The sequence below is a fragment of the Thermobia domestica genome, chromosome 9 (assembly GCF_964235325.1).
Source record: "Thermobia domestica chromosome 9, izTheDome1.hap1.1, whole genome shotgun sequence".
In the NCBI taxonomy this organism is placed as follows: domain Eukaryota; kingdom Metazoa; phylum Arthropoda; class Insecta; order Zygentoma; family Lepismatidae; genus Thermobia; species Thermobia domestica.
Genome location: NC_137462.1, coordinates 172,882,872 through 173,027,050, shown reverse-complemented (window position 1 = coordinate 173,027,050; position 144,179 = coordinate 172,882,872). Strand labels below are relative to the sequence as shown.

The 144,179-nt window shown below is 35.5% G+C and overlaps 1 protein-coding gene across 1 annotated transcript; it reads right to left on the bottom strand.

The window, feature by feature from the left end:
- Nucleotides 1-60,747: 60,747 nt before the first annotated feature.
- Nucleotides 60,748-128,605, bottom strand: LOC145695217 (uncharacterized). Its single transcript, XM_081772205.1, has 5 exons — nt 128,114-128,605; nt 96,230-96,483; nt 71,114-71,185; nt 67,340-67,476; nt 60,748-63,461 (listed from the first exon to the last, which is right to left on the bottom strand). Exons 1-5 carry the CDS (start codon nt 128,190-128,192, stop codon nt 63,224-63,226), a joined length of 780 nt encoding a protein of 259 aa, XP_081628331.1. The 5' UTR covers nt 128,193-128,605; the 3' UTR covers nt 60,748-63,223.
- Nucleotides 128,606-144,179: the final 15,574 nt, after the last annotated feature.

Sequence of the window (144,179 nt, the reverse complement as noted above, 5' to 3'; positions counted from 1 at the left end):
TTCAAGTGTATTTATGAATGTCGCGATGTGGGAATTTTGTACTATTCACGATTAGGTTTTTGGATGTTGCAAAGTTCACGAGTCTAACACTGTTGTTATTACTTTCCATATGCAGACTTTCGTTCCCTATAATCGCTTTGAAAATATCCTCTCGTCCTACCTTCGCACTGAAATCCCCTAATAGAATTTTCATATGGTATCGCGGAAGTTGGTCAAATATCCGTTCCACTTCTTCGTAAAAACTGTCTTTTACATCGTCATCCTTATCTTCAGTTGGAGCATGTACATTTAAAACAATAATATCACACCACCGTCCCTTAAGAGCAATAAAAAAAAAGTCTGTCAGTAACAAATTCAACCCGTTTAATTGCTGGTAATATACGTTTACGAACGAAAAACCCTGTTCCTAACTGGTGATTTTTATTTCCTTCCCCGTAAAAGAACGTAAAATTTCCGGAATTCACAGATCCATTTCCTTCCCATCTAACTTCCTGAACTCCTACTACGTTCATCCTGTATTTCTCTAACTCACTCGTTACGGATTTTAACGCGCCTGCCCTATAAAGACTCCTAATATTCCATGTTCCAAATCTCATGTCCATTTTCTTTTGCTGAGGTCGTGCCAAGTTATCAGTCCTTGTCCGAGGCCTTTGTGAATATTTCTGAACAAGTGTTTTTTTTTTCAGGATGAGGTTGTTAGCCCTACCCAAACCCCCAAGCTGGAGGACCACTCCTAGTCGGCTGTCCGCGACTGCTTATTCAGTATATTCGCAGCTAACTTCTATATCTAGAGGCCTTCTCCTCGATCCGCAACCTGAGGACGCGCCATGCCGTGGTGACAGTCGATTCCATCCGAACTGAAGAAGTATCGTCCAATAGAGGATGTCATTCTGGAAGGTAACTTTTCTCACGACATTTGTGACATTTTAAAAGAATACCATGTCAATCCGGACTGACTACAACTACAGATGCAACAGTTACTCACCACTATTCCCACTTCAAAAAATCTGAGAGACCTGTTTGAGAACTTCAAGAAACTCTGTAAAGAAACAAGAGACTTGTTTCCTGAAGTGTTGAAAGTCCTTCGTCTCCTGCTTGTCATCCCGGCGACATCTGCAACTGCCGAGAGAAGTTCTTCAATGTTGCGTCGTCTCAAACTTATCTGAGGTCCACAATGGACCAGGCAAGACTGAACCATTTTGCAGTTCTTATGCATATCCAGACAGGCTTGACTCACTGGACGTGAAGGAACCGTGTAGAGAATTCACAAATAGCTCCTACCGTGCGACAGTCTTCGGAAAAGTGTGAATTCTGCTCTTTGAAGTGTGCAGTTGTCGAAATGAGCTACCGTAAGACGGGGTTACTTTGCACAAGATTTAAGCCATTTTAAAGAAAATCGCATGTGGCTTACGAACATAATGATTTAGAACACTGTATTTTAAACATATAATAGCTAGATATATAAGAAAAACATTCGTGTAAGCTCATTAGTAAACATTCAGTATAACCATAGTTATCGAAACATAAACTTTGGTGCATAGTAACTCCATAGCTGGGGTTACTTTGCACAACATACAAAAGAGCCTGTTCAACATACGAACATAAAGTTTCTGTGCAATGTTTTCCCTTCAGTATTAATACATTTTACTTTCTACACAAAACAGTATGCAGTCTAATAATATAGATATTAGAATGATGGTACCAGTATCAGTACTTAGTTTGAATTATCGATATTTGTAAAGAAAAATATGTATTTTCTGGTACCAGCACAGGAACCGCATTCTAATAGTTTAACACATGTCCCACAAAAATGGCAACTCAGGAATAGAAAAAAAATCCCCGTGAATTGATTAGCCTTGGTTATTCCTTGTGTCCAAGAATATCATCCCAACCGTATTTAGTGGAAGATTTACGGGATTTGGGACTTTCAGGCTGAAACTTACCCAAATTGCATGATTTTTTTAAAAATGAATCTAATGTTAGTCATTCCTATGCGTATAAGCTACAAGTCCCCCCCCAAAAAAACGAGTCCAGTGATTTCTTTTAAAAAACGAAGTCTTTGTGAGTGGAGCTTCTCTCAAACTACTTTTTTGGATCCGCCACTGTTCATAATTTATTTTCCAACAAGAAATTCGTTCCGGCATCTTCTTAAATAGGAAATTTACCTAAATTTAGAATGCAGGAGGTTCCAGTAGTAATAATTTCCTATCTAAACGGTATTTTGGACCAGTGCAAAGTAACCCCGAGTAGAGGCTGAAACCGCCTTCTCCCAGTTTTACCTTCCTTATGATTTTAAAACGTTTCAGATTTCAATTTCAACTATTTTATCAAAGTCCCATTATAGACAGTAGTATTCTACGAAACTGACTTAACTTTGACGGAAAATCTTGTAGGTGATATTTTTCAAATTTTAGCGGCCTTTATAGTGACTGCTTTGCATACCTCTACAACAATGAACCATCCCGGTAATTAGAACTGATGTCAACCGCCAACATGATAGCCAAAATACGCTTAGATGTTCTATCTTACGGTGCCATTTGACACTTCCTCTTTTCTGTTCATGGTTTTGTCGACAGAGGATTGTGAAACTCTTTTCATATTTTGTGCAAAGTAACCCCTGATGTGCAAAGCACGTCCTAGTGATCCTAGTCTTACGGTATAGGATCACAGTGGCTCGTTACTTTTTACATTGAACATTTAATCAAATTGAAACTATATTATTCCGTTTTTGTTAAATATATTAAAAGTTAGATGTTACGTACGCAAGGGATCAAAAAACGGGTTTAAAAAAAGATTTTTCCACTGCTTTTATGCCTGTCAAATTTTTACCCTTTTTTTAATATTTCAATTTTAATGAAGAAAGTACTTTGCACCTTTGTTCCCCATTATAAGAAGAAAAAGAAACTTAATTACTGCATTCTGAAGAAACATAAATATGAGAAGTTCAACAATCAAGAATAATCATCACTCAAGAAAAGGAAGTGCAAGTATATTAACTCTTGGACTGAACCATGGCGTCGACCTTTGGAATTTGCTTTATAAATCTCTAGTAAAGCTTTTCACACCGTGTTTTATTTATTTATTATTTATTTTTTTTTTTTTGCATTCATTCAAACGGGGAAGCATCAAAGAATGTGTTTGATGGGCATTTTCCAGTCATGCTTCCGATGCCTGGGGGCAGTGACGTCACAAATGTGGACGAAGGAAGAAAGAAAAGGATACATTTTAGAACTCTTTTTTTTTAAAAAAAATCCTAACACATCGCTATTAATCCTAGGATCATGGTCCATACCTAGTAGTGTTTGTAATAAGCAAATGTTTCCAACTTTGCCACTCAAATTTCCCTATTGTGTACCAGAAGCGGGAATATCCCGCCCAAAGTGAAAAAAGGGGATTTTTTAGATTTTTTCTTTTTTCGGGAATTCCTTCCCTCAGGGACATGTAATTGGTACCATTTAAAAATAACCACAATTCCAAATATAACAAGGTACAAACCATGATCGTAGGGTAAATGGTGATTTTTAAAAAAATCTGAACTTTTCCCGTATTGCACATTTTTAGTCAACGTGTTTAGTAAAGTAGCTAGAGGTCATCCCTACTTGTCGTAGGATCATGGTCTGTACCTCATTTTGTTCGTAACGATGCAACGTTTCCAACGGTACCACTACCATTGCGCTGTCATGTACCTGAGGAGATAAGATTCCGAAAAAGTTAATTTTTGAAAATTTGAATTTCCCACTTTTCTTTATACATTTTGGGCGGGAATTTCTTCCCTCAGGTACATGATAGAGACATGCAAGTGATAAGATTTAAAACGCTGGTTCATTGCAAACAAAAAGGTACACCTTGTCTCAAAAAGGTTGAGCGCATTCTTTATTGCTGTTTCGAGGCAAAAATTTTCTAAGTCCAACTTCGGGTATCTTCGGAAAAAAGTAAACCAGGTTCAAACCTCGAAGCCAGCCTTTGTAATCGGGAAAAATCTTACAGATGTATTTTTCTTCTATTAAATATAATAAGACTTGTTACCACTTATATATAAAAAAGCAACATTGATTGAAATACTTAATGATACAATATTTCGAAACTTTGTATTAATGTCAGCACATGCTTGTTTGTCATTTTGCTCTCCATACTTAATGGAATATTTAGATACGTAAACGAATCTTTCCGTATGTAAAAGAATGCTGAAAGTTAAGACATAGAACACAATTCTCGCCTGAGTACTAAAATAAGTCAAAGTAAAACAAAAGCAGCGTTTGCAGTGGATATGAATGTCATTATTATCTTAAATGCCGCTATACATCACTAGAAGTACTTTTCGAAGAACGTTTGTGTTAGTTCAGTGGTAAGCGGTTGGATTTCAAATCGGAAGGTTGTGAGTTCGTTTACCGTCTGGGTCAATTTTTTAAAATACTATTTTCCGCAATGCATGAAAAATTATATAAAATAATTACATTCAAATACGTCAGTTGTATATATATAGCATATAATCATTGCAGAATATAGTAATTACTATGTTTAATAGGTGTTCACAGTACTTTGTTATTCTATATGTGAATGTTAAACACAAATTAAGAAAATAATATCATCGCAATAAATAAATTATGTAGTGTATTTATTTGCAGCTATTTGTCATACGGAAGTTACTTTTGAATTTTCTCATTACAGCAAGTGATTTACGCTTCCTGAAAGGTAAAGAGTCTATGCGGGTATAAACAGAAATTATTATACAAACTCAAATCTTGGTTACAGACACAAAATTCACGATCCCCAAACCATGTAAACAGGAACTCTACGAACACGAAGTCATGTCTAAGAGACTTATTTATACTTTTAAAAGAAGGCAGAATAGAATTTATTTCCAAAGGATTTCAATTCAATAATCTGCAATGCTTTTGTATATGGATGTGGTCCCTTTCTCTTCGCTTCTGATATATATATATATATATATATATATATATATATATATATATATATATGCAGGGGCGGATCCAGGATATGATCAAGGGAGAGGCTAAACCATATTTTGCCGTTTTATCCAGTGTAAAGCAGGATTGAAGCCCATTTTATCCAGCGTATATCTCATCGTCATGGGGAAGCTATAGCCGCTATAGCCCCCCTTGGATCCGCCACTGTATATATATATATATATATATATATATATATATATATATATATATATATATATATGTGTGTGTGTGTGTGTGTGTGTGTGTGTGTGTTTGTGTGTGTGTGTGTGTTGTTCCATCATGTAAACAAACTTCCTACATAGAGCGCTTACAGTCTAAAAAAGGTATTCTCGGGGTAATCTATTGGGAGTTGGAGGGGGATATATATAAAGTAAAATCAATCGATATTAATGTCCAATCCATAGTTCTCGTTGTTGCAAATATTAATAATTACAACTGCAAAAGCGTTAAAGTCCAAATTTAACTCTCATCGTAAACCTCCTTTGTGGCTAAGCGTATAGCGTACACGCTTTTTCGGTGTGGGAGACCCAGATTCGGCCTCCAGCGAGAGCTCATGTAGTTCGGATTCTACGTTAATTAGTAGGTCTACGTCTCATATAGCCTCACTGCTGAACAGGACGTTAAACTCAAAATCAACTTAATTGATTCAAAACCTGTCATCGTGGCGGGCGATAAAGAATGAAAAATAAAATGTCTCAAGTGACTGAGATTAGTGTCAAATCCATATTTTGAGCTCATGACGCTATTACAAACACAATGTCATTTAATGCCACGTTTTGGCATGAGCGACTATGCCACCTGGATTTTGAATTTACAGGAGCAACATCGAAAGCGTTGCTCACACAGCTCTAAATGTTTTGATGTATGTATACGTGTACATTCCAGCGAAACTCCTGAATGTCTGGAGCAACTTTTACCAAACATGGGAGACATCTTGCTTTCAATCTAAGAAAAAAATATTGTGGAAGTCAGATACCTCAAGGGATGGAAATTGGGAGGAGTGACATGAAAAAATAGTGTAAAACGACTGATTGGAGAGTGTTATCCATTGTTTTCTGGGTCGTTGAGATGAGTAGTGAGGCACTCAATAGCGTTATGTCCAAATTCATCCCCATCTTTACAGGATGAGGGGCTTGGAGATATGATTAATAAAATGTAAAAACTTACTTAAATATTTGTCGAAGTAATAGTTTTCTGGGGTCGCGAAAGCGTTTCTAATAACTTTGGAATGTAGTTTGTACCCACTTCAAGATGGGCTTTTCAATTGTATCAATTTCTCACCTTAAGAAGAAACTATCATCTCAACTAGTATATGTATCAAGCTAGCCTTCGCAGTCAAGAAAAACACATTGTGGATGTATGTTTCGTCTTTTAAATGATATACTAAATGTAAAATCAGAGATTGAGTGGGTCGGTGTGTCAAATGGTCAAGATTTGTGAGTGGGTCAGTGGATCGTAGGTCAACAAGGCGTGACCCACTGCAAAACACCATCACCGTGACTGACACTGACCCATTGACTCACCAACCCATTCTGATCAGTGCCTTCTAGATAGCATTTTCTGGACACTGGCAAGTTTGTCTACGTTTTACTTTCAAGACCTCCATTTGTCTTGTTTTTTTCATTTGGTTGTTATGAAAAAAGAAGTTCAGGCTCTTTTGGATTTTGATATTTTCAGTTGTAACAATGGCAATAAGACTTTCTACTTGGCTTTTGAGATGCAGGCTGTGAGTTTTTAGAGGAGCTAACTACTGGAAAAATGATTTATTACAAATATAACCTCTTTAGTCAGTAGAGAGGATGGCGTGGATCATGGATCAAAGTTAATGACGTATTTTAGTGGGTCGGAGTTGGTCATAATGGTTCAGAGTTGTTTATAGTTGGTGGTGGGTCAGAGTGGGTCATGGTGCGTGAAAGGGTCACGTTGGGTGTTGAGTCATTGTGAGTCACGGTGGATCGTGAGTCATGATGTGTGGTGGGTCAGTATGTTGTGAATCAAGGTTTCATTGACCCACACCATCTGTGGTCAACATTGCACTAAAGAGGAGAGGCTCCGAAGGTGCGCGTCGACGATTTTCTCAAATTTTGCACATAGATAGTACCCCACCAGAAAGCAATAAATCTCGAAACGGTTCACAGTACCATCTCACAGAACTCGAGATTGAGGGATTTGTTTGATTGGCTAAATTAAGACCTCAATAATTTATCCTTCTACAAGCGAGATTTTCTTCATCGTTTCCGTGGCGAAATCAGAAGAATATGCGGCAAGTAAACTTAAGGTTGAAGGTTCGCACTCACCTCGGCATACTTGCTTTTTTTCCTAGTGTTTTCTACACTCAGCTGAATATAAACAAATCAGGCATATAGGCGATTTAACGTATTTTGGGGGAGAAATTTTGTGGTTCGTTGGCGTTTCGTCGAGTCTCTGCCGCTGGTGGTATAATTTTCAAAACGGAAGTGGTGCCACCACGGATCGCATCTACGGGATCACCAACTTTTGGTGAAAGGTCGCCAGTTGCGCATCGGTGGTCCACTGACGCTTACGGTATGGCGGTTTGTATCTGAAAACTAAGAGAATAAAGAAGCATGGTATCCATGAAGCCCGTTGGCACTAATAAAAGTCTAAAACGATGAAACAGATGTCAAAACCGGAAAACATGTATTTTATAATTTCAAAGGTGCCCCGTGTCGAGGAAAAAGATTTGCCCCAAGGTTCCCCGGAGGGTCTCAGGAGGCAAAGGGCAAAGGGAATCAAGTAGTATGTCATTTAAAAGTATTGCTAAAATTTTAAAAAATCGTAAGAGTCTTGAGTCTTTATGCTAACTTGTGCAAAATAGCAAGCATTCAAGATGGTAATAAATCCCTCATTGAAAACTCCGTGACCATCTCTAGAAATGTGAAACTGTGAAACTAACCAGAAGAGGTAAACACTTGTCTTACCATTGCAAAAGTATAATGCACCAAGGTAAAATAAAAATGCCCCATTATGGATTTATTACATCACTAATATTAAATTCTACGTTCCACGATTGTGTCTTTAAGCTAAAGGACAGGGTGATTGTGAATTATGAAATTAATGGTAGAATACAGAATGGACCCACCACCAACTATGAACCACTCTGAACCATTGTGACCAACTCCGACCCACCAAAACTCATCGTCATCAACTCTGACCCATGATCCACGACCTTCTCTCCATTGACTAAAGAGGTTACACTTGAAATAAAACAAGACTGTGAAGCTATCACTTATCGGAGTTTCAATTCCTACCGTCAAACGCTCAAACACCGATCTGTTACAATACCGGTGGATCTGATCTTTACGATATACAACGGTAAAGTGTTTCTCATCTTCCAAATTAAGATGAATTTAAATTTATCATATATAATTATTTCTTTCTTGGCTTACAGATACATTTCAGTAGAAAACAGGAGGAAAGTTGAAAGTATCAAATCAAGATAAAGTAGATCAACGTAAAAAAAACTAGTTTTCCATATAATTAAGCGTGCCGTACTAATTTAAAATGCCCATGTAATTAAGCTTGGAATACAAATTTTATGTTCATTTTTTCACAACTTTATGCCTTGATTGCCTTATGCTGTGAACGCTCCATATATTAAACACCAGCTTCAGCAATTATTATAATAGAAAGCAGTGGGTGTAAAATCCGAAGGACTGTAGTTTTCATTCCTCAATTTGTTCCTCACTAATATCAATCGTTTTCGATTATTTTTACAAATCAACCCACTACCAATTTCCAATTTATAGAAAATACCCCCCCCCGCTCATAAAAGACGTTTTTAAAAATGCTAGGACACGTTCTGTTTATTTTAAATAAAGAGTTGTATACTGAATTTCAGCTCTCTAAGTTGAACGGCTTGTAAGATACTCAATTTTTCGCAAAATTTCGGACTCCTACTTCCCCTAAGGATATGTGTTATAATAGAACTGATACGCTTATGATAATATCCAGTTGGGATTGGGGCCTGATTATATATCAAACATCATTTCATTTGACTGCAATTTGACCGTGATGATCGCGCAGACATGGTTACTTTCAATTTTTTATACTAGGTATAATCATTCATATATTACAGGTGATTACAATTTTTTTCATCAGTTAGCTTCTCTAAAAGCTCACAATCTCCATCTCAAAATCGAACTCTTATTGCTATTGGTACTCTTACAATTGCAAATATCAAAATCCAAAAGTGCCTGAACTTTTTTCGTTAGAAACAAATGAAAAAAGAAGAAAAATGGAGATCTTGAAAGTAAAACGTAGACAAGCTCACTAGTATTCAGAAGATGCTGTCTACAATGCACTAAAACAGAATGGGTCGGTGGGTGGTTGGGGGTCGGTTCGTCCAAAGATATTTCGTCCAAAGGACATTTCGTCTAGAGACATTTAGCCCAAACACATTTGGTCCAAAGGGCAATTCGTCCAAAGAACATTTTGTCCAAAAGACATTTGGTCCAAATGACATTTCGTCCAAAAGACAATTGGACCAAAGGACATTTCGCCCAAAAAACAATTGGTCCAAGGGACATTTCGTCCAGGGATGTTTAGTTCAAAGCACATTTCGTCCAAAGAACATTTGGTCCGGTAACGCTTGGGGGTATGGGGTTTGTTTTTATTAGAAGAGTAAAAGTGATGCATATAACATTATGACTCACAAGTAATACTTCCCAAGTGTAACACTCCAATTTTGTTAAAATTTGGCAGGTAGATACTGCACATAAAATAAACGAATACGTATTTTTTTTGCTGAAAAATGTTTTTAGGGGGGAAAAAGCCAACCACTCAAAATTTTGAAAGTTGACGCCCGAAAGGCAAGAAGAAGTGGACCGAAGAGAACGAAATTGTGCACAGATATTGCAGATGTAAAACGCGGGAATACGGGTTTCGTATTTTCCTGGAAAAAACGGTTACGTGGGGCACGGACTCCTCCAAACCTTTGATCACGAAACATCAAAAATGCTAATAACAGTATGTCAGATGTGTGTAAAGGACATGAAGAATTGCAACGAAAGTTTGAGTAGGGACAATACGAAAAAATAAACAAATACGTTTTTTTATTTTTGGCGAAAGAATGGTTTTAGGGGGCAAAAGCTCCCATCCAAACATTAAATTTAATGCCCGAAAGACCAGAAGAAATGAACCAAAGTGAGACCCTTCGTGGCTAAGCGGTTAGCGTACGCGCCTTTGGCGTGGGAGACCCGGTTTCGATTCCCGACGGGAGCTCATGTGGTTTGGATTCCACGTTAGTCAGTAAGTCCACGTCTCATATAGCCTCTGTTGAACGGAACGTTAAACTCAAAATCAACTCAACTCAATGAACCAAAGTGAATGAAATTGTGCAGAGATATTGTAAACATAAAATGAGGGAATGCGGGTTTCGTATTTTCCTGAAAAAAAGAAAAAGGTTTGGGTGGGACACAGACCCCTACAAAACTTTGATCGTGAAATATCAAAAGTGCTAATAACAGTATGTCAGAAGTGCTTAAAGGACATGAAGAATTGGAACGACACATTATGTAGGAACAGTACGCAAAAAATAAACGAATGCGGGTTTATTTTCTGCGGAAAAACGGTTTTAAGGGACAAAATCCCCCATCCAAAATTTTGAAATTTGAGGCCTAAAAGGCAAGACGAAGTGCACAGAATTGAATGAAACTGTGCACAGATATTGTAGACGTAAATTGAGGTAATTGGGTTTCGTATTTTTCTTTTAAAAAAAGCGGTTGCGTGTATCACGGACCTTTTAAGCCGTTGATTACGAAATGTCAAAAGTGTAAATAATTATACGTCAGAAGTTCTTAAAGAGTATGGAGAATTGCAACGAAAGTTCGTATAGGGATAATTCGCGAAATAATAAACGAAACGTGTTTTAATTTGTGCGAAAAAACAGTGTTGGGGTCTAGGCCTCCTCCGTAAGAAAGTAAATATTACCATAATAGCGCAGGAAGTAGTGGACCAAAGCAAATGAAATTGTGGGTAGATATTTTAGAGACCCTATGTAAAATAAGGCCTTTCGTGTTTCTTAAGTGTCCCTATCCGTTTTGCTTCAAATTTGGCACATCAACAGCAAACAGGAAATTAAACGACACGTGTTTTTGTTTATGCGGAAAAACATTGTAAGAGTTAAAGGTGCCTCCTGAAATGCTATAAAACACTCTATACTGTTTGTGCTTGTTGTTGATCTGCCAAATTCGAAGAAATTGCATGGAGACACTTGTGAAACACGAAAGGCCTTATTTTATGTTTCCAATATCTACATACAATTTTATTTGCTTCGGTCCACACCTTCCGCCACTCAACACCTCGGTCCGCTCAACAGTTTTTCCTTTTTAGGAAAATACGAAACGCGTGTTCCTTCATTTTTGGTCTACAATATCTGTGCACAATTTCATTCACTTCGGTCCACCTCTTGCCTTTCGGGCGTCAACTTTCAAAATTTTGGGTGGGGGCTTTTGCACCCTATAACCGTTTTTCCGCAGAAAATAAAAAAACCGTATTCATTTTTTTTGCGTATTGTCCATACACAAAGTTTCGTTGCAATTCTTCATGTCCTTTACACACATTTGACATACTGTTACTAGCACTTTTGATATTTCATGAGCAAAGGTTTGGAAAGGTCCGCGCCCCACCCAACCATTCTTTCCAGGAAAATACGAAACCCGTATTCCCTCATTTTTCATCTACAGTATTTGTGCACAATTTCATTCATTTCGGTAGCTTCTTGCCTTTCGAGCGACAACTTTCAAAAGTTTGGGTGGGGGCTTTTGCCCCTAAAACCGTTTTTCCGCAGAAAATAAAGAAACACGTATTCATTTATTTTATGTGTAGTATCTACCTTCCAAATTTTATCAAAATTGGAATGTTGCACTTGGGAAGTGTTACTTGTCAGTAGCTTCTTATTTCTAAAGGAAATTTTAAAATAGAGATTTATTCCGCAATTTTCATTTCGATAGAACAAATATATGCTGAGATATTCAGAAAAACGTAAACTCCTGCAAACTAAATGGCCACCTTTTTTTGCTTTCATTAATAATTTTACAAAAATACAGTTTTAGCTTCGCAGAAATAACTTCGTTGGTTAAGGAATTTACATCCTCCGGAAATGATAAACAACTCTTTGTAGAGCAAACTCTCTCTTCATTTAAGGACAACATTGCCTCCGTATGGTCATGTGAATCTTGTATTTGGTTTGAGACTTTGCAATGGATATCTTAAATCTATTATACTGTACCGAAAAAATTAATATGAAAGCCAAAGTATATACTGTATTTGCATGAGGAGTAACACTGAAATAAAAATACAAGAAAAGTTAACAATTATGGTTTGTCATACAACTCACTAATTATATTGAAACGTCTGCCGAAGTTACACACTATCAATAGTCTACGAATAGAAACCAGACTTGTGATTAACCTAAAAAGATACTTATATTCTACACGAAATGTTCCAACTTTCATCTTATATTTGTCAATCACTTTTCACAATGTTGCAGCCAAGAATGTGACTGTTTAAGAGTATTGTCTTTGGACACTAAGAATATATTTCACACATGTGTATTTTTCTATTCTCAGTATTTCTTCAAAGATACTTGACATGTTATTTTTTACATTCCTAATATTTAACTTACTTAAATTTAAAATCCATTAATTTTAGTTACCGGTAGTTACTTTAGAACTATATTCATTCACAACATGAAAATTTTAGATGTCATGTTAGCAGTTATTACAGCAACATACTTCACACTGCAAGCTTTCCCTCATTCCTGTTGTTCGGCCATTTTATTTTCAGACGTTTACGTTTTTCTGAATATCTCAGCATTATTTGTTCTATCGAAATGAAAATTGCGGAATAAATCTGTTTCAATTTTCCTTTAGAAATAAGAAGCTACTGAGTCATAATGTTATATGCATCACTTTTATTCTTCTAATAAAAACAAACCCGGTACCCCCAAGCGTTACCGGACCAAATGTTCTTTGGACAAAATGTGCTTTGAACTAAACATCCCTGGGCGAAATGTCCTTTGGACCAATTGTCTTTTCGACGAAATGTCCTTTGAACCAAATGTATTTGGACGAAATGTCATTTGGACCAATTGTCTTTTGGACGAAATGTCCCTTGGACCAATTGTCTTTTAGATGAAATGTCCTTTGAACCAAATGTCTTTGGAGGAAATGTCCTTTGGACCAATTGTCTTTTGGAAGGAATGTCCTTTGGACCAATTGTCTTTTGGACGAAATGTCCTTTGGACCAATTGTATTTTGGACGAAAAGTCCTCTGGACCAATTGTCTTTCGGACGAAATGTCCTTTGGACGAATTGTCCTTTGGACCAAATGTCTTTGGATTAAATGTCTCTGGACGAAATGTTCTTTGGACGAAATATCTTTGGACGAAATATCTTTGGACGAAAAGGGTAGTCACCAGGTGAGTGAATGTGAGTCACGGTGAGTGGTGTTTCGCAGTAGGTCACGTCCTTTTGACCTACAATCCACTGACCTGCTCACAAATCTTGACCCATTTCACCCACTTACCAACCGAGCCATTGACCCACTCTATCTTTGATTTTAACATGTCTTATTTCATTGAAAAGACGAAACATACATCCACACAATTTTTTCATCGATTGCGAAGGTTGGCTTAATATCATAGTTGAAATGGTAATTTCTTCTTAAGGTGAGAAATTTATATGATTAAATAGCCCATCTTGAAGTGGGTACAAATTATCTTTCAAAGTTATTAGAAACGCATTCTCACCCCGAAAACTATGAATTCGACAAATATTTAAGTAATTTTTGAAATTTTATTTTTCTCTCTCCCAGGCCATCATCCTGTGAAGATGAGGATGAATTTGGATGTAAACTCCATTGGGAACATCACGATCCATCTCAACGACCGAGAAAATTATGGAAAACACTAAGATCAGTCGTTTTACATTATTTTTACATGTCATACCTCCCAACTTCCATAACTTCATACTACTACAATATTTTCTTCTTAGATTGAAAGTAATACGTCCCCCAAATTTGGTAAAGGTTGTCCCAGACATTCCAGAAATACGCTGGAATATTCATTTATACAGAATCATTAAAATACTTAGAGCCGTACGAGAAATGCCTTCGATGCTGCCCTTGTAAATTCAAAATTCAGCTGACGTGTTCGTTCAGAAGTGTTGCTATTTATCTCGGTGATAACAAAACCATGGACTCTACACTAATATCGGTCGTTTTGAATCACTGTATATGTTACTCCCTTCGACTCTCCTAACTAGATGTGCTGGAGGATCTTACTCCTACTGGAAGTTGAACTTAAACTTAAAGTTCATCAGAACTGCTCCCAATGAACTTGAGGACCACGAAAGATATGGATTGGATAGTAACATTGGTCATTTTCAATTACTTCTACATGTCACAACTTTCACACACTCCTTCAGGGTGCCAATGAGAGCTTAACTTACATGGCATTTGGAGTACCACTCTTTATCTAAGCGATCCCCAAAATTGTAGATTCGACACTAATTTCGTTATATATATATATATATATATATATATATATATATATATATATAATTTGGATGTCAGCCCCTTTCATTCTTCCTAGGACAGCAAACGGATACTGCCACCGTTAGGACTAAATTTGGTCTTAAATGGCATTAAAAGTTCTACTAATTAATTTAGCGACAAGTGTTGCATTTAGAAGCTCGGCGTCCCTACCCAATTTTGCTCTCGGCGCCCCCAATAACTACGTATTTCTCAGCCCCTTGATCCCTAACTTACAAATAAAACTTAATTCGAATATGCATAATTAGTGTATTTATTGCAGTTAAATACCACTCACTAGATGCTACAGCTACAACTACGTAACAAAAATAAATGGGAAACTGTTCTGAATTATTTTTAGATTTCTTACGCTATCATTAAATATATTAGAATAATAAAAGAGGATTGCTCACGAAATAGTATATTTGCTCTCGATTTTTTAAACTTTTTCATACGAAAAAAAAATAAAATATTAAACTTTGCGCTCTTCAAAAATGTTGCCCTCGGCACGAGCCTAGTTGGAGTAATGGGAAATGCGGCACTGTTAGCGGCACAGAAAACTTACGATTCGACTTTAATATAGGTTGATTTCGATATTTTTATGTCGCTACGTAACCATCCTGGGTGCTAATGGGAGCTTAATTGGACTTGAATTGAAACTAGAACTGTTTACCTAAGCGACCACGAAACTATGGATTCGATACTAATATCGATCCTTTCCTAGCATTTTTGATATGTATTCCGACAGTACTCTTTTCCAAATTGTAAGAAATATGGTTAAAATTGCTCTAGACATATCAGAATTATGTTGAAACACACACATACATACACTTTTATATATATAAATACAGAGTGAGAGAGAGCGACCAAAGGCATCACCACTTCCACATTGCAAAAGCATATATCAGGTATTGAATTGAAAATCTATGTAAAGACTTTCTGCTGTGGCATGCTTCATAAGGACAATTCCAGTCTGCTCACGTGACCTTTGGGGTTCATGAATTTCGTGCGAGCGTTCCGACTTTGGATTCTTTGTTTATACCCTCTTTCTATGCCTCGGATAATTTTTCAAGAACATCAATGACATGCTGCAATACGAATGTTGAGAAGTAACCTCTATATGACAAATAGCTGCAAATAAATACACTACATAATTTATTTATTGCCATGATATTATTTTCTTAATTTGTATTTAACATACACGTATAGAATGCCAACGTACTGTGAACACCTGTTATATTTTAAACATAATAATCACTATGTTCTGCAATGATTATATGTTATATATATACAACTGACGTATTTGAATGTAATTATTTTATATAATTTTTCTTGCATTGCGGAAAATAGAATTTCATAAAAAAGCATTGACCCAGACGGGTATCGAACTCACAACCTTCCGATTTGAAATCCAACCGCTTACCACTGAGCTTTTTTTAAAAGACTTTATTCACAATTGAATTACAGTTACATTAGGCAGTTACAAAAACAATCCAGAAACAATGTGCCGAAAAAAAACTATATAGAAATGTAAATTGGAATAAATTAAAAGAAAAAAAATTTAAAAAATTTAAAAAAATAAAAAAATAAAGAAGGAACAATTGACAATTATGAACAGTAAACATAAGTGTTATGAAAGTAAGACTACCAAATTATTGCAAAGAGTTTATAGTCATCACATTGGGCTGTTATTCAGGCGAGACAAAACATGTTGATTAAAAGATAGGTAACAATTCACAGGTAAGAAAAGTACATACTAGGTTATGAAACTAAGACAACCAAATAATTGGCAAAATGTTTTCGTTTATATTGCACAGGAAGTTTCTGCAAATGGTGTCGCAGATAAGACGAATACACATCGACATGATACGGTCGATGTGTGGTAAGCACATATAGAAGAGTATATGCAGCGAGCCAAATTACACTGTTATTTTTTGCATTAGGGAAATAATGAAAATCGGGATAAATAAAAATATTGTTAGCCGTAATGTAGTGGGGAGACAAGCGACGAATCTTACTTATAAGTAGGCTAAAATGGTGCCAGATATTTTGAATCTCTGTACAAAATTGTAAGCGATGCTCAAGAGTATCTTTGTTATTGCAGTGAAAACACATATTCTGATCCACCATTCCTAAGTTAAAGAGGTGGTCTAGCGTTTCGTATTTGTTGTTGACAATGAAATACCAGAGCGATTTTTGCTGAGTAGTCAAGAAAGGAGCGTTGATATTTCGCCAAATATAAGGCCAGTGAAGTTGTGGCTCTTTCAATTGAATATGAGGCGTGACGAAGTGTTGTGTCTGCACATAACGGCGATAAATTGCTCTAACAGGCATGAGGTCTAAGTTGCTTCGGGCAATCAGGCCATAGGCTATATCAAGAATTGGTTCTCGCAGGTGTGGGAATTTATGGCCCCAAGGAAAAATATTAATAGGTGTTTGAAGGTCGACACAAGCTAAACAAGCAGAGATAACGTTACTAGATACACTGTTCTTATCATTCGTGAACACGTCGATGGTTCGTTTCAATAGTAGTGCCTGACCTTGGAGCAATATGTTTTGAAATCCTATGCCACCTTGTGCCGGAGGTAACACGAGTTGCTCACGTGAAACGCGAAGCACTTGATTATGCCACAGAAAGAACAAAGCTTGACTCGTGAGGAATTTGTATGTTTGTAGGGGGAGAGGAAAAATAGAGCAAACAAACCACAGAAGGCTGAACGTTTTTTGTTTGAGAAAGAAATTTCTACTGATCATGTCCATATTGCGGGGTTTATGTCGTAATAGAAGACCACGTATTTTGTGTGCTATGATATCATAATTGAAAGTAATGGTTTGTTTGATGGTATTGAACCACTCAATACCCAGGATTTTGACGGAATTAACTGCCGTGTAGTACGCACTATATTGATCCTGATATTTTGGATGAATACAGAGGAGCTTTGTTTTTTGTTTATTTAAGCTTGCCCCTGAAATGCTTTGATACGCGTCTATAAGATTCTGAATATTGTCGAGGGTGGAAATACTGTTCACATAGAAGTGTACATCATCTAAGTAACTCGCGACTGAAATAGAGGCGTGATAAATTTTGATGCCATTGAGTTTGGTCTGCGCCTCGTATATTAGAGGTGCGATTGAGAGACTAAATAGAATACTGGACATGGTGTCACCTTGAAGAATTCCAGTACACAAAGGGATAGCGGAGCTTAAACCACCATTGAGTTTCAATTTCGTAATTCTGTTGTGATAAACTCCCTGAAGCATGGACAGAAAAATGCCATTAAATCCAAATTTGTGTAGGACTTTAAAGAGATAGTCGTGTGATACCCTATCAAAAGCTTGTGAAAAATCAGTGGATAGAATGGCCACAGGAGTGGGGGCGGCAGTCTCATGATAGGCTATAAAATCTCTTATGTTAGCTAAAGCTTCATAAAGTAACGCATGGTGTCCATGACCGTATTGACAGGAACTAAGCAACTCTTCTATATAATGGTTCATACGAAGCGCTAGACATCGTGTTAAGATTTTTAAATCGGCACATAAAAGACTGATCGGGCGGTAATGATCAATAGACGTAGAGTTAGACTTTTTAGGTATTAAAACAGTAATACCCGTAGAGAGAGATTCTCCTAAAGTAAAATTTTCTCGATATTCATTGAAGAGATCCGTGAGAAAGGGGGCAAGAATATCAATGAAACTAAGATAAAATTCTAAAGGAAGAGAGCCTATTCCAGTAGATTTGCCACGTTTTCCTAATCTAATGGAGGTCTCAACTTCATCGATGGTAAAGGGACTGTTTAGATACTCTTGAGCATTAACATCTAGGATTGAAGGGATATAGTCCAAAAGAGATTCATCTTCATTATTTACATTAGGTTTTGCATACAATTGTTTATAATACTGAACAAATTGGGGAAGTACCTGCAAACCTTCATTAATTTGGCCATCCGTGCCCCTAATGGATGAAATCAAATTTTGTTTGCCTCTGTGTCGTTCTTTTTGAATTTGTACAATACTAGCCTGTTCCATGTCAGCGGCCGGGGAAATTTTGCTGCGAACAAAAAAACCCCGCATTCGTTGGTTATGCAATGACAATAGATGGGCTTTGATTTCTTGTATTTGAGGCCTGACCAGGCGGCCTCGCAATTGTTCTTGCATGTATTCCTTGAGTAGGCGCGAGTAATAGTTATATTGAGTATTATATGCTTGGTTCCTTTGGATACAGTATTGCTTACTTAGGATCGAAATCTAGGTTTAACTCGCTTATCCCAAAAATACATAAGTTTGCCCTGATAGCGTGATATTAATGGAGACAAGATTCTCCATTCCTCTCGAATTAAATGCTGATATTCCGGGTCCATAAGTAAAGAAGTGTTAAAATACCAAAGAGGACTACTTCTCAAAAATTTTGACACTGGTAGGGTTATTCTCATAACAAGAGCATTATGATCGCTAAAACAGACAGGTTTGAGGGTAACATCTCGTACTTGTGCTACTAGTGAGCGACTTACGTAAAAACGGTCCAAGCGACTGGATGATTTTGAAGTATGAAATGAGTGACCTGGGTCAGTGGGTCGAAAGTGACGCCACACATCAACTAGATTATATGTGTCTACTAGTCGCTGCAGTTCAGGAGAGAAGTTAAAGTTGGGAGTCTGGTCAATAGGTTGTAAAACGGAATTAAAATCTCCACCTAAAATACAAGGGTTGGCACCATTAAATAAAGCCTGCGCAAGATCAGCGTTGAAGAAATCCTGTCTCTCTCGCCTTTTGTGAGACCCAGATGGCACGTAAGTATTGCATAATTTGATGCGGTCAAGCATTCCAATGGAGATTCGTTCATTTGGATGATCATTAACGGCCTTAAATTCTAGATCATTACGGTAGATGATAGCTGTACCTAGCCCATTCTCCGTAAAACGAGAATAGCATGTATGATGTGAAAGATAACTATACTCTTGAAGGGCTACTTCTTGAGCGAACAACACATCAATGTCTGCTTTGTAGATAAAGTCTCTTAATGCTTCTTGTTTAACAGGAGAAGTAAATCCATTTAAGTTAATGGTGGCAAAACTAAAACTATACATAATCATAAACAAAAATAGAGTGAAGCGAAATGTTAAACACTGCATAAAAGGTTGTAATATAGACCACAATAGAACAAGGAAAATAATTATAAGTCTTCCCCAACGGGGATACCAGCTTTCAACTTTTTCAAAGTGGCCCGGGTTCGGGCACCTGAAACCTGGGTAACATCGGAAGTACGGCTTCCTTTAGAATTTTTCGAAACTCCACTAACAGTTGTCTTTAGTTTGGAAAGTTTACGTTTTTCGTATACAGGAGCACTGAGATCAGATTCACTAGCAGAGTCACTGGTAAGGGGTTGTACATTCCTATCGAGTGTGATGTTTGAGTCTGCTCCCAAGTACACGGTAGATTGATTATCATGGTCCATGGGAGCACTCGGAACAACTTTTATATCCTGAACTGACGGTTGGTCACCTACCTGAGCAAGTTGTCCTTCCTGGATAATTTCCTGGGCCTTGGGATCAGAATTAGTTGAGGGTACTGCAGTAGGTTCCGAAGGAGCAAGAACTACCGGGTCAGTAGAACGAACCCCTTCCATAGGTGGGTCGGGGAGAATGTCTGGATCGAGGGATGTTTCAACTGCTGGAACATCTTGACTTGCAGCACCAGGGCGAGCAGAAGTAAGCAGAGGAAATTCCGTGTAGTTATCAGTATGCAAAGCATCTTTTTCGTGTGGAAGATTATGAGGTATACGTAGCGGTGGCGGTTGGAAGCTTCTAACTTGCGGATTAACTTTGGGTTGCGGAACTTTTCTGCGGGGGCACTCTTGAACAAAATGGTCCTGTGAATTGCACAACGCGCAAGTTTGGATTTGTCCTGAGTAACTACAAAATAGCCTTAAACCACACACTGTAATAAATGAAGGAATATTTTGTTTAACCTTCATCTTAATCAATTTACGTCCAGTACGGGTGACATACACATGGTTCGCAGAATATTGTTCGTCTATGATTGACTGTATTTCACCATAATGAGAAAAAACCCGAGTTAACTGTTGGTTACTAAGTTCCATGGGGCACAAAGATACTTTAACGACTGTAAAGCTGTTGTCAGCAAGATCAATAGGAAGTAAATGTTCCTTGTCACTATCGGTGTATTTGACTTCAATATTAGTTGAAGCGAGAATTCGTTCACACAGCACCTTGTTGACTAGTTTAATATACAGTTGTTTCCTTATGTAGTCCAGTTCTATACTATGGAGTTGATCAATTGTTAATTTGAATGTGTTTCTTATCCATTCATGGATAAAAATTGAAGTAGGCTTTTGACTTACTTGACCAAAATTAATACGTAAGGTATTCTCACGCAAACAACTCATGTTGAATTTTCCGTCGAAACACGACCACAAAAATCACTTCGAAAAAAAAAATATATATATATATATATATATATATATATATATATATATATGGATATGCAGATCCAAAACACTAACACAAACTTAAGTATCTCACTGAGAATTAACACAGTACACAAACTAATTTCGCGACTTGTCCTGGGTTACAACGCAAACGGTCAGCGAGCGAGAGACGATGTTACTAGCACGAAGTCTCACGAACGTATGCCCAGCTAACACAAACGTTGTTCGAAAAGTACTTCTAGCGATATATATTGGCATTTAAGATGATAATGGCATTCATATAGTAGTAATCGCCCCACTTGGCCTCACTTTTTGGCCCCTGGGTCCCTGCCTCAGGACCCATGGTCCCTGGCCCAGGGTCAATGACCTAGGGGTACCATGGCCCACCCCCTAAAATTTGGCAGGGGTACATAGGACCACCCCCAGGACCCATGGTCCCTGGCCCGTGTCAATGACCTAGGGGTACTTAGGACCACCCCTCTAGATTTTGGCAGGGGTACATAGGACCACCCCCTTCCCTTAAATTTTGGAAATTGCCAAATCTAAAAATTGGGTGTGGTAGCCTAGGACCACAGTATGTACCTCTATCAGTATTGGGTGTCTATGTCGTTCCCTTTTATGAGTAAAAAATTGCCAAAAATTCAAATTTCGGAGGTTTTTGACCTAATTTATCCCCTTGGATGAGGTATTATTACCCTATATGGTTATATGGGCGTATACAGGGATTCATTCCCTTTTATAAGACATGGGTATATTAATGCACCCCTTGAAATTTTTGGGAGGGGTACTTTGGCCTACCCCTTCAATTTTGGAAATTGCCCAATTTAAACATTGGATATTATAGTACAGGACCCTAATATGTATTATGATAAATTTGGGTGGTCCACCTCGTTCCCTTCTAGGGGTACAAAATTGCCAAAATATAAAACGTAAGCAATACGTAGTACCACGTGTTTGGTTTTTGGTCGATTTTATCCCCTTTGATGAGGTTATTATCCTATATATATATAGTTATATGGTCATGTATAGGGGTCCATTACCTTTCATAAGATATGGGTATATTTGTGCACTCCTTTAAAAATTTGGGAGGGGTACTTTTGGCCCACCCCTTAAATTTTGGAAATTGCTCATTTTATATATTTGGTATTATAGTACGGGACCCTAACATGTATTATAATAAATTTGGGTGGTCCACTTCGTTCCCTTTTAGGGGTACAAAATTGCCAAATTTTAGTACAACCACGTGTTTGGTTTTTGGTTATTTTATTCCCTTGGATGAGGTCCTATTACCTTATATGGGTGTATACAGGTGTTTATTTCCTATTGTAAGACGTAGGTACATTTGTGCACCCCGGCAGGAGTGCCTTGGCCCACCCCTTAAATTTTGGAAATTGCTCAATTTAAACATTTGGTATAATAGTATAGAACCCTAATATAGATCACTATAAATTTCGGTGGTCTATCTCGTTCCCTTTTAGGGGTACAAAATTGCCAAAATATAAACGTAAGCATTACGTTGTACCACGTGTTTGGTTTTTGACCTAATTCATTTCCTTGGATGAGATCCTATTACCTTATATGGTTATATGACCATGTATAGGAGTCCATTCCCTATTATGAAACATAAGTACATATGTGCACCCCCGGGAATGGTACCTTGGCCCGCCCCTTAAGTTTTTAGAAATTGCCAAATTTAAACATTTGGTATCATAGTACTGGACCCTAATATATATTACTACAAAATTTGGGTGGTCCACCTCGTTCCCTTTTAGGGTGCATTTTGTTCCGCTTTAGGAGTGAACCTTGCAATCGTCCCGAGTTTGATTCTTGGAAATGTTGAATTTAACGTCCCCGCGAAAATGGTGAGAGATGATAGGACGAAACATGAACTTACTTGACTGAGGATTGAAGCAGTGACCTCATACAGTAGAGAGACAAGCACTGAGCCATCGTACACGTGTGTTGATTACTATGCAATGGTCCCGAGTTTGATTCTTGGTGCTAGTGTTAGAAAAATTTAACGTCCCACTTGAAACGATGATGAGAAATGAGAAAACATCATAAACTTACTTGCTTGCGGATTGAAGCAGAGACCTCACACATCAGAAAAAAAAACGCTGAGCCATCATGCCAACTTCAGTGCGAGCAGTTTTGCGTATGAAAAAGAACATGATCAGATTATGTTACATTACACATTTTTGCTCGTTGTTAAGCATAGAAGTTTGTTATTGTGAAATTGCAGCATGTGCTTTTACTACATCAGCATTTTTCTCAGCTGACGGACTTTTAAAGCTCAACTTTACATTTATGTCAAAGACAGTTTCGTAACATATCGATGAGTGTTACATTTTTTTCAATCAAGTTTAAGGAAAATGAATCACATTTCAGATGTGGTAATTTGAATGTCGTAAGAAACTAACGAGTCAACGGTATGATGTCATTATCAAAATTGCGATACTAGATGTCGTAACGATTGATGTGTAAGGAGAAAAAAACGTGAATAATGTCACAACCAATCAGATTGCTTCTTACATCACGTTTCGGCTCATGATACATGATGAAAGCTGTGTTTTCATTGGTTCTCCGTGATGTCATTGATTCATTTTCCTCGTTTCTGATTGGCTGATAGTGTTGTCACTTTATAGTTGAACCGTTTCAGATCTAAATAAAATTCTTAATTTTCATTTTCAAGTCCTACTTCCACGAAGATCTTGAATGAACGTAGGTGTACCTCTAGTGACAGCGTGACTTTACTCCGTTCCTTGAATTTGAGGTAAGTATCAACCGCGTTTTCTTAATATCAATGAAGTGTTTTTGCATGAGGATAACATTGTTATCACTGTTTTTTATTTAACATGAATTATTTTAGCAAATGGAAGAATAACCCTCACTTACTTGACCGGGGATCGAATTAGGAATCCCACACATTAGAAGTAAGCACGAGAAAATTGTTGATTTTGGTTTAGCGTCCCTTCAGTAGTGGGGTGCTAGGAATACAGCTTAATGTTGAATTTGAGCGCATACTGGGTGTTGAACCCGGGCCAGAGTTGCGTAACGCTAACCACTTAGCTCAGTTTCTGAAAGTAAACAAAGAAACTACGCACGAATTTGTTCCCTACAACGTGAGACGTGGACTTGCAGTTTAATGTGGGATCTGATCTCCCGCCGAGAAACGAATTCGAGTCTTTCTTGTCTTAGCTCGAAAAAAAAAAGCAAGCGCATGAGATTTTGTTTTCGTTTCATGTTCGTCATACGTTTTAAAGTTCAGTGTCAGAGGAAAAATGCTTACTACTATGATTCTTTCAGCACAGTTAGAAAAAACAATTTCATTCATTCTTTTTATCACTACAGAAACTTAGGTCATTTACATGTTGATGTTGGTCCGGGTTTGACGACAATAAAACGTTTCAGTAGTAGAAGTATTTGAGATATGATCATTCTTTTAGGATTGATCGTGTAGTCATTTTGATAATGTAGTGATCTCTGAATTCAATTTTAATTCGTGCTTTTTTTTTCTCTTTTCGTTTTAGATATTTGTTTTTCTTTGCCTATTCCTTTTTTGCTTACCTTACCTTTTTCCCTATTTGAATATGGCTACTTCTGGCTTTACTGTCTTGCGAGAATTCAATAGACATTATCGGCGTTTTAATCTTGAAGGACGAATGCTGGAAATTCAAATTAATGCTCCGACCAGTGGCACCGATATTGTGGAGTGGGTTCAGACCTCCTTTCAACAGATGTTGGATTACTTATTGGAAAACGTCGACGAATCATCGATGGTTGGATTGTCGATTTTATCCCACGATGAGAAGAACAAACCGTTTTATCTATCTTTCCGGCATGCAAGTAATTTGACACTGGAGACTTTATGGGCTTCCTTTGATCGCATCCTTCAAAGTAACGATAGTTTTCTCATGAACGAACCGTTCATTGTCCATTTTCATCATGTGGATGTGCCCCGTGGATTTGGATTGGTGCGTCGAGGTCTTTTATCAAACGACGAATTATTAAAACGCAAGAAAGGCATTTTACGTGTAAAAAATACCGACAAGAAATGCTTGGCTTATGCAATTGTGATTGCTATTGGACTAAAGAAATATAAGAATACAAATAAGAAACTGTACAGACAATATCACAACCAGAGAAAGTGTGTTGTTCTCCCAGCCGTACATGAACTTTTGTCCAGATCCTCAGTGAATTTAGAGCATGGGGGATCCGTGGAAGAATTACGACAATTGCAACGCTACTTGACAAATTATAAACTTACCGTATACACCTGTTTTTCCGGAGAAGATATTCTGTATGAAGGGCCTGGTGGCGAAGACAAAATTCCAATCAATTTAATGTGCATCAATTCTCATTATGACATCATCACGTCATTAACGTCGGTTTTTTCTACTAAGTACTATTGTGCTGCATGCCATAAAAAATATGATCATCGTATTGCACACGTCAAGAACTGTTCGGCCATGTGTGAGAAATGTTTGCAGAAACCGCCATGTAGTAAGACCAATACGGAGAAGCAGTGCCCAGAATGCAATCGTGAATTTTATGGTGAAACATGTTATACAAATCATCTGACTGTACCATATCATAAGGGCCAACCAATATGCAAGATGGTGAAACAGTGTGCCAAATGTCTACGCATTTATTCGTTTGTCCATACAGGGGAAAGACAACATCATTGTACTGATTATTTTTGTAATGTGTGCCATAAACACGTTACGTCTACCCACCAATGCTACATGAAGCCTGATACGACTCAATTAAAACCTGGAGTTCCATCAGTGTTACATGCCAAGAAAGCTATGATTGTCTTCTATGATATCGAAGCCACACAGGATACTTTCTTCGATGAAGACACGTTCATTCATAAGCCCAATTTACTGGTGGCCCAACAAGTATGTTACAACTGTGTTCAAGATGAGGATATACATCATCCGTGTGAAGTTTGTGGACAGCGAGAACATATTTTTCAAGATGATCCGATCAATGCCTTTCTTGCGTATTTACGTCAACCACGACCCAACATCAAACTTATTGTATCTTTGGCACATAACTGTAAGGGATATGATGGTCATTTTATTCTTAAATCTTTAGTGGAAGAACATGAATTGAAACCTACTTTGATCTTGAACGGAGCAAAAATTTTAAGCATGAAAGTGAATCACTTATCGTTTATTGACTCCTTAAATTTCATGCCAATGGCTTTAAGTAAATTATCCAAGGCATTTCATTTACCAGCGACCAAAGGATATTTTCCACACTTTTTTAATACTGCTGCAAATCAAACGTATGTGGGAAAATTACCGGACATCCATTATTATGGTGCAGATGAAATGAAAGTGGATGAACGAGAAAAATTCATGACATGGTATAACGAACACCAGAACGATACGTTTATTTTCCAAAAAGAATTGGTAAACTATTGTATCCAGGACGTCAACGTACTTCGATTGGCTTGTATATCTTTCATGACCACTTTTGAACAAGAAACTCACGTCAATCCTTTCCTGGAGGCTATCACTTTGGCGAGTGCGTGCAATTTAGTATTTCGACGAAATTTCTTAAAACCTAATACTATTAGCATTCTCCCTGCACGTGGATACCGTCACAGAAACAATCAGTCACGGATTGCTTTGCAGTGGCTTGCCTACATGGAGGAAAAAGAGGGTCATTCAATTCAACATGCTGCGAGAGGAAAAGAAGTTTATGTTGCTGGTTTTCATCTGGACGGTTACTACAAAGATCCTGACACTAAAGAGAAACACGTGTATGAATTTGAAGGGTGCAGATTCCACGGCTGTCCTCTATGTGTCCCTACAGGCCGTGATCAACCCATTTATGAGAACTCCGAAGAAACAATGAACTATCGCTACGAGAGAACACAGCGTAAAATGAAGTTATTACGATCCATGGGATATAAAGTACATGAAATGTGGGAATGTGAATTTCGTCAAGTGTTAAAATCCAATCCAGCATTGGCCTCTTCTTTAAGCACACATCCTTATACTAATAAGACACCATTAAATCCAAGAGACAGCTTCTATGGTGGCCGTGTTAATGCCATTAAATTGTACCACGTCGCAAATGAAAATGAAGGCGAAGAAATAAAATTCTTGGATATCGTCTCCCTGTATCCTTATGTGAATAAATGTGGACGGTATCCAATAGGGCATCCACGAATATATCTACAGGGAGATCCTGAAATGCCCGACATTCAAACTGTCAACGGATTGGTCAAGTTGAAGATCTTGCCTAGCAGAAATGTGTTTCATCCAGTGCTGCCATTTCGTTCAAATAAGAAGTTGTTGTTTCCACTTTGTGCTGCCTGTGCCACAGCATTAAATCAAGATTCTGAATGTACACATTCGGACAGTGAACGAAGCCTAACAGGAACATGGGTGTCCTATGAAATTCAAAAAGCCATTGAACTTGGGTATCAAGTCATTGAAATTTACGAAATTTGGGATTACGACATCACCGTATATGATCCAGAAACCAAGACTGGTGGATTATTCAGCGAATACATTAACACATTTTTGAAATCTAAGCTGGAAGCTTCTGGTTGGCCTGCTAATTGCGTCACCGAAGAAGAAAAGCAGCAGTATATTCAAGTGGTACAACAACGGGAAGGCATAACTTTAGATGCAGCAAATATAATGACAAATTCAGCACGTCGTAGTCTTGCAAAGCTCTGTTTGAATGCCTTCTGGGGACGACTCGCTATAAGAGACAATTTCAGCCAAACGACCATCATTAACGACCCCAAAGAACTGTATCAGAAATTAACTGCTCCAGATATAAAAGTCAACCAAATTTTACCTGTTAACGATTCGATGTTATACCTTTATTGGCAGTATGAAGATGATGTTCCAGTACAAAATCACAATGCTAATGTTGTCCTTGGAGCATTTACAACGTGTCAAGCTCGTCTGGAACTCTACAAATATTTAGAACTTCTGCAAGAAAGAGTACTATATTTCGATACAGATTCAGTGATATTCACGCAGCGACCATCACAGCCCACAATAGAACCAGAAGTATTTCTTGGTTCAATGTCAAATGAACTTGAATCAATTGGACCAAAAGCATACATTAAAAAATTCGTGTCTGGTGGCCCAAAACAGTACGCCTTGGAAATCTACAACCCCGACACGAAATCAACCAGTTATGTATGCAAAATTCGTGGATTCACACTCAATTATACTGCAAGTCAAAAGCTAAATTTCAATAGTCTGGAGCAAATGATCATAAATCAATCGAATGAAAAAATCTCCATTAGCACGCCGCACAAAATTTACAGAACCCACGATCATCATCTTGTCACAAAACCTGAAGAAAAGAAGTACAGTTTCAACTATAAAAAACGCCGATTAATACCAGAAACATACGAGACATTGCCCTATGGGTATAAAAAAGCCAGAACAGAATAACAGCCATATTTTCCCCTAATCCCACCAACATCACCTCCCAAAGACGGGGCAAAGAATCAATGCAACACGGGACATGCTTCAACAAGGCCACAGCGAAGACAAAAACTCAGATGACATCACCTTGCAGAAACCCGTGGAGAAAAAAAAAGGAATTCAGGTACGTCACATTTGCGTTTCTTTTCTCACCTCACTCTCTCTTGATCAGTTAGTTCAATGTTAATAATCTGTTTTTCTTCTTTCACAGGAAACAAAATAAATATTACCATGTATATTCATATGTTTTATTTTCTCTTTACAGAATTTGTACCCGTCACGGACACGTCTTCCTTTGAAGAAAAAAGAAATTCTGTATTCTATTTCACATGCTAAAAATAAATGTACAAAAACATGATTCTGTGTTTTTATTTCACATCCTAAAATCAAATTCTTTTTCCTGTACTGCGATTTCAATTTCTTTTTTCTGAATCAGTTTACCGATAAAATAAATCAATGTTTTGCGAAAAAAAATCAAACTAAATTTTTGTTTCAAAAAATTTTTAGTGTACGAAAAAAAAACTGATTCAGAAAATTTTTGTGTACGAAAAAAAAATGTTTTCAGAAAAATTTTTTGTGTACGAAAAAAAATTCTGTTTCAGAAATTTTTTGTGTGTACAAAACAAAAACTGTTTCAGAAAAATTTTTATGTACAAACAAAATTCTGTTTCAGAAAAAAATTTTTATGTACAAACAAAATTCTGTTTCAGAAAATTTTTTGTGTGCAAAACAAAAATCAGTTTTCGTCACGAAACTGCTCCGACTAAATGAATCGATTCATTCTGATAGTGTTGGCAACACTGGAAAAATTTCGGTAAGTATCGCTCAGACCCTGAGTTACAGCGAACACAACTAGATTCGAACCAGCAACCTTACATGTCTGATTCATCTCTAAATACAGCCAACTAAACAATAAGATTATGTGTATACGTCAATGCTTTGCACTGAGTCAACAAGGTTTTCTTCAAGGTCAAAGTTGCACACGAAGTAAAAAAGATGACAACGCAGATCTTCTATCTTTCTATATGAAACATAAACCTAGTATAAACTGCTCGCACTGAAATGTGTAATGTAACATAATCTGCTCGTCTTCTTTTCATACGCGAAACTGTTCGCACTGAATGGAGTACGGCGGCTCAGCGCTTCAATCCACAACGAAGTAAGTTCATGTTTCCTCCTATCATTTTTCATCATCGTTTCAAGGGGACGTTAAACTCAACATTTCTTAAAACTAACACAAAAAATCGAACTCGGGACCATGACATAGTAATCAACAAACTCAACTTCTCAATCGAGTATGGTGACTCAGCTCTTATTTCTGATGTGTGAGATCTCTGCTTCAATCCGCAAGCAAGTAAGTTTATGATGTTTTCTCATTTCTCATCATCGTTTCAAGTGGGACGTTAAATTTTTCTAACACTAGCACCAAGAATCAAACTCGGGACCATTGCATAGTAATCAACACACGTGTACGATGGCTCAGTGCTTGTCTCTCTACTGTATGAGGTCACTGCTTCAATCCTCAGTCAAGTAAGTTCATGTTTCGTCCTATCATCTCTCACCATTTTCGCGGGGACGTTAAATTCAACATTTCCAAGAATCAAACTCGGGACGATTGCAAGGTTCACTCCTAAAGCGGAACAAAATGCACCCTAAAAGGGAACGAGGTGGACCACCCAAATTTTGTAGTAATATATATTAGGGTCCAGTACTATGATACCAAATGTTTAAATTTGGCAATTTCTAAAAACTTAAGGGGCGGGCCAAGGTACCATTCCCGGGGGTGCACATATGTACTTATGTTTCATAATAGGGAATGGACTCCTATACATGGTCATATAACCATATAAGGTAATAGGATCTCATCCAAGGAAATGAATTAGGTCAAAAACCAAACACGTGGTACAACGTAATGCTTACGTTTATATTTTGGCAATTTTGTACCCCTAAAAGGGAACGAGATAGACCACCGAAATTTATAGTGATCTATATTAGGGTTCTATACTATTATACCAAATGTTTAAATTGAGCAATTTCCAAAATTTAAGGGGTGGGCCAAGGCACTCCTGCCGGGGTGCACAAATGTACCTACGTCTTACAATAGGAAATAAACACCTGTATACACCCATATAAGGTAATAGGACCTCATCCAAGGGAATAAAATAACCAAAAACCAAACACGTGGTTGTACTAAAATTTGGCAATTTTGTACCCCTAAAAGGGAACGAAGTGGACCACCCAAATTTATTATAATACATGTTAGGGTCCCGTACTATAATACCAAATATATAAAATGAGCAATTTCCAAAATTTAAGGGGTGGGCCAAAAGTACCCCTCCCAAATTTTTAAAGGAGTGCACAAATATACCCATATCTTATGAAAGGTAATGGACCCCTATACATGACCATATAACTATATATATATAGGATAATAACCTCATCAAAGGGGATAAAATCGACCAAAAACCAAACACGTGGTACTACGTATTGCTTACGTTTTATATTTTGGCAATTTTGTACCCCTAGAAGGGAACGAGGTGGACCACCCAAATTTATCATAATACATATTAGGGTCCTGTACTATAATACCCAATGTTTAAATTGGGCAATTTCCAAAATTGAAGGGGTAGGCCAAAGTACCCCTCCCAAAAATTTCAAGGGGTGCATTAATATACCCATGTCTTATAAAAGGGAATGAATCCCTGTATACGCCCATATAACCATATAGGGTAATAATACCTCATCCAAGGGGATAAATTAGGTCAAAAACCTCCGAAATTTGAATTTTTGGCAATTTTTTACTCATAAAAGGGAACGACATAGACACCCAATACTGATAGAGGTACATACTGTGGTCCTAGGCTACCACACCCAATTTTTAGATTTGGCAATTTCCAAAATTTAAGGGGGGGTGGTCCTTTGTACCCCTGCCAAAATCTAGAGGGGTGGTCCTAAGTACCCCTAGGTCATTGACACGGGCCAGGGACCATGGGTCCTGGGGGTGGTCCTATGTACCCCTGCCAAATTTTAGGGGGTGGGCCATGGTACCCCTAGGTCATTGACCCTGGGCCAGGGACCATGGGTCCTGAGGCAGGGACCCAGGGGCCAAAAAGTGAGGCCAAGTGGGGCGATTACTACTCATATCCACTGCAGACGCTGTTTTTGGTCTACTTTGACTTTTATTTTAGTACTCAGGCGAGAATTGTGTTCTATGTCTTAACTTTCAGCATTCTTTTACATACGGAAAGATTCGTTTACGTATCTGAATGTTCCATTAAGTATGGAGAGCAAAATGACAAACAAGCATGTGCTGACATTAATACAAAGTTTCGAAATATTGTATCATTAAGTATTTCAATCAATGTTACTTTTATATATATATAATTGGTAACAAGTCTTATTATGTTTAAAAGAAGAAAAACACATCTGCAAGATTTTTGCCGATTACAAAGGTTGGCTTCAAGGTTAGAACCTGGTTTACTTTTTTTCCGAAGATACCCGAAGTTGGACTTTGAAAATTTTTGCCTCGAAACAGCAATAAAGAATGCGCTCAACCTTTTTGAGACAAGGTGTACAAACCACAATCCTAGAATAAATAGTCTTGGTGCTAGAGCTGATTTACTAAATTTCCCTCCCCATTTTTGGGTAATAGTTACTAATGTATTGTTATTCAATAAGCTCTAGCTCACAAGAGTGTTCATTGCAGGACCATGGTTCGTACCTCATTTTGTTTTTAATGAAGTAACGTTTCGAACTGTACCAGTGCCGTGGCGCTAGCATGTATCTGGGGGAAGAACTTCTCAAATTTTTTTTCCTGGCAAAAATCTCTTTTTCCCAATTTGAGCGGGATTTTTTCACTTCTGGTACATCATGGGAAAATTCTTATGGTACAGTTGGAAACATTCGTTCATTACAAATACAAAGAGTTACGAACTATGATCCTACGATAAAGTCTTGACACTAGAGCTTGTTGAATAACAATAGTAGATATTAGGAAAAAATAGTAAATGAATTTTAGCACCAAGACTATTTACCCCAGTATCATGGTTCATACCTCGTTTTGTTTGGAGTGAAGCAAAGTTTTTTGGGGGGAGGGGGTAACAGTCGCATGTTCATGTTGTGTACCAGAGGGAAGAAATTTGCAGGAAATGGGGACTTTCTAAAAAATCCTTTTTTTTCAATTTGGATAGGAATTTTATTGCCAGTGTGTTCCAGCTTTCTTTTCCCATCATAGTCCCAGCTAACTTTTAAAAAAATATTGTATTCTGAAGAAAAATGAAAGGTAGAGCCACTGCACTACGCTTTGTTGTCCCAGTTCCTTAAACTAAATCATATTATGCTGCTGCTATTAGTGAAATACTTTCTTCTGAAATATGAAGAAAATTATGAAGCCTTTAGGTATTGAAGAGTATCTGAAACAATAGTGTTTCTGGAATGGCGGTGATACTTTATCTTGTCTGCCAGTTCGACGTTAAGCAACCCAAACAACACATTTCAAGATGTTTAAATTTCAAGAACTTGATATCATGGTTAGACAACCAACGTGAGATCCTAGTTGTGTCAAAAGAGCGAAAATTTACGTTTTCTTTCCAAAAACCGTTTTTTAATGAAAATAAAGCACGTCTCAAAAATCCGGCTATTTTGCATCTCTAGTCCGGTATATCAATGCAAAGTGCAGTTCAATCTATTTACTGAAACATTTGAAGATTAATGTGGTGTGAAAGTAAAATAAGAAAAGTGTGCGTGTAAGTGTATTATAAGAATCTGTTGATTACTTTAGAAAAATTTTTTGTGGTTGTGATATGTCTTCAGCCTATGAGTTCTGGAGAGTGAGAATGTGGCTTTAGTGCCGAACGTATACAGAACAATTATGTACTATTTAGTGATTAATTAAGAGTAAACTGTACTTCATACGTATCCCGACGCAAATCAAATGAGATCTACTAGTTTTACTAATGTACGACTCTTGTGTTGAATGAATACATTGGGTGGGTGAAGAAGCTGTCTTTACTTCAAGTAAGTCTAATATTTTAATATTTCAAATGTATAGCTGTTTTTGTAAATTACAATTATTTTCCCACACACACGAAAAAAATACATAACAGTAATACTGTAAAGCTTAGTGGAAATTACGCGCTGTGATGGAGGGGGGCGCCGTTGAGAGATGGGCGCAACAAAAACACTTGCCCCCTCCTATATTCGAAATGTTGTTACGCGACTGGGAAAAATTGACATAGGCTTGTCAGTTCTTTTTATCTCTTTCCCCTCACATTCTGGTTTTCATACATTCATTCTTTTGAAATAGGACAACAGCTGGATATGTCTTTCCATGGCTAGAGTACTAAGCGATAACTACAACGAGAATAATGTATCCTTATATATTAAACCTAAAATCAGTGAATTTTTTATATATCATATATTTAAATGAATGTTAACTGGAAACTTCGAAGAATAATAAATGAGGATAGTATATTGTGAAAATAAATTAACATCATATTCACAACAAGTAAGGGTAAATTGGTATTATAGATATTTATGAGAATGCAGACGATATGAAATTTCCATCTTTGTTAAGGCTTTGTCTTAGTGCAGCATTTTTTTTCTTGTGAGTACTAAAGTATTTCAGAAATAATTCTCATCAAGAACTTTATTAACGCATCACTTCAACTCAATTTTAGTGGTTCTTGTCAGTCTAAAACTTAAGTTTAATTTTATATATTTAAGTAAAAGTAATCCTTAACATAATTACATCCCCAACTGAGATAGTGTTGATACCTAAATCATTTTATTAAGCTTATAGAAAATGAACGTACTATGTTATGGAAGAGTCGTACAATTTATTAAAACAACACATCAGATCTTCTATTTGTCACTAGATCATTTTTCCTGTGGGTATAACTTATTTTTGTAGGAAAAATCTTAAACTTTCTTTATGTATATATGTATATGGGTTCATTAAAATATATACCGTGGAAAACATATACCTCGTTCATGTTATGTGTATTGTCAGTAATATAATAACTAAGCAATTCAGCTTACTATTATATGAGTGTAGTAGGATCATACCGTAAGTGCTCATTGAATGTCTCTAAAAAAAAGTTCTAATGACTGGTGAGATTACTTTTTTTACTTCAATATCGAGCAAAGGTATTCTCAAATTTTCTAAGGGAACTTGATTTTCAAACTTGGAAAAACAAGCGTTATATACTTTAAGTCAAAGTACGTCGTTCAGTAACTTGAAAAGCGCCATTTACGCTAATTCAATTCCGAACTGGAAAGCTAAACTTGTAACGAACCTTATAACAACCTTGTGGCTAGAGAGTCAACTTTATAACGTACAAGTTTACGCTAATTGTTTACACTTCGATTCGTAGCTAATGTTGTACGGGGGAAAGAAAGAGCAAAGAAAGAAAGAAAAAAATTGGGTCGCCGAAAACTACTTTCTTTCTTATGCTACGATTATAGGCCAGTAAGCACAACTCTATTTAATTTCCAGATTCTCGCACACCAATGGTATCGTCGCTACCAGGAAGGGAAAGAAAGAAATCCATTTCCAAAATAACACCATGTGATTTGCATATTATATTTATTTAACCCTTTTAGCGAACAGCGGATAGTTGCAGGAATTATATCAATGTTAGCGATTATAAAGTTCAGCTAGACTCAATAACCTAGTTTAAAAAAAAATCAGACATATGTACTTCAGTCTCTTGAAAATTTTAGAAAACTTCTCACACCAACGCAACGGAGTAGCGAATAACAACAGCGTTTTAGACATTATCCTTGATAATATATTAAACAGTCGTTTACATTCCTCGACCAAACATTTGAGGTAGAAACTTTAGTGAGCTACATTGTGATTAATGAAGGGAGAATACAAAGGTACATTACTGCTTACAAAACATTTTCTTACAGAGGGAGTAATTATGCGGCCGAGTCGACCAATCTTCCTCCCAAAAGCATAACGTTTCCACTACTCTTCCGCAACCAACTGTATTAAGAGGGCGCCACACCTCGACCTGGCTTACAATTAAACAGCGGCGGTAATAATACATATGGCAGAAACATTTATAGAAAGTACTAGACCAGCCAGCAACCTGAACTCCAGCCCTGACACCATCACATCTAGGCGTGAATACAATAGCAATGCCCACCGTCTTCGACGCGTCCAACAAGACGATCTAAAAGTAGCTTCTTAACTAGAGATAGGACATGAAAATTACTTCGAGGAGTAACGTGAATCTTTCCTTGCGTGGCAACTTTAATTTCAGATCATAAACTATGGGTTATAGCAAACAATACGGAGTACCCACTAATGGGACGAACATGAGCTAGCTGTCACTAAATAGACCTTTCACCTTACCAAGTCAACCACTATAAAATATGCAATACGGAGTGCCCACTAACGGGTAGGACATGAGCTAATCGTAGACTAAACGGTGTATTATACATCTGCTCTTCTTAAGAAACTAATTTCGCTTAATGCAAGAGAGAAATGGTATTGACATCGGACTACCCCGTCAGCGTATGAATCGACTTACTGGATGGAGAACTCACTTCGGTTTACTCAGTCATATTACATACAGAGCGTACGGTAATAAACAACATTTTAGACATAATAGGATAATAAGAATTGAGTAAATACACGATATTAATAATATTTAACTGACAAATTACGAACTGAGACAGTATCAATTTTGTTGATTGTTTGAATTAATGACAAAATTTTTATAGTTCCCAGAACGATATTTACTTCTTCAACAAACCGTGTCGAAAATAATAATGATAAGAGTTTACCTGGAGGCGGTGATCAAAACCAGTCCGACGGCTACTCACGGTATCCCACTGGTAAAGCAATATCAGCACAGCAGGTCAGTTCCAAAGGGAACAACTTCGGCAGCATCGTGGACGGCAACAAATCTCCAACGGTCCTCCAGGCCACTCGACGTGAGGTGATAGCAGACTTCAGCCAGGGCGTAGATTTACCCGATGGCAACCTTCAGAAAAGTCGACGACAAACTGGACGCATATTCTCAGCTTCAACTGGACGGACATAAGTCAACCGCAGGCATCAAGACGCTGTAGCAAATAGTCCACACCGTCGACCACAGGCGAATAATCCAAAGAAACGCAGCGGGGCAGACCAAAACTGTAAAAGGAAGACGGGAGGCCACTGCGGAGAAATACCTGCACTGATGACGTCACAGACGAATAATCCAAGGAAATGCAGCGGGGCCAGACCAGAACTGGAACAGGAGGACGGTTCCTGATGCCATTGCAGAAACGTCTACACTGACGTCATGACGAGATAATTAAAAAACAGAGGAGTAAAACCAAACGATAACAGGAAAGACAGTTCCTGACGTAATTCCAGAGAACGTCCATCACAGACGGGGTTGCAAATATTATAATTCTCACATTCCCATGTTGAAAATCACCATGCACTTATTTAAACCAAGTTGGTAAAATCCTTGGCCAGTCAATCGGAGAAAAGGTAGCTTATTGTATACGTTGCGTGGCTCATTACATTCTCACTCCAATTACACCATCCTCTTATATACGCATAAGAAACTTATACATGAACCAACAAGTAAGTGTTAGGATAGGGGAAGAACTGACGGAAGAGAGTGCAATTGGAAGGGGAGTTCGACAAGGATGCTGCCTCTCGCCAACACTATTTAATGTCTATCTAGAAGAGATAGTGAAAAAGAGCCTACATGATGATGATGGCATTTCGGTAGGAGGTAGAATGATTAGATGCATAAGATTTGCAGACGATATGGCGCTTGTTGCGGAATCTGAAAATAAAATCAATAAAATGTTAGAAAAAATGAAAAAGGGCTTTGAAGAATATGGGATGAAAATAAATGTTAGAAAGACAAAAGCCATGGTGATTGGAACGAAGGGGTCTGTGTCAAATATAAAAGTAGGAGGCGAGAAAATAGAAAAAGTGAATAGTTTTCGATACCTGGGTAATGACATGAAATGCGAACGTGAAATAAAAGCAAGGATAGGAATGGCGAAAGAAGCCTTTAGGAGGAAGAAAAGTCTGTTTTGTGGGACCTTGAATAAAGAGTTGAGAAAAAGACTCATAAAATGTTTTGTGTGGAGTGTTGTGCTGTATGGGGCGGAAACGTGGACATTACGTAAAGGTGATGAAAATCGACTGGAAGCCTTCGAAATGTGGGTGTAGAGAAGAATGGAAAGAATTAGTTGGGTAGAGCGGAAAACGAATGAGAGAGTTAGAAATGGTGGGTGAGAAAAGAACACTTTTAGATATTATTAGGAGGAGGAAGAGAAACTGGTTGGGACATTGCCTAAGAAGAGATTGTATCATGAGGGACGTCCTAGAGGGTATGGTGGCGGGAAAAAGAGGGAGGGGGCGAAGGAAACTACAATTAATGGATGATATTAAAACAGAAAGATCATACGTGAAGACGAAAAGGTTAGCGGAGGACCGTGAAGCATGGAAGCTTCTCAGCTGCGGCAAGTGACCTGCCAATAAAGGCAGAATACCTATGATGATGATGATTATATAAAGTCCCTTAACAGAAACTGGTTAAGTCGTTTTGTCGATATTTCAAATCTTCGTCCTCAATTGAAGTAAAAGGGCGCACTATCAACTATACATTGACGGCCATGTTTCAGTACAGAGAGGTAGAACAAAGAGAATGCGCTCAGAGATCCCGCTCGCCCTCTGATTGGCTGCTCCTAACTGCACAGCATAACGAAAATTCAAATGATTATAATATAAACTTAGATATAATGTAACGAAAGCAAAATTACTATAGATTGTTATTTAACAAATGTACTTACAAACAGATTACTCAATCTAAATGAAATACAAAACTCCAGTTTTCAAGCCACTAACGCCATCTCGTGGAATTGAGAATATCCAACTCGATGGGGGCCATAGACTTACAAAGGAAGTAGCGTACTTCAACTAAACAAGCCAGCCCAATTGTCGACCATCTTGAATCCTTCAAAAAAGGTCAAGAATTGGGGGAAAATAAAAGAAAAAGAAATAATACTTAACTAAGAGCTAATTAATTTTTTTTTTATGAAATAATCTCTTTGAGAAAATGTAACGCTCAAAGAGGATCGTTACAAACTATAATTAGTGAATACTTCAAGTAGAATATTAATATGAAATGTCAAGTACGTAAAGCGTTTTCATGTATTATTACCTTAATGGTTTCACAATGTATGGGATACTGCATATGAAATTATTTTTGAAGTAAGATTTTTCGTGTTGTGTAAAATTAATTGTTTTAGGGCCAGTCCTACAATATCCTGATATTCTTTCTGATTACTATCAGTCAGAATTAGATATCAGGAAGTTGTCAGTTACTTTAACCCGTGGTTCGTCTATAATATACTGTGTCTGATATATACTCTGTCAGATAGTTAACCCGAAGCAAGGTTTTAACGGACCATTTGATTGGTTGGTTTTCTGTTGCTCATACTGAAAACAATTGAAACTTCAATGCGTTTCAGTATCAGCGTTGCCAATGTGTGTGTAATTACACAAAATATGTGCAATTTTGTCCTGTGTATGTATTTTGTGTGTAATGCCAATTTGTGTACATTTTGTGTGTAATTTGGCACAATTCAAAATTTTGATCATTGATTATTTTTGCGAAGTTCCTTTCATTCAAATATTCGTTATTTCTATTTTTCCCCTGAAAATTACCTTCTAAAAACTACGAGCGCCAACGCCTGACTCCAAGGTTGTAAATAAAACCTATCTTGCTTCCTTGGGACCTCACTTCTTGTTTTCAGAAGCGGAGTCCACATTCCCAACCAAAGGCGCTTTGTTCAAGGAAAGCAATATATCATTACTCTTTCATTCCGCTTTCTATTTATTTTACCTTCCAAATTTAGTTCATCGTGGAGTATGTTCTCGGCATTTGCTTGCCAAAAAAACAAAGACCTTGGAAACTTTTTGTTAGAGTTAACGGCGAAGGTAGGATTTGAAGGAGTTGCTGTCTTTCTATATAGTTAACTCTATGGTTAACCATACCTATGATTAACTCTAATTAAATAAACTTTATCTATCTATGGACACTGATAGAAAAGGCCGCCAAATTTTGTTTCAATGAAGGGAAAGAATGTATGTCTCTCTTTTAACTAGTGGTGGGCACAAAAACCGGTTTTTCGGTTTTTAGAAAAACCGAAACCGGTTTTTGAAAATTTTCAAAAAACCGGTCTCGGTTTTTCACCGGAACCGGTTTCGGTTTTCTTCAAAACCGGTTCGGTTTTCACCAAAACCGGTTCGGTTTTTCAGCTGATCCGGTTTCGGTTTTCTTCAAAACCGATTCCGTTTTTTCCGGTTTTTATTTATTCTATTTCTGACCAGAATGGTGTTTCGTTGTTCTCCGGAAACCGAATCCATTTACACAGAAATAGTTTTATGTATTTTCGAAAAGTTTTCACCGAAAAAAGTGTTAAATGTCGGTTTTTCGGGTTTTGGTTTTTATCGAAACCGGTTTTCGGTTTTTATAAAAAACGGTTTTGCCCATCCCTACTTTTAACACATAGAACCAGTCCTACCATGTCTTGATATTTTTAACGGTGAGATAAGATAAGGGGATTATAAAACTGGTCACAGTAGAATTGTGTTATTTTGTATAAGGTATGAGTTACTACTGCGACCAAGTTATCTGACTGCATCAACTGGTGTGGCTTGACTAAGGTAAAAACTTGGTAGGATGACCGGCCGATGTCCAATTAAAAAATTAAGTACATTGAAAGTAAAATGAAAGTGACAATGGGCTTGAAGAAGTTGACGGTTTTACTATAATAATAATAATAATAATAATAATAATAATAATAATAATAATAATAATAATAATAATAATAATAATAATAATAATAATAAACTCTGAATCTTTGAACAATGGCTGGTGGATGTACATCATCAGGCACAATATAGCTACATATAGATAAGTAGTTATGAATTGTGCAATTTTGTGTGCACTGTCCTCCAGTTTGTGTGTAAAATTGTGCAATTTGGACGGAAGGTGTGTGTAATTTCGCTTGCCGTGTCTGGCAACACTGAAGCAATACTAAAATTTAAAACGTTAATTTCGTTATATATTACACTCAATTTTATAATACTACACCTGATAACACAATCTGAGCTTTTAATTAATTCATTTATTTGTTATTCCACCTCTAAAAATATGTAAATTAGATTAATAATTTAGATATGTTTTTATATATCATTCAATTTCAATAATTAAACTCTATATTTTGATATATAGAATATATTTCTTCATCTTCTAACTACACAAATTACATGGCGCTTATGTGCGGGCACTTGTAGCCAACGGGTACTACTTATCATTATAAATTGGCATATATTCGAACTAAAATGGTCTTCTAGGCCTCGCTATATATTGAACAATCTCCTCATCGTCCTAGGACACCATCAACAATTCTTCGATTTCGTCCATGATTTACTACACAACAACTAACAAGTAGCTGATAGCTGTTAACAGGCAATTGAACTTCCTGTCAAAGTACCAACCAGTTGATAGGGTTTATCAGTCACCTGATTGTTATCAGGACATTGTAGAACACTTATCGGAAAAATGTTAGGAGGATATTTATATCAGACAGATATCAGAAGATGGTAAGATTGGCCCTTAGTTGATATGCTTATAAGATATTATGGCATAGCTGAAGTTTAATTTCCAATGTATTTTTCTTCCTTCCTCGTGTAATGTGAGTAAAAATTTAAAGTATTTATGGATGTATCATATTAAATTCACAATTCTCCTCGTAAATGTTGGCCGGTTATTCTTTATTATACCGACAATTTCGTTGGGAGTGGGTCTAATAAGGAAGAGGACACAGTTGCCCCAAACCTATCGCGATCAAACTCGGTAGATAGATAGACCTTGAACCCAAACACTATAAAGCATTGATTTTTTTTTTTTTAATTTTGCATGGGGTCTGAGTTGTAGAATTTTTGAAATTTTGGATATTTTGGTTTTGGTTTTTGTGCCCTTATAGGAAAGCAAGGGTTCCTTTCGATATATCAATAGATAGTACTAAGTAAGTACTTTAATTTGATACCCCATATGATCATATAGCACTCACGATATAGGCACAAAACAACAAAAAGTCTCAAATTTAGAATTTTATATACAGTCTATCACAAAAAATAGCACCACTCAGAGTAACCAGAAAGGTTTCATTATAATTACTATTTAAATAAGCCATTCCGTGACATACTGGAATCTACTTGGTGTTTCCAACAAGCTTTAAGTTTGGGGAGGGTCAGAGCAGTATTTTACGTTACAGTAATTCAGATGCTCTCCGTTTGGTGTCTCTGTACTCAATATGAATGTGGTTGACACTTAAAATGTTTGTTTGCTTTCCTGCAACAGTGTAAAGTGAAATTTTAATTTTAAAAAATTACGTATTATTGAATGTTTCTTTTGTTTACGTTGTAAACGAAAGTGCTTCAAGTACATTTTAGGACGCTGAAGAACCTCATTATTCCCTATAATCTTGAAATTTGAGAAAAGTGGTGACACAAGCCTTTGTAAACAAAGACGAATTCTAATACTGCGAAGTGAGGGCTACTCAAATAGATAAATCACCAAATTTCTAGGTATACATTATACTATCTTTGGTAGAATAATACAGAAGCAAGATGAGCATGGTATGTCTTCTGAGTGAGAACGGTGTGGCAGAAAATGAAAACAAATGCAAGATTGGATCGAGAGGTTCTTCGCTTGCCTGTATCAGACAGAACTTGCAGGGACATGAAATGCAGCGGATGTTTATTCTAAATCAGGTTATAACATAAGCCGGATGACTGTTGTCAGACAATTTAATGAAAAGGGTTACATAAGAAAACTCTAAGAACCCACTTTTAACTGATAAACATGTACAGAGAAGAGAGCTCGTGAGTAGACACAGTGTATGGAGTGATGAACAGTGGTGACACGTAATTTTCTTGGATGAGGAGAAATTTATGATTGTTGAAAATGACAGTGGAATGAAATTTTGGATAAGAAAAGGAGAAACTGTGAAGCCAAAGTCCGTTTCCAAAAGAAGGAAATTTGATGAAAGTGTCATGTTGTAGGAATGCAGGGAATGCATTACTTCAATTGTAGTGGGATGAATTAAAATCTGGAATAAACAAGTTAATGCTGCATATTACATTGACATTTTGAACCGAAAGTTACTACGACCATCTGTTGACTATTTCTCAGTTTCTAATTTGAGTTGATTTATTTTCCAAGACGGCAATGCGCCGTGTCACAAAGAACAGAGTGTAGCGGACTGGTTTCGAATTTCCAAAGACTATGGTAGCCACCAAATTCTCCGGATATGAATCCTATATATAATTTGAGGCATATTATGTCACAAAAAGTACATGGGAAGATATATCAGCTTAGGAGACAAATCACTAAGGAACTGGTTCGAATCTGGCACCTCGAACTAGATATTACATTAAGTGAAACACTTGTGAACATCATACCCCGTTCCTTTGCAGCATTAAGAGCTGCCCGTGGCGGTGTAACAAAAGACTGAAGTGCAGTATTGTGGTATAAACAATTTTCGTTTTTCATTTACTTTCAATAACTTATGTACCGTTTAGCAATAAACTTTTTATATTAGTGTGATAATAAAATATATACATTAAATTTAATTTCTGGATTATAAGGTTCCTTAATGCATAAAACTCAGTGTTTTCATATAATATTTATATATGTACTACAGTAGTACAACATAACCGGAATTAACAATATAACGATTTTTTCAAAGAGATGCTATTTTTGTATATATATATATATATATATATATATATATATATATATATATATATATATATATATATATATATATATATATATATATATATATATATATATATAGATAGATAGATAGATAGATAGATATATACGAGGTTTGTCCGGAAAATAATATAAAAGTTGAATAAGAACTTTATTTTACAATTCTTCAGGTATTAAAATATGGTCTCCTTCAAAGTACTCTTACTTAGACAGGATACACTTCTCCCAATGCCGTTTCCACTGTTGATAACATTGTTGAAAGTCTTCAGTTGGGATGCTGTTCAGTTGCCATGTCGTTTCTGCCTTGATGGCTTCCACATCTCCCAAGTGCCGCCGCCAAAGCACCATTTTGCATTTCGGGAAGAGGAAGAAGTCACAAGGGGCTAAATCAGATGAATAAGGCGGGTGGTATGTCACGGTGATTGAGCTTCGGGCCAAAAACTCACGCACAACGAGCTACGTGTGAGCGGGCGCATTGTCGTGATGAAGGATCCACCTGCCCCCTTGTGCCAAATCCGGTCGAACTCGGGCCACACGAGCTCTAAGACATCTCAAAACTTCCACGTAAAACTGTCCGTTCACACTCTGGCCGGGAGGGACAAATTCCTTGTGAACAATGGCCCTAGAATCAAAGAAAACCATCAACATTGTCTTCACATTGAATCATGCTTTTCGCGACTTTTTTGTTCTCGGTTCTCCTGGTAGCTTCCATTCCTTGCTTTGAGATTTCAGCTCCACATCGAATTCATAAAACCAGGACTCGTCTCCAGTGATGACTCGATTGAGAAAGTCCCCTCTTTCCTCTGCTTCCAACCAATCCTCACAGCACTCAACCCTCTTTGCTTTCTGTTCTGGAGTCAAGAGCTTCGGTACGATTTTCGCACACAATTTCTTCATTTCAAGTTTTTGTGTCAGAATTTCGTGAACGATTGTTTTGGGAATTGACAGCTCATCAGCAATCATTCTGACTGTCAATCTACGGTCTTTAAGAATACAAGTCCGAATTCGTTCAACATTTTCATCAGAACTCGATGTCGACGGGCGTCCTGGGCGAGGGTCTCCTTTCACGTCTTCTCGGCCTTCCCGAAATCTTTTTAACTACTTGTTCACGGTTGGTTCCTTCAGAGAATTGTCTCTGTACACTGGTTTCAAACACTCAAAAATCTCACGGCCATTCTTACCTAGCTTTGCAAGAAACTTGATATTGATGCGCTGTTCCTCAATCAGAAAGAGCTCCATGCCGACGGTAGGTGAAACAGGGTAACTTCCAACAAGCAGCCACACACTCCTACTGACACGCAGAACGCTCTGACTCGAACTGGGCGTTGATGGGATTGGCTACAGCAGTAGTGCCACCTGGCGGTGACTGCAACCTGTATAATAATAAAGTTATTAGTCAACATTTATATGTATTTTCCGGACAAACCTCGTATATATATATATATATATATATATATATATATATATATATATATATATATATATAGTGTTTCAAAACAACACCGACAACATTTGGGAGGTGATACGTTTGGGAGGACACGAAGATAAGACAAAAAGTATAGACAAATCTGGGTGCACAAATGCTTCCTTTCAGTGTTATAGGCTGCCGAAAACAAGGAAAACTGAACTTTAAAGGCACATACATAGCTCCAAAACTATGGGACCGACCGTAGTCGGGTCAAGACTTCACTTAAGAACTAATATGTGCGCTATCCAAAAATACAGGTTTCAGAATCTTTAGGTACTCACGCAACAATTTTTTATAAAGATAGTTTGGCTACAGGTATTTAACTTGAAGTAATCACCAACTACCTCCATAAAAATTGATGAGGAAGTACCGCAGAAGTCTGAAACTCGGATATTGCACATGCTAGTTCCTAAGTAAAGTCTTGACCCGACTGCGGTAAGTCCCATAGTTTTGGAGCTATGGGTCTTTAAAGTTCAGTTTTTCATGTTTTCGGCAGCCTATAACTCCGAAAGGAAGCATTTGTGCACCCAGATTGGTCTATACTTTTGGTCTTATCTTGGTGTCAGGAATCACCTCCCAAACGTTGTCGGTGTTGTTTTGAAACCCCCTATATATATATATATATATATATATATATATATATATATATATATATATACAGGATATTAATAAACTATACGGACAAACTGTAAGAGCTGATTCCTCACCTCAAAATAAGAGAAAAAGTTTATATGGACCTATGGCGAAAAGTCTATAGTTTCAGAGCTAGGGCTGTCCAAAATCGCGAAAAAGCCAAATTTCAACAGGCCCTATTTTCAATTCCAGAAACTGAATGGTGGTCCTTATCAGTGTAAAGGAAGCCACGCATACACAATCCAAAAATGCATATTTCATCAATTTTCAATAGGTGTACAGGGTATTCCCTACAGAGTGTAATTCTCAGATATGCACTCAACAGAATTTTCAGTTATACCCTGATTTCAAGACGTTTCGAAAGTAGGCAGGGCGTAAGCCTTGATAACAATGGACATCCAATGCTTCGGAGGGAAGTCGGAAGTGTTAGGACCCGGCAGCTCCATGTTCTTTTGTGTTCCGAATAACGTGTGATGCAATGTATTTAGTCATGGTATATTTCACCTTTTCTTCACTTATAAGCTTGAAAGAAATCATAGCAGCATGCGTTTTCCAGTACGAGAGACCATGCTACTGAGATCCTTAACACTTCTGACATTGCGCCAAACGATTCCGTGTTCACTGCTATCAAGGTTTATTGTTTGCCTACTTTGGACCAATCATAAAGTCAGAGCATATCTCAAAATTCGGTTGATGGCATGTCTGGGAATATCACTCTGCAGGGAATACTCTGTACACCAATTGAACATAAGTGAAATATGCATTTTTGGATTGTGTATGAATGACTTCCTTTACGCTGATAATGACCACCATCCACAGTCTCTGGAATTCGAAATAGGGCCTGTTGAAATTTTGATTTTTCGCGATTTTGAACAGCCCTAGCTTTGAAACTATGCACTTTTCGCCACAGGTCCACATGAATTTTTCTCTTATTTTGATGTAAATAATCATCTCTTACAGTTTGTCGATATAGTTCATTAGCACCCGAAATCTTGTTCAGTAATATTGCAGAAAATATAAACAGAATGAACAGAATGAATCAGCGATTTGTAACCTTATTATGATTTCTTGTTCGTAAATATTACTTACAAAAATTTTTCAATACTGTACTTGTACCTTACAAAAACTTTCTTTTCACGTATTGATATATGTTTTCAACTATGTTTTGTCACTTATTTGTGTGTATTGTTTTGTATTTTGAAATATTGGAAAAATATAGGAGTTATATTACACTTTCGCTTCTGGTCTTATACAGCGAATTTCAGCTTCCTCCCAGTTTAATGCTATTTTAAAATATGTATATCAGGTAGTAGAGAAAAAAAGAAGGTAGGCGAAATACATGACAAGTAAATCTTGAAACGTTCCATTTTAAGATGAATACGACATTTATTGGTATTGTTCAGTGGAATTACTTTAATATTAGTGAACTCGTTGATTTACATTAAGAAGCTATCCCGAGTCTTAGTTAGGATTATAATCGAAAGTGTTAAAACTTTAGGTTGGACAGAGATAAATATTTTGGGAGATGGATGTCCATTAAAAATACTTTCAATTTGAAGTCAGTGTTATTTCTTATGATTGCCACATATTTTCAAATATAGTGACATTCCAACTATAGTGAGATTACCCGTCACGATTATGAGAAGCCGAAGGTATGTTACACGTTTTTCCCGTAAGCTTTACGTTTCTCTGTCACGTTTAATATTATACGTTTTTGCATTTTCCTCTGAAACGATTTTTTTTTCGTTTTTTTAAATAAATAAAAGAAATGATAGTCCTGAACATCTTTAAAATGTTTCTCTATGTAAGTTTTTTTTTCTTTAATACAAGAGCTGATTTCTCACGCGCTATCAGCAACAAAACCCAACGACGTAACTTAGTATTCAGAGAGATAATGCAACATGCTTTTTACTATATCTATTATTTATCAACGATCAGATCACATACCCAACAGTGGAAAATTATTGTTCGCTGATGATCTCAAACTTTATGCCAAAATAAAATCTGTTTATGATTGTCTTGATTTACAGCACGACTTGGAGAGTGTTGCAAACTGGTGTTTAGTCAATAAACTTGGAGTAAACATAAACAAATGTAACGTATTATCGTTCAACTGAAACAAAAATACCCTTAAATATGATTACAAGCCTTTTAATATTTCTATAAGCAGATGCTAGTGTTGTAAAATTTCCGAAATTTTTGAACCCGTTGTTAAAAACCCGATTTTTTTCGATTTCTTTCCGGAAAAATTGGGAAAATAACAAAAATCTTTGTAGTAGATTAATTTTACTACTAATGGAACCGTTTTCTCTCGACCGCGTGAAAAATGTAATTTGGGAAATTTAAATATTGCAAATAGTTAACAAAAAAAAAAGCATTTGAAAATAAAAATGTAATTATGAAAATTAATAGTCTGCACTCACTTGTTTCCTTTACGTGTTTTTTAGTCGTTTTTTTCCGTGGTTGTGCATTAATTACAGAACTTTTACAGTTGCATACACATCTATCATCATGAAGTGTTTCTCTTGCAACAAATAGAGCTGAGTTCTTAATATGCTTTGATCTGGCGAAATTTTGTTAATTTTAACCAAATTTCTTCTTAAAAGAGAGAGAGAGGGAGACAAATTTCACTAATACTCATGCACTAAAACATATAATTACTATTATTAAATATATTAATATAGGCTTTTATGTACACTTTATGTGCAAAATTTTGTATATAAACAAATACATGTTTTCTAGTGCGACAAATTATACATATATATATATATATAGGGTGTCCCAATTGAATCTCCCTATTTTTGTATTTCTCCCACACTATTTGAGATATCCAAATGAACTAAAATGCACTAAGAAGGTACACTCATTAAGTTTGTATACAAATATCAAGAAAGTCAGAACATATCAACATGTGCCTCACCAGTCACACGAATGATATCCAGGCGGTGTTTCCGAAATGCGCTGCATTGTCTTCTGATACACTCTCGCTACCACCATCGTGCTTTTTAGCCATTGGACCAGTCGCCAGGAAATTCTGTTTTCATATTCGAATTGTTTTCGCATTAGGGGGTTCTCTCTGGTATTCCTGGCAGAATCGTTGTTGCACTGCGACAATGGAACCAAGTTCTGCATACCACCACACTACCTGAACTTTTTCTGAGTCGGTCGCCATTCCACTGTTCCTGCTGCCTCCACCACACCTGGCGAGATTTTTGGGATCGACAAATTTCTAACAAAACTCTGGTGTTTCTTCTAACCATCCTAGAATAAATTTACGAAGGTACTTGAAGAAAATGGTGCTCTTAACTTTCTTGACATTACCATTAAAAGACATAACAATAAATTTGTTACTTTAGTATACCGCAAACCTTCTGCTGCTACAAAATATATCAACTTGAAATAATCACATTCTTGGCTTCAGAAATTAAATGTTTGGAAAGACTTTTCTAGGAGAGCTCTTTTACTTTCAGGCCTCTCTGAGGATTTCAACAAGGAAATACAATATTTATTACAAATTGGACAGGAAAATGGTTTCCAAAAATCTTTATTGTTAAAATGGTACAAACAGGTACAACAGGAGATCGTCGGCACCCACCATCAACCAACAACAGATGCCGTAACTGACAGATGGTTTGGTGTCCCTTTGGTTCCACATTTTTCAGCAAAAATCAAGAAAATTCTGCAAAGATACATCATCAAAATTTCAGAAGTTCCTCCAAAATCTATAGATAAATACATAACCAATTTTAAAGCATTTGTTAGTGACCCTTTACAAAGCAGTGGCGGCTATCGGGTGAAAATGTCAGTGTGATAAAGTGTATATAGGTCAAACAAAAATGAACATTTGTACTAGAATAACTGAGAACGTTCGTACCTCGAAATCTCGGAAGCCGCAACAGTTATCCGGTGTAGCGAAGCATCTTAGAGATTATAACCATCATATCGTGGAATCATGTTTAATTGAAAAATCAAAAACAGCAACGGAACGAAAAATTAAAGAATAATATTATATTCACAAAGAAAGGCCCTCACTTAACCTGGATAGAGGAGAAATAAATATTATTTGGAGTAATCTTTTCACTACATACTTTCATCATTTGGAAAGCAAGAACAGAAAACAGTTAACAGAAGTGTACAATGTCAGAGAGTTTCTATTCCCGTGTGTTTTAATATTTGACAGAAGATTTTTTTTTACATATCCTAACCTTTTAACCATTTTTTAACCTTCTTTCGGTGAGTAATAGCCTTTCCTCTTTTTCTCATTCAATATAATCACCGCCCGCAATATTGTGATATGTTAAAAATATATTGTAATATTTCAACACTCTAATTGGGCATCTGCCTGTTAAGCTGATAAATAAATAAATAAAAGAAATTGCGTTCTTATCTCCTATCTAATCGTCATCCCAACCTTATGTTTAAAAATAAATTTTGTTCCAACATCTTAGCTTTCTTCTGCTATCACTATTGTGGTTTCGATCAATCGTTTTATATTGATGCCAGGAACATAAGTTAATGCGAACTAATAAAAGCAGAACGCTCAAGTGATTGTGAACATCGGTATGTACTGCAAGTATTTTATCAAGTGAAAGTATATCAAGGGATGTGAGACTTAAAAATTGAAAAATACAATTTCAATAAAATACAATTAAAAGACAGCAAAGATTTATGTAATATACTAAGTTGGTTGGATTTGAGTTTAGTGTCCCTTTCAGCACCGATGAGACGAGGATCTACTTCTTAACGGGGATTCGAATTGCTAGATCGCTCACCTGGAATTGTAATACACTTTTCTGTATTTTTTGTATTGCAGTTATTTTTACTGTAATGAAACTGTCCCAGTTTCCACTTTAAAATATACTACGTTATCATGTGAAACCATATGTGTTCATTATATGTAAATTGTAAATATCACATATCTTCGAGTTTTTTCCTTTCTAAAAGTCGTAATGTTTCTTTTTCTCCCTATAATGTGCAGCCCTAGTTACGAACCAGTGTGTAATCGTAGGTGATTAATGGACAGCACAGCGTTTATTTAATCTCAATAAACATAGTTTGGATTTTTTGTCTTAATTTGGAAAACCTGGAAAGTCAGGGAAATTTTTTTCTCAAAAACAGTAGATAACCTGAGATTAGATATTTCCAACAGTAAAGACAAAGATAAATAACGTTTCAATAAGGGTAACCAAATTCGTACTCATAAGCTTTTTAAAAAACTCTTCGGTAATATTTGCAGTTGAATGTGTCAGTGTAGGAAGTGCATTTCAAAATCGAGGTTTAAATCAATCAGTAGAACAGGCAATGGATATGATGGAAGGGCGGATACTAGCTCGGTTCCCACTCCGAGTTTAAAAAAAAAAAAAGAAACTATCCGAAAACAGACCTAGATAAAGTTATTGAATAATCAAACCTCAAACGGTGTAGCTTCCTTATCGTTGCTATACGGAATGTCAATGACAGAATAAAGAAGGTTATTCATAATCCCAAGGATACCTTGGACAAAGTGTTGGTGGTTGCTTGTACGTTGGATTGAAGTGTAGTGTGTAGTGTCGTTTCAGCACCAAGGCTATATGAGACGTTTATCTACACTTAACATGGAGTACGAAACCACATGAACTCCCGTTGGGGATCGAACCCGCATCTCCCGTGCCCAAGACGCATACGCTCAGCACATAGCCACGAGGGAGCTCTCCAAAGGAATGTATACACTAGTTTGTAAGTCTACAGGAAGTCATAATTTCTCGAATTTTAAATTGTCTAACTCTTTTAGGTATATTAGCAAGCTATTACTCAATGATTTTTTTTATTTTTTTTAAAAAAAAAGGGGGGAAATATGCAGTTCAAAGAATCAAACTATTCTCACTTCTTAGCACAATTTTTTCCTCTTGTTAGTGGTAACATGAGAACTCTATATTAAGGTACAGTGTATTTTTAGAGTTCAGTTTATATATTCAAAGAGTGTTCAGAATCAACACCAACACATTTTGAGGTGTGATTCCAAACACTAAAATAAGACAGAAAGTAACACAAAGCATTTCTGCAACCAAAATAATAAAATAAAACCTGAATGAAAAAATGACTCCTTTCGACTCTATGACCAGCAGACCCGTAGCTAGGTGGTGGCCAGGGAAACTGGTCCTCCTTGCGACCATCTCCAGCCCCCTTAAAACTTTCAGTTCTGTATTGGTGTGTATATACACGTATCCGTAAACATTAGTGTAAATGATGATTCTTCTCTATTTGTGGATCTTGTGGTGTATGAATATAATTTTCATATCCAGGTGCTGCACTTGCTACTTGGATATCAAAATTTTGGTTATTTATCTAGCTTCTTGCGACTGGAAAGTGCTATTCTTCGTATAGACAATTGGAGATAGTTACACATAAACGTAGTTGATTTTGATTTCCTTAGTTCTACAAACACCTTTCGAAAATTATTTAACTGCATGAACCTATTATATTTTAAAAGCTCTAAATAATATTAAAAGTAAATGTGAAAGAATGTTAGATCTAGTTTCTGAAAATATCAATGATATTGAAATGAGACGTGAATTTCAATCAATGAAGGCTGATGATTCTTATCACGCTGCTTTATTTACCGAGTTTTCGCTACAGTGAGAGACTTCGTACCAAAAAGTACACGTATTAAATCAGGCTATAACTTCCACAAAGCTAATTACAAACAGTTATTTAGGGAAATGATGTCTGTGAATCGAGAAATGTTGGCTAGCAGGTCTATAGATGACGAAATTGATTATGTTTTCCATAAAACAATTAATAATATTTTTAATAAACCTGTACCACGTAAGGAAATTAATCAGAAATATTATGTTTGGTTCACGCCTAGAAATAATCAAATAAAGAGCAAAGAACATCATAAAAAAAAAAGCGGAGACAAAGGACTGGGGACATTACATATCATTTAAAGAAATATAAACAAATTAGGACTATTGTCAAACGGAAAATTTCAAATGCTTATGATAGACACACACATAAATGATTACTAATCCAGTATTCTTGTAATTCCAAATTTCTTTTGGATCACGTAAAAAAAAAAAAAAAAAAAAAAAAATTTCGTTTTGATAGTAGTATTTTAACTTATGAGAAACGTCAATTAAATAATGATAAAGATGTTGTTAATACATTTATGAAAATGCTTTTAGTTTGTACGTATAAAAAATCTGAGTATGATCTTGTACCTTTATCACACCATGTTAACTCTGATTTGCTTAATCAGTTTACATTTACTCATGTTGAGGTGTAAGAAGCCACCTAGATACTACCAAAAGGCTTAGGCCTCAAATCTCTCCAGGACCTGATAAAATCCCATACATCGTCGAGGGTTGCTCCCAATCTTTAAAATATCCATTACGGGTGGAATTTAAGAAGTCAGTAGTTAGCTCTCACTTTCCTATTGAATGAAAAGTTGTTGATATTTGTCCAATTTTCAAGGTTGTTGGAAATAATACTGATCTCAAAAGTTACACACATATAACAATAATGTCTGTACTTGCCAATATATTGGTGATTATTATTCAGAAAAAAAAATCATATTCAAGCCATTACTTAATTATTTCACAAAGTCATCATGATTTCTACTTAGAAAATCAGTAGTAAATTGTCTATCCATTATTTCCATTTACATTGTGTGGGACACTTAATTCGCAATCGTAATTTTGTTCTTCATTACTTGTCCAATGTATGTCTTAAATATTATTCTATTAACTGATCAAGTCGTATCCTCTTTAAGTTATATACAGGATTTTCCCCAACCCTTTTTGTTGTATAATATAGGCTATATACAGGGTATGATTAAAAATAATTTAATAACCTTCTCTTATTCAGCGACTTTTTCTATTTTTCTTCAAAATTTCTTTTCTGCATATAAACACTACGCTCATTTGATAAGTCATTAAAAATAATTTGCAACCACCTCTTCCCACTTTTCTTTATATCTTTTGTGAAAAGGGGGACAATTTCCACCATTCAGTCATAGTACCTGTAACCGACTGCATATTTACTCCATTTAAATTATGCATTAATTGTAATAAATAATATTAAATTTCATAAAATCGTAAATTCATACAAAAATAAATATATGAGACATAACTTTCGCTTGGTTGATCTTAGGTATAATATTATTTTTCTGTATACAGTACTCTTACAATAACAGAATGGCAAATATTATTACAGAAGTGCGTTAAATCATGGACTACTTAAAATTTCCTTAAAGGAAACCTTACTTCCACTGTGATAAGTCACAAGAGTTTTGCCATCATTGATAAAACAAAAAACTGAGAACAAGTAAAGAAGAAAAAAGAAAACCATAACGATATTCGAAAAACAGATATACGTTCTTTGTAGAGAATTAGCTCCTCTACGTCATCAATCCTACGATCTAAAATTCTTGTCCATCACCAATCACGATAAAACAAGTCAAGAAGATTACTGTATTCCACCTTTTTCCGTACATGTTCGAGTCACTTTGTTTTATTACTTCAATTCTAACATTGTTCAGATGCCATCTCCGCCAACGCCTTGTTTTCTTAATATGAAAGATTGGGAGAAAAGAGCTATTTGCATCTTTTTGAGACCATTCTTTACTAGATCAGGTAAAAATTGTTATTTCATCATCGTTTCTACGATACTTGACTTAATTTTTCTCTCACTTAAACAAATTAATTAAGTTTGTAAAATCCATCAAATCAGTAGGGGTTGCAAAATTTCCCGTTACAAAAGAGAATCCTCTAGATAGTATTAGTATCTCATATATATAAAAAGTCTAATATTATTATGTAAAAGATACCTAGCAAAGTATTCAAATATTTAGCACATTATAGTCATATTTGGTCCTATTCAATGTTACCAAATGCATGTAGACGTAAAACAAAGAAAAAAAATGTTCAGGATTGTCAATTATTGTTTTCTCTTTTTCTTATTATAAAAATATTAGTCATATTCTTAAATATTGTTCGAATATGATTTCTGAAGTCTTAATGACTCAAAATATATATACACATTTTTAAAAAATATTTCCGAACTGGGGTCCTCTGGCTGAGGTCCTAGTTTCGAAATCTTTTCCGGTAATATAAAGTGCTTACCTAAAATCATCCTACAATCCAGAAAATATGTCTCGATTCGTAGCTCTAGCCAGCCGAAAATTTGGCAGGACAATACTCAAAGGGACGATACCTCGAGACAAAGTATTGGATCAAGGTCGGGTAAAAGAGTTTGTCAATTGCTTTCATTCTTAAATTCCACTAATGTACCAGTGAATGTGGAAAAGGGACAGTGCAAGGATTAAATTCAAAGAGTAGTAGGAAATGTATGAGGTTTTCTACATAAAAAAAGATAAATCCAAAACAGTTAACATTAAAGTGTTTCGAACAAAAATATTTATTATACTTGAATCAAAATTAGAAACTAAATAGGACAATTCAAAACCATGTGGAACTTTGTGTTGAGAAGAGGAGCCATGAAAGGAGTCAATCATAAACGTCGTGATGGTAGTTGCAAGTGGGGGTTTCTGCAGAAATGTACAACAAAATTACAGTGTTGCCGCTTTGTAACATGTGTTCAGGAGTATTTATCAACCAGAGTAGAGGGAACAAGTGGACTCCTCAACGGAATACTCACAACGTAGGAACGGAGCAATGTTGAAACTTTGATTAGTATTTCCTTTGGCACAATGTTCTTAGAACAAACATTTATTTAATTTACAGTGAGCACTTATTGGCATTGTCGCCTCTACGTGGTTTTAGAAGACGGGAAGCAAGATTAAAGTAACTATCACCTCCATGTTGAATTTCGACGAGTTAGTAATTGCCTTCTTCACAAATCATGTATAGGCATCTATTCGAGATAGCTAATTTCCTTAATTATTCTGAAAGACCTTAACGCTTCTCAGAATAAACAATCGATAGAATCAGTTAATTGATAATTAATTATTATGAAATACATGTTTCCATAAAGTAATTAAGGAATTTGCATGGATTTTTATCGATATTGAAACTTCATCATTATGGTGCAAGATTACACATACATTTTAAAGTGAAGAAACATTATTGTATCGTGTTGTATTTAATAAATCTTAAGAAAAGTGAATACTGTTTGTTTCATATATAGTAACCTAAGCTGATTGTTTTCTGTGAGTCATATGAGGAAGTAAAAAGATTGACACTATGTAAAAAAAAAATATATTGACTTCTTTCTTTCTTTCTTTTTGATTATAAGCAGAACATTGTAGGAATCTCATCTTTAATTTTTCTATAGTGTTATTTTTTTAAAATATAATTTTATCATATTTTGTTGCCAATTTCGTACATTAATAACACTTATTTATTTTTTTCCAAGTTTTCGTTTACGTCAATTAGTTAGTCATGTCGTTATTTATCTAACTTATATGTGGGCGCAGCGATATTAATGACCAAGTTTGTTACCCATTGAAATTCAGATATTTAGGAATATTTATTCTTAGTTGTGTAAATTTATATTATTTTAGTATTGTCGTATTCCAAACATTCAAGTTCATTAATTAGGATAAATATTTTCAAAATTATTCAGAAACTTTGATGATTATTAAAAATAGGCGGATTATGTTCATAATCTTGTATTTTCCCATATGTTTTAATGTAACGTTACCATGAAAACAGGTGTGTGAACCCCTGATTTACTGAACTTTGGGGTTAAGACTAGATACACTTATGTCCAAAATGATTGTCGAATATCTATAACTGTCTTCTTGTAAGAATATAATTTAATAATGATTTTGCAGGGTACTTTTAATACTGATACTATGTGTATAATCGGAAAATGTATATTTGTGGTAAATTTCATAGAAAAAGAATTATGAATATGAAAATTAGAATGAGTAAAACAAAATGTTGCTAAATGCACAAGAAAGTTTTCTTTTCGTTTTATTGTTATTATTTACTGCTCTTTTGACATGAAATTTGCCACATACATGTCTTTGCCGATTATACACATACTAACGTTATAAGAAATACCGGTTGAATTCGTTATCAAATTACAGATGGTGATCAGAAAAATGGAAACACCTGAACGAAATTGCAACTTACCAGATTAATATGGTGTCGGGCCACCTTTCGCCTTCAGAACAGCCTTGATGCGACGTGGGATGGAGGCATAGAGGTCGTGAATGGTAGCAAGTGGAATTTTACACCATTCCTCGTGCAGGGCATCGGCCAGTTCTGTGAGAAAGGATGGAGGTGGAAATCGTCGCCGGAGTCGTGTTTCCAAGACGGACCACAGGTGTTCAATTATGTTGAGATCTGGGGATTGGGCGGGTCAGGGGAGGTGTTGAACTTCATCCCGATGTTCCTCAAACCGCGCTGCAACAACGCCAGCTGTGTGAATGGGTGCATTACCATCCTGGAAGATGGCGTCATTGTCCGGGAACAACATCCGGACCATAGGATGCAAGTGGTCTCCTAAAATTGCGACATAATCGTTGGCAGTGATTCGTCCGCTAAGTGTGACCACAGGACCCAATGAAAACCATGATATGGCGGCTCGCAGCATCACCGAGCCGCCGCCATGTTTCACAGTTTGGCGGAGACACTGCAGATCATAAGCTTCTTTGGGCGTTCTCCACACATAAACACGGCCCGTGGTTGGGAATAGGGTGAAGGATGACTCATCCGACCATATCATACGTTTCCAGTCCTCAACGGTCCAAGTTGCATGGTCGCGGCACCATTTGCGGCGTGCGAAAGCGTTATGGTCCCTGGTGAGCGGTTTGGCCCGTGCAACACGACCCGTAAGTTCATGTCATGTAATTCGCGGCGGACTGTGATTGTCGAAACAGGGTGGGGGAGGTGCTGATTGAGTTCCTCCGTCACTTGCTCTGCAGTGGCACGACGGTTCTGCGTGACAATGCGCTTTAATACCCGGCGTGACCTGTCACTCATGATTTTCTTCCGCTCAATGTTCCGCTTCCCCGATGTGATTTTCCCGTGTGTTGTGTAGGCCGTCATCACCTTCGACATTGTCCCACGCGACACACCTAAAACAGTAGGCACTGCCGTCACACTCACTCCACATAACCGCGCACCAACAATTTGCCCTCTTTGAAAATCTGAATGGTCCCCCATTTTACACTACCTCCGTCTGCTGCAGCCACTGGACACTGCTCTTCCACTGCGCCTGACGTAGTATGGAGACCGACCTAACACACCACCACCAGCGGTCCGGCGCTGCGGGCGCCACGACACCACTGCCAACCCATAAATCTGACGTGTTGCCAACTAGAGGTGTTTCCATTTTTCTGATCACCATCTGAATATTCCTACAACAACATATTTATAGGCATGCAACAATAAGTTTGGACATGAGTATACATTAAAGATGTTTTAAAATGAAAGATAGTCGTAAGGAATTTCTGCTCCTGCATATATTTTGCAATGTCAGTGTTTTTAGCAAAAGCAAGATACGCTGTATACCTAAAGTGTAATTAGTGAAGTCAAAAAAAAAGTATTGGACTAAAATTGTGAAAGAAAATCCACTAAATCAGTCAATTGAGGAAAATATCGCACTTGCAGAGTTACGTTCTAAATTCTTATGAGCAGATTTCTTTTCTTAGGATTTCATCAGTGACATAACACTTGTTTCATCTGCTTGCTTGTCAGTAAATCTTGGGCAGTATAGTAAGCTAAATCATTATTTTGATTGAAATTTTCTTCAAAATCAATGTAAAACTAGATATACATTTCATTTTAGTCATGACTAGTTTTATTTTAGTTTCTCTTTCCACCGAGTGAAATGATTTTATTTCCAAGTATCCCACATATCTAACTTATTAATATCTTGGCAGAATGAAGGAGTATTGGCGAACATTTTTTTAAATTAAATGACCTCAAATTTATACTAATGACAAAAATTTTTCAAACCAGTTTTGTTCCGAAATAATATCAATGTAACAAATACAGTTTAATGGACATTTATTTAATTTAAAATTGTTCTTTGCTGATGTTTACAAAAATAATTGCAACAAATATTTAGACTTCATTATCTTCTTATTTTGATTCTGGTACACTTGCAAGCTTAGTGGCCCAGAAGAGACGGTTAGATTCTGGTATGATAATATTTGTGTTTTATTATAAGTAGTGTAATGTGAATTATAGAATATGAATAGTACAAGATATTTCTATTTATGTATAGGCCAATATGAGAGTAAAGTATTTGTAGGGATATAGTATTTCCTAACAGCTGCTAAAATGGCGGCCCTATATTAAATATCCAATTTACATAATTTATTACACATTTTGTATTATTATTATCAATACATGCACATTTAAGTAAGTAAGTTAGAACATGGTGTGAATTTTCGTCCGATTCAGAACGACGGCTACTTAAATCTAAATATACTTCGTATTGCATAAACTTTAGTTCTGGAGTTTCAGTTATCATTTAACAAAATTTTGGTAATTATTTGTGTATTCTTGACCTCACCCTTACAGGTAAAATTATGAAGCTTCAAAGTTCTTGGAAATAAAAATGGAAAACATTCATTTTTATTCTTCTTCTTATTGTTGTTGTACTATAGCTGGGAAATTTTGTGATCTGTAAACATTTAAGTTAGGTTTCCAAAAAGTTTTCTTCAAAGATTAATTCTAAAGTTGTGTCAGTTTTTGTGAACATATCACTGCATAAGTTAACTTTTCCATATAAGTTAATTGACACCATAGTCGTATACGACAACAAATAGATCCAAAATTTTATCATTCCTAGCTTCTTTATAAATAAGCAAACTTTTCCTTGCAATCTATGCAAAATGTAAATTACAACATTACAGTGCTGTACTTGACTAATACTGTTCTTAGCACTTAAAATGTGTAATTAAATTAAATTATTATTATTAATATTATTACACGCTATTGTAGGTAAGACAAGATAGCATATTTTCGATTTCAGCAGTTGATTACAAAAAAAAAAGGAAAGGAAGAAAAAAAGAAAGAAAGAAAAAAGAAAAAGAAAAAGAAAAAAGTCAGTCCAACAATTTAGGAAGCTTATATTTAATATTATGTGATCTTTCTTACTCATGAACTCAAGTTTAGAAACCTGAGTTGTCTCAGGTAAATTTTGTTTTCCAAGACGAACATATTTTATGTAACTTGATGTGAAGTAAGCGGGACGCGTTACCGATTTTGATTTGGAAGATCAGTTCAAATATAGGTCCATGTATCGCGTAAACAACATGTAAGAAAGAAAACTTGAAGATCTAGGTTATCTCTGGAACCAGTAATTATGCTATCTTTTTATATAAGAGTAACCATGCAGATTTTTGTGGAGGTCGAAGGTGTGATATTAATGACAAAAAAAAAAAAAAAAATCCATGGAATATCTTTTATTTTTATTTTTCACTACTCGCTTACAAAAACCTCAAAGACACACATACTCTTATACAGTTACTACTAGTCTCGATATTTTATTCCACTTCAAAATATGTTGAAATCATTGTCTTTCTTGATACATTTTTCTAAAAATAATTGAAGAAAAATATATTTATAATAAATACTTTTGATATACCATCTGTATTTTATTTTATTTTATTTTATTTTATTTTATTTTATTTTATTTTATTTTATTCGAACTAACATTTTAAAGGCAACTGACAGCCTTTATTATTAAAGTTTGGTTTACTTTAGACAATTGTACAATTGTTTTAGATATAAATTCGTCACATTGTTAAGGTTTTATGCTTCGATATGTAACAATCAAATATTGTTACAAATTTTAGTTTAAATCAATTTTTCTTTTCGTTTTCTTATTTTTCTTCACCTTTTGTTATGATAAAACATTCCAAATATCAATTGGATCACGCCAAAATGGCACCCATATAAATTCGATTCAGCTCACCACTATTCAACTTGGGTTACCTTTTATACTTTGGACAATTTTTATATTCATTATTTTTATTTAATAATGTGTAGAATAACTAGAATGTATCCAGTGCTCTTATTGATAGTTATTATGAATAATAATGATAATTTAATCTACTACTCTTTAATAGGCAGATTCAAACTTAATCTGTGCCATCTTGATTGCAGCATGTGCTGTAATTGTAAGTTTTATATAATATAATTCTAATTTATAAAGTAAAACTCAGTAATTTAGTGGAATTGACCTACATTGCTGGCTCAATACAATTATAACCCATAACGGTTCAGAAGAAATACGACTTACTTTCAAACCTTTATTCTATATTCAAGGTGCTCCTTAATTTTATTTCTATTACTTCTCTTAATAATCTTTTATATTCATCCGTGGTTCTGTTAATAACTGATGTGTTATTTCAAAGACAATTTTGTGATTTTCTTCTAGTACATGTGCTAGTGCTGACTGATGTTATTGATTTAATCATAATTTTTCTTAAAAAAAAAAAAAATACTGTCATATTGAAATGTTAGTTCGAATAGGAATATCGACAGTTTAATTTATTTAATTACAAATGTCTGTGTGAAAATTATAAATTATGTTAAGTATACAAATAAAGAAAACGTTTACATATGTGCTAACCGGCTTCCTTACTCTCAATCAATTTCTCCAGATCAATCAATGATATACGGTATCTGTAAACACAGAGATGGTTCTACGCTGCATTAAATAAAAAAAACAACAAGAAAAACAAAGAGTTTAAAAAATGATACAAACTTCTACAGTGTCTAACAAAAGTCCATAAATAAAATGGTAAGAACTCACACATGAGGTATTGAGATTCACATTTGAGATTATTATTATACTTGGTACAAAGATTTAATTCTACACTCACTTTTAGATTATCAATTCAGAATCATTCATACTTTCTTTATATTACAAATTACAAACCTAACATCATTGAGCACAAACTCAAATAGTTACATTAATACATCACAAGCAAACAAAAATTAATAAAACAATATGTAAACTAATATGATTATTTGGCACTTGTTCGCACACAATTAATTTACATATCATCTGGAACTTAATGATACACAGCCTTATTCGTTTCCATTTCAAATATTTTATGGAAATGATATAAATACTTCACTTTTGTCACACAGGATCTATGTCTCCTGTAAGATCTATGTCACATAAATACTGAGCAATAAAAATAATAAAAACAAAAATAATCTTTTTATTGGAATACTGCTTTGATTGCTGGTAAAAATCTATTCATTAAAGCGCTAGACGGCAAAAATTCTTGACATTTGAGATTCTTAAAAAAAGAATAAAGCATAGTAAGTAGTAGGATAGCAATTTTTGGAAGCAAGTCATTGAATACTTATAAATTTTAAATTTTAAGATCATGTTAAAGATCTGATACTAGAATGTCACCTAGATTATAGAATTTGTAGATATCAGATGTAGTGCATTTCCTAAATTTCTGATATATATATATATATATATATATATACTTGTATTATTCAATGAAATAAAAAGAAAAAAGAAAGAAGAAAGCCTAAGAGAACCCTGAACTATAGTACATATAACTACTTCGCACTATTGATGAGTATTGTATGGTACAGATTAAGATCATGTGGGACGATCTGGGCATGAAAATTGGCAAATGTTACTATGCTACTGACATAAAACAAAACTAAGAAAGTAACATCTTGAAACATGAAAAAATGCGGACAAATAGGGATTTCGAAAAATGTATGCAGAGGAAAAAATTTAATTTTTAAATGCGGACATGTCCGCATAAATGCTTACATATGATAACCTTATGTACACATGCACTTGAGCACACCCCGTAGCTACGCCTATGACAGATATCAGTAAGCTGGGGGAAATTTGTTATGAGAATTTTACGTTTAGCCATCACTGAACTAAGAGGTAGTTATTTATGGTATTCAAAGGTATATAGACAGACAAAGATGAAAGTGCCAGGCCGTTGGTGTGTTTCGATCCCTGGCTATGTGAATTTGTGGTTGGACAACATTGTGTCTGTGGGATTTCTCGGGATTCTCCAACATTCTTATTCCACAAACCCTATTATAATCATTGGCTTTCATTAATCATACCTCTCCTTTACTCTAAAGAACATAACTGGGGACATAAAACTCAAAAATTGCATTTTGATACAAATTAATCAGTCAATTAAGGAAAGATGGAAAGGATAGTTATTGAAAAAAAAAAGTCACCTGTTTTAGATAGAATTTATCGTACCAGATGAGCATCTGTCAACATAGAAACGTTTACATGGTAATAATTGTATTAGCATGATCAGCTTGCAAGATCTCGAAGGTTGTAATCTTTTACAATTAGCCGAATTCCTAGTAATAATCATTGCTAACATACTATTTCACGTGAATTACACATTTTTTTTTTTTTTTTTTTTTTTACATATTCATAAGTTTAAACAAAGCCAAAGAACATTAATTTTTAAAAGCCAATACACTTGCAGTTGATTTGATAAATTTCGTTTTATTTTCTTACACAGAATAAGCGGCAATCGAAGCGAGAAATACTAGAAAAAACGATGGAATAACATGACAAAATCTAGCCGCAGTGGAATGTTGCGTGTGCAAGCTGCTGAGCGGTTGTGTTACCGATTAACTGGTACAAATACTTCCATCTAAAGCAGGTCTAAGAGCAATACTCGGGAAACAGGGAAAGTTTAAGTTTCAGCAGACAAATACGAAGTTTATATTATGTTCAGTTGTAATCGGTGAAGAACATAATCCCGTAAACATAAAATTGAAAGACCTTAGAACCAGCTAAGTCTAATAGTACAAATTAAATTAAATTATTTAAGAAAATAATAAAAGAAAATCTTAGAAAATGTGATCTAGACAATAAATACATGATAATAATATATAATTGTAATGAACCTATTAATTAAATAAAAGCTCTCGGAGTTCGATCACTCATATTGACAATGAGTCAATTAAGAGATTCGTTTTCTTGTTCGTATGAAACTCATCTATCTGAGATAAAACTTCCAATATTTGGTTTAACACTAGGCAATCTCGAAGGACTCGACCTGTGCACTGATAGTGGTGATAAAGCCTGAGTCTTCCTACTTCCTTCAACGCAGGCTTCTTGATATTTTCAGGAACCAGTTGAGCCAAAAGACATTGCAAGTACTCCAATTTGCCCAATAACCTGGAAGATAAAAATTAAACATCAATGTTTGATGACGTGATGAACAACTAATTTCGGTAGATGAAAGAGTAGGTGAGGGTACAAGATTAACTTGTGATGAGCTCGCCAGAAGAAAACAACAAAAAAGATTTTAAACTATTTTACTAATGTAAGTAATGGTGTGACAAGAATATTACGCGTACGTACACTAAAAAATAATTCTATATAAACGGGACTTAAAAATATCTATAGTTTCCAAAAGATATTTTATAACCCATGAAATAACTAAACATAATTAACCCTTTCACAGAGGAAGTCGACTTTTGTCGACAGAACCAAATTTCCTTAACATGCGAATGTCGACTATAGTCGACGTGTTAAAATTTGTTTGTCCGTATCTTGGCTTTGTTGAGAGTAGTCGCCAAAGTTGTACCGTTCATTTTTGTTTGTGTTCTATTGTTTTCGATAAACAATAGAAATCACACAGAAAACCTTTGGCGACTACAATCGACAAAACCAAGATACAGACAAATTTTAACACGTCGACTATAATCGACATTCGCAGGTTAGGGAAATTTTTTTCCGTCGCCTTCCACAGTGAAAGGGTTAAACCCCTGACGCAACAGCATTAGGGGGCAAGAACCTACTAACCGACTTGTGGCACTCATGCCTTTGGGGTAATGTGTGATCTGCACACCAGCTCCCTTGGCGTTAATGATTATGACTTTCTAGCCTGCAGTTCGTTACTTCTTCTTCTTCTTCTTTTTTCAAGTAGCACCTCAATTGTTCTCGCCACATTGGGTGGAAGCAGCAATGCCAGCACCATCTGTTCAGTACAATGGTAACACATTTTTCCCCAACCAAACCCGGGACTGCTTGACTTCCCTGATCTCAATAGAAGCGGTATCCCAGCGCGACTAGGGCATTGCCAATAAATAAACATACAATGGGCATTGACAATAAATAAACATACAATGTGCAATCTCTTAAAATAATTGAAGACATGTTTCAGCTTTTCTTTTGGTGTTTCCCTTAGAAGGGAAGAAGAAGACGGAAACAAAAAAGTGAGAGTTGTAATTGTCAAAACAAAATACCATATCTCGAAATCCTTTAAGAGTAGAGACATGTTAAATAAAGATGTGTTTCAACGTTTTTTGATGTTTTCCTTAGAAGGAAAGAATAAAGGCGGGAAGAAAAATGGTGGAAGTTGAAATTGTTATAAAATGACTAAATCTTAAAATATTTTAAGAATAGAAATATTTATTTATCATTTATTTATTTATCATTATTACCTACTACAGAGCTATTGCTCCCTTTACAATAGGTATTACAGGTAAAGTTTACATTATTCTTGTAATGGTACACAATAATACAAAAAAAATACAATATGTTAGGGATATGAGAAACATAGGATTTACTAAAGAATGTACCACTAAAGAGGGACTTTTTAAAATTCAACGGGGAAGGGGGATTTCAAGATGATAATTATTATATTTAAAATGTCTAGACAAATTAAAGTAAAATGTCTATATCTTCAAATCTATGAAGGGTAGGGACACGAAATTTAATATATAAACATAATTTGGTATTTAACCCTTCAGAGACGGGAGTGGCATATAAACGCAGCCGATCATTTCGCGATAACAGGTGTGGTATATAAACACAATAGCTGCATAGAGAAGAAATTGTGGTTTATAAGCCTCAGTTGCATTTAATTTGTCAGATCACTCAATATCTAATCATAAGTTTGGATAGTTTCTAAGAAGTCCATTTCTTTACGTCCTCCAAGAGTTAAAATAATTAGACACATGTTTCACCTTTTTTCTTTTATTATATATATATTATATATATTCCCTTGAAGGGCAGGAAAAGGTTGGGTTTACAATTATTATAATGGGATAATCATATCTGAAAAATCTTTAAGCTTGGAGACATGATTTTTTTTTTTTTACTTAGACTTTTCATTTGAAATAATTAATGACATGTTGCAGTAGTTTTTTTTTTATATTTCCCCTAGAGGGAAAAAAGGCGGTAAGGGAAAAAGCGTGACAATTGCAGCTGTAAATATATGGTGCCCGTATCGTGAAGTACCCTAAGGTTAGAGGCGTGAAAATTTTTATTTAGACTTTTCATTTAAAATAATTAAAGATCTGCGTCAGCTTTTGATGTTTTCCTTAGAACGAAAAAAAGGGGGAAGGGCTGTAATTGTTAAAATAACATGGCCATATCTCGAAATCTTATAAGATTAAAGTTATGTTAATTAAAGAAGTGTTTTAAAGTTTATTGATGTTTTTCTTTGATGGGGAGAAATAAGAGTGGGAGTTGCAATTGTTATACATAAGCATATATTTATATCTCAAAATCTCTTAAGATTAGAGAATGTTACGGATATGGTAAGTGCGAGGCTATATAGGCCGAGCAAATTAGAGGATCTGGAGGGTAAGTCCCCGGCAATTTTTTTAAAATTTATTCATTTACCCAAAGCATGAGGGGCAGCCAAATGAAAACCAAACACTCGCGAAAAAGTAGCAATGGAATGCGTTTTATTCAAAAGTAATTACCAGACGTGTTAATACATCTATCCCACTTCCAGACGAGACAATCAATTAGTCTTGTAGAAGGATCCACAACCTCACCCACACTTGCACTTCTTCGTTCTACTGGAACCGACGTCCACGAATGTCTTTCTTCAGGTCGCCAAAAATGTGAAAATCACAAGGGGAAAGATATGGGCTATACGAAGGATGTTGAAGTGATTCCCAGCCAAAGCTCTCAACCATATCTCTCACTTGATTGGCAATATGGAGACGGGCATTATCATGCAAAATGATGATTCTCTCCAACAGCATTCCAGGGCGCTTTGCCTTTATGGCGCGTCTCAGTTTCTGCAAAGAATCTTCATAGCGCTTCGCATTTATTATGGTCCCATGCTCGAGGAAGTCAATAACCAGAGGGGCCCTATAGTCTAAGAAGAAGGTCATCATGAGTTTACCAGATCTTGTGTGAACAGCTTTGGATTTCATTGGCGGGGGAGAAATGTTGGCTTTGCCGTTTGTTCTAGGCTTAAAATGGTGGCACCACGTTTCTACCTCTTTGCATACTCTTCCTCGTGGTACTGCTGCAGATGCATCAGACATGGAGTCATTCTGTCAATCATTTGTTCTACCATCAGTTGATGCGGAACCCACTTCGCACACTTTTTTTTTTTTTTTTTTTTAACTGCAGGGTTCTTTGATGATGGCACGCACAGAGCCATGGTTAAGTCTGATCCGAACACAAATTTCTTCCTCTGTGATTCGGTGGTTTTCCTGGATAAGACCATCAATCCGTGCAATCATAGGGGTAATGGCTTGATGAGTCTATCCTGGGCGCGAATCATCTTGTAGTGATGTGCGTCCTTCTCCGAATTTCTTACGTCATTCGTGCACACTTGTCAGTGACATGCAGTGTTCGCCATGCACGGCATACTTGCAACGATCCAATACCCTTATCCATCAAAAAACAAACCACACCCCTCTGCTCTTCTTCGCTTTCCTTCATTTCTAATGTTGGACTGACACACTTTTCCCTATGCTCGCCTATAAAGCAATAAACGAACAACTGTGTGTACCTGTGAGTATCACTATACATTTCTCCTCCCGACAGATGGCAATATCGATAAGTAACAGCAGTATTGCCAACTTCTGTAAAGAATTTGTTTTATGGAGGATGATCGGTTTTCATTTGACTGCTCCTCATAATAAAAATAACAGAAATTTCAACAATAATAATAACTAACTTGGGTGGATATTTCATTCGCACCAATTTAATATTTAAAAAAAGCTTAAAAAGAAGTTTCCCTCTTCCTCGACCTGTTCTTAGATCAGTATCAAATGGAGGATGTTATATTAAATACTTACTCTTCAAGTTGTTCTGCATAGACTACGGCTGCTGAACGACATGGTGAGGTTGCATTCTGTTGATCAAGTACCATGTAGTTGGTATATGCAACAGCAACAAGTATGGATTTGTAGAGACCATTATAAAATTCTTCTTCCTGCAAGATAAATAAACATAAAAATAATATTAAATTGATTTTTCTTCCTTTCCAGAATAAATTAGACGCAGCTGAAGAATTAAGTGGACTATTTCCATCAAGTTAAGGCATTGTTCAATTTGTCTTTAAAAAATATTTAATCAGATATTGATACGCAGATAGAGGTTTGTAAGTTCCAGAAACGTTTCAGCGATATCAAATAGGCGTTTCAAAAATTATTCTTTCTCGGTTATGACAGATTTACCCAATGCCGTAACGATAACTATGCTGGCTCGCTTGTAAAATTCATTTTCATACCCCTAAACACTATATAATAAAAACTCACAGGAACTTAGTGAATTATAATTAGTTATGGCCAGATCCGTAGCCAGACCGTTTCTTCGGAATACATACACACACACACACACACACATATATATATATATATATATATATATATATATATATATATATATATATATATATATATATATATATATAGTCGAATTTACAGCTTTTGGGTTTGCTGAGATGAATTGTGACACTTCCGATGCCATTTAAGTCCAATTTCAGCTTCCATTAGCACCCGGGAAAGTAAAATGGTGACATGTAAAAAATAATAGAAAATAACCGATATTAGTGCCAAATCCATAATTTTTGGAGTTCCTTAGTTATTTGGTGACATTTGCGGTGCCCTTTAAGTACAAGTTCAACTGCTAGTGAGAGTACGACCTCCTAGCACTCCTAGAGGGGAGCGGAAAGGGTGACTTATAACAATAATCACAAATGATCGGTACTAATGTCAAACCCATATTTTTCGGGCCGCTGAGGTGAATTGTGACATTCACGATGCCATGACATTCCATCAGCACGCCTAGTGGGGAAGGATGACATGTAAAATAATTGAAAAGACTATATTAGTGTCGATTTAATCGTTTTCGGGATCGCTAAGATGATTACTAACATTCCCGAGGCTTTTTAAATCCACATTCAGTCTCCTTCGGCACAATTCCGATGCTGCTGTTTAAGCTGAAGTTTAGCTCCCAATGTGGGTAAAACCATTTAGCGCCGCTAGTGGGAGGGAAAAGGAAACATGTAAAAATAATTTTAAAAAATAATCGATATTAGTGTTCACTTCCGAGATCGTGTAGGATCACGTTCAGCCCCAACTAATATCACTAAGGTGTGGGAAAGGAGCAATATGTAAATATAATCGAAAATGACAAATACTAGTATCAAATCTATATATAGTTTTTCGGTAGCTGAGATGAATAGTCACATTCCAGATACTGTGAAAATTCATATTCAGTCCCCATCGATAGAGGGGGTGAAGAATTAAACGTCAGAGATTGCTGTCGATCCCATCGTCTATTACTGTGTTTTCGGGATCGCTTAGCTATTGGGTTCCAATCATGATGACATTAAGTGCAAGTTTAAGCAAGAACGGGCACGTCAGTTGGCTCGGCATTACATGTCGTTATTTATTCTACTCGCGGGTACTTTATTTGTGATAGACACAAATGCCAAAGGTGTTGCTCATACATCTGTAAATCTAAAGATCTTCAGTATAACTCTGAAACGTATGGAGTTATTTCAACCAAACTTGGTACACGTCTGGTTTACAATCTGAGAAAAATTGCTGTGGTATAAGACTTTCTTAGTTTTACTAAAAGTCGGGATAGATAGAAATTATGTAAAAAAAAAAAAAAAAAAAAAAAAAAAAAAATTGAAAACGATACTTATTAGTACCGAATTCATAGTTTTCGTAATCGCCAAGATGAATACCGACACTCCCGAAGTTCACGTTCAGCATCCATCATCATGGTTGGTGAGAAAGGGTGAAAAATAAAATATTCAAGATGACCGAGAATAGTGTCGAATTCATAGTCTTCGGCGCCGAGAAAATGGCTGACTCGCTTGAAAGAACTTTCGTAACATAATATCTACGTCAATGTTGGTTTTTATGATGTCACTTCGATTAAAGTTTGTGTTCTATAGGGCAGGGTGCTTCAACATTTATGCCAAAAGTAGAATATCTTATGGATTGTTATCATTACACTTCCATTGAAATACGTATCCTAAGGGGAAAGGGGATTAAAATATTTCTCATACATCTATTCTATCCGTGCGAAGAACGGTTTTTCTGGTAGTAAATTATTTAAAAAAAAAAAAAACGTCGTAACGTCGAGATTACAAATGGAATATACTGCGTATAAGCGGAATCCATCCAAAGGAAGTGGAAACTTTACTGCGAGGATTGATGTTCTTTCATTTAGTATAAGGAACCATATTTAGAAGTTTGGTGGAAACATATTCCCGCAGGCTATATGCGTAATGTCACTTTTGCATGTCGTTTAATCTTTAATGGCCTGAGAATACTGAAACATTGTGCTGGACTTAACGGGTTTTGGCATAACAATAACTTAAAACGAATTTAAAATTCCTTGAAAAAATACTTTCCCCATCTTGTTTCGCTCGTTAACGCTGTGTGTGTGTTTTTAAAACATCAATTAAATTCGGTTTATAAACATACTGCATTTTAAACATGATAACTTTTATTAGCAAAAACGTACAATATATTCAAATCTAAGCATTTTCTTTAGGATATTCGTTGTCCGAATGTTAATCTAAAGAAGTGCTCGGTCTCAAAGCAGCTTCATTAAAAATGAATGATTTATACTACTCCACTGATCGATCGGACGCTCAGGAAGGTTCAAAATGCTTTAAGTACTTAACGGAATTTGGTATAACTTTCACCATTTTTCATCTGGATCTAATGAGTGTTAGACGACACTCACGATACGATGAGAGGGTTTCACGAATACTCTTGTAATAATAATAATAATAATAATAATAATAATAATAATAATAATAATAATAATAATAATAATAATAATAATAATAATGCCATATCACCGTCTCACATTGTGGTGTGATATAACATTCATCAAGATTATATGAGTCGGTGATATTGCGATTATGAATTGTAACTAACCGTGCTGCTGTCGTATCCACCAACCGCACCATCCACAATCTCATGTTCAGACAACATGGCAGCTGTTCTCATTCAGCAAGCCATATCCATAAGATTTAACAATAAATTTCCGGGATATTCCTCACCAGAATAGCTAACGATAAGCCCCTACATTACCGCATGTGACTTTTTTTTAAAATCTAAGTGAAGAAGAAATAGATACACCGCACCAAACAATAAATGGAGGATCACATTCGGTATGATCTCACCAATATACCGCAGAAATCCCTATTCAAGTCAACCAGGCTGTTTCTAGATGATTATAAAAACTGTGGACAACGCTGGTGTCTATGTGGAATTTCAATATCCTAGACAATGTCTACCATTCTACTCTACTCATCAAAACTTGTTACTCTGAAAACGTCCAATAACTAGTAAAATTATTTAGCAAATTTTAATGCGCAGGCAATTCTAAACTGCCACTACATTCATGAATAAGAAAAATATCTTATAACTAGTATCTCTAGACCATTTACTCTTCAGAATAGTGGTGATTACTTTTCCTCTTATCCATTCCATAAAAATAAATAAATAAAAACTATTGCAAAAAATGTGCTAAAATATACAAAATATTTTACTTAAGCTTTAATGTTTCATATTGAATACATTATGTAGTATACTCACATTAAGTTTGCTTGGATTTGGCACTTCAGGAACTGCTGGGCTTAGCACGAAACCATTGCAATCGGGAAATTCCTGGAAGAGAAAATTAACTGAGTTCAGTTTTAACATAGTTACATAACAAACAACTTATTTGTTCACGCTTTCAAATTAATGATTATCTTGTATCAATTTTTCTCCATTTATATTGTTAGAAGTATCTTATGATACATTCAATGTTATTTCAATCTCTGACACTTTTAATGTTACACCAATCTCTGCACTTTCAATGTTACTTCAATATCTGACACATGTCATATTACTTCAATCTCTGATACTTTTAATGTTAGATCAATCTCTAACACTTTTCATATTACTTCAATCTCTGACACTTTTAATGTTACTTCAATCTCTGAAATGTTTAATGTTACTTAAATCTCTGATACTTTCATTGTTACTTCAATCTCTGACATTTTTAATGTTACTTCAATCTCTGACACTTTTGATATTACTTTAATCTCTGGTACTTTCATTGTTACTTCAATCTCTGACATTTTTAATGTTAGTTCAGTCTCTGACATGTTTAATGTTACTTCAGTCTCTGACTCTTTTAATGTTACTACAATCTCTGACACTATTAATATTACTTCAATCTCTGACTCTTTTAGTGTTACTTCATTCTCTGACACTCTTAATGTTACTTCGATCTCTGACGGTTTTAATGTTACTTTAATCTCTGACACTTTCAATGTTACTTCAATGTAAGAATTCATCTGCTGAACGAATAGCACTGCTGTCTTTGTGTGTCTGATTCCCTATATCCCTGGTTCGATTGCCGATATCGTAGTGATCTTTGTTTATTATTATTATTATTATTATTATTATTATTATTATTATTATTATTATTATTATTATTATTATTATTATTATTATTATTATTATTTCTTTAAATTTATCTGGTATCATGAGGTTTACTAATATGGTAATCCTTAGCAAAAATACTCTTCAAACTAAGATCCGAGATTCGATATTGGGCACATCTCAATCCTAACCTTTACTACATTAGTATTGCTTACAAGACAAAAGAAGTCTCATCTCGAAAACTAGACGAAAATCGAGACAAGAAGTACACTTTAAATTTTGAAGCGAGAGATTTCTCGACTCTCGTGGGCAACACTAATCCACCCAAGTATTAGAATCTCAAACACTGGTTCAGTGATACGTGATTCATATTTTTTTTTTAAAAAAAATCTATAAATTTATAAAATGATTGTACGAGCACAATAAAAAGTATTTATCAACGTTTAAATGTACGCAAATCATTACACAATATACATCAATAATAAAAAGCGATTTAAACGTTATTATATTAGACCCTTCGTCGATCTCTCGTGATGCGGAAGGATTCTGATAATTTCTAAATGATTTTTTTTAAAAACTCAGAGCATAAATTTTGTACATAAATTTCCAAAACGAGACAAGAATAGCTTTCCGTGAATCGATAAGAGATGAGAATTTTTTTATTCGGGAATCGAGACGAGATTAGACTTTTACAAAAAAAAAAAAAAGTTACGAGGCGATACGAGAAAATCTTTTTTCTCGTCCTGTCTCGTGCGTAACACTAAACTGCGTAACTGAACAATATTCCCAACAGTGATAAACGATAGACCAGCGAACTGAATGATGGCAAAATGTTAGTTGGCCAACAAACACTTTGCTCGGGGAGTGAAGTGGAAACTATTGGATGAATGATAGCAAAATGTTAGTTGGCCAACAAACACTTTAAACAACATTGGGCCAACGTGTTTTTCAACTTGATTTTTGTAATTCCCAGTCTACCAATGGCCCGCCAAGTGTGCAGCTAGGGAACTAGATTTCCACCTCGATTACTCTTCTAAGCAGACATAAATGTACATAAATATTTCCTTGAATGTAGACCAGTGTCCTTTTATAAACTCTTTTCTCATATCCATGAGAACATTGAGATATAAGGCCTATAATAATACTGGTTTATGCTTAAATAATACCAGAAACAAAAACAATATTTTACAGCAACTTTTAATATTGTTGAGACTTCAAGTTACTTGTCATTCAGAAACTTTTCTTTCCTCGGCGGAGAAGCCAACAAAGTTAGTGGACAGTTTGTATTTTTAATTTTTTGAAACAAAAACGATTATTACTCTTATTAACTGTTACAACATAGTGGAAACCCTGAGGCGTGGCAGCTGAAAAGCCTTTAAAGAAATTTGCATTTTCATTTAAAATTATTAATCTACATGTTAATGACGATCATTTTCAGTAATGTTAATACGTTTCGTTTGGAGGAGAAATACTCAAGTCATATATGAATACTAATTGTACAGAGTTTGTCATATTATCAACTCAATGCCTTAAGACAATAGTTTCCAACCGATATGTCTTTCAGTGATTTAGAAAAAATGAAAATGAAATGAAATCTTTGAGTTTTACGTCCCACGGTTATGCCGGTTAGGCTAAAGCAGACGGTGATGATGAATAATGAATGAAATGTTGGAATGAAGGAAGTGGGAGGAAACGGGAGAACCCCGAGAAAACTCACGCACACACGCACACGGTGTTTGTCCACCATAAAGTTCACTTGGCGGGGGCTCAAGCACCAGAGGTGAATGCTCTACCACTGAACCATCGCGGCCCCTTCAGTGATTTAGAGTGTGTAACAAAATTTTAGAAATTAAAAATCATGAAGCGTATAATAATTAGTTAAAATCAATTTTGAGGGTATCACGTCTAATCATCGATGGTACATTTCATTGACAATCAAACCATCGACAGCTAAATAATCGACACCTAAAACATTGATGACCAAACCATCTACAGCCAATTTATCGATAGCAAATACATCGACAGCCAAATAATCGATAACCAAATAATCGACAACCAGTTCATTGACATCTAAAATATCAACGACCAAATCATCGACAACCAAATCATCGACTGCTAAGTCATTGACAACCAAATCAACAGCCAAATTATCGACACCTAAAATACAAATCATCGACAACCATACCATTGACAATCAAATACGACAGTGCATGACATCAGAATACTCACACAGAAGTTTTTGTCAAAAAAATAATATAAGAAATGGTTTGAATTATGATGAATTTCAAATTTAATTACTAAACATCAAAGAAAGATTCTGAAATGACTCCAAGTTCTATGGAAATCCGAAAATCGAAAAATTAAATTTGGAATCATAGTGCTGAAAACAAGTTTTATACAGCATCGCCTCGAGAGACTTTTGTTTGATAAGTTCTTTTCAGCACTAAAGTTGCAAGCTTCATATTCCTTCCGATTTCCGAATTTCAGTAGAACTTGACATCGTTTTAGATCACTATTCTTTTTCTGGCCCAACAAAATGATAAATGTACGAGAACTTGGCTTAATTTTCACATTTATGTTTTGATAGGATTATCTATTACATGGGAACAATACTTTCTCTATTTTAACTAACATGCAATCTACGAACGAAGAAACGTTACCAACTGACAAGTAAACCTTACGTTTGGGTGAATCGAGTTGCTGACTGAGACACATATGAGAAAGTAGTACTAAATGTGGTCAGTATTTCAGTGAAGTTATAGGTGCGAAGCTCCAGGGGTTTAGGAGATACAGCTACCAGAACATCACATGGAAGTATAGAATAGTATTCATACAGTTGGAGGTAAAAGCCCTGTAAGACCTCTTATAACGACAAAAGGTGAATAACAAATATATGGGTACATATTAGGACTAGGGGGAAGTCATATAGTAAGGGTATATCTGACGGCGGCCATCTTGAAATCCGCCATTTTGAATTAAGGTTAAGTTTTTAAAATAGGAATAGGGTCATGTGATACATGATTTAAGGCGCAAATTTAATCAGAAAAACAATAGTGACGTTAATTTTGATTTACGCGCAATTGGTAAAAAGTTACAAGGAAATTAAATATTGTTGCAGCATATGTATTAGTACTTTACCCAACCTTGTAAATTTTGTGTTAATGATAATTATTAAATAAAAAGCAGGTGGATTAATATTGATGTTGTCGTGTGTGCGTGGCACAGACAAGGTGAGCAATAGTACAGTGAGGGCAAGAGCGAGCGAGAAATAGATGTGAACAGCATACAAGAAAAACAACGAAATGGCGTGCAAGTACAGCATCAAACAACTAACATTGTAACGGCACCATTGTATTTCTGATTAACTTCTAGCCAGAAGTCATCTATTGCATTACTCTATTCCCATTTACTTTTGTGCTGGTTAATGATAAAGCAAAAATGGTTATACCGTTGGATTTATGGTAAAATTTGCTATTAATAAGGTGTCAATGTTATGCGTTTTGTTTAAAACTTTTGTCTGATTCAAAATGGCGGATTCGAACATGGCCGCCATCAAGGCAACTCTTACCATATTACCAAGACCTAATATTTATCCACCTGCTTTTTATTTAATTATTATCATTAACACAAAATTTACAAGGTGGAGTAAAGGACTAATACATATGCTGCAACAATATTTAATATCCCTAATATAAAAAGTACCAACTTTTCACCAAATGCGCGTAAATCAAAATTAACGTCACCATTGTTCTTCTGATTAAATTTGCGCCTTAAATCATGTATCACATGACCCTATTCCTATTTTAAAAACTTAACCTTAATTCAAAATGGCGGATTTCAAGATGGCCGCCATCAGGTATACCCTTACTATATGACTTCCCCCTAGTCCTAATAGGTACCCATATATTTGTTATTCACCTTTTGTCGTTACAAGAGGTCTTACAGAGCTTTTACCTCCAACTGTATAAATACTATTCTGTACTTCCATGTGATGTTCTGGTAGCTGTATCTCCTAAACCCCTGGAGCTTCGCACCTATAACTTCACTGAAATACTGACCACATTTAGTACTACTTTCTCATATGTGTCTCAGTCAGCAACCCGATTCACCCAAACGTAAGGTTTACTTGTGAGATTTACATGCGTATACGGTATCATTGTTTCTTCCGGAGGGTTTTATCCCTCGGAAATGACCAACTGCATCTCCCACAACTAAAATTAATTACGATTACATGTCACTCTTGCGCTAAGCACGTCTTTTACCAAATTGTGTCTCAGTGTAGAGGAGTCTCTCACGTTTTGATTTTTTGTACCGGATAAAGTCTTTTTGAAAGCCAGCGTTGTTTAGTCTTCGTTTGGTTATTACTCTAGGATGTACTGATATCATTCGATTCTACATTTGCACTAAGTAAAATTTGAAAAAAAAAATTTTTTTCTAGTAGATGGCATCTCTAGTTGTTATAATAGCTCAGAAAGAAGTTTTCTACTTGACCACGTATACTAGTATGATTTCTTATGCCAAAACCAACTACCAGAACATTTTAATCTATAAAATTTCTTACGTAATAAGAAACTATAATTTGTTTAAGAGTAGTTAAAATGCTGATGTAGTGATATTAATGATGTTTTGTGTTCATTTGTTTGGAGCTTGATGTTCTCTTTCAGCAGCAAGGTTAATGAAGCTTCTCTCGTCCCAAAGGCGAGAACACATACCACTAATTCACAGGGGATCAAAAATATGCCTGCCAATCTTTACTTTTACATCAGATGTCTGTGAATCTTTACGATATTGAGATATGATAAAACCGCTATGAAACTGGCAAAATCGTGGCAAACAACACGTCACTTTCATACTGCCTCATGCTTCAACACCGAAAATTCTATGTTTCACAGGAATTAACCACTGGCAGTAGAGGTACTTGACAACAGTTGAGTACAGGTTTATGTCCATTGATTTATGTTGACTTGCTATTTTCCACATACTTTTGTAATATAAAAACTTTTTTCCCATACTAAAAATTGAACTCTGTCAATTGCACCGGATCAGGATAGGAAGCAATGCGCATGGTTACTACGATAGTATAGCAGAATGCAAATCAAATTCTGACGCATTAATATATATTTAATGTTTTATTATAATTATTGTGACTTTTAAAAATCGTTCTACTGTTCCAGCATGAACGTGAGAAATTCCGAACCTGTTTGCCTTGTTAAAAATCTTTGTATCATCAGCAGTTTGTTTATTTTAAGATCAAGGGTGCAGTTTCTTGCGCAATATATGAAACATGTCAATATCTGAATGCCACACGAAACTTCTTTAGTGTATTGCTTCCAGAACTTTAATAATGACTGACAGAATTTCTGTAAAAGAACTGCAGAAAATTGTCTCTAAATACAAGCTTTCGCAACGTAACTACAAGCAAACGAAGGCAATATATATTAGATTTTTAAAATAATAATAATAATAATAAATATATGTTTTAAAAGAATACGTGGTAGGTATAACAATTTTAAGTGATTTAATTCTTGGTTTGTGTGACTGGCGATGTCAAATACCAGCATGCTGAATGAAAAATATAATAATTTAATTTATTATGATAACAATAGTGAACAGAGGAAATTTATTGGTTAAAACATAAATATCATTTACAGGAAATTTATCGGCACAATAAACGTTCTATGTAAGAAACTGTTGGCTTACATTGATCATGATAATCATACATTTTGTTCTATGTCTGCTGCAATTGGTTGAAAAGGTTTGTGAAAGATATGTGACATGTTGACATGTATACGGTACATTCTTGAGAAATTTCTTGGAAATTTATCAGAACCAACTTGATAGAAGTTATTATAGCATTTTTTTTGTGTTCCTGAAATGATGGACTTGTATACCTAACAATTTTAATTTCTCAGTTAAGAAGCGATTTCCTGAATTCCCGTGAAGAAATGTGGTGTGTTATAATCCCTCCCTAACTTAAAAAAAAAAAAAAAAAAAAAAAAAAAAAATACCTTTCACCTGCGGATAGAGATCTGGCAAAAAGTGGGGAAAGATTTCGTGGAAACTGACCCTTCTCAAAATTCGGAAGGTGAACGACACTGCAGGACTTGTTCTAATGCAGACGCAGTTAATACGTCTGCAGACGGAGCTGCAAGCAATGACTCGCTCCACTTCCTGCTCTTTTGACTTGCCGTGATTCATCGAATTTTATCAATGAAAACTCTTTTTCTTTCTTCTTTGATATTCTGCTTCAAGGGGACATACTTTCATTTTACTAACAGTAACTGTCTATTACTGACTGACCAAGGTAATCTAGAAACAAATAAATATGAGAACGATCACCTGGCCTTGAAGAAACCTTAACCATCTCATCGCATCTCTGACGAAATCACAGGAAATAAAGTGGCAGAATGATGATATACGTATGCAAATTGATTTACTACCTATTGCGTTTTATTTCCTTCAATTTCTGTAAAACTCCAGGCCAATTCACTGTACTAACATTTCATGTTGGTGTTTGCCAAACGCAATTTCCAAGAAATTGCAATACTTGTTAGCGAAGAAATAAAAAAAGGAAAAGAAAATTGATGACTGATTGCATCTGTGAAAATAAAATAAAAAATTCACAGTTTCTTCACTTTGTGTAACACTTCGGTTCATCATTGGCGCAGTAGACAAAAGGATCCGCTCGAACTTATCATGACCTGCATTGGTTTCCTCATATTTCCTATAATTGTTTCAAGGAAAAGTATAATATGAAACTACCTTTTTATTTCTCTCAACAAAAGTATTAGTTATTAGATCACCTGAAAGCTTAAGCAATTATTCTGGAATTGATTGTTGAGAAGAACATGTATAACAAAAATATAGATTATAGATTACACAATTTACATAGACGTAGTTGCAACACTATATTTCGAAATGATTCACCATATAACGAGAATTTTAGAAATGATTCAAAAAATGCATCAAAAGATTGCGATGTTGGCCAATAATTAGTTTTGGGATTTGGGGACCACAAAATGTTTGAACGGTTTTTACGGAATAAGCACATCATACTGAGTTAAGTGATAGTTAGGGTTTGGCTACATTATATGTAGTTCTTCAGGCATAAGGCGTACAAAAAAAAAATTGATTGAAATATATTGGATCTTTTGATCCAAAAACAATATTAAAGAGAATGGCAATTTATTTGTTTTCTTCGATAAAATATGTTAGAAACTAGAAAACTAGCAAGTGTCCCATATGGTACTATGGGTAATATATTCCTTTCTCTCTTCTCCACTTTTCATGTAGAATTCGTCTGAACCCGAAGACTCGAACAAAATTTGAATGCTTTGTATGGGAATCTTAGTGAAGCAACTACTCCTTCATCTTTTTCTTTAACAGGAGTCTAGTCAGGTTTAGAAATACTAAAACACATGTAATTATTTTAAGTGAAAAGTCCAAATATCAAATGTCATGTCTCTAACCTTAAGGAATCTGAAATATGAATATCTTATTACAACGACTGCAACCTCTATTTTTCCGTCTTCCAAGTCGAATTTCTGAAAATCTTTCTTGAGTGTACTTTACGTCAAAAATCATATGTACTAGCTATTCAAATTTCAAGGTTTTAGCTCAAGCGGTTTGATGTGGGCCAGAAATCAGTCAGTCGGGCAAGAGTTTTTCTTCTGTATGGATATAGAGATAGAGATTAAGATAGAAGTAATGTTCAAATAGTGTAAATTTATATCCAAACTCATACTTTTAAGTTAATGTTCAGTATATAATACACAACTAAAACAGTACCCTAATGTCACCAGAAGATTCGGTTTATATCTCCATGTATATCTGAGACATGCAATAGATGTGTCCGATCTCTTACTTGATTGGCCTAATACCGAAAATTATTGGCGATTGTTTTCCCTAGACGAAAAACTAAAATGGTCTCACGGTGTAGTTGGTAAATTAAGTCAAATTCTTCCACAATGAAGGTATATATATGGACTTACTGAATGGTAATATGGTAATTGTGGACTTACTGAAATGTAAGTGATGGTCCAACAGTGAATTTAGTTGGCATTTTACAACATTATTATATCGTGTTACATCAATTCAATTTTGAAATTAGTCTAGTGAACTGCTTACATTTCTCATACGTCACTAACAAATAGGTAAATGTATAACCAAATATTTCTGATCTGATTACAAAATTGTATATATTCGTTCGCTGATTAACTGAAGTTTAATACTTTTTTTTTTTTTTTTTTTTTTTTTTTGTATGTCAGGGTTTAAGCAATCCTTCTCCTTACGTTTCTTTTGAAGTTTACAATATTGATTTGTATAAGTATCTTGTGCGTAGTTAATGTGCTCAATCTGAATATAGCCTATATAACTAGATTCGTTGGTCGAATTGGAAATATATTACTATTGGTATGTTCGCATGCATATACCTGTCTTACGTATACTTTTCTGAGAAGATATGAAGTTAAATTATCGTATTTCATTACCCTTCTTTTAGGTAAATTAACACGCTATCTATTTATTTATTTTTCCTACGCCCAAATTGTAATATCCTATTGTATCGAAGAATACGTTTTCGTAAATAGGAAATAACTAAGTTTTAATAAATTTTTTACTAAATAACGAACTTACCAGTGCAGGTCAAATGAGCAAGAAAGAAAAATGAGAATGTGTGCGTTTGAGAGGAGTGCTAAATAAGCAAGTGAGTATTTGGGCATTATTTCAATATAGTAGAGCTTATTTTAATTTTTTACAACTGGTATGATTTTTTTGATATTTTAATTTACTACAGAGTATTATGCCATACTGACTCACAACGGCCCAGTGCAACCATTGGCGTGTAGTGCTATTTAAAAACAAATAAGTCATTACTAGAGACCGGATGTTAGGCAAAATGCCTATTCTTTAATATTAAAGATATGATCAAAAATAACGTTTTAAAGTTTATATGGGGAGTTATAGTTTCGATTTAAGCTAATTTTATTTTGCCTATTTTGCCTATTTCGACCTTTACTGCCTAAATAATTGCTTTAGTGCCTAATATTGCCTATTGTATGCATTTTCTTCAAATTACGCCTTCATTGGTAATTTATATAACATAAATAATACACACACATAGGCCTATATGTGTATATTAGGTGTTTGTAAACACAAGCACGTGGTACGTTGCAATATATATACAGAGTGAACTTCAAAGATGTGCACATACTTCGGGAAGTGATTAATGATATCAAAAGAAGACAAAAAGTCCTCGTGTATTTTGTCTAACTCCGTGTCGTGTACGTTTGACAGAGTGCCAACTTGGAATCGAAAATCGAATCCTGACAATTGAAACGAAACCGAAAGATGTACGCATACTTCGAGAGGTGATTCGTGACATGAAAAGGAGACAAGAAGTCCTCTTGAATGTCACGAATCATCTCCCGAAGTATGTGCACGCCTTTATGTCTCGTTCCAAATGTCAGGATCTGATTTTGGATTCCAAGTTCGCCCCCCTGTCACTCCTACACGACGTGGAATTCGATAACATGCAAAAGGACTGTTTGTCTTCTTTTGATGTCATGAATTACCTCCTGACGTATGTGCACATCTTTCAGGCTTTCCCAGTATATATGGAATGCATAACAAGCTTCGTTTTTATATATACAATAAAAGAAGATATTAACAAAGAAGTATGTTTCTATATTCTTTGAACATTATCTATAACTTGAATCTATTTTTTAATTATACTAAGTATTTATCTTCATTATTTCGAGTTACATTTTAGTGCCTATTTTACTGCCTATTTTTAAAATTTTTAATGCCTATTTGTCTGCCTATTTTCCAGGTTTTTAGTGCCTAAACATCCGGTCTCTAGTCATTACCAAGTTGGTATCGATGAAAATAGTTAAGGATAACATGTACTAGCACTAAAGATTTTCCATTGATTACTTACATACATTTTAAGATATCTGGATTTCGTTGTATGAATTTATTATTCTTTAATTCTATTACAAGATGGCATCGCTATTTATGACTAACAAAGACTTCAGTCTTGCAAGAAGTAATATTTTCAAGGAGTATACTAAATGTACTTTTCAGATTTTCTAATGCCATTTGACAGTTGGGGAGTATTCCTTGTAAGTCTAGTGGCTTCTTCGTTCCTTGTGGTAACACCTCCACGTAAGAAGAGGCAATATTGCAGACAGAGGAAACGGAAATAGCCCTAATTCTTTGACGAACACAAAGACAGTATGCAAGTGGCCACAGGAATGCTGCAACGTCACTGTGATTTGGTATTCGTGAAAAAGTGATCTACCACCACCTTTCGAAATCTTTATGAGCACATTGCCCGCTTTCTTCAATCCTCTCCAAGAGACAGACTCATTGCTAAAGCAGACTTGTTTTATGACCTATCTACCTCTTCATCATCTTTCTTCCTTGTTTCTGGCTTCTTCGCTGTCTGATTGATGACTCATTTCTCGTCGGATTGCATGTCATTCCATGGAAAAAATGAACACCAAAATAAAGGGACTGTTCAATTTGTCCTTATTTCCTCCACTATTTTGTAATTAGCATCTGTAGAAGTTTTCCTTGTATCATATGTTGTCTCATGTAGCCGAATGATTACCACATGTCTTCGATGCAAGTGATCCTGGCTCCTATCGCTGATAGAGCACTATATTTTATGTGAAGCTAGTGGGAAACTACTTGAATAAAATAGCGAACTATGATATAGAAAACCATAAATATCGTCAATTGAGCTGACCATAAATTATCCAACCAAAGACCATTATCCATAGCTTTTTTTAAGCTGTACAGCCAGAAAGTTTACCAAGCAGGCTAGTAATTTGTCCCCTTATCTAGCCTAAAGTTGCCCACCAAGACGAAACATCACTTTCACGACTAATGCTGTTCATGAGATATGATTTTCGAGCTGTCTCGTCCAGTGTTCTAAATGGAAAAAAAGCAGAGGCTGTATGTTTTATTACGATTTTGATTCGACATACCAGCTCTCTAAATGTTGAAATATAGTGAGGGTAAGTTGCCTAAAACATTGCATTTCTATTCACATAATGACTTAAAACCTAACCTTGCTTAAAGCCATGGGAGAGCTTCTCCGTAGTGAAGGGGAGCATAAAGAGGTGTCGTCCACCGCCCCAACGTTCTGGGAAAAAAAGTCCCCTTTTGTTGCATTATAGAAAATTATACATGAAACTGTTCAATGTTAATCCAAAATTTTGTATTAATAGTTTTTAAACAATTTCTCGAGAGAAAAAAAACGTACTCCCTACTCGATTGAGGGGTACTCTAGACCCCCGGAAGGTCCACTTTACTCCATAGGAGACAACCTCTAAATCCGTCCATGCTCAAATTTTCAAATTTGAATGCACCAAAAGTTCCCTTCGCACTTTACATAGAACAGTCAAATCTACCATTATTGTATATATCAAAAATACAATAGGAACAATAGGAAAATGTAACAATAACATAATCATACATAGGAAAAATATAACAAAAATGTCGATGTTAGTGACTTAGAAATTGTTATAAAATCTTTGACGTGCAAACCTATTCGACAAATAGACAAATACTGTGTATAAAAATAGATTTATTAATGGTATATTAGCATCTACTTTTCGGTGACAGTATATCTTGATCACTAAAAACCAGAGACGGTATGGCATCCACTGCATACCGTCTCACTTCGACCACTGGTCTCATCTCAAAAAACGTGTCTTGAAAGTATTGTCTCGTCTCGATAAAGATAAGAACTGTCTCGTCTCGTCCTGTGAAAATTACTCATGATATATTTTCCGAACCGATATATCACTTTCACATCTTTTTGAAACGAAACAACCTCAGTTTTTGTCTCTTAGGATACTCTAGTCTGGCCTACGAGAGGTCTACGAGTGGGTTGCAGTGCCATGTGTTCAATCATAATTTATAAATAATGAACTCTTAAAATTCGACTTGTATATTTGAATTTAGCGTAAGTTCTACGAGCAGATACCCTTCCTGAAACAAACTCTTTATTGTAAGGGTATATACAGTATGTTCTCGCTCAAGCTGCAGGGACACTTACATCTTTCTCATCCGTGAATCAATGTGAAATACAAAGGCCTCATCGACCCTGACAGAGAGAAAAATATGGATGTACAACTGATGAAAACAGATATTCCCGTAGGATGGTCATTAAAAGCAGCGAGTCCTTATCAAAATGGATGAAGCTGATAAAGCAAAAAGGAACGAAGTAGCTATATACCACAATTAAATCCCACTCATTTCGGAAGGCGTTGTTTTAGTTTACAAATTCCTTTAACTTCAGCATCTCAGACTTCAAGTCATTGCTGTCGAGCTACAGTAGACAAACGCAGAATACAGGCGTTCGTGCAACCATAAATCTTTCTCTTATACCTTGACTATAAACTGCACATTGACGTACCTAGTAAATTAAATCAAGTGAATATGTAGTGTTTCACAAGCTATTATTTTCTCTAAGCCAAGTTTCTCGTTTTTTCGAGATTGATTAATCGATTAGTAAATAGTAAATTGATGTATGAGTAATAATTTTCAAAATTGTGCTCTGTGACATCATCTCTTCTCCTTTTTCTCTGTAAATATAACAATCTGAATACGGAGCAAAGAAACCCGTACGATGCAGAAACAGAGTTTCCAGGCAGGCAAGATTTTAGGTTTGAAACGTTTAATAAACTTTTAGTTACTCCATTAGTGGATTCATGTATACTCTTACATCGATAACATGTTATCATTCTTATCAATCGTCTTATCTCCTTCTCTCCTTGGCTTTTACTCATTCTTTAGGTGCATGCTCCGAGCAGAATAGCGTCCTCAACCGTCATTTATCGGGTATGTCGAAATGACTTTTCTAGAATGATTCAAAAATCGAAAAATCTTGAGACAAACTTCTATTTGGTTTTATTTTGTAGTATTGCTTCGAAAATCCGAACTTCCAGCGCTAATGTTGCCCCGAAATGAAACATTTCTCGTCTCGTCTCGATAACGAGACGACAAATACATTTTCAAACCCGAGACAAAACATTTTTAGAATCTCGTAACCAATACTAGTTCACCCAAGTTTTAGATCTCAAACACTGTTTTAGTGTTACGTAATTCTTATATACATTGAAAAAGTAGTTGTACACAAACTTAATGAAGAACATTTGTCAACGTGTCAAGATATGCAAGTCATTATACAATATACTCAATAAATGTTGTTGATATCACACCCTTCGTAGGTTTTTCGTCAATCAGAAGAATTCTGATAACTTCTAGATGAAATTAAGAAAAAAAAAAAATGAAAACATACATTTTGAATATAAATTAGAATTCAGACAAGAAAAAATTCTTCTACTCTTGAGACGAGATGTGGTTTGTACAGAAGTTTACGAGACGAGACGATGAAACCTTACTTTTCATTTCGTCTCATCTTGTGGGCAACACTACCTAACACGTTGTTAGTGTGTATTTGTGTTTACATTTCTCCAGTGCTCGGGCCACCCTCACGCTTTGTTGGTCGGTTCATTATCGAAAGCTGTTGTTGTTGTTGAGTTGAGGTTTAGCGTCCCTTTCAGCAGCGAGGCTATATGAGACGTGGACCTACTGATTAACGTGGAATCCGAACCACATGAGCTCCCGCCGGGAATCGAACCCGGGTCTCCCACGCCAAAGGCGCGTACGCTAACCACTTAGTCATTATCGAAAGCATCTTGTGTGATTTTAGCTGCTAACTTTGTGCTTTTCTGCCCGTTTTGCATGTGTGTGTGTTTTAAATATAATAAGAACTTAGTACATTTACCACAGACTCTAACAAGTTCATGTTTATTCAAAACTCTGTATATCTATTGTTAAAATCACTTTGAAAATTGAAGTTCGTGGGACCCGGGAACAGTTAATTCAGTTTCCATTATTTTAAAAGTTTGTTTTGGAACTCGAACAGAATACTGGACCGGATTAAGTTCCGATTCCAATGTATCACTACTGCATTTCTTGACGAAGCATAACTTAATAAATGCGTTAATATACTCAGCGTGCGAATTACCGGGGGGAAGAGGGGATTTTCCCCTCAATCACGTTTTGTTTCCCCCCAAAGAAATCAACTGAAGTATCCCCACCGGGGATGCTCCTTTTCTCCCCAAATTATGCTTAGTATAACACCAAATTTCACCGATTTTTTGTCATTTCAAAGTATACCATGCACGGAACTAGACCGATATGTACTAAATGCAGTTTTTTAGAATAGACACTCACAATCGTCAGTACTGTGACCAATATTTAGATTCATGTTGACAAATAAGTTCTTCGTCAGGTGAAGAATTACATCATTTATGAAGTGCTATGATTAACTATATATAGCAGTTTGCATGATATCCAATAAATAGAACAAGTGGACTTAATAGAACATAAGTGGACTATTACTTTCTGGACATCATCGCCTTTTACAGTTTATTTACGGAAATTAACTTTTGAAACTGTACTCAAAATCTGAGTTCTCTGAATTCTCTCGTGTCTGTATGTTAAGAGGACTTCATACCTCCACAAAAACGCGCAGAACAGACCTTCCGTTTTGAACATTTTTCTCAGTTACGACTAAAGATAGAACTATGGAGTCTTTTTTATATTCTTCACAAAACATGTCGGCACAAATCCTTCAGAACAAAAATTTAAAAATTTTCATCCTTAATGAGTAAATTTGGTATAAAAATGAGGAATAAAAGTCATTTTCACATGCAATTATCTCCAGAACCCCACATGCTAATAAAAATCCGTTTTGAAGGAATTGTGCATTGATCTTTGCACTTGACACTCGCACTATAACTTGTAAAGTCAGTTTTGATATATCGATACTGTACGTGGAAAACGAAACCCTTGTAACAGCGTAAAGTTTCTCTGCACTGTAGCGACATCTTGTGCTTAAAGTTCGACAGGGCCTAAGCCCCACCCACAGTAGAATTCGGAGGGATACAATAAAGTAGTTCGCGAGGGAAGATCCGCATGCGACGTCTGCTGGCAAGGAAAAGCAGCATTATTGTGTGTATTGTGTGACAGGTGTAATATTTTTTGACGTGTGCATTTCAAGAGTTTACTGAAGTCCCCAGCATGAAGCCAAGGAAGAAAGTAGGGATGTATCTACATGAGCGCAGAAGCAAGGCCAAAATAAGAAAGATTTTTGCTTATACATTTGCTTTTTGCTCATTGCAACAGAGATTCTACTCAAAGATTTTTGCCCTACACCAACTCTACTAGCAATTTGTCGTTGTGTATATCTTCCTTCCGCCAGAAGCGTTTTGATAACTTCCACTTTACGTGGAGAAAGATCTCTGGTTTTCACATTATGCAGCGATTACAGGACTTCACAGACTAAAATTTTAATACACAAAACACGTCACGATCACTTTAAATTGGCCCATTCGAACTGTTGAACGCTTTGAATGTTGTGACTGCTTACGACTGCAACCACAACACTTCAGACTGTAACTTGTTGATAGAAACCACAATCGCTGTATTAGAGACCTGCACGGGCCGGGCTCGGACTCTGTTATTTCTTTGGGCCGGGCCGGGCTGGGGCCGATTATTGCATTTCTTTAATAGTTATTGACTTTCATTAAACAATAATTAGAATAAAGGCAAACGCTGAAGAAGTGTGCCCGTGAAAAATGTTACAAAAATAAAACTTTTAAAATTTATCGGGCCCGGGCCGAAAAATTCGGTTCGTGCAGGTCTCTGCGCTGTATACAACTGAAACACCACTTTCAGAACTTTCTCCTCCACTAATGTCATCTGCTGTTCAACGGTGATATCATCACTTCAACTGTACAGTAAACAAATGAAGGATCCTCTATTGGTGGTTTAACCCTTAACTCACATGTTTTAGAACTCCTAAATTAGGGCTGCAACATCAGCTTTGCATTTTACGGGCGTGAGTCTAATAATTTGAACACGTCTGTACACATTTGATTGATTAATGACAGTAGGAAATTACTTTTGCAGTAGTGGTTGATACTATTTGTTAAATAATTATCTACCATTAATATAAATAATGGAAAATATATTAAACTCTTTATTGTAACTTCTTGCGTTTATATATTTTTCAAAATTTTTGGGTGGGTCCGTGCCTACCCGGCCTACCCGCTAAAGCCGCCACTGATTGTAACACCCTGTACATGTAAATATACTGTAGATTTATGAAACGAAATGTGGAGAAAGATAGGAACACTTGAAATGTATTAATATTGTATTGCATAATGAAAGTTTCCTGTATATGAATTTCAAGAGTATATATATATTGTGTGTGTGTGTTCCCGTGTATGTGTTTATTTCATTGTTCACGTACTAATTCAGGTGTTTTTATTATTGTAGTAGAATAGCATATTTTGCGGTTTGTTAGAATTGTCTCCTTTCTAAGTGATTTGTTCTTAGGAAGTTATAATTTGTAATAATACGTGTTACAAGACCTATGCGACAATTTTCGGAAGATTATTCCGGACACGAAAGAAAGACTTTTTGAACATTAGTGCAACTAGTTTCGGAGCTGCAAGATGCCGAATGCGTAGGAAATTGAATTTCAAGGGAATATAATTTTAAAACTACTCAATGTAGAGAGTGCGGCTTCCTAAATTACTGTTGAAGTCATATCTTTTCTATTTACAAATGTTTGTTTCAAAATTATGTATTGTGTCCGGAATAACCTCCCGAAGTTTGTCGCATACGTTTTGGAACACCCTGTACATGTACATATAGCTTTATTAAGTTTTTTAAAGTATTATGGAGCTTACAAAACGAAATGTGAGGAAAGATAGGAACACTTTAAACTTATTAATATTGTGTTACATAGTGAACGTTTCCTACGAATTTTAAAAACGTATGTTTTTTTTTTCCTTTTTCACCTAATGATTCAAATGTTTTTGTTGTTTAGTGTAATATATTTTGCCTCTTGGAACTCGAATTTCTATTGCATTTGTACTTGACGTAAGCTAAATTAGTAATAATACACAGATTGTTACAAGATCTATACGGCAAATTTTGGGAGGTTATTCCTCTCTCACACACAAAAAGTTCTTTTGAACTTTTGTTTAGTCACATTGACACCCGTTTAGTGACACGTTGAAAGGATTGTCACTCCGTTTGACATTTCAGTTTTGTAAACTTGACATTCCAGAAGGGTGAAATTTGACGTCATTCTGGAGTTTTCTGCAATCTGTTATTTTTTTGGTAGCTAAGCATACCTTTCCTTTTCTTTCCTCCCCCCTCTTTTTTTTTTTTTAAATTTTCTGTCATTTGTGTTTCAAGGAAACCAAATTAATAATAACACTATTATGTACTGTACATATGGAACTATTACTTATACAAGTAAAATAAATCAGTATATTCTGTACCCCGAATTATTATTAAATATTTAAAATTTGACGAATTCTGTTATTACTTTTATTCCAGATATGGAGATAATTGGTTAAAATCTTGTGCCTAGAATAGTACTTTAGGTACTTTGATTAGTCAGTACATGTACAGTACCTATCTTGGGTAGTACTTTGGCTATCTATTACCTGATACCTGTTACCGATACAAATTTGAGTCAGTGCCTTGTACCTGTACTAAGTTATAAGAAATCGTGCCTAACCCAATAGTGATTATCTTCTGCAGATATTTCTGCGACTGGGTTCTTCGGCGATTACACAACCGGCGAAAGTGGAGGTGGAAAGAATATAAAAGAACAGAGCCCTCTCGTGGCTAAGCGGTTAGGGTACGCGCCTTTGGCGTGGGAGACCCGGGTTCGATTCCCGGCGGGAGCTCATGTGGTTCGTATTCCACGTTAATCAGTAGGTCCACGTCTCATATAGCCTCGCTGCTGAACGGGACGCTAAATTAAAATCAAATCAAAAATATAAAAGAAGAGATCCGTGTCCCTCAAATGATTCCCTGGATCGAACAAATGACCGACTTCTAAAACATTATCCTAAGATTACTTCGCTTCAGTTATTAAAAAATAACAAAGTGTACATATAATTAATAATTTACGGAAGTTGCAGCTTCTTTAACCCAAATGAAAAAAAAAAACTTGTGCTTCAATTATATCCAAATTTAAAGGAAAAGGTTTAGATAATGGAACTATATTATTGCATACCATTTATAATTTTTCGAGTGAGTAATTCTTCTTTAGATTTGTGTCAACATAAACTGCATAATAAACATATGGACTTTGAAAAATACTTTTTTTGACAGCAGATTACACAATTTATTTGACTTATTGACACTTTGAAGACAAACGTTTTAACAAGGTACTATAAATACTGCCATAAAACAATGGTACTAAACTGCTTTATAAGTACTTTATATTTTTATATGCTATAACTAGTGTTTTAAAAAACATATTTTTTGTTGGATGGAAAATTTGATGAAAAACGCTTTTATTCTGTTTTGCAGTTTTTTTTTTTTTTTTTTTTTTTTTTTTGCTACTTGGTGTAAAACAGGAAGTGAGATATAGCTGTTAATAAAAAAAATATGGTGTTTTTTAATCACGAATAATAAATAAATATTTTTGTCAGTAAATCTTAGTCTTATGTAGATAGGTTCTGTGTACAAGGGCTTAAATTGAAATAGTTATACACAAATTTATGTTTTTTCCGGGGTAGTAGTTCTTGGTTAAGCATAATAAAAAACTACCTGGTACATAATATTTATGGAGAAAAAAAGAAAAAAGCTAAAAAATATAGATTTTTCGGCCGGAAACTAAAATTTTCCGTTTTTTCAGGCCTCAAATTTTTTAACCTTTGTATATTGTAGCTGCCCCTCCTAGATAAACCTGCTGGCTACACCCCTGTTCTAGTGTAATGTAATCCGATCTACATTCATCCCCCACCAATGGGCATAACTACTATGGCACAAAACTAAAGGGACCCATAGACGATCCATGGTTTGTACAAACATTAAGTTTGTGCAAACACTGTGTTTGCGCAAACTCTCTGCCATACACGATTCTACTGTTTGTACAAACTTCAGTTCAATTTTGAGTTTGATCGCGTAAATATGTCCACTGAAGCAGTTTGTTTAGCTATAATAATGGCTTGTGCATGGAAGGGGAAAAACCCGCGAAACCAAAAAGGAAGAACAGGTTGTGGATGAGAGAGTGGTTCAAGAAACGGTCTAGTTTAGTCATCAAAATTTAATTGCCGACAGGCACGTAGCCAGGATTTCGTAATGGGGGAGGGCCATGATATGAAATACGGTGGTCGATCATTCTAAACTTTTTTACTGGAACATATATTGGTTTGTTTAGCAAGGATTTCGTAACGGGGGCGTGACTTGAAGGCCCAGGAGCCCAATCAATCTAAAGTACTTTACTATCAACATATATCGGTTTGTTAGGACAATAAAATGAGGATATGTTGTCAAGTATTTAATAACAAACTATGAAGAAATCTCGAGTAAAATAATAATAATAATAATAATAATAAAACGTATTGAAGATTTTACAATATTTACGTCCTTCCTCAGTTTATTCAAATATAACAATTTTCCTTTCATTATGACCTCAACTATTATAAGAAGTACATATTCACTATTATAAACAGTACATACTCAATAATGTCTTGTAAAGTATTTTACAATATTTGCGTTCCTTCGTTTCCCGGCGGGAGCTCACGTGGTTCGGATTCCACGTTAATCAGTAGGTCCACGTCTCATATAGCCTTGCTGCTGAAAGGGACGATAAACTAAACTCAACTCAACTATATTTGCGTTCCTTTCTCTGTTGAATCAAATGTTAACAGAACTTTCTTTCCACATAAATTTTTGTTTTTATTATTCCGTCAACTACTGTCTGTTCCAAATAACATGTCAAAAGAGCAGTAGAAAATTGTTTTTGAAATAACATGTTTGATACTGTAAGGATGCGATGAAAAATTATGATTTTAAAAAAAATGTCCACGCAATTACACAACGGCACTATGTTTTCGGAAGCTTGAAATCTCCTTGACTAGTAGCAGAAATTCTGACAATTCCGTAACTTTTATATTAATTGCAAATTCCCTGTCTCTTCCAGGATATCTCGCTCACCTCGCCACCATGTATTGCAAGTAATACAAATTTCCTCATGAGAAAGAGTAACCAAAAGCTTCCTGTAGTTTATTTTTAACGCTGATCCTTTTTTTTTCTCATTTCATTTTGTTTAATCTTCCCTTTTTTTTCATTTCTGGATTCAAAGGAGGGATCCTGACCCCCCTAAACCCCCCTTGGCTACATGGTTGTTGCCGAGCTTGAGATAAGTTCGACTGTGGTCTTATTTACGAATGGATTCAACTATATTTGGTGAAATATTGGAAATGGGTACTCCTCTTATTCGAGAACAGGATACAAATATGAAAAATGCAGTATCTCGCGAGCAGAGGTTCTTTGACACTTTGCATTATCTTGCGTGCGGAAACACGTACGAAGACTTAAATTTGAAACAGCCATTGCATCTCAGACGCTTGGACAAATTATTATAGAAACGTGTGAGGCCGCATTTTTCAGATTCCTGTTTTTATAATCTTCACTCTTTACCTTCCACAGTTCAGGTAAATTTCGATAAAGTTCAATAAATTCTTGCCAGAATTCTTGAATTCTATTCAATAACGCCACAGCGCGAGAAATAATCGTTTCTACATAAGGTCTCCTACCTATAGGGTCCATACACGGTCCACGGTTTGTGCAAACAAGGCTGTTTGTGCAAACAATTTGACCGTGTATGGTGCTGTATGAACTGTTTGCTCAAACATTTGTGCAAACTTTTTCCACATCGAACTCGTTCAAAAATTGTTTACACAAACATGATGTTTGCGCAAACACGTGGACCGTGTATGGGCATGTTTGTGCAAACACGAGCTTTATTTCCGAGTAAGAGGCCTAGTGTACAGACGCTTATTTCTTGCGTTATAGCGTCAATGAATAGGAATCAACAATTCTGGAGAGAATTTATTGAACTTTATCGAAATTTACCTGAACTGTGGAAGGTAAAGAGTGAAGATTATAAAAACAGGAATCTGAAAAATGCGGCGTATGAGGAATTGGTGGCTAAAATGAAGAAAATAGATTAGAAGGCGGATAGATAGTCAGTGAGGAATACAATCAATTTTCCAGTATTTCACCACATGTAGTTGAATCCATTCGTAAATAATTTTTATAGTCCACAGTCGAACTTATCTCAAGTTCGGATATTACCTAAGTAAATTTTGATGATTAAACTTAGACCGTTTCTTGAACCACTCTTTCATCCACATCCTCTTCTTCTGTTTTGGTTTCGCAGGTCTTTCCGCTTCCAAAGCACAAGCAATTACTATCGCTAAACGAGCTGCTTCAGTGGACATGTTTACGCGATCAAACTCAAAATTGAACTGAAGTTTGTGCAAACAGTTGAACCGTGTATGGCCGAATGTTTGCGCAAACACAGTGTTTGCACAAACCGTGGATCATCTAAGGGCCTCTTTAGAAATAAACCTCGTGTTTGCACAAACATGCCCATACACAGTCCACGTGATTGCGCAAATATCATGTTCGTGTAAACAGTTTTCGAACGAGTTCGATGTGGAAAATGTTTGCACAAACGTTTGCGCAAACAGTTCATACAGCTCCATACACGGTTAAACTGTTTGCACAAACCGTGGACCGTGTATGAATCCTATAAGAGATGAATCCTAAGTTTTCGGAAACGCAACCATTGCACGTACTGAATAAAGTGTGTAACACAGTGGTTTCCATTTCATGAATTTTTGGTGATTGTATGCATTTACACATTATTCACAGATATAGCAGTCTTTTTTGTAATTAGAGCTCAGATATTTGCTATAATTACGACTCGCTCTTTAAGAAATACGATAAACTAAAAACGTGTAAAAAAAATGCTTGTCATAAACGTGGAAAATGCACTGAAAGAGCCTTAAAATATATTATGACGTCAAATATTATTCTAAAATATGCTATTTTCACTGTACCTTAGCTGAGATTTACTACAAATATTTGAATTAAAGTACGTCAAAATAAGTTTGAATTAAAGTACGTCTCCTTGCAACGTAAAATTATACCTACGCAATACTTTTATGATATGTTTGATACAGCGAAACAAAATTATAGGTTCATACGAGAGGTCATTGTTGAACTGTAGTGCAGTTTTTATATAGTGCGAATGTTATATCGACTTGTGGAAAAACAATAGGGAAACTGTAGTCGCGTTCTTCTTCTTCTTCTTCTTAATAATAATAATAATAATAATAATAATAATAATAATAATAATAATAATAATAATAATAATAATAATAATAATAATAATAATAATAAACTGAATAGCGCGAAAAATGTGCAGAAAAGTTCTAAAAAGGCAAACAGCAAGAATGCCAAAAATACTTTTACGATGAAAGTCAAGAGCGTTATTTTTCTCATTATATGGACAGCTAATGTATTTTGTTTTGTTCCCGACATATATATATATACACAGGGGCGGATCCAGAATATGATCAAGGGAGGGGCTAAACCACATTTTGCCGTTTTATCCAGTGTAAAGCAGGATTGAAGCCCATTTTATCCAGTGTATACCTGAGCGTCAAGGGGGGGGGCTATAGCCCCTATAGCTCCCCCCTTAGATCCGCCAGTGTATATATATATATATATATATATATATATATATATATATATATATATATATATATATATATATATACACTTGCCCTAGTTATAATTAAATTATCTACCATTCTGCTACGGAGAATGTTGATTATGAGTCGTCAGAAAGTCTTCGGTATTATCTTGCAGGGGGCTGCGCTCACCCTTCTTTTCTCTTCGCATACTTTGAACAATTCGAACTGGCTCTTCTATGCGCCACGGCAATCGTGTCGTATGGATGGATTTGTTGGCTGATGGGCACTTGATGCTTCCATGTTCGAGCCAAACAGGTTTTCAGCATTACCCCCTGCAAGCAAGTGTCAACTTCTCCCTCCCCTGCCCGTTGCATTTCGAAACAGATATATGCGAGCACACAGGACAAAAGAGGTCTTCGCCGGGATTTCACGGATTCTCGTCCACACCACTCCGCAGCACTCGCCCTACACAGAATAGTTTGTTTCACCCCCAAGTCCAAGACTTTCGCGTCAGCTGAGCCGTTGGCTTCAACGTGTAGAATGTACGGACTATTTCCTGACTCGGATTCTGACCATTGCGGCGGTGCAAGGGATTTTGGCTTGAGAGAATCTGTCAATCTCGTGACGTATGTGCTACGTCAGTGGTAAAAGCCACGCAAATAACATCTCAAAAATCACGCCCTTTTTACCCCTGTTCCTCGGTTTTAAGTTTTCTCGCTTGTATGACGGAGCCTTAATGTAGACGCTGGGGATGCGTCGCTAGTGAACAGACACGTTAGTGAAGATTTGTAAGCTCATAATTGAAGATTTGTTTCAGCATTTGCAATACAACTGATTCTCCGTGTCATTGTAAGTGTTTGTATAAACACTTCAACTGGAGCGGGGTTTTTAAAGTTAACCTTTCATTTTTCCTTTCACTATGCAGTTTGCTTTTCACGCCAATAATGCTGTCTGGAAAACTTCAATAATAATATTTCACTTAATAACGTAGCACATAGTGAATCAACTCAGCTGTAACCTAATAGTAAAGTACTTGTAAGTGTTTACTTTCTGAGCTTCGTCACGGAATTAATATTTGAAAAACAAAAAATGAAAAGCGTGAAGAGCGTAGCATTAGCGGGGAGTAGAAGCACAAGCTCGAAATTTGAATGGAGAGTTTTTAAATTTGGTCTTCGATTTGACTCTGATGGTAGAAATCGGGGCCAGCAACAATCCATTTCTCGTATGATAGGCTAATACGTAGATTTTTTTTTAAAAGTAAGTCCGGTTTTAACTGATAATTTTATTTGTTTTCATTATACTGAAGTAAGTTTCCTTTTGCCAGGCTGTGTGTAATAACGCAAAGTAGAAGATTTCAAAATGAGCGGAAAAATTGACATATGCTTCTAATCATGGCTATCGCTCAGGCCAAATTAATCTTAGAGACCTACGAGCACGTGTTGTGTGTGCATATCGGACACTATTAAACATAGTTATTGTCGGTAAATTTATTGAATTAACAAATCTCTTATTTATTACAGATTTCATATCATATTTGTGTGTATATAGGAAGGGGGCACAAGGCATCATTGTCTTATTTTGAAATATTACACCTTCAGACTCTATGTCTTGTTAGCCTAATTTTATCCCCCCTCACCCTAATATAAATTATCTAATTCGCACACTCACTTACCGCATTGTCCACAAAGATTTTGAATTCATAGACAGCACTTCGAATACCATGAATGAAGGCTTCTTTGGACATACGTCGAGCGCTTTCGAAATCAAAATCCTCGTCGTAGTCGTCCTCATCTATCGTGTATCCACAAGGTTTCTTCATGTATTCAAAGAAAGGGTGATTCCTCACTGGATCTCGAGCCATCATCCTCCGGTAACGCCTGCTGCTCTCACTTCTTTGAGGTATCCCTAATAGGACAGCAGCCACTGCTTTACAGGGAAAAAAAATAATAAAAAGTCAATATATTGAGAAAAATTATGATACACACTACTATGTTAAAACGACATATAAAGTTTTACACGGGCGGATCTACACTGTGCGAACAAGAGGTTCACGTAAGGAAAAACTCAAGGAGAAAGTTGCTTTTGTACAATACAAACCATGAGCCTCCAGTTCTTCTCTTTTTAATTAATTTGTTTAAAAACCTTTAATCGAAAGGTAAGTGCATTTAGCCAACTTTATGTTCTACGGAGGAGTGCGTAAATACGCAATACTAATTTGTGATACTAATGGCGCAACCAGAAACTCATCAAGGGGCTAATACACTAAACATTATGGGTCATTATATGGTGTTGGAAGCCAATGTAATAACCACGTGCCATTGGTTGAAATATGCGCTATATAGCCGGTCAAAGTAACATTCTTTAGTTACATACTTTAGTTACACAGTGTAAATACTAATAAAATTATCTAACAGATAGAAGAAAGTACCAAACCAAGCTCACTTTTGATACAAGCCATGAAGGATTACGGCTGACCAGATGGCGCTCGTTCAACTGAGTGATGTGAGATCAGCTCATCTGCTCTCAGACATTATTATCTCTGGCTTTTTGGACCTTAGTTTGATACCTCTTACTAGTTCAGGCATCTCTCTAGTTGCATCATAATGCTGGGTCCACACCAGAAAAGTTTAGTTCTTCCACCGGAAACAGACAGGAACCACGCATACCGAAATCGCGAGAGTTAATAATTCGGCTAAGCTTGAGCTCAAAAACATATTTAAAAAAAAATATACTCTCTCTTTTAATGTTTTCTAATCGCACTCAAAGATGGTAAATTTTCTATGCATGTTGGCAACAAAGATCTACAAAACCTGAAGAATATTGATTAACAATACTTGGTTTCTGTGGTAAACTATTTTTTAGAAAACATAGTAACACTGGGATCATAAATGCATCATACTGCATGTAATCATAATCGATTTTCGGTATCACTGTACTAAGGGGAAGGAGACCATGAAAGCGTGTCCGAAATACCGGATTGGATTCTCGATCTGGTAGCAACGAACGTCTATAGTGGTTCGGATCCCACTTTAAATTGTAGATCTCCTGTATTGCCTCGCTGCTGGCAAAGGGTATAAATACAAACCAACTAATACTTTGCCACACTAAAGGGATTACCACAAAAGTAGATGCTGCAGCACACGTGGAGAGACAGTACATACTGGCTGGAGATTCTCCGTGGAACAAACTCGGAGCTCATGCGGAGCTGTGCTGATTATAGCTTCTTCCGAGAAAACTTGACCCATTTGCATAAAGAATGTATGATTTTGTTTCTAGCTACTCCTTGCCATCTAACATAGCATACTTTAACGAAGGGTCAGTATAACTCCAGATGCCCTATATATTGCTGCACTAATTATGCTATTTTTATATATTTTACTGTACATTAGTGTATGCACGTATCTAGTAGGAAGAATTCGCTTCCATAGTAAGGAGTAAAGTAGGTCATTTTATGCTCCAGAAATTTGATAGCCGAGTATTTAATATAATGAGATATAAAAAACTCTTACGAATATCAGTATTAGACTTTCAAATTGTGCTATGCATAAATATTGGAAGTCTTATAGAATGACTTCGTCCGTCTGTCGACAAGTATCAGAGCAAAAACGGTTAGCGATATCGAGATGCAATGTTTTGCAATCGATTCAGCGTCGCAAGGATAGGTTCCATTCTCTCCGTTAACTCGTTAGTCCATCCGAAAGTTGTTCAAATTAGTCATTTTCGGCTTCAACATTTATCGCTATACAACGGTAACAGATAGCGAGAAGCACTTTTTCTCCCAAACGATTCAAACGTCTCAAGACAACATATTATGATTATCCACAACACTTTACCAAAACCAAAAGTGGTTCAAATTTACTATTACTTCCTGTTTCAATACCAATTTCAACGTTTATCGCCACATAACAAATACGGTCATAGATAGCTAAAAATTTTTTTTTTTTTCGCAAACGATTCAGGGACTTAAGACGACGTAGGATGACTATTCACAACACTCTATCAAAACAAGAAGCAGTTCAAATTTACTATTATTTCCGGTTCTAATACTGATTTCCCTAGAGCAAAAATGGTAAAAGATATTAAGAAGAGGCAATAAATTCAGTATTCCAAGAATAGAATCTATGCAGACTTACAAAGGTTGATTTCTACCTTTAATGCCATAGAACAAAAGGAGTAAGGGATATCGAGTAAAGGCCTTTTTATATGGATTCAGCATTGCAAAGAATATGTTTTCTCTTTAATCTCATTACTCTACAAGACACACTACTTTAAGTCTGAGATCTTAATTTTACACTGTAAAACAGTATTCACTTGTTAAAAAATAATATTGTTAGGCTTAGAAACTATGCTCCCTATAAGTGTCGGTAGTCTTATAGAAGGCTATATCCGTCCATCTATCTGTTGATAGGTATAAGTGCAAAAAAAACCAGTAAGAGATATCAAGAAGAGGTTTTCTCACTCGATTCAACGACCCAAGAATAGGTTCCATTTCCTCCGTTAATCCTGTTTTCGAACAGGAAGTGGTTTAAGTTAATCATTTACGGTTTCAACGTTTATTGCTATAGAACAAAACGATAAGAGATAGCGATAGCGGTTCTTTGTAATCGATTCAGCGTCTCAAAAGAACATATCTTTATCCCTACAACACTCAACCAAAACCGGAAGTGGTTGAAATTTACTACTACTTCCGAGCTTTTTATAATCCATTCAGTGTCTCAAGAATATGTTCCATCTTTTACGTTAACCTTCTATTTTCAAATCTGAAGAGGTACAACCATGTTCGGTTTTATTACTATACCTCATAAAGCAAAAATAGTAGAAAATATCGAGAAAAGATTATTTGCAATCCACTCAGAATCCCAAGAAAGGTTCCATCTCTTCCTTTAACTCTCTATTCAAGCCGGGAAATGTATAAATCAACCATTTCCGGTTTCAATGTTTACCTTTATACAATAGAATATAGCGGCAAGTGGTTTTTGCAATCGATTCAGCGTCTGAAGAGAATAAATCAACCCTATCTGCAACACTCTACGGAAACCGAAAATGGCTGAAAATTAATCGTATCTTCGGTTTTAATCTTAATTTTCAAGGGGCAATCAAGAATTTCTTGCATTCGACTTAGCGTCCCAATAATAGGTTCTCATCTCCTCCATTAACTCTCTATTTAAACCGGAAATTGTAGAAATCAACCATTTCCTGTTTTACTGTTGATCCCCATAGATCAGAAATGGTAATTGATAGCAACAAGCAATATTTTGCAATCGATTCAGAACCTGAAAAGAACATACCATCACCACCTGCAACACTCTTCGGAAACCAGAAATGTTTGAGATTTACTAGTACCTCCGGTTTCAATATTGATTTCCATAGAGCAAAAACGCTAAGAGATTTTGAAAAACGTTTTCTTGATACATTCAGTCCCAGGAATGAGTTTTGTCGAATTTATTTCTGTTGAAACCGGAAATGGTGAGAATCTAAGTTATTTTGATTACAACACTGATAGCATAATGAATGAAAATGAGATAACGACAAGCAATTTTTCAGTACAAATACTCATACTGTATATGATTCAGTATCGCAAGAATACGTGTCACCTCTGACTTTATTTTATTTTATTATTATTATTATTATTATTATTATTATTATTATTATTATTATTATTATTATTATTATTATTATTATTATTATTATTATTATTATTATTTTCAAAAGAAAGTGATAGACATCAATTAGCACTTCTGGTTTCAATGTTTCGCTCCACAGACCCAAAACAAGAAGAGATAGTAAGTGATGGCTTTTTTATATGTGGATTCAACATCCAAGAAACAGGTTCGATCCTTAATCTTATTAATCTATTGCAACCAGTAGTTATTGATTAACTACATCAAGTTTGAGTATTCAATTCGCACAGTTTGGAAGTCTACTGTAGTAGTTTCACACTGTGAAACGAAGCTCACTTGTAATTGCTGTATGCATTCGAAAACAATGTTATTCTAATTATTTAAAGTATGAATACATACTAAAGTATGATACATTAAAGTATCTTAAATAAAGTAGATCTAATAATGGATCTTAAATAAAGTAGATCTATTACATTTTATTAACAATATTAATTCAGTGAATGCTTAGTACTTACTTATAAGAGTGGCTTCATTCACTGTCATTCTGAGAACAACTTTATCGGAAGTCAATTGTTAATATTCTGTTTGCATCTATCATATGGTGTTAAATTTTATACACACACACACACACACACACACATATATATATATATATATATATATATATGTAATGATGTGCTTTTCCCCTTCTTCTTTTTATTTAAATAAGCAAGATGTTGTTATCATAAATGACCTTTAGACATTAAACTAGATGTGTATATACATTATTATTACTATTTGCCTTACTAGATTACCGAATGACAATTCTCATGGTAATTAATTAATGATTCATATTATTTTGTAGTTATTTTATTGTGATTGCTACAGTGTTTATATTTAATTTCCTATAAATTATCTATATTATATTTATATAACCTTTTGTAGGTTAGGCCTATACAGTATGTTAGGCATAACAAACGGTGTATACGTTCATCTAAATATATAGTTATTACAATACCATATGTGTGTACACAGTGTAGGCCTATATAAATAATTACCCATCATTAGATATAAGTAAAATCTTTAATTTATCATATTATTCCTGGTAAGCACTGCCACTTAAATAAACATCTATATTGGGTTAGACTTAAACATTAATATGTATTCTTCTGTTCTGTTCTGTTTATCTTCCTTAATAGGAAATTTTATATAAAAGAAGTCGCAGCCTTAAGACCTAGTCAACTGTTTCACTATTTTTGTATTATTATTTGTTAAAAATTATAAATAATAAGATGGCCCGTTTCAACATGGACGAATCGGCCTGTTCTAGAAATATTTGTTTTTACACTAATTTATAAAACTTAACAGGAGATAAAGGCTCCGGACATATAAAAATTATGTACTGTAATGTAAAAATTGTAACAAACTAAATTATGCCTAAACGTAAAATTGTTTTCTAAATTAAAATTGAAATAATAATAATAATAATAATAATAATAATAATAAAAGCATAATGCCCAAATACTTAACAAGCCGGACGCCATCTTGATTTTATGTATTCTTACAAACGTATCCATAGACATATCAACTACACATATCAAGACAACCTTCTTCTTCTTCTAGACTTTATCAATCATGTTCAAGATTTGTAGTATTTCACCCCAACAAACATTATCACCTTTTTCTTCTCAAGAGTAATGACTTCGAATCTAAGTCGCAGTAAATTTTTAGTACCGTAACAAAAAGACGTACAGGAAGAAGTAAAGAAATGAGATAGAATCTTTCAGCTTAACGTCCCACAATTATGCCCTTCAGTCAAGGAAGACGGATGATTAAGATAAGTGAATGATGATAGAAAAATTGGTAGAACGAGAATGTTGGAGGAAACGGGAGTACCCTGAGAAAATCCACGGACACGATGTTGTCCACCACAAGCTCACTTGGCCATGGATCGAACCAGGGGTCCCATGCACCAGAGGTAAGCGCCCTACTACGGAATCACCATATTTCATACCACAAGTAAATAGTAAGTTAACTTTTAAACTCACTTGTCAGATTTACAAGAAACAATTGTAAGCTTAATTTAAATTTTCTAGAGTAGGTAGGGGTTTCTTATATTTCAAGGCTTGTGGCAACCTTATAGAAAGAAAATTAGAAACTTGGTATTATTTTGTTTGAAATTTCCCAATATTCTTTCTTTTGTGAAGAATTTGGCTATGGAGAAGAATTGAGAAAATAAGCCGCCAAGTGCTACGAAAAACTAATGGCGGAGTGTTGTGACCCTTGTGAATAGTAGAAGATAAAACAATGTTGTTGGGTATAATTAAAAAGGGGGAACGAAACTGATCAAAATGCTAGTTGCTACTTCAAAAGAAGTTGTAGTTTGAGGTTCAAGATGGAAGATGACCTACTACAATTGGTAGCAGGTAACTCCTATGTCAAAGCAGAAATGTTAATTCGATTTCTCTTTTACTTTAACGCTCCACGATTATACTCCGAGGCTAATGGAGACGGGAATGATAGCAATGAACGAAATGGTGTATGATGAAAGTGGGAGAAAATGGGAGAACACAGAGAAAACCCAGGCACACGGCGTTAATTTGGAATCGTAGAACATGTTTGTAAATTTGCGAGAAGTGATGTCGGAAATACTTACGATGACGACGATATCCCATGAAAAATTTGACCGAGTCCATATGAGACGTGGACCTGTAGCTTAATGTTGAATGTAAACCAGATCAGCTCCCACCGGGAATCAAACCTGAATCTTCCATGCAAAAGACGTGTATGCTAACCGTATATCCACTAGGGAACTTTTTACTGACTTCGTAGCACGCCCATAATTTCTAAGTAAAATCTTAGTCAAGGACGATTTCAAAGCCAGTTCAGAGAGAAATGTACAATTCAGAAAATGCCCCGTTAGAAATCTATTTCATTAAAATTAATTTCTTTAACACTCAACAAGTGTATATTTTTGTTTGTATACATGGTTATGTTGATAGGTAAATCTTACGGTGCGCCATTTCATCTGTCGGATTATGTGAGATGGTAAATCTCATAGTGAGCCATCTCTTCTACCGTACTACGTGAGATTATGTATGTGGATAAGAAAAAAAATCCATTACTATACAGTAGGTGGAAATTTCTAGAAACTATTACAAACCAGTCACTAATTTCGACCTAATTTCGAAAATGTATAATTATTTTCTCGTATAAGCTTTAAAATGAAAACAGAATCCATTATGTTTATGAGAATTGAACTAAGTATTTTTTTCCTTATAACAAATAATATAAACAAATATAATCCTCCCAGCTGGTTTAGTGGCTAGCACGTGCGTCTTTGGTGCATCTGGTCCCGAGTTTGATCTCCGATGGGAGAGCACAAAAATTAATTTCAGTCCAATTCCTTCATTCCTTTCATCAATTATACAGTGTATTTGAAAAAGAACTCCCTAGTTTTAGTGTGTTTAAGAAACTGTACAAAATGACATACACTATTCTAGTTTGTGGTGTTTGATCATCAACTCTCCAAGTTTGGCTCCCCTGCAGTTAGCAGTTTGCTTGATCTTGAGACGGCACCAGTACTGTTTTTTTCCTGTTTCCTCAGTTCAGTCCAGGCAGGCGTGCAGTGCAGAGCAACTCAGCAACAATGTGCACTCCGTAACAGAAAGCGCAATGTGTTATTTGGCTTGTGAAAACTGAATCAGTTATAACAGTGCAACGTAATTTTAGACCTCAGTATAGTGGTGAACCACCTACTGCAAAAACTATCCGTCATTGGCTAAAGTCTTTCAAGGAAACCGGTAACATTTTAAAAGCAAAATCACCAGGTATACCGAGAACTTCTGAAGATGTTGTTGAACAGATCCGTGTTTCTTGTGTTCGGAGCTCAAAGAAGTCATTGGCCAAACGTAGTCTTCAATTAGGAGTGCCTAAAGGTATGTGTATGATGTTGTGCGTAAAAGACTTAAGTTGCGCGCCTACAAATTGCAACTGTTACATGAAATTAAACCTACTGATAAAATCGAAAGGTATGAGTTTGCTGCTGACTTTCTACACAGAATTGATGATGATGTCAATTTTTTAATAGATGTTTTCTTTTCTGATGAGGCTACATTTCATGTCAGTGGAACAGTTAATCGTCATAACTGCAGAATTTGGGGGCAGAGCATCCACATGAAGTTATTCAGCATCAACGTGACTCTCCCAAACTTAATGTCTGGTACGGTTTGATGGAAGATCGTGTGATTGGTCCTCTCATTTTTGTAGAAAGAACAATAAACGGGGACATTTACTATGACGTGCTGACAGAGTACGTCTTTCTCCAAATAGACGATATTGAGGCGGAGAAGGGGTTTGTGTTTTTTCAACAAGATGGTGCCTCACCGCATTACAGTAACCATGTGCGTGCGGCTCTTGACACTCGCTTTCCAGGAAGGTGGATAGGCAGAGCTGGCCCAATACCTTGGCCACCACGAAGCTCAGACTGGCCCACTGGACTTTTTCTTTTGGGGCCACATAAAAAATGTTGTGTACAGTGAAGAGATCAGAGACATCAATAATTTACGGGAAAGAATCGTCGCGGCGGTTGGGACAGTTACAAATGAAATGTTGGTGAATACGTGGCAAGAAGTGGAATATCGTCTTGACGTGTGCAGGGCCACAAATGGATCCCACGTTGAAGCCTACCAACATTAAACAAAACTTGAAGGAATTCTCTTTCACGATATGTACTCATTGATGTAAGTTTTCATTCATTTCCCAATTAAATTTATCTTAAAACTACGGAGTTCTTTTTCAAACACCCTGTATGTTTTCTTTAGCCTAAGGGGCATAATCTTGGGACGTTGAACTTAAAAAATATAATTTCATTCCAATACGGGCAAATAAATGGTCAGCAATCGCACAAAGTAGAAAAAATGGTATCTATCAGTTTTAACAAGGCCAGTGGTTCCAGCACGACTACTACTTTAACACCATGGTCTGGTGCCACACTTAACACAGGCCTAGTACGACCTATTTAACACAGGGAAAGTATTAAGGGGTGTGAAAATAATACCGCTGCGCTGTTACAGAACTAGGTGAACAATGCTCCTTCTATATACATATGCCATAAAACTGGTAACACTCCAGCTTGCATGATGAATGCTGGGCATTGAGATACTAATATATCAATAACTATATTATTCGTCATTGGTTAGTGAAACCTTTCATTTGCTAAAAACAATGATCTGGCAAAAGTATCACAGCCGTCTCAAAATCCTGTGTATCAGATAGATACACCTATCTGTAATTTTAAGTAAGCACATTGCCTTTTAAATACACCATAATTATCTAGTAACTGACATTAAGAATTTGTATATCCTTTTATTTTTTTTATTTATTTATTTAGTTATCTATATATATAAAAGAGAACGTACAAAATCCTTTGTCCGCTCATCACGCTAATACGGCTGAACCAATTTCTTTCATTTTTGGGGGGTTATTAGGATTTGGACCCTAGATGGTTTTTATCATATCACTTTAATTTTTAATTACCAGTGTCTTGAGATAATTGACCATTCAAGTGTCCATAACGTACAAATCCTTTGTTATTAGTTCATCATAGGTAAAAATAAACGTATTTATATGCAACCCGCATGACCGTGTCACTCGGCGGGTTAACATAAATGACAGGCGATATACAGCGGAAAATAGCTTGAATCTTCTGTTTAAAATTTTTTAATTGATTTGCTTATTTTTACAGACACTTTTACAATATGCCAGCACCGGGATGACCGCAGCGAAGCGGGGCGGGTTAACATAAATGACAGGCGATATAATGTTAAGATTTACTGCAATCTTCTATGGTTTTTATCATATCACTTGAAAGCGAAAAAGTAAAAATTATCTAAGTAACAAAGTTTATTGCGTTCCGGGGTGACCGCAGCGAAGCGGGGTGAACGCTGCTAGTTTTGCTATAAGCAAAGCTTTACGCGATATATTTGATACTTATACCCAGACATCTTTCACGAAAATAGTTTTGTGAGCGTACGAAATTTATGATAAAGTTACCATGAGTAGAAATGACGCCACCTGTGTTCCTATGTTCACTATATTCCTCTTCGTCGCCAACTGTGATACTTTTCAAGTTCGAAATTCTTGATAGCGATAAAATAATCACAACAACGACTGTCTAATTACACCTAAGCGACAAAAATGAAGTTTAGCTCATTCATAAAAAGTAATTTAGCGATTTTTGAATTGTTACTTACATACTTTCTTTAAAACAGTTGACAACAGAGAGGCCCATGAAATCTATGGACGACCTTGGTTTCAGATGGACCAAAATCATTTCCTGCTTTCTAGTTTCAGATTTTGAAGAAATTTTCTAACTGTTCCTGTTCCGCGTGTAGCTAGAATTATGGATTGTTGTGGCTGTTTATATATAGTTAATAATAATAATAATAATAATAATAATAATAATAATAATAATAATAATAATAATAATTCTCAATTAGGCTATACAGAACACTATATTTCTTAAACTCATGTGGTCATCTAAACGTGCTACAGCAGAATTGAAGTTTCTCAGGGTCAAAGACATTTATCATATTTCTTTTTAATAGGCTTTCGCGAAGGTATAAAAAGTGTGGTACAGTACAGTGTGTGTCTTATGAGATCATTAATCATACATATCCTAAGAATGAGTCGTGCAATGATTGATTACTTATGCCCTTTGTTCTAGTATATTTTTTTCCCTATATGAAGTTATATATTATATTCTTACAAAATCAGGAGAATGAATTCTAAAATGCTCTTGCATGCAGCGCATCTAAACTAAATATTTTTTATAGCAATACTTATAAAACACAAATAAGAATAATCGGCTAGTGAACCTTGAATAGACGGATCCAGACGAACTTCGTTCATTCACGTGTTTAGTTTTTTCTTTCTTTTTTCTACGTCTGTATTTTTTTCCCTTGAGGTAAAGGAATGCCGAATACATGTGGAATCAATGACCAAGAAAATAACATAAATAAAAACATTTATTTCCTCCTATTCTTGTTCGTTCCGGTGTGAGACAACGATAATTTGGAGTTTTATAAGGACAAAAATTAGTATCAAATATTAGATTAGAAAGTCCATTTTGATTATGACAGTTCTAGGTTGTATCCAAGGGATGGACATTTATTTCATTCCAAAGGACAAAATCTTTACCATAACACAACTAAAAAAACGAAAAAGAAAAAATAAAGCTAAAGTTTATTTTTACGAAATAATTTATTGCATCGCTCAATGGCTACGATTTTAAGATGGTTGATAAATTCTGTTAAATGGAGCCAAACCTAGTGTTCAGGTTCTTTCTGCTCAGCCAATATTACAGTCTCCTCAATTTTAAAAGGGCTTCCCAGAATTAATCTTACTAATACGAATTTCAGGAAATTTCTCTAAAATGATAGTAGTAACTTGTACAACATCCTTTAACATGCATAAATAATGAACTAAAGTTCAACTTTTTACGACCAATTACCCTATGTTATCAAATCTATTAATTAAAATGATATGAGTATATCTACTGAACTAGTTAGTGCTAATCAATCCTCAAGGAATCGTGCGAAGCTCCAATCGCTTCTTCCACATTATATACCAAATCTTCGGCGTAATCAGTCATTTTCAATTGATCCACTGCTATCCAATATTTATTTCCAAACAGGATTTCTATGAATCAATCTTCACATCATCAGGAAGAATGATGCATGGGAATGCTTCCCCACCTCTACTTCATTATGTACCCAGCGAGAACACTAACGGGCTAGCTCGCGTTTGCAGAATTTTTCGGGCTGTGGGCTCAGAAGTTGCAAGTTAGTGCTACTAATCACGATACAGGTTCTTTATGGACACTTCAAGTTGATATTTAACTTTGGAGTGAACGAGACACAAGGAGGCATAAATATTGCAGAATGAATGCAAATTCTGTAACTCATAAACTCCGAAACTTCTCAGTTCTCGTTATTTTTTTTAATTACTATTATTTCTGATTTAAAATATTAGAAAACTTTTCCTCACTTCTAATGTCTATTACGCGTTGATTAGACCAGAACATTCCAACTCATCCTTAATTTAAGAAAATAATAGAAAATAGCATTTTTTTTTTTTTTTACATGAAAATTTACTAAATATTTTGAATATTTTCTCCACATTTTCATACTGCGACTCCTTGCAGTCTTGCAATCAACATAGCCTTTTGAAACTGGAATTCTGATAGCACCAGGTGCTAACCAACACATAGTAATAGCTAATTAGTCCGAAGGAAAAGAAAATTAATATATATATATTAGTTTTCGCTCTATTCTGCAAACGGATCGATGAATCGTCAAACAAACATCCAAATATCAGTTTTTGGGCACGCAGGGGCCATGAAATGTATAAATCCACTGAAATCTTGAAGTATTTTTTTTTCACGATCATCAAAGTTTTTTTTCTCTCATATTGTTGTTCTAAAGTTAAAAAAAAAATCAAATCTCTATTTAGTATAACTAGTCCCAAGTTTGTGCCTGTAAACGAAAGTATGCCTATTGTTACAGTAATGAATGTTATGATAAATAATTGTAAAGGAGTAATAGGATAAAATTAGAGTCATGAAACAGAAATTTCTCGAGAAGAATAACCAAATCGATGTTGACATGCACTTTAACCTACAAGGAGAAAGAAAAATAATAACCATATTTTTTAAGCAATGCTTTTGCAAAATACACTAAAATTTTTTTAATGGGGTAAAATGAAGTAATAGAAGTAAGACTACAAGCGTTAGGCGCGACTTAATGTTTAAGTGATGCCCCTACCACAATATGTATAAAATGTTTAGCCTCAATCTTAGGAATAGCATTCAATACTTTGTCTTGGTATCACATCTTAATTTTACAGCACCAAAATTATATTCTCCTTTTTAGTGCATTTTATAACAGTATTATATTTATATTATTTTCCGTAATTTATTATTATTATTATTATTATTATTATTATTATTATTATTATTATTATTATTATTATTATTATTATTATTATTATTATTATTATTATTATTATAACATATTTTCATGTTTAGTCAGATCAATCGAATAATGTTACAATAAGAAACAAAACTAAATCTCGAGTATCTCCTGAATGTTATACTGTACTTACCCACTCTAGAGCACTTTTGGTTGCATAACAGAAAAGGATATGTAGTTCGTAGAGAACAATTCGTACAAATCAAATGTTCGCCCTAGGTGCGTTACTTCAAAAGACCGTAAAAAGAAAATGAAAACTACAAAACCTGGTTAATCAAAATAGTCGCCGTCTGCAAATTGCGATAGACTTTGACCTGCTATACATGCTTGTGAAATAATATAATGTGTAAATTTTATTCTTAAGTTATACACAATCAAACGTTTAAATCAATTCATTGAATTCAAAAATAATATATACTGTTTAAATAGCAATTAAAATTTATTCTTATAGAAAATATTAAAATCAAGTGAAGGACTTATTTTTATGACTATGTGTATTTTACTTGGTCACCTTACTAATTACACGAAAAACAGTAGTATGATCTATGCGTAACTCATTTGCATCTCTGCACTGGCACGAACACTTTCCCAAGAGCATGCTTCCACGGTGTTCCTAAGAAGCTCATCCTAACAGGATGAATATACGTGCCCACCAGTGGCGGCGGTTGGATGTTAAAAGTGGGGGAAGCAAGTAATGATCTGAATATTTGTATATCATTGTTAGTTTTCTTGGTTGTTTTTAACACTTTGTTTGACGAAAGGTTGTATAACTAATAGCATACTATATTTTTTTTAGTTAAAATACCATATATCGTATTTCATATTTTATTAAGTAAATTGACAAGAGCAACGCAAGTAGGTACTCATAAATAACGAAAGAAGATATTTTATTGCTTGCTCATGAACATCTTACAATTCTGTCTGAAATATTGTGTGATCAAATTATTTAATAACAAATTTGCGAAACAAATAAATAGAAGGGGTAACAGCAATCACACTAATGAATAATGAGGCTTGTTTTGTGGAAGTTATATTGAAACTGGGGATTAATGAACAACTTTTATTTTTAATTCCACACATTAAATTCCATGTCATTAAATGTATGTTATTACTCTTACGGTTTAGATAATGAAAGACAGTAAATACTATAGGCATATCCTATGACATTTAAAGAAATACGCAATTTCAAAACGCAATTCCTATAGCATTCTTAACTCCACGGGAAGACAAATAACCAATACGTACTCACAAATATTAAATGGCACCATTTTTTCTATGAACCAGTAATACATGCAAAAAATGGGTCACTTCAAAAAAGTGGGGGGGAAGCAACTGCCCCCTCTTGCCCCCCCCCCGAATCGCCGCCCCTGGTGCCCACGGCATTCATTTTGCAATGTTATATCACTTGAACGGAGTTTGACAAGACAACAGATTCACCACCATTCCTGACCCAAATGCGCTGTTAATATTCTTGCAGCTTGCTGTGCAGAATATCGTAGTTTTAATTTTGGTTGGTAAAATAAAATCCTCAAAAACATCTCAGATCATTTACAGTTTGGAAGATAAAGGAACATGAAACTAAAGTAGACAGCAGCTGCATAGGTACTGAAATTTAAAAAAAAAAAATAATTTTGCGATCAGAGTCATGTTTGATGGTCAGATATCCATTGTAATCTGTGTTCCAAAACACCTCGGTTAATCTCGAAATCTCGAAAACGTAGCACATCAAGTTTATACATTTTGATATGGTCCTGTCGACTGAATGCTTTTGGTATTACTGATTGACGTAATTTTAAGACGATCTAGTACACTACAACATACTCAACAATATTTTGGGCCTTTAATCGGGGATGATTTACTGTATTTTTACTATTTCGTGACCAATGAGATCATTTACCCCTTTACTGGGCTAGCTTAAGGCGAAAGTCTTTGTAATAACTATATATCTATAGGTATATATATATATATATATATATATATATATATATATATATATATATATATATATATATATATATATATATATATATAATTAGATAGATAGATAGATAGGGTAAAAATGGAACGAAATTTTTGCGTTTTACGTCCTACGGTTATGCCGGCTAGGCTAAAGGAGACGGTGAATGAAAAAAACATTGGAGAAAACGGGACAATCCCGAGGAAACCCACGCACACGGTGACTGTCCACCACGAAGTTCACTTGGTGGGAGCAGGGTTTGAACCCGGGACCCCATGCACTATATAGGGGAATTAATGATAAATTGATAAATTTACTTCCAAGAGGACAAGGGTATTGTAATCTGTAGAAACATTCTTGTTGCCACAAATATGTACCGTATTCTGGAGAATCTTATGTTTCGTAAAGTGAGTTAACTTCTAACAATTAAGTCAAGAAAAAGAAAAGAGAATGAATAAAACTTGAACCGTAAACTTGAAATCTATACTACACTTCGCACGATTTATTAAAAACTACTGTTAATGATTATGAATGACGTAAAACTTAGTCGTTGTAATATTTTGATTATTTTTAGAATTTGAAATTAAACCTATATCGATCTTTAAAACAATACATTCAAATTCGAGCAGATCTTTCCCTTTCACACTCCATTCAAGTTACAAGTAAAAGAGAAGATAAATTACACAAGAAATAATTACGTAATTTACTTTTATATTTTTAAAATGTGATTTTTATGTTTTAAAAACTCAAGAATTATTATGCATATTTACGCTCTCTTTCCAAAAGATAAATCCTTTTCTTCGCTCTCTCTCTCTTTTTAACTCTAGTAATAATTAAATAAAACTAAGTTATCAATTATAACCATAGATAACCTTCATTCTAGGAAGTCAAAAGATTCTTAGGTCAAAAGCATGGCTAAAAACACGTGAGTTTGTAATTTTGTAACTTTCAAGTGAAGTTAGCGACTCAGAATAGAAAACAGTTTATCTCATTTTATTGTTCGACTTCTGGTGACAAGAAACATTGACACTTCTTTGTTTTCCATATAGGAAACGGGGAGAGCTCTATTTCTATGTTGTTCCTGAACTTCCTAACGTAGTCAATTCGATTAAGCCTAGTAAGCTAAATTTGATTTGCTTCAACATCTCTACCATCATTGTATATTATACGCCTTGTATATAGCATACTTAAACTATACAGTGTCAAACGAGCTGCGTGCTCGTTACACAATATTATTACCGCTAATGAGAAGAAAAATTTCCAAAGATGTAGCAATATATATATACTAGGGTCAATTTCCCGCTTCGTTGGGTTAAAATAAGAAAAAATTAGAAATATGTTCCGTTAGTCAGTCACTTTTTACTAATAGTGAAGCACTTTCTCATATCTCGGTCATTTTTGATTTTTTTTAAATATTTCTCTCCTCCCCTCCCTCAAGTTACGGGTCTGAATTTGCATTTAAACGGCATCGGAAGAGTCACTGCTCATCTCAGTGGCCCAAAAAACTGTGGATTAGGCACTAATGTCGGTCATTTTCGATCATTTTTATATATCACCTCCTTGCCTCAAGTTAAGAGGCTAAATTTGGATTTAAATAGCATCCGAAGTGTTACTGTTTATCTTAGCGACACCGAAAACTATGAATTCAACACTAATATCGGTCATTTTTAATCATTTTTTATATCTTCCCTCCCCTTCCCCAAGTTGCACTGTCAAAGTGAAGTGATGCCAAACTTCATCTATGTTGCAAATTTGATCGACATCGGTTGGTTGGTTCAAGAGTTATTAAGTCATAAACATAATCACTTTCATTTCTATTTGTATATAGATATCATCAATCGCTAGGTTTTATTTCGCTGAACATAATTATGTAGAAGATGGATGTAAATTCTCATGCGTAGTTTTCGAGAAAATCGATTGCAAATGAATTTTTGTAAATCCCTAAAAAAAATTATGTTGCACGATAACTACACCACCTATTAGGATGAAACTGATGATGAAATACACATTAATCAAGTTTTTCATTATGGCACTAACAAGACGACAGTGTACAGTGCGGTTAATGAGATCAGTGCCGTGCGGCGGAAAATTAGCGCCCGGGGCGAGAGTATACGACGGCACTCCTATACATATATCCAGGGTCGGATATAGGATTTTCTGAGAAGGGTTGCACCAAATAACTGCCAATTCATATGAATTAAATTTGAGGTTTTTAATTCCTTTAGGCAACTGTGGTGTGAATGAGGAATTGCCCTGGAAATGTTAAGTGTCTGCTCTCGATGAATCTTTTTCGTTCAACCCTCAGAAAATTGACTGAAACTGTTGATTTTGCAAAACTCACTGCTAACTTCTCACTTTAGGTACTGTATATTTACAACGAAGGAGGGGGGTGCACGTGCACCTTTGGAATCCCCCTAAATCCGGCCCTGCATTTGTCCCAAGTAATTTTTCCTCCTTTTCCTTTTTCTCTCCCGAATTTTGCGCCCCATTATTTTGGCGCGCAGGGCCGTCGCCCGAATTGCCCTTCTCCTCCCCATGGCACAATACTGAATGAGATATACCCGAAATTTATGATTAACACTAAACTTTATTTATTCATTTATTTATTTATTGTTTTGTTTTGTTTAATTGGCTACTCCTGACATTTTTGTCTATTCCTGACATTTTGCATGTACAAAGCTGATATCCAGTGCCCTTTCAATTTATCCTTTCTTTACGTAGTAATCTTTCTCCAATTAAAATATTACTTCAACCCAATAGTATCAAGAGAGATATATTTGCTAGAAATAATTTCGTTGATGTATTAAATCACTTATGTCCCTTTATCCTTGAAGAATTTTGTCGCCTATCTAATCAACATACGTACACACAATCTTTGCTGTCCAATTCTAGTACGTATCATGTTTCAGCTTTCTATTTGTCAAGGAGGAAAAATTTGGCACACGTTTACGTGTTACATGATCACGCCACTGATAAACGTTAAAACAACATAGAATTGATAGATGTGCTGCTCAAATTCAAAACAATGATAGCAGAATTAATATTACTTCTCATATAAATACATTATTTTATTTGAACGTAATATTCTTAAAGCTATGAACTAATGACCTCTTACGGTAAAAAACTGGTAAGAGTGTTTGAACAAAAGAGTTATCATTTGTTTGCAAAATCTTTTGTGGAGTTCATTGACCGGCAAGGTCAACTCACAATAACATTTTAAAATATAATCCACGAATAACAAATTTCCCGATATGTTGCGTTGTTCAACAATTATTTTAGCATCCAATCACTCAATAGGCTAAACAGAAACAAAAAGAACTTTCTCTCTATATATATTTTGATAAAAAAAATAATTTTAAGATTAGAGCATATACTGACACTAATTAAATCTATATTTGCTTTAAGACGTTTCCGGTTGTAGCTTTCGATGTTTAAATGAAAGTGAAATGTCACACGATCTGCAGTTCGAAGAAAATAATGATAAAATGCAAGTGAATGATGATAAAAATGTAAACTAATTATATAAACTACGTATTAGGAGAAAAGTTTATTAGAGACAAGGAAAAAGTATTCAATATAGTACAAGTTACTAGGGATGCGCATGAGACAAGATTTGTGATTGTCTCGTCTCGAAAATGTGCTGTAAAAGTGATGTCTCGACTTGAAAAATGTATATTTCTCTATTGGAAGAGCCGTGTCAGGAGCTCGAATTTTGTCAGGAAAATCCTGTCTCGACTCGCCTCGTGCGCATCCCTACAAGTCACAGTATTATACATTGGATTTCAAAATGTACAAGCTAGACGAAAAAGATTATAACTGAATTAATGTTCATTAAGACATACAAAAAAGGGGCGGATAATCCTGTATTGTATGGTTAAGGAAAGCTGGCGTTTGACAGATGGTTGCAAGTGCTGTAAATAAAACGAAGCAGAGGTTTCACGATTTTTTTTAAGGCAACGCCAATCACTGATTGAGCTGATGCCGGTAATTGAATCTTCTGTCAAATATTTGTTATTTGGAAATTGTATGCTAGAAATCAACCTATCATACAATTAAAAATGAGATTATGATTTGCTAAAAGTTATAAGCTGTTATGTCAATATTTGCAGTGCAGACCCTTCGGCTACAGCGCCTACAACGTACCGCATGATCCCAGAGACAACTTTCCTTAAACGCACATTAATTGGAAAAAAAGCTGATGTCAATCACAAGCTTACATGATGTGAAATAAACCTTACACAACATCTCGCAGCTAAAGTGAACTCTACGTTTTCCTACCCTTCCAAATCTAAATTTTAGTTTACTATGTAACTGCCCCTTAAGAGACCCAATGACAACGCGTGTGCTTCTATGTTTGTGATCCCGAATATGATTCCCGGTTGGAAGCTACTTGGTTCAGGTCCCATTCAGGCTATAGATTATCACTGGGCTGATCAATCATGTAGTATGAAGTCTGGAAACAATTGAAGAACAGATGAATTCTGATAAAGACAGTAAAGTTAGTACAGAATATCACGCCTAGAAGTTTCGATTTTGGCCTGTAGATGTCAACCATTGGAGAATACTTGCTGCCATGTAACGGTGTGATGTTCAAATTCTAGAATTCGACAATCATACAGCTTTGTTTCAACTATAAAAAAGAAATATGCAAATCCACTGTTAAAAGTAGTCGTTACCCGTGAAGATTTTATCGGATTAACTGTATGAATGAACTCTCATGAGATAATTGCTCTAGCAATCTATCGCAAACAATAGAATTCAAAAATTTGCATTCGTTCAATAATTATCATCAGTGGTGGATCTAGCCCGGGGCCGGGGGCGTATCCCCCCAGTTTTTGATTGAAAAAAATAATTTAATCTATTATTTATATATACTTTTAAAGTTTACAGTAAACTTATAATATACCTATCACAGTCAAGGTTCTGGCTGGTTCCTCCAGTTTTTATCTTCTAAATCCGCTTCTGGTTATCATGCAGAGTAACGGACGGACGGATGCACAAACAGTAGTGTAATTTTACGTTTTGCCATGGGAGGGGGTTAAGATGCTCTACTGACAAGAATTTCACGTTTTTTATTACTATATGAGTATACAATCGAGTAAAACGTAAATATCTCTCAAACTCAGACAGAAATTAGACTACCCCCTGTTCTTCCGAAATGATACCTTTGTTCAAAAATAATGCAATCTTGTAAAGCCTGCTAGTGTCATTCTAATTTTTAAAACTCAGAAGTTTTAAATCCTGATCACTAAAAATCAGGAGTTTCGTTTCACAGTGTGAAACCACGGTAGTCTTCCAAATTATGGAAATTCAATACTGAAACTTGAAGTAGGCCTTGTAAATCTGCAACTACTGATTGTAATTGATTAACAGTTCAGCCCAACATCTGACATGTAATGGAGAAGCTATGCTTTTTCGAAAATCCCGACGTGAGCCACTGGTGGTGCATTCCATTCCTCCTTCAGCGTATTTACAATATCGTGTTCAATATATACACATAACACAGTGCAATAACATAGAAAGTCCACAACACTGTTCTACTTTTCTACTTCAAAACCCAAAGGCAACTTATAGGCACGAATAAAGATCGTGTACCACCGGTGGCGCACATCGGAATGAACGTTTTAATAAGATCAAAGATAGAACCTGTTCCTCGGAAGCTAAATCCATAGCCTATCAAAAAGCCATTACTTGCTATCTCTTACTGTTGTGTTTTATGAAGATAAATGTCGAAACTGGAAATTCCTAGTTTGAACCACTTCCGGTTTGAATAGATGGTTGAGGGAGAAAATAGAACCTACTCTTGAGAAGCTGGATGGATTGCAAAAAATCGCATCTCGATGTCTCTTATCGTTTTTGCTTTACGAATATCAGTATTTAAATCAAAAGTAGTAGTAAATTACAACTACTTCCGGTTTTGATAGAGTTTACCGGGTTGTGATAATACATTATCTTGACACCCTGAATCGATTGCAGAAAACCACTTGGCACTATCTAATATAATACAATTTCACTCTTTTGTCGATAAATGTTGAAACTCATATAAATCGTTAATTTGATCCACTTCCGGTTTGAATAGAGGGTTAACGGAAAAGATTGAACATATCATTGGGACGCTGAATCAATTAAAAAAAACACCATCTTGATATCACCTACCCTTTTTGCTCTATGAAAATCCATATTGAAACCGGAAGTAATATTAAATTTAAGCCACTTCCGGTTTTGGCAAATTGTTCAGGGTAGTCTTACTACGTTATTTTTAGACGTTGAATTGTTTGTAAAAAAATGCTTCTCGCTATCTGTTACAGTTTTCTTTCTATGGCGATAAAGGTTGAAACGGGAAACGGGTAATTTAAACCACTTCCGGTTTGAATATGGGGCTACTGCAGAAGATGGAACATTTTTGGGACGATCTCGATATTGGTTAGGGTTTCTGTTCTGTTGAAATCAATATTGTAGATTTTAATTGAGTAACTTCTTTTTTAAGGAGAAACAATACACAAAAGGAAAAATTAACAAGCTACTGCAGAATTAACAGTTTCATATAATTACTTAAAAAAAAATATAATAATGTACAACATGATATCTACATCCCACGAGCGATAGAATTCCCTCGTTTTGTTTATCTTAATAAAGAACAACTCATCAGGTATTCGAGATTAAAAGAAAAAAAGACGCTATCTACAGTATTGGTGTTGTATGACAGTGTCGCAGGGAGCAAAGAAATGAAGGTCGAAATCAAACGCGTGAGAGATGAAACATAATGCAGTCTGTTACATCGGAGCTCTTACATGTTGCCGATTCCCTACGCGTGAATGTAATACTGCGTCTTATTAATAATACATATGCTCAAGAAACTGTTATAGCGGAGAAATTTACAGAGGATTAAAAGATTAATACTAAAAGCATTATTATTATTATTATTATTATTATTATTATTATTATTATTATTATTATTATTATTATTATTATTATTATTATTATTATTATTATTATTATTATTTGATCATCATCATAAATATTGTTATAATTTGCAGGATTATCACCAACTGTGAAACCTTCATGCAACCTGTGATCTTCAGTTAACCTTCCTTCTTAACGTAGGAATTTTGTCTTTAATACCGTCTGCGAATTGAAGCCCCTTTCACTCTCTCTCTCTCTTTTGCCTCTCTATTTAATTATGTCTAAAATTGTTCTTTCCTCTACTATTTCTAATATTTCCTCATTCTATTTTCCGCTTGGCACGACTAATTCTCACCATTCTTTTCCATACCTATATTTTCGAAACCTCTGGTCTTTTTTTTTTTTTTAATCCTTTTGCGTAGAATCCATATTTCTGCCTCATAGAGTACAATATTCCCGTAAAATAAAATTAAGATCTTAAAACTTGAAAATTTGAACCTAATTAACAATTATGTTCGGTGTAAAAGTAAAGATAAAATTTTACTGATTGTTAGGAGTGAACACTTCTCATTTTCTTATATATAGCCTCGAAGTGGTGAAACCCCAAAATGGAAATTTTTTCGGAGAGAACTTTGAAGTTCAATATCTCGAAAAATTTATATTTATTTTATGATTGCAACCATAAAACATAATTTTGAAGTTTCTTTTCTAATGCTGACAGTGAATAACACTCTCTTGATGCGATTTGCATGACGTTTTAGAGTTCAAAGTTCTTTCTGGGAAAATTTTAATTTTGGAGTTACACCACTTTGGATCCAAGAGACCATATGAAACATAGATCTATAATAGGAATGACCAAAATTTTCCGTAATCGGAAATTTCACTCTCCGGATTTCTGAAAAGTTCCAGAATCGGAAAAATTCGGGAATTCGGAAAAATTTCGGAATTTTTCCGAAATCTTGAATCTATATGAATTCCAGAATTTTCTAAATTCCGGAATTTTCCCGATTTTACTTTTCGGATTTCGGAAAGTAAAAATTCAGGAATTTTCCATCCCTTGTCTATAGCTTAACGAGGGATTCGAATCACATGAGGTCCATGGACAATCGAACCTAGGTCTCTAGCGCCAAAGGCTCTTAAAGAGGGTGAAGGCATGTGCTGCCCCGGAAATATGCTTGGAAGAAACACTGCTTGTATTATATTTGAGAAACTTTTGTAATAAACAAACTTTCTGGCCCGAGGTTTTTCAGAGTAGTATCGTTTTCTTCCATTTTGACATCCCTAGAGTTCTTTCATCATTCATCACTTACATTGCAAATCATACCTTAGTCCAGTCGTAGAAAAAGGCACGAGAGATTAATCACGTACAACAATCCCGTGGGCAACAATAGAGATTATTACTTACTAAACAAATAAAAGAGAGCAAATTAAAATTTGAAAGTGAGACAGAAGGGGAACAACGAAAGGGGCGAGGCTGTTGTAAGAAAGTTGACTTCAGGGAGGGAAATTCTCTGACTGTGACTCAGAACTTTTCTTGTCTTTGCTCGCTAGTTTTGCGTTAAGTAATGACCAAACAGGTTATGACGGACGAGTAACTGCCCAATACGCAATGCATTTATAACACTATTACATGTAATAAAGCACGTACTACTCGATTTCACTTCCAAAGAAAATTATGAAGATGTTGCAATTGAAGAAAGACAATACGGAAGTCATACGGAAAAGCTTTTTTTTTTTTTTAATAATTTTTTTATGTGGAAATATTTTAAATACATTACATACAACGCTTAACCCAATTATATTATTTCCTCACAAGGTCAATGTAAGCTTGTTTTAACTCAGTGAACAGTTCACTGTGATAACCCGCTCAAAGATTCTTCTGACATAATCAAGATTAGGTACTTTAAACTCTTGCATCGAGTTCAACCCGGAGGGGTGTGACAGGGCGTCATTCTGCGCATCATTTGATTACATTGACGTTGTTTCATGAGAATAGAATAGTAGGGCAATCCTGTTATTAAGGGCAATATCCAAGCGCTTCTGGATTACAAAATGAATAACTTAGTTGTAACTTCTATCGATGCTACACTATTTTTATTATTAATTACTATATTCATTGTAAATAGTAGAATAGTAATTGGTTCATTTACATCCTAGCAGCGAGGCTCTATAGAAAAAGATCTATAGAGGGTGTTATGCATCAATTTACCAACCTCCATCTTTCGATTTTTGAGATTTTTACATCAGTGTGTAGAAGACAACCTAAATATTTTTATTTTTTTTTTAAGTTTGAAACCCTACTATTTGCTTAAACGTTCAGGAACTCCAAGCGCCAAGAACTAGATTATAATGGTAACATGTTTGTGTTTCCTTCAATATCAATATTATGTTTTGGTGCTCGATCAATTAATGCATAACGCCATCCAGTTTAAACCGGGACTCAGACCCAAAGCCAGAACGCTAAGACAACAAGGGCCGAGCTGAATTTTGAGGAAGCTAACTTGAGCTCACCTCACATTCTTGACTGCTGATACTTGAACAACTAAAGGTTTCAAGGAAGAATGAAGAATGGTTGCCCGGCCACACCCTAACCACAAAATTAGTGAAATCTAAACTGCTGTAGTGAGTTCGACGCTCTTCTACCGGGAATCGCACCTGGTATGCTCGTGCAGAAAAACAAAGCCAACGAACTACTACACCAGTAAGGACTATTAATATAAGAAAACTTCATCTGTAATCAGGCGTAAGTGAACGATTGATGCTTTCGTACTCATTAAATCCCGGGTTCGAACCATCATAACTGGATTTTTTTCAGTGGTTTTCCTCAGTACCACCAGATGAAAACCGTAATGACACGACACATATCATAGAGCATGGAAGTAGAGGTGCAGGTGAACAGGTCATTTTTGAACCTAAGACACACATTGTTATGTTGGAAACAGTTGGGGTCATCAGCGTACCGAAGGCGTAGTAAAAGGGGCAGGTGGGGTGATGACAATGGGCACTACTCGGGAGAAGGCAGAGACATGGTCCCATACTAGCCATATTATGCGACTTGGAAATTTTCTTTTACGGACAAGCATTAATATTTCAGCCTTTCTAGAAAAATATAATGTTGAGTCCTCCAGTTAAAATCAGGGTCGTTATTTGGAGAGGGCAGGAGGACGGTAATTGCCCCCGAGTTTCAAAAACATACTTTCTAATAAATTATATATTAATAATAAAAAATCTGAAACTCTTACATCGGTGGGCAATCTTTCCTCTCCCCCCCCCCCCCCCACTTGGCGAAACCTGAAATGACACTACTGATTAAAATATGAAATAAGAAATTTGGACTCTCCTAGAATTTAAAACCTTAATAGCATTTTTATTGCTTGTAGAGTGTTTTATTTGTTTGTTAGTGTATACTGAAGCAGGGCCCAGGCTACAATTATGCTTTATCTCAGGGAAATCTATTTTGCTTAGATGGTTTTAAATTATTTTTAGTTCTTTTGGGAATGACACAGTGTGACCATTCTATGCTTCAGAACTTAAATTGAGGATACAATATTTGATACAGATCAAAACCTTAACATGTGTATATATTATTTCTCAAGGCACTAATACTTAGGCATTGTACTAAAATCGGCCCAGATGTTATTTTCGCTTCATTGTAGGAGATTGTCTTATGTTCGTTTTTAGGATGTGTTAACCTGGTCCATGCTTCATTTATATATTCGTATCATATCATATTAAGTAAAAAGAAGAAAATCTTGAAGTAGCGACAGGGAGCTTAAATGGGAAGGCACCTTACCCCTCCCCCCTTCAAGTTACAGTTCTTATCAAAGAAGCACGCCCATATTCAAAAACACCTGGCGTTATCCGAATAGTGTTGCAATTTCGAATCAGTAATGATTTCAGACTTTCCGCGGGGGGTTGAGTGAACGGGGGCTGCTGAAATTAGTACTGCGAAAATACTGGTAACACAGAGTGAGTACAATCGAGGAAATGCCTATGGGGGAAATTTCGTAGTTCCAGAATGGAATTACCCTCAAGCCATCCCCTGAAGTCGGCGATGCCTCAACGATCATCAGGGCTCCTGCCACATACTATGCATTATTGAACACTTTGCATATCTCCGGAACGGTATGCTATCATGTATATACAGATATAAATATTTTTGTTGCCTGTCCTTGCAGGAATTTCTTGTTGAAAATTGAACAAACTTTAGCGTTTTACTTGTAATGGACTGACCCGGTGTGGCTCTCCTTTATGGTCCCTCCCCCCGTTAAAAAATTAATATAAAAAATAAAATGAATAAATTTCCCTCAAATAACTTATTTTTCTGAAAAAACAAAACAAAACAAAACAAAACACTTCACACAGCTTGTGGATCTTTGTTGGCAGTAAGTTTTCAAGGCATGTGCAAGGTCTAGTGACTAATGGTACTCGGAGTCCCGCGTTCGATTCCCGGTGGTAAAATATTGAAATTTGAACGTATTGTGATGATTCGGATTCCATCTTAAACTGTAAGTTCACGTCTTATATAGCCTCGGTGCTGAGAAGGGACGTTTAACTCTAATCAAATCAACCAACAAAAATACAGCGACATTTACTCCCCTTTTATAATTTCAGTTATTATTATTATTATTATTATTATTATTATTATTATTATTATTATTATTATTATTATTATTATTATTATTATTATTATTATTATAATAACAAGAAGTTTCTAAGGCCTAAGGAAAGGTTAATTGATCACAGTAACGTTAAAAATGTGTCACATCAAAACATTCTTTCAAACTGATTTTTCGGTTCCCTCTAAGCCCTTATTTTGAAAACCTTGAGATACACGAACTGTTTGGAATTAACTAAGATTGAAACGAATTTGAAACATATTTACTCATTTTCTTTCTTTGTTGTCTCTTCCTCCTCCTCCTTAGGCACCTGAAGGAAACAATTTTGGAAAAGGAAAAAATAGTGCCTTATAATTAAATGAATCACCTATTATGGTTACTACATGCAGTTTCCTTTCATACCATACTTCTTTAAATTAGCATATTTACGTAGTAGACAAGTAATTTCATGCCAAGACTTGTTCATGTTATCACGAATATTTAGTTATGCGCTAGTCCTTGACCGTGAACTTCAATTTTAAGTGAGCCAATTATTTTATTTATTTTATTATGTGGTGATTATGATGATGATGATGATGTGTGTATGTGTTGTTCTGTAGGAATTTTCCAGGTTTTCAGTATCATCATAAATCTAACTCTTTACAGAAAAAGAAAATTGAGCTCCAAAACAAAATTATGTAATATTCTTGAAACTCAATACATCTCCCGTTAAAGTCATCAACATTAATTAAAATACTCTAAGAAAAGTTGAGAACCAGAAACTCATTTTCGCCCATAACCGACATTGAGGTAATACCAGGATCGTAAACACTGGGAAACAGGGCCAGAACCAGGATTTTCTGACGGGGGGGGGGGGGGGGCACCAGTAACTATCAGTACATTTGAATCAAATTTAAATTCTTTAAATACCTTTAAGCATATGTGATATGTATGAGAAATTGACTTAAACTATTGTGTTTAGCAAAACTCCGCTTTTTTTCAAGCCCGAAACGGAAACATGACATGAAATTTTAGGAAAGTATTGCTATTTTCACTGCCATTTTCTCACTTTAGATGGTGTATATTCAGAACCTAGGGGTGGGGGGGAGGCACGTGCTCCGGTGCACCCCCTAAATCCGGCCCTGCTGGGAAAATAGTGTTAATCCCTTCGCATTTGATTATTTTGGAATAAAATTTACACCGTAATATGTTACTGCGGAGTGGGCGAATAAAATAACGCTATTTTGATCAATTTGCAAATTAATTACAAGTAATTCGTATGTAATTAATATCTACTTCATATGCAATTAACAGGAGCTGCGGCAGCTCAATACACTGAAAAAAATCCGTTCTCCGGACAGCGGTATATTGTACAAATATACGGAATCCTCTTGCTTACTACGGAAATCAGTACGTAGCATACGTTATCCGTATGCTACATAGGCACTGCCTTTACATGTTACATCCTGCCGTTGCAGGATGTCTGATATCTAACAGTCTTCCTTATATTACATACATATATGTATGTTACGTTCGTCAGCTATATGTTATATACCTCCATTTGTATGTGAGATCCTGACCGCCTATGTCGTTTCAAACGGAAAGTACGTATAGATGGAACACTTATACAGAAAGTATTATAAAATATGCGTTTTCAGTTATATGTTTTCTGTATGTTAAGTCCTAAAACTACAGGATTTACAAACGTAATATAAAATTTTAAGTGCACCACGTACGATTTTTTGTCTAAATGTGGTAAAGCGTTCACCTTTGGCGCATTGAGTCCATGGTTCGAACTTGTGGGAAAAGTCTACCCTGGATAACACTGTTTTGATGTTTTTTTCTTACTAGGGTATCATAATGTCAATCATAATACCTCTAGGAACTTCTACTGCTAACATATAAAGATTACACTTCGAGTGAAAGATAAAAATGAAAAAAAAGAAAGAAACTGCATTTTTCAGAACAAGAATGTGTAGATATAAATAGTGGATTAATTTTTGCGTAATTTTATTCGTTGAGCACAAATGTTATTTTCTGTAAAACTTTAGTGTGTAACAACTGGAAATCCTACAAAGTATGACAAAATAATGCTGTTTGTTTTGTCTTGTAAGGTAACTAGAATTTTAATTTGCAAAAACGGGACGCATATGAATCGGGGTGGGAGAAGAAGTTAAAACTCTCATTTTTCGGATATCACCTTAATAGTAGTTTCCATCTTTTATAACCTTGGTATTGCATAAGAACATTAAGATAAATTAACAGTGTTAATAAAACCGTATAAAATTTCTACCTTATAAAGACTAGGAGGCCAAGGATACTTGCGTGAATAACCTATTGTTAGTGAAGATACGAGACCTAATTTGGGGTTGCCTTGTTTCAAAAAGATACCTTAAAAAATACTGATTTTCTTCAGAAGTATAAAATATATATCTTTCCATTGGGAGGGTGTTGAATAGCTCTGTCTCACCATCATGAAAATTCTGTCTTGTCTCAACTCGTGTTTTTTTTTTTCTTCCACTTTAGTATCTTCTACTTTAGTATTTGTTACTTGCAATATAATTTTTAGACTTCCACATATGCTATACGTCGGATGTCTTATAGAACGACTTTGTCCGTTTGTTGACAGATATCAGAGCCAAAATGGTAAAAGACATCGAGAAGCAGTTTTCTGAAATCTATTCAACGTCCAAGGAAAAGGTTCCTCTCTTCTAACCTTCTATTCAAAGCGGAAGTGGATAAAATTACCCATTTCCAGTTTCAACGTTTATCGCCACACAACAAACACGATAGCGAAAAGTATTTTCTGCACACGATTCAGCATCTCAAGACAGCATATCATAACTATAAACAACACTCTACTCAATCCGGAAGTGGTTCAGATCAACCATTTCCGGTATCAACTTTTATTGTCTTTAAACAAAAATGGTAATAAATAGCAACAAACTATTTTCTGCAATCGATTCAGGGTCTCAAGAGAACATATAATCACAACTAACAACACTACCTAAACTTAGAGTAGCAGAAATTTACTTCTACGTCCAGTTTCAACACTGATTTTCATAGACCTAAAACGGTAAGAGATATCATCATGTATTTTTCTTTGCAATCGATTCCGCTTCCCAAGAATAGGTTCCGTCGTTTCTATTAACTCTATGTTCAAATCGGAAGTGGTTTACCTTAACCATTTCCGGTTTCAAAATTTATCGCTATAGAACAGAAATGGTAATAGAGAGCGACAAATGGTTCTTGCAATCGATACACAATATCAAGTGTATCTATATCATCACAACCCGCAACACTATATTGAACCGGAAGTAGTTGAATTATCATGGAGCAAAAACTGTAAGAGATATTGAGAAGTGGTTTTGCAAGCGATTCAGATTAATTTTCACGATTTAAAACATTAAAATTCACGATTTAAAACATGATTAATTTTCTTATTTTAATTTTTACTTCAATGTCATAGTTGATTTAGAAAAGAAATACACATTAATAACACATTAGAATGTGTTTGAGTAGAACTAAATAATAATAATAATAATAATAATAATAATAATAATAATAATAATAATAATAATAATAAGAAGAAGAAGAAGAAGAAGAAGAAGAAGAAGAAGAAGAAGAAGAAGGAGAAGTTCAAAGTATATCATTGAACATATTTTCAATTATCCTGACTATTTTAATACATTTTCATACTTCTTATAAAAGCTTTTTAATGTACCACTTATTATTATTTTTAACCAGAAATGTTCAACGTGTTTCTTAAGCAGATAAATTTATAACTTGTAAGTAGATAGATTACCATAGCAGAAACGTGTTCAATGTCTTCAGCACTATAAATTTTATACTTTCAGGTATGGCAATAATTTCTGATGATGACATTTCTGAGAATCTAATATGTCAGATGTAGCTTTCATTACAACGCCATATCAGACACAATTCATGGTATAGGTTTATGAAGTTCTGTCCCATCTTTTATGTGCAATATGATTTTACTGCCCATTCTTCTTTAACTAAATGTGAGTAGATTATTATAGCATTGCTCATTAGTCGATAAGTGCTTCTTAAATAGTGAGAAAAATGAAAAGAAATGTTTTAAGTTTTAGGTCTTACGGTTATGCCAGCTAGACTAAAGGAGAGGTATTGATTAGAAATGAATGAAATGGTGAAATGTAGAAAATGTGAAGAAACGCGAAAACTCCGAGAAAACCCTCGCACACGGTGTTTGTCCACCACAAAGTTAACTTGGCGCGAGCTGGGATCGAACCAGGGACCCAAGCACCAGAGGTGAAAGCTCCACCACTGAGCCACCGCGGTCCCTTAAAGATTGAGAATCATACACTGCATACATTATATTATTATTATTATTATTATTATTATTATTATTATTATTATTATTATTATTATTATTATTATTATTATTATTATTATTATTTAGTTTTACTCAGACACATTCCAATGTGCTATTAATGTGTATTTCTTTTCTAAATCAACTATGACACTGAAGTAAAAATTAAAATAAGAAAATTAATCATGTTTTACGCAAGAGTTTGTATCAAATTGATATCGTATAATTTTAATAGTTATTTTAAAGTATTGCGCGAGAATGAAAATCTGGATTTAGATTAGGAATTAGATTTCTGGGCTTTCGGCATCTATGGCCATGTTAGCCCGTCATGTATGAGAGATGACGTCCCTCAGCGGTCACATTATCAGAGGAAAAATAAGGAAGCAGTCTGGGACCTCTATGTTAAGTACCATCCCGGCCTTTGCCTGGTGTGAATCAGAAAAACCCAGGAAAACCTTACTCAGAATGGCTGGCTTGAAAAACCTTTTAACACTTTTCCGACCGAGTGTCTCCACCGGGAATCGAACCCGGGACCGCTCGTACCAATGAACATTTGATTTCTCTTAAAATCAACAAATTTTAGTCACAGTGGCTCAGTGGTAAAGGAATCACTTCTGGTACGAAGTGATCGAACCTCTGGTGCAAGATTTGATCCCGGCTATATTGTAAGTTTGTGATGGACAATAACATATCTGAGTTTTCACGGGCTTCTCCCGTTTCCTTCCACATTCTCATTCCACCAACTCCTTCATAATCAGCCATCTCATTTGTCCTGATGGGCATAAGCAAGGGGCTTAAAATTAGAATTTTATTTTATTTTATTTTTCAGTACGGATCAGCCTATCTGTAGAAAAGCTGAGTCAACAAGCAAGCACTTATTTATGTAGAATTTTAGTACAATTTTAAACGTCACTTTCATTCACTACAATTATTTCAAGACGTTATTTTGACATATCAAAGAGAACCATTAAGAGCAGATAATATATTCGTTGTGCGTGTGACCATGGGTTCGATTCCCGATTTGAAATACAGTAAAAATATACAGGACAAAAAGCCATGAGACATAAACTAAATAGAAACATAAATTTAACATAAAGAATAATGAATGTACTTACCGAATAGATATAAAGTCACCGCCCGTTCAGAAGACATAATACCGGCCAGATTTAAAGTCACCGCCCACTCAGAAGACATGTGCGAAACCACGTGTTGCTCTTGTCGTTAAGTCAAAGAAATCAGTTAAATCCGTGCGGCAGGAATTAAGAAAACAATTGACAATAGCAGATCGTCAACACCAACTGACCGCGCTGTTTATTGGCAGAGTTGATATTTGCCTCGCGCCACCGATCGGTAAGAATACCTAAATGAAATGCGTGTGAACAGAGAGGAGAGCTTGAAGGAGCAAGGTCTCCAAGGAAACGTATTGCGTGAGATTGCAAAGTTTCAAATGAAGATTGTGAAAGAAGTGCGCTAGACGAATTCGAGCAGCGAAATGAGAAAATTAATGGAATCATCAGCTTTTTATTGATCTCTCAGTAATTGAAAAATAAATTAGAGTACTTTTTTTCTTTTTTAATAATAAATCCGCCAACTTCTAGAAATCTCAATTCTGTACCCCCGAATGTTTCGAGGGATGGTTCTGCGTAAATCATATGTAATTACGTGCTTTATTTTTTCCCGCGACTTTCTTTTCTCCCTTCCTCTGTAACTAGCTTCATTCATTATTTCAAGATTTGTTTCTGATTGGTTGAGAAAAGCAAAAGGAGGAATGAGTGAGTAGCAGTGTGTATGTATGTAGTCCGTACATGCATGTGATGTGAATCAACCACTTGTTGCGGGCACAAAATGTGTGACGCAACAGTGTTCTCCTTAACGTAAGGAAATTGAGTATAGCCGCGAATCAAATGCCAGTGATGCCAACCTGTGGGAAAGTGTATTTCTAGGGATTTTTTGATATTAATATTTCAGAAAGGGATAAAGGGATTTTTTTGTCGAAATTGGTAACATATATGGAATCTTCCTAATAATCCACACCAACAAAATAGTCTAGGAGCAAGAAGTATACATAATGGGTCATCAGGATGCGAAAACTCAGTGTTAGTTGTCCTATTTTGGGTAGAGCTCTTTCCTTTGTTATGGGAGTGATTTGAGGACAGACTTGAGCATATATGATTCTCAAAAGTTAAACGTCAAGAAACACAAATCATGCTCTGCTATTTAAGGAAAGATAAATAATATAAAAGAAATAAACGAATACCTAAAAAAAAGAAGGTAGGTAAAAAAAAAATACTAAATGAGAAACAATTTCCCAAAACGCTCTACGTGATATATACGAAGAACGATTCTTTTTTTTCTTTATATATTTGGTCTAGGAATTAATTCGTGCGGTTGGTAAGCACACATTGAAGCTGTAGTACAAACACAAAATACATAAATACCTTAAGAAAAATATTGTCCATCGCTAGCCACCACTTTCGCCCATCTGTCAGGCAATGTACGGATTCCGTGGCGAAAGAAGTCCTCATCCTTGGAAGCGATCCAGTCAGAGACCCATGTTTCGATATCTTCTGAAGAAGTAAACCGCTGTCCAATCAAATCGTTGTTCATGCAATCGAACAAGTAGTAGTCCGAAGGAGCAACGTCTGATGAATACGGCGGGTGGGGTAAAACTTCCCATCCAACATTTTCTAAATAGGTTTTGACCGGTTTTGCGACATGTGGGCGAGCGTTATCATGCTGAACAATAAGTTTATCATGTCTGTTCTCCCATTCTGGTCGTGTTCTGGCCAGAGCTTGCTTCAAACGCATTAATTGTCGTCGATAACGTTCTCCATTCATAGTTTCACCCGGTTGCAGCAGCTCATAGTACACCACACCTTTCATATCCCACCATATGCACAGCATAACCTTTGCACAGTGAATATCTCGTTTTGGTTGTGATGGACCTGGTTCACCTGGTTTCACCCAGGCCTTTTTTTCGTTTAGGGTTCTCGTAATGGATCCACTTCTCATCACCCGTAATAATTCGATGCAGAAACCCCTTTCTGCTCTGTCGTTGAAGCAGCAATTCGCAAATGGTTTTTCGTCTTTCAACGTCTCTGTCTTTCAATTCATGTGGAACCCAATGTGACATCTTTTGAATCATTCCCATGGCTTTCAAGCGTTTGGAGACTGTTGTTTGATCAACGCCTAATGCTGCTGCAAGTTGTTCCTGCGTTTGACACGAATCCTGCTCGAGCAATGTTGTCAATTCTTCGTCTTGAAATTTTTTTGGCTGTCCAGCTCGCTCTTCGTCTGCCAAGCCGAAATCACCACTTCTAAACCATGCAAACCACTTCTGACACGTTCGCTCAGCTAGAGCATGGTCACCATACACTTCCACCAAAATACGATGACTTTCAGTCGCATTTTATGCATGTTAAAGTAATGCAGCAGGACACCCCGCAAAAACACTTTATCAGGCACAAATTGCGCCATGTTCACTTAACTACAAACTGGTGTTGTTGACGCTTTAATCCACTGCCCTATACTACGAACGATACGCGATGACAGGGGTTTGCAACACATGTGTGGATACACGGAACTGTGGGACGCTCCGTTCGTTGCGCCATATGTTGTCCACCCGCACGAATTAATTCCTAGACCAAATATATACACACACACATACATACATACATACACACACACACACACACCATCACAAAGGCATGATGGAGACACTGCAGTAGTTTTAACATCAAAATACACTCGTATTTGTTTTCGCTATTTATAAATTATATTATAAGAATTGAAGATCGAAATTTATGGATAATTCACTGAAATATTATAAAACATAACATCGTTTCATTTTTCACATCTTAAAATTTCTTGTAATTAGTACAACGTAGGAAATTCCAAAGCAAAATGTCTTCTTTTCTCCCTCCCTCTCTCTCTCTCTCTCTCTCTCTCTCTCCCCTTCTCTATCTATATATATCTCTTCTTGAGATGGGATTTTATATTTCGGGCTGGCAACACTGATCAAGTCTTGAGCTGACAAGAGATGTAAGGCGGGAGGGAGATTTGAAAGCCCAATCAGGTTGATTCAGGAAAGGGTTATGCTGAGGGGAGAATATTGGTGAATGGATAAGGGATTTCTTGGGATTACTAGACGAACAGGGAACGAAGGGGTAGTCATCCTTGCTGCTTATTGAGAAATTAATTGCAACGCTGTAGGAAGTGGGAGTCACTGATTAAGGCTCTCCCAAGGTCTTCTTCTTTCAGAAACCAACGTTAATATTAGGTTGGTAATAAAAGGTAATTGTGTTAATTGAGACATGTTGTTTTGGATTCCCGTAACCCAATAATTTCAAAGTAAAATTATTCGCAAAATTTTGTATCAATTTTCTTCCTACGCATGATACAAAAATGCCAATACTTTTCAATGGTTTTTTGCTTCAAAAGTTTATAATTTATGGTCTTCCAACAGAAATTATTAAGGCGGTATGTGCAAGAGGGTTGTTGATTGTTAGGTATTGCATCTCAGATTGTTTTAATGTTCAATATTCATATTGCGCCCTTTCTCTTGAAGTTGTTATAGGAATACTACTTCATTTCCTTAGTATTATGCAAGTCTTCTTGGGTTTGCTGCCGTTCCGAGAACTATGCATCTCGTTGCTATCCGAAGTTTGTTACCGCGTTTTACGTACAACCAGTCTAAAAGTTCTAGGAATTATGTTTTAACATTCGCATTATGGTATAATAAAACAACATTTTTGAGTAATGAAGAAAGTGCATCCGATTTTTAATTTAATGTCACACGTTTATGCCTAATGTAACATATAGGAACACTTGCTAATTACCTTCAAAGCAGAATCCTTGTGTAAACATATACAACTGGAATTGTTGGAAGCACCGGCGAAAGTGTTGTAGTCTGGAGTTCAACTGTTTTATTCTATTGGATGTCCTGCATGGTTGCGAAGCGAGTCCCGTTACCTTTTTGCAGAAGTAAAGCATAGCGGAAAAACACACGTAGTGATAACCAGAGAGCGCATTTTACTCAAAAAAAAAAAAAAAAAAAAAAAAGAAAGAAAGAAAGAAAGAAATCTCCAGCGACCATAATGCGATATAACATCTGTTCACATGTCAATTACTTTGACACATACTTTGCACTGGCTTGTGTGATCTTCAAATCGTCGATCAGAATTATATAAATGAATCAATGTGAGATATCAACTTCTTGTTCCAAATTCACGATGGTCATTCTTCGATTACCATTACACTAAATTGAGTGTCCCATTTTTTTTCAATAATTCCTTTGGCTCTGAATGTTGAATACTTCTTGCTACGCTGGCCATGTTTCAACGTTTCCTGTTCATTCATTCATAAATAGGCCTAAATAAAATACATTGTAGGCTACATTGCAAACTTTTTAGAAATTTAGTTTCACTGTAAACTAGATGCAAGATCTACAGTGTATATAGTATTTCTTGCAGGTATACTTTAGGGAGGGAGGCATTTACCCGCAGAGTTAGAAAATCACCCTTCTCCCAGAGCTAAGAAAAATCAGATTGCTGTTGCCAATATATCAAAATAGTGACCCAGTGCTACCCCTCACATTTTGATTCCGTCCTCCTAGACAAAAATTTCTGAAAGAAAACTTGGGTGTATCTGAACCAGATTTGTACTAACTCAAATGATCGAACCGTAGGATTGTGCCAATCGAACAACACATTACATCTAAATGGAACGGAAGGGTAACGACGTTATTGTAACTGCGAGCAGTAGACGTAAACTCTTCACCAAACTCTTGTCTCTTATCGGATCGTCATGATAACGGTGAAGAATTAAAAGCGAGAGAGAGATTAGATAACGATGAAAACATACCCATAATGGGTAATACTAGTACAGAATACTGCGAACAATTATTCATAATACATATAATAATTTTGAAGGAACATGGGCAAGCTGCAGCGTACTGCTATATTCTACATACACGTTGTTATTCTACATTTTACTTAAGTTCGCGCAACAGTCAACTGGAAGAGTGTATAATAATTATTATAATCTTTCTATGCACAGTTCAACGATAATGAAAAATCTACATTAGTCTCGAGACAACGGAATCATTATGTGAGAGACGTCTGCGTATGCATTTTAACCTGTTATGCACAACAAAAGCATGCGACTACACAATACATGCCTGGAATAGTCAAAGTGTCAAACTCTGTACTCGCGACATACTTCAAATGACTACCAAGAAAATCCACGAACAAGGTTTTAGATAGCGAGAAGGGTCAATGTGACTTAATTACTCTATTATCAGCAGACTGCAATTCATCAATGTTTCTGAATAATGTTTCTGTAAAGCTTGTGGAGAGGAATGAAAGAGAATACCTCAGTGGCGGAGCCAAGGGTGGGCCTGGGGGGCCAGGCCCCCTTGCTCAAAATCTTGGCCCCCCTAGCGGCCCCCCACACAGAGTGATACTGCTATAGGTCGACAAACAGTGAATTAATAGTGGCCGCAAGTTAAACTATTACCGAAACAGATCTCGACAACAAAGTTACCAACTGCAGAATATCGTATGTTGCCATAGTCTGCGTTCCGAGCAAAAATCTTCAGGCTCCTTTTTGTTTGGAGTACAGCAAGATCTAATTTATCTAAATCTGTAAGATGCATGCATTGACCTCAGCATCTGAACGTTCCTTTTAACCTCTGTTCCTTATCTGGTTGTCTTCTTTGTTTTCGACAAAGAACAAAAGAAAAAAAAAGCAAAATCAGTCTGCATTCTGATTTGCTTCAATGTTGAAAGTCATACTAAAATAAGAGATGCTTTCTTACAAATAGCATGCACTGCAGTAAAACTTTACACTCGTGTTGGACGAAAGAAGTCTTCGTACACTAAGTAATTAATTTCCATCGATTATGGCGACATAGAACAAACGCATAGCATCCATTAAATATTTTGGTATTATTATTATTATTATTATTATTATTATTATTATTATTATTATTATTATTATTATTATTATTATTATTATTAAATAATATCAAGAGGTCTTGTTTAATATACAGTAAAAGAAGAGAGCAGAAGTTTTTATCATTCTCTCTGCTGTTCGTATCCCAATAGTTCGAGAAAATTAAGATACTGAATACTATCAACACCTACTATTTGCTACTGGTACTGGTTCTCCTTCTCGTCTACCTTCTGGTCTTGTCTCTAATACGTCTAATTTCCTAACGCTCTTGACCGTGGCAACTAAGTAGAAACCTTCTGCTGCGATGTTAATAAGCGATACTAGCGATCTCCAAGGAAAACGGAGTCAGCGCTTGGTGGACCTATTCTATTAACTAAAGCCTGCGGAAATGAGGCTAACAAATCAGTGATTCTTTATAAATAAATTTTTTAGAAGTATTTTCTTTTAAACTATTTTAACTGTAGCTTAATCCCAAAAGTGCTACTACTAGAGAAATTCCGAAATTTATCACAGAGCCAGTGCTACAATCTCCTGATTACTAACCATCAGGTAAGATACCGAGATGATACAACTTGGTCGCGGCAGTAATGCTGTTTTGTGTAAAAGTGTAGTTACTCCCATGACCAGGTTGTATCATCCTGTTATCTGATGTTTGTGGGACTGGTCTACAGATATTCCATTCAGTAAGTTCAGTCAGTGAATACCATTTTTTATCACAGTTTTATATTAATTCTGAGTCAAAATATGCATTTCTGAGAAAATTAAGCATTAAGCATTTCTGAGAAAATTACATTATAGGAATTATGCAGAACAGTAAATCAGTGGTGACATGGATTTTCAGCAGGATATACTAATTAATGCCCCCCTTCAAATCTGATCTCAAAACTTACAATATTAATTTAGCATCGACTATAGGATAGTAGCGTTATTTCAACTACGTTTGAATTTATTTTAAGGCTTTGAAACATCCGAGACTCAGAGGATAGAAATAAGGGAAATTAGTCAATAGGGCCACCGAGGAAGAATCTTGATAATCTCCTCAGTTGAAATATTTATCCACGAGGGATCAATCAGACCATCTTCCGAATCTTAAGCTGATGTTCAACCGCTGAGCTTTGGCCATTCGGTGTGGGTGTGAAGTGTTTGTGTATTTGAATTCATGTCAAATTCTAAAAAGTAGTGAAGGTAAGCAAACGAAAGAAAGAAAAGGACCACGTATACTTCTTTTGCTGTAAAGAGTCCCTATTTAAATGTCTGTTCTAACACTGTTTGATATTAGGGAAAGAAAAACATATTTCCTCTTTTTGCTTCAAAGAGTGCTCACTTCATCATTTTAATAACGTAAAGGCACATTCATTATTCAGTTTTAGAGCTCAATGGTAAAAGTAACAAAAAGTAATTGAACTACGGCCAGATCAAAACAAGATACTGGAACCGAGGCAGTTGCCCGGGCGCCAGCAAACTAGTATGTGTGTTTATTGGTGTGGATGTAGATGAAACGGGTACTAATCGCAAAATTTGCCCTATGCACCAAATGTCTAGTTTCGTCACTGATTAGGCTACAATTTTTTAGAGCGTGAAATTTTGACATTTTTCTGAAATATTAAGAATACATGATAATTATTGGCAGTTTACTTTAGAGTGAAACTTAAGCTTCAAGAGCAAGGCTTATAATTTAAAGTAGGGTGGAACGGCAAATCACTGTCCTGTTAGAGTTCAGTTCCTGTTTCTGTGCGACGTTTGTCTCGTAAGCACTTTTGTCCTCGTACATCACATTTTACTTTATTATTATTATTATTATTATTATTATTAATACAGTTTATCTACCAAACAACTATTTATATTATTATGCGGTATTAAACCAAATCCGGAACTTGTGATATTTACTGTATTTACTTCCATCATTCCACCCGGGAAATAAATGTCATCTATACGAGATGGAATGTTTTCGGGTAAAATTTAATATTACTGCTGCCATGCTGCAATTTTGAGCTTCACCTTATTTCAAGTAGATGCAGACATGTCGGAAGGTTTTATTCTTGTAGATTCACTAGTTCAAACGCTGTCGAAAATGTGGTCTGGAGAATATGACTCTCAACAAACAACATTCGAACAAATTTAGCAAGAATATTTGTCGATATGCATAGAAAATGGTCCTGAAATTCCAGAGCCGGAAACAGATAGGCTATAGGGGTTCCTTGTGGAAACGAATTAGACATTCCCCATCGAAATATCACAAATTCATTTTGGATTAATCTCTTCCTTCATTGGAGGCAGAAAACGAATTTTCTAAAGATAATATATTAAGAGACATTTTTCAGCCTACTATTGATAAAGCAATCATTGAGACGGAGAAACGCTTTGCATCATGTAGCAAAATCATTAGATCAATCACCACTCTACATCGAAAAGGTGAAAACTTTCTAAATTACAACGTTGTGGAGCATATGGTCCAGTATTGTGAAAGTGATCTGGAAATATTTAAATGTAAACTCAAAATCCTCCCAAACACAATTAAGTTGTATGAAGACAAGAGAAAACCAAAGTTGATTCCTTCGTGAATTTCGTTCATCTTTGCGTCTACAAAAATGCATTCCTAGAAACCAACAAGTTACATATTATCTCTATATAAGTTTCTAGTACTACATGTGAAAGGCCATTCTCATGTTTGAAAAGATTAAAGATATATAGGCAATTCAATGACTGATGATAGGTTGAAAAACTTAGGATTGCTTTATATTGAAGAAAATTGCAAAATCGTTAGATCTTGAAGAACTTGTTGATAAGTTTGCTGCTGCCCACAAGAATAGAAAGATCCTCTTTTAAGTCGATGCATGAACCTCCAAGTTATTTTCTTGACCTGTAAAAGTGTATTTCTCTGCTTCCACTTAAACCTACCAGCCACATATATTTTAAATGCAGCGATTAAATTACTACTTACTTATATTGGAAATCAATTGTATTAATGTATCCTAGTTGTTTGAAGTAGTAAATTCTTACACTTTCACCGTAAAAGAGTAAAATTATGAACAACAAATATGAAAACATTCACCTTGAAAACACACACACATTCACACACACACACACACACACACACACACACACACACATATATATATATATATATATATATATATATATATATATATATATATATATATATATATATATATATATATAAATATCCAGTTTCTCGAGATCCATCTTAATATTGTCCTCCCATCTGCGCCTAGGTCTTCCTAATGGTCGTTTTCCGATTGGTCTTCCAGTCAAGACTTTGAAAGCATTTCTACTTTCTTCCATTCTAGCTACATGACCCGCCCACCTAAGCCTCCTAGACTTCACGACCCTAACAATGTTGGGTGAACCATATAAATTATGTAGTTCCTCGTTATGAAGTTTCCGCCATTCCCCATTCCCGTTCCTCTTGAGTCCGAATATTCGTCTCAGGATCTTGTTCTCAAATACTTTCAGTCTTTGTTCTTCCCTCAGAGTAAGGGACCATGTTTCGCAGCCATACAAAACAACAGGCATGATTACCGTTTTGTATATTTTAAGCTTCAAATTCCTCGACAGAATTCGCGACGACAAGAGATTTTGCACCGAATAGTAACACGAATTCCCTGCTTTTAGTCGACATTTAATGTCTTCGTGAATATGATTTTCCTCTGTTAATATTGATCCTAGATATTTGAAACTATCCACTTTATCAAAAGTATTATTTAATATTTTAACGCATCCATAATTTGTTGTATTCCGGTCCCGACGCACTTCCATGTATTTAGTTTTCTCTGCATTTACTTCTAAATCCATGTCCCTGCAAGCGTTTAATAAGATCTCTGCATTTCTTTCTATTGTTCTCCTATCATCACCTATTAAATTTACATCATCAGCATATGCCATAACCTGGTGAATACCGTTCAACTCTAGGCCCTGGTTGCTATCTTTGATTTTCCTTATAGCGTATTCCAGAACAAAGTTAAATAATAATGGCGACAACGCATCTCCTTGTTTCAGGCCATTTTCGACGTGAAAGCTCGTGGACAAACATTTTCCTACCCGGACTTTACTTTGGGATTCATTTAAACATATCTTAATTAATCTAATTAGCTTTCTCGGTATTCCAAGTTCTGTAAGAACGTTGTATAATGTTTCTCTCCTAACCGAGTCGTACGCCTTTCTAAAATCAATAAATAGTTGATGTACCGGGGTATTGTATTCCCACTTTTTTTCGAGTATTTGGCGAATGGTAAATATTTGGTCGATTGTTGATCGATTCCGTCTAAATCCGCATTGATAATCTCCAATAATTTCATCTGCGTATGGGGTCAGTCTTGCTAACAGAATATTTGAAAGGATTTTATAGGATGTTGACAGAAGAGAAATGCCTCGATAATTATTACAGTCGGTTTTGTCGCCTTTCTTGTGAATTGGAACAATGATTGATTCTTTCCACTCTTGTGGTAATTCTTCCTTGTTCCAGATAAGGAGAATGAGTTTGAGTATCTTGTTCCACATTTTTCTCCTCCAGCTAGAATTAACTCAGCCGGAATTTCATCTACACCCGGAGATTTGTGTTTCTTTAATTTCTTTATAGCAGTTTCTACTTCTATTCGGTTGGGTTCTGGAATATATGGTTCTGCGGTGTGTATCTCCTTTTCTCCACGCACACTAGTTTTCGGTTGCGTGTTAAGCAAATCGTCAAAGAAATTTTTCCATCTATTTAAGATGCTATCCGTGTCAGTGAGAACTGTACCGTCAGATTTCTTTAATATATAAGGCCGAAGTTGATAGCCTTTCTTAAATTCGTTGATTCCCTTATACATGTCCCGGAATTTTTTATTTATATATATATATATATATATATATATATATATATATATATATATATGTTTATTATATATGTTTATATAATAAATATATATATTATATATGAAAAAAATCATTCATTGGAGATGGCCCCCTCAAAATTTTCTTGGGCCCTTCATTGCCCCCCCCCCTGAGAAAAATTCTAGTTACGCTACTGGAATACCTATATCCCAGCTACAGTGCAATCTTCTAGAATGGGAATGCCCTGTAGGGTGAGGGTCGCGGACATAAGCTCACCTATGTTAATGCAAAAGCGGACAAAAGCGCGTCGGACATAAGCTCACCATAAATATTACAATTATAAATTATGTTATAACAATTATGTTGTAACAACCTAATAATAATCAGTGACATTAATACAGAGGGGCTGAGCCTGCTAAAAAAATTATCGTGGTGGAAAATCTCAGCATGTCATACCAAACAGCCCTAGTGGTTTTTTTTTTTTGTTTTTTTTAACTATACTGTGATAGAGAGTATACACTCCACTATACATTATTTTGTATTTTACACAGTTCATAACACATATTAATAAACATAATTTAAAATACGCAATTGCAGCATAGCTTTGTCGAAGTTGTACATAATACATAATTTCTACTAAACAGAGTTTAAATTACATATTTGCATCAGTATTTAGTTAATGTAGTTCATAATACACAATTTATGTTACACATACTTTAAAATATGCAGTGCTTAGTAAATATAGTACATATATGTTGAACATATGTTAAAATACAGAATTTTGCAACTCCAGATATTAAAAACTTATAGTATGACCAATAGCTCGCTAAAAGCACTGAATATCCCTTTTACCATCTCTGTAACTTTGGACCTATTCTCTGTTCGGCGTAAGCTCTAAACTCGAATAAACAAAATATTTGTGTCCTTCCACTCGTCACAAATACGATTGGCTAGTGATATATCACTTCTACTTCCCACGGGGAGGAGCAAATTATACACGTGCATTTTGACAACACTGTTTCGTGTTGTCCAGATACTTACAACAGCAGCAGAAAAGAAAGAAAAAACTCGAAAGATTAAAAAAATATACTTGAATTTCGCTGGATTGTTGTTTAATGAGTAAAGGTTTACCTTGTTAGTGTTTCAACACAACACTCGCGGAACCGGGATTCATGCCAGCCGTTTTTCAAGCTTGAAAGCAGAACGCGCCTCCACAGTTGAATTGGTGCCATAATTACTGCGTATGCTTAGCATTTATTTCTATTGTTTCATTAACTCCAGTCAATTGTAGTTTCATTAGATAATCCGTATTATATTTTTGTCATTTATAATAATGTAGCACTTTTATATGGAGCTTTATAGTAAAAGTAATAATCAAATCACATGAACTATTTTGCGGAGGAGTACAAGTGTCTGTAGACCAACAGCAAATCAGCGAGATTTAGTTTCACGTGGCTTTGTTTATCGCAGTTTAGAGCTTCGGCCGAACAGGGTTTAGTATTCTGTGTTTCTTCTTCTGACGTTTTGCAGGGAAAAAGTTCTAATTGATGCTGCAGAATGATTGTTCTGGATACAGCTTCATCTTCCTAATATTACTCAGAGCCTTCCAGAAGGATCGTTGACTTCGATTAACGAGACCAGATTATCCTTGATTCCAACCTTCACTTAAATTATTAATGTGCTTTCTACCCTGTTCAGTGTATCTTCATGTACGTTCCACATTTCCTTAGGAAAGAGAGGAGGGTATCTCTTGAGTCTAGAAACAAGTCCCGTGTTGATGTGAGATGTAACACGTTTTAAGGTACCATTAATGAACGTACTATCAAAATAAAACAACAAATCTTGCAAGGGAAAATTTGCTTTAAATAGGACAATCCTTCGTCTACCGAATGTGGTGGTAGAAAGCTGTTTTATCCTTTCACTTTCTTTGCACAATCTTGAAAGTCCAAGTGCTTGAATTTTTTTCCATGGCACTGAGTTCAAGTAGCATCCGTGCACAATAACACTGTCAGAAAGAAAAAAACTATTTTTACTGCATGCAGAAACACTACTTCAAAATCTATCATTACCTCCCGAGGATTCAAAAACATGGACATCCCTCTCGCCTTAGTTACAAATCCCTCTAGCATCTCTTTATAAATGGATCTACTTTTCCCAGAAAGAAAAACATACACACAAGTAACAGCAAGTAACAGAATTGTATAAATATATAACGGTGTATATAAAATACTGTTTGCAATAAATTAATATTACATAAAATGTAATTATAAATAACATTATGTTTCGTCTTTAAGTGAGCTTATGTCCACTGGCGGTGAGCTTATGTGCGACACCCGCAGGTGACTGCTAATAACTGCTGGGAATCGAATAGAACACAACTAACGATGCGTAATAATATTTATTGTCATTGCATTGGTTTCAAAATCGGCATGAATTCCGATAAGCTTTTTCTAAATTTTACTTAATTCTGTCATTACATTTCATTGTTACTTATTACTCGCTTCCTGTAACTTACTAGTTATATACAAAGGATGCGAAAGTCTCCCCAATGGTCTAATGGCTAGCGAGCGCAGTTTTGGTGCACGGAGTCCCGGATTCGATTACCAGTGGATAAGTATTGAACGCATTACAGTGGTTTGGATTCCATCTTAAACTTAGATCCACGTCTCATATTACCTCGGTTCTGACAGAGACATCTTTAACAGAATTGTGGACCTCTGGGCAATCCAGTATTCCAGGGCAATACAACTAAAGTTTACACTTAATATATATACGTAATTTTGCTTGTAGAGTCCCTGGAGAAGTGACCATCGGACCCATGCTAAGATGGCCCTAAGTTTTACGTACCACGATTATGCCGGCGAGGCTAAAGGAAACGGTGATGATGAGAAATGAATGAAACTGTGGAATGAAAAAAGTGGGAGAACCCCGAGGAAATCCACGCCACATATTTTATTTTAGGAGTAAGCAACATTAGGGTACGGTTATATCGAACTCTTTCTATTTCATCCATCCGTTTTTTCCTTCAACGGGATGAAAAAGCAAAACAAAGCTAGTCGTTTTAAATGGAATCTGGTGACACCGCAACTGAATTAAGCTTCATATTTTCTTTCCTTTTGAAAAAAAAAAAAAAAAAAAAAAAAAAAAACATGTTTGTTGTTTGCATTGGACGATCACGTGAACAGTGCACTGATTGACTACTCTCTCCCACACACACAGCAGTTCTGTTTGTTCAGTGACGTTTTAAACAGGGATCCAGATGTTCCTTTACTGTAAATGTGGTATTGCTGTCTGAGCTGTAGGGAACTTTTAGATTGTTTTTTATGGCAAGACTGATTTGCCTCTAAATGAGATAAAATGACCGCTAAACTCGGCATAAATGCGCTGTTCTATGAAAGGTGAAGAGTGATTCGAGATAGGAAAACTGAGAAGGGAAGATGAAATAGAAAAATTTCGGCATAACTATGGCCTTAAACTGAACATTGATGTTCCGCAAGGCAACTGGTTTAGGCTACTTAACTCCCACAAGATTGAATCTGTTATATATAATGTCAATAAAATAATAGCAACAAAAGTTATGAAGAGCTAAACTTCTGTTTTCCATACTTTTAAATTACTTACATCTGGATAATTTCTATCTGCAAAAGATGAAAGCTTCTAACATTTTGACTTATTCCTGTAAAATTCCACCTTTTTTTTCTTTCTTTCTTGAAGCGTAGAGAAATTCCTACAAAATGTAGGACGGCGTAAGGGTCAAAGGAAAGTTTCCACATCCTCTCATTTACTTCCTTCCAAAACCGAAAATAAATAAATGTAATTTATGTTTTCCTTATAAGCGCGGATTTACGTAATTCACTAACAGCTCAAATGTTCAAAGTGTTTTCATAGCACTGCCCATTTTTATTTTAAATAAGGATCTGGAATAGGAGGAAGTTCATGAGTGGTTTAAAGAGAATCCATGACGTAATCTAATTTGCTTGTAAAATGAACATGTGTTTATCCATGTCGGTCCCGGCGTCCCCCATAGGGTACATAAAATATGACGACTGCTTTACAACTTTAAAATCCGACTGGCAACATTGAAAACTGTTTACAAGGGATGAGTGAGGGGATAATCATTTATGATTATCCCCTGTAAAAAGTTTTTAATGTTGCTAGTCTGATTTTAAAGTTGTAAATCAATAATAATGTAGTCATATTTTATGTCTCCTGTGGGGAAGGCCAGGACCGACATGGTTATTTGGACCCTAAGTTTTGCGTTATTCACAATGAAACATAAGGAGCAGAGGTAGCTAATAAAACTAAGGCAGATGGTCCGGTTTCATCCCAGGATTATCATGGTTGACTCCCTGGTACAGATGCGATTAATTTCCTATTCTGTCCTCTTTCAGAGTTCAATTAGTCGTGAGGAAAAGTACGCTCTCTCACGGACAGAGAATTGTGTTGATTCCATCAACTCTAGTACGTGTCAAAGTCGAGAAAATTTGGAGCCCACAATCTAACGGCAGGAAGAGTACCAGAAACCCAAACGCTGTTTGCAATTCCTTTTCTCTCTACACAGATTTCCTTAGGCAAGTACAAAAAGGTAACAACATTATTATTATTATTATTATTATTATTATTATTATTATTATTATTATTATTATTATTATTATTATTATTATTATTATTATTATTATTATTATTATTATTAAGTATTCTGCCTTTTGGCAGATCATGGGACTAATGATTTTTTTTAAGGTTTGGGCCTGGTAACGTTTCTACCACTTTTCTCGATCTTCAGCTTCCTCTTTTAACTCCCAATATTTTCTCCTATCTTTCAAATCCATCGATCAGTTGCGTTCTTCTTCTTCCTATTCCTCGCTTTCCTTCCATCTTTCCTTCTATGGCAGTATGAAGAAGACAATTTTTTTCGCAAGATGTATTTGATCCAGTTGACCTTCTAACGAAGAATGTTGACTAAAGGCGTCTTCTTTTCTTCTATCCGATTTAAAATATCTTTGTTCGTTACTCTCTCTATCCATTTTATATTCTACATCTTCCACCAACATCACATTTTGAAGCTCTCTAAATATTTCTTCTCCAACTTCCGTTAGGTTCAAGTTTCTGAAACATACAGTTCACTATATATATTAAACCTGCCACTATATATATTAAGTCTAATATTAAGCCTGCTACTTAAGAGTGATCTTTTCTTGTTGAATGCTTCTTTGGTACGGCAAAGTACTTCCAAATTATGCGGAATTCAGTATTGAAACAGATCTATAACTGCCGGCTGCAATAGAGGGGTAATCAGAGATGGAACTTGTTCACCTAAGGCTGAATTCACATCAAAAACAGTTTCTTGCTATCTTTTAGAATATAGGAATCAATATTCAAGCAGAAAACTCTACTTTC

Coding starts and splice junctions, on each gene's coding strand:
- LOC145695217 (XM_081772205.1), bottom strand. CDS start 128,192: ATGTCTTCTGAGTGGGCGGTGACTTTAAATCTGGCCGGTATTATGTCT. Junction 67,477..71,113: donor CAAATCCAAGCAAACTTAAT/GTGAGTATACTA, acceptor TTTATCTTGCAG/GAAGAAGAATTTTATAATGG. Junction 63,462..67,339: donor TATGCAGAACAACTTGAAGA/GTAAGTATTTAA, acceptor TTTATCTTCCAG/GTTATTGGGCAAATTGGAGT.